The 144,179-nt window shown below is 44.3% G+C and overlaps 1 protein-coding gene across 12 annotated transcripts; it reads right to left on the bottom strand.

The window, feature by feature from the left end:
* Nucleotides 1–25,449: 25,449 nt before the first annotated feature.
* Nucleotides 25,450–141,172, bottom strand: LOC140428448 (tumor protein D54-like). Of its 12 annotated transcripts, none has more exons than XM_072514912.1 (9): nt 141,012–141,172; nt 136,767–136,903; nt 128,657–128,805; nt 104,432–104,491; nt 84,103–84,204; nt 53,940–53,966; nt 52,804–52,848; nt 52,442–52,490; nt 25,450–26,421 (listed from the first exon to the last, which is right to left on the bottom strand). In XM_072514912.1, the coding sequence occupies exons 1-9, from the start codon at nt 141,028–141,030 to the stop codon at nt 26,314–26,316; spliced, it is 696 nt and encodes a 231-aa protein (XP_072371013.1). In that variant the 5' UTR covers nt 141,031–141,172; the 3' UTR covers nt 25,450–26,313. The 12 variants fall into 12 exon arrangements, with proteins under 12 accessions (XP_072371013.1, XP_072371014.1, XP_072371016.1 ...); XM_072514913.1 differs by having other exon boundaries at nt 52,804–52,845; XM_072514915.1 differs by having other exon boundaries at nt 136,767–136,876.
* Between the last annotated feature and the right edge of the window lie 3,007 nt (nt 141,173–144,179).

Raw genomic sequence — 144,179 nt, 5'->3', positions numbered from 1 at the left:
CAGAACAAGACCAAGTCTCAATGTAATTGCTTGTTGGAGCTGTGTCTGCCATAGCTGCTGCCTCCCTCACCCAAGGAGTAGCTGTCTCACCGAGAGTTGTACTGGCGAGAGCCACAGCCACCGCCTCCCGACCTTTTCTCAGCGTAGTCCCCCGGATCTGCGAACCATGGAGGATTTTCCGTTCATCGCTTCCAGTGCATCCCTGGCATCCTCTGGGTTTTAAAAATTGATGAAGCTGAAACCGCAGGATGCCATGGAATGTTTATAAATATCTAACTATGATTGACAGCTCACGACCACTACAAAAGCAGTTAAGTGCTTTCTGCTGAGAAAAAGAGGATGTGAAAGCATTTAACTCCAAGAAGATTATAAACAATGCGATTAGTTTTGCAGCAGGGTACCTGAGGTCTATTCAATCGTGAAGCGAAATTAAACTAATCAATCCAGACATCTGGCTGTCTGGAAGCTGTCAATTACAGGCTCCTAAAAACTCTTTGAAGTGAATAGAAGCCATGCAGATCAAACATGCTGAGGGGTTTAAAGCCTTGTGATGTGGTTTTGGCTTTCTATTAAGTTACACCAGCTTCTTTCTAGAGATCTGTCTGAGGCAGCAGGTGTAAGGCACAGGTGAGTGAAAAAGCAGTGATTTATTTCACTGTTTCTGCCTGCTCTTTCGTTTCTAGGCAGGGGTGACTGATTGGAAGAGGGCAGGGGGCTCTCTGCTATGGGGGAGCTCCCTGATATGGAGGGGTTCCCTGTTTTGGGGAGTTCTTTGATATGGGGATTCCCTGTTTTGGGGGGTCTCTGGTGGTGGGCTCCGATGTGTGTCTCTGATGAGGGTATGATGGGGGGGTCTCTGATGGGAGGGTCACTGGTGGGGTCTCTGATGGGTAGGTCTGTTGGCATCTTTGGTAGAGGTCTCTGATGGGTATCTCTGATGGATGTCTCCAGTGGGGGGGTCTGTTGGTGGGGGTCTGTGGGGGTCTTTACTGAGGGTCTCTGGTGGGCTATCTGGTGGGGGCTGTGCAGGATTTGCATTGCGGGGTGGAGGGGAGCCTGCGATAGACCTTGAGGGCGCCTACCTTAAATGCTTAGCCCCTTGGCCCACAGTGAGGTCCACCGCATCAGGGCCATGCTGGAAAATACTTGTATCAATCCACGCTTGCGTGAATCCTGGCCCAGAGGGCCGGAGAATCACGGAGGAGTGGAGAATCCAGTAACCCGCCCGTTAATAGGATGCAAATGGGTCATTTTGACTTATTTTCATCCTCCCGCTCGTGCGTGGTGCAAAACCACAATGCCACCGCCAGGAGGAACTGGAGCATTGGAAATGGATCGCCGCCCGACGCTGATTACAGGTGGGATTCTCCGTTGCCTGACACTGAAATCATATTCAGTGACCGGGCGGAGAATCCCCGTTTGCGACCGTATCGGGGCTGGTGACGTTTTTCAGATGCTCAGATGTTGCTAACTTTAGGTTGGTTCACTTGGCTCTGTTTTATAACCTTTGCTCTCGAGTCGCCAGGTATCTTTATGATACCGCCACGAGGTTCAAGTTCGAGTAATGACCAATAACTCAATACACCGATTAGTAAGATTTAAATCAAAGCACATTTATTATACACAGTAATCGCTACTCATGTACAAATTTTACGTCTAAGCTACTTCGACAACTAACAGGCCTGTACTTAACTTCGGACTGGCCCACCAGGTCAGGGGAACAAATGGCCTTTTGTTCGGGTTCTGAGTCTGCGGGATTCGAAGTTGGTACAGATTGGTAGCTAGGAGCACCTATCTCGTAGCGAGCATTGACTTAAGGCTTACGATCTCTCGGCGGCAGTTGAACCGGTCACGGTCAATGTTGGTTCGCGTTGCTGGGTGACCCGGCCAAGAAGAACGATTTGAACTTGGGGACTTAACTTTATAGTCCCCAGGGGCTTCCCGCCTTTCGGGGCGGACCCTGTACCTGGTTCTAGGTGATTGGACTTCATTCCAATCGCTTGGTTCGATTTCTCCAATACTGGAGCGGTTCCCTGATTGATGGGCGGTCTTGAGGTGTCCGTTAACCTCTTTTGTGTTGGCTCCTGCTGGCGCCGGGGAGTCTGGCTTAGTTTTGTTTGTCCCAAATGTTGCTATTGTTCCCGGGGATTGCTTATTAGTATGTTGATGGTTGCTACATTATTATGCAGATGGAGGATAGTATCGATGCTGTCTGGGCCTTTGCAGAGTGAAATACACAGCAAACTTGCACCTGCTGGTTTCTGCCTGTGTTGGCTGAATTTCCCTTCAGCCTTTGTCGTTCGCCATTTTAAATCGGGACTTGGCCAACTCAGGTGGCTACACCACCCCCTCCAAAACAGCATCACTGGGGAGTACGGCGCACACCGTTGGGATGACCTCAGGACATCACCTGAAGGCCCTCCCCCAATGCTCCACCGCCGATGGGCCAACTTCTCAACAGCGTGGATCACTTGAGTTTTTGTCAACCACACATGGCGGCTGCGGACTGTATCCAACGCTGCCACAGTTGCGGGAGGGAGCCATTCTACTGGCTGGGGGGATTCGGCGGGAGCTGGGCGGACTAGTGGGGGTTGGTCCAGGGGTGCCGAAGGGGATTACAGGGGGGGCACTATCTGGCAGGCCGGGTCCGCGCGCGGTCGCCGCCATGTTGTGCGGCGAGACCACTGCATGTTGTTGAGTGCGCATGCTCGCCCACGGACCCGGCAGTTCTCCGTCCGTTTCTGTCAGTAACGCCGGGGGTTTTACACATTCTCCGGACATAGCCTCAAAATCGGAGAATCCAGCCCCACATCATTTCCCCGATTCTGGTGCGTCATTCTCCGCCGGCGGGAGTCTCCGTTCTGCCGGCACCGGGGGGTTTCCCGACGGCGTGGGGCTGCCCCACAATGGGAAACCCCATTGACCGGCCGGTGTTACGGAGACTCCCGCCGGCCGGTCGACGCAGAAATGTGGCGGGGCGGGTAGGAGAATTTCGCCTGATTCTCCGCTGCATCGGGAACTCTGCTACCGGCAGCAGGCAGTGGAGAATCCAATACAATAAAACATTTGCCACGCACATTCAGCTTCATTATATGTTGTACCGATTACTCATGACACATTTTGTGTCATATTTGGAGTAATGTTCATGCTAATTCATGCACCTCAATTTGATGGAAACATCTGAATGAATAGTTTGTATAGATTGGCTTTCAAACAGAATCAATTAACCCTTGTTCATTGTTGTCAAAATTAAGTTTGATATAACCTTAGCTGCTTTTAGGTGTTCCCTACCCAGCTCTCCTCATCTTTGTTTTAATTCAGGCTCTGCCACCTCCCAGCAGAGTTGAATCTATTGGTGCATGAGTCACAATGAAGTTTTTGAGGTATTGTTAATTTGCCTGACTGCCGCATCTTCAATCAGAATGGGGCTATCAATACAGCATAGTTACACCAAATATATTGTTAAAAATACGCATCAGCTATATTTATACTACTGGATTTAGTATGTTGGGCCTGCTGGCTTATGATGAATGGTTTCACAATAGCTGCTCTGTAGTAAATTCTCTTGACACACCGAGGTCGACCGGAGGCAAGACCCATGGAAAAAAAGATCTTCCTGTCATTGGCCGAAATGAATCTTATAGTTCCAGGGTCTAAAACTCTACTTCAAAAGGACTACAGTGCTGCAGAGGACTTGGAACATCTTGAAGTTGCTAAAGGTACCATCTTTCTGATCTATCTTGTATAGTTTAAGCATGTGATAAAGCCACAATTCTCAATAATTCTGCATTTTAGTTTCAGATACTCACCAATTTAACCATACTGTTCTGTCTGGATAACCCCTTCCAAACATTAACACATTCCAGGGCATTCTTTACAAAACACCTTCAGGTTACCCTCCTACAGGCACCCACTTAATCCGCTGCTGCGGAATAGATTTACCATTGGGAGCAGTGACCAACTTTTTCCATTTACTTCAAGGCATCAATGACAGCTCAAAGATGTAATGCAGAAAATGTGTGGGCACATTCTTCGCTATTTCAATTTCCGCCAAATTAATAAAAGAACAAAGGTTATGGATTCGAGTGAAGTAGATGCAGCTTCACACCACCCCCTGCTCGCTTGTTACTAACCTCTCTGATCACTTGCAAGCTTCAGCTGGCAAGTTAGCTGCAAATTCCTCTGGGATAATTAGAATCTGCAACAAGGGACATACTAAGTACATGTTTATCAGACTTGCCTTGCACAAAGAAGACAAGCATCATGAAAAAAAGGATGATAAAGCATCTGCTTGTTGTCTATAAAATTTCAGATACTTCAACCAGTTTATTATTCAAATGTTTTACCCAGGTGCCGTTATTTGCGAGATGAACAACGGACAGACACAAGTTCACAATTCAACCCAAGTTTATTTTCAAACACAATAAAACAGTTATCTCCCCCCCCCCTAAAATTATCCCAACTATAACATGTCCAAGATTCTAATACTATCTGTGCTGATGAACTGGATCGAGCTTCCTTCTTTCCTCTGGTCTGCCGTTGAGCTTTCTCCGCTGCTTCTGCGTCGAGTCTTTGGTGGGGAGGGTCTCTTGTTCTTATCCCCCTATCCGTGACCTTCCAGAGGTTTCTCTGGTTCTCAGCCAATGAGGTCATGTGGCGGGGATCGCAACACCCAATGGAGTTGCCGATTGCAACTCTGCAGTTCACCAGGAACTCCCCCCAGGGATCCACCTTCATGTGCATTGTCTAATATAAGGAAACTGCGGGAAATCTAGGTGCCAGAAAGTCTGGCTTCATCTGGGCAATCCACAACCATTGATCCATTTGAATGGGACCGATTATCTTCCAATGTCTTGTTTACAGGGCAGGCCCAGATTTGTTCAGGCTGTCTGTTTTTGTCCAGTGTATTTGAGTTTGGCTATTTGACTTCTCATCAGGCGTGTCTGGTGCTCACTGTGGTTTTAATTTAATGCATCCAATTCTTATTTAAAGTGTCCAATTCTGTGTCGGGCCTAAAATTCAGGCCATTTTACTACATGCTGTAATATTCAATGATTTTATCACAACTGTTGTATCTCTGAGGTATCATTTCAAAAAGAATATTTTACCTGAAATCTAAATCCAGATTGTAACAGAATTATTTAACATTCTTAAGTGCTATGCATGAAATAGATAGTATCACTAAATAATGCCTCCTCGTCTCATATTGATCCCCCATTAATAATCATTGTGTGTTATACTGAGAAAAGACCAGCACATGCTCTACTGTAAGCAACCATTGCGGAACTAACATTTTTTGCACCTCCCTAACAGAGAGGGCAGCAGAGAGGTAAAACAAAATGCTCCGTTTGTTAGGAAATAGATAGGTTTTAAGTAAGTTATATTTGGGTTGTGGGTGTTAGAATAAGCCATAGCTTTAAGTTTAATTTATATTTCTGTAGCTGTCTATTATAGAACAAAGAACAATATAGCACAGGAACAGGCCCTTCGGCCCTCCAAGCCTGTACCATGATAGCAACCTTTGCCAAAACCCTCAGCACTTCCTTGTGCCGTATCCCTCTATACCCATCCTATCCATGTGTTTGTCAAGATGCCTTTTGAACACCGTTAATGTATCTGCTTCCACAACCTCCCCTGGCAATGCATTCCAGGCACTCACCGTCCTCTGTGTAAAAAACCTCCTCTAATCTTTGCCCCACGGACCTTAAACATATGCCCCCTGGTGACTGACCCCTCCATCCTGGGAAAGAGTGTCTGCCTATCCACTCTATCCATGCCCCTCATAATCTTGTAGACCTCAATCAGGTCACCCCTCAACTTCCGTCATTCTAATGAAAACAGTCTGTGTCTATTCAGCCTCTCCACGTAGCTAACACCCTCCAGACCAGGCAACATCATGGTAAACCTCCTCTGCACCCTCTCCAAAACCTCCACGTACTTCTGGTAGTGTGGCGACCAGAATTGTGTGCAATATTCCAAGTGCGGCCTTACCAAGGTTCTATACAATTGTAGCATGACTTGCCAGTTTTTATACTCGATGCCCCATTTAATGAAGGCAAGTATTCCGTTTTCTTGACTACCTTGTCCACTTGGGCTGTCACCTCAAAGATCTGTGGACATGCACGCCCAGATCTCTCTGACTTTCTATATTCCTAAGAGTTTCGCATTTATGGTATATTTCCCCTCTCTGTTAGACCTACCAAAATGCATTACTTCACATTTGTCCAGATTAAACTCCGTTTGCCATTTCTCTGCCCAAGTCTCCAACCTATCTATGTCCTGCTGTATCCTCTGCCAATCCTCAACACTGTCTGCCACTCCACCAACCTTGGTGTCATCCGCGAACTTACTAAACAGACCGGCTATATTTTCCTCAAATTGTTTATGTACACTACAAACTACAGAGGCCCAAGCACAGATCCCTGTGGAACACCACTAGTCACAACATTCCGAAAACACACCTCTACTGCTGTCCTTTGCCTTCTGTGACCGAGCCAGTTCTGTATCCATCTTACCACCGCACCTCTGATCCCATGTGACTTCACCTTTTGTACCAGTCTGCCATGAGGTACATTGTCAAAGGCTTTACTGAAGTCCATGTAAACAACATCCACCGCCCTCCCCTCATCAATAATTTTTGTCACCTCCTCAAAAAACTTGATCAAGTTAGTGAAGCACGACCACCCCTTCACAAAACCATGCTGTCTATCGCTTATGAGTCCATTTGTTTCCAAATGGGTATAAATCCTGTGCCTGAGAATTCTCTCCAATAATTTACCTACTACTGACGTGAAGCTCACCGGCCTATAGTTTCCAAGATTATCACTGCTACCTTTCTTAAACGGCAGTACCACATTAGCTATTCTCCAGTCCTCTGGGATCTCACTTGTAGCCAATGAGGGTACAAAGATGTCAGTCAAGGCCCCAGCAATTTCCTCCCTTGCTTCCCTCAGTATTCTAGGGTAAATGCCATCTGGCCCAGGAGACGTATGCACCTTAATATTGTTTAAAAGACCCAATACCTCTTCCTTTTGATGTTAACATGATCCAGACATGTCCACACACCCTACCCAAGAATCATCTTCCACAAAGTCCTTTTCTTTGGTGAACACTGATGCAAAATACTCATTTAGCACCTCGCCTATTTCCTCTGGCTCAACACATAGATTCCCCCCACTGGCCTTAAGTGGTCCAAACCTTTCCCTGGCCACCCTCTTGCTTTTTACAAATGAATAAAAAGCTTTTGGATTCACCTTAATCCTAGTTGCCAAGGACATTTCATGACTCCTCCTAGTCCTCCTAATTTCCCGCTTCAGTACCTTCCTACTTTCTTTATGCTCCTCAAGGGTTTTGACTGTCCCCACCCTTCTAGACCATGCAAAAGTCTCCTTTTTCTTTTTGACGAAGTTCACAATATCCCTTGTTTTCCAAGGCTCCCTAAACTTCCCATACTTATCCTTCATTCTATCAGGAACGTGACTTTCCTGAATCCGAATCAACTGTCGCTTGAAAGACTCCCACATGTCCGAAGTTGATATACTATTCAACAGCGGCACCCATCCAAATTCTTCAATTCCTGTTGAATGTTATCGTAATTTGCCTTTCCCCAGTTTAGCACCTTAACACGAGGGTTACCCTCAACCCTGTCCAAAAGTACCCTAAAACTTACAGAATTGTGGTCACTACTCCCAAAATGTTCTCCTACTGAAACCTCAACCACCTGTCCAGGCTCATTCCCCAATACCAGATCCAGTACTGCCCCTTCCCTGGTTGGACTATATTGCATCCAGAAGGCTTCCTGGTACACCTTACAAATTCTGCCCCATCCAGACCCCTAAGTGAGTCGCAGTCAATATAGGGGAAATTAAAATCCCCGACCACAACAACCCTGTTACTTTTGCACCTATCCAAAATCTCTCTACCTATCTGCTCCTCTATCTCTCACTGGCAGTTGAGGGGCCTGTACTAAATGCCCAACACTGTGATTGCCCCCTTCCTGTTCCTGAGCTCTACCCAGATTGCCTCATTGTATGAGCCCTCCAAGGTGTCCTCCCGCAATACGGCTATAATATTCTCCTTAACCAGTAATTATGAAATGGAAAATCTGGGTTTTGGTGATTCCTGCACATCTGTGGATTTGTCTGTATACCAGCATTTTAATGAGGTTTTATGATACTTGAAGTAGAGAGCTGCATTATCAAGGGGCTAGTGATTTAGGGAAGTTAAAACAAGGTCGAAAAACTGGGCTGACACAGGGAGAAACAGAAAACTGTTTTAATTCAGTTGGAAGCAGGTGCTAGGAGGAGCTGGATGGGAGAGGGAACTGCAGAAAACAGATTTTCCAAAAGAACAAGAAAAGGTCCCAGAAACCAGGGAATGGGACAAAAAGAAAAGAATTGGAAGACACTTAAGGTAAGGAAAAAGAACAGGATTCTGAACATGGTCCTGTTGAGTTAAAGTAAAACAAGGAGCAGAGTATTAGGAATTTGGGAAATTAATGGAGTTAACAGTGAATTTGAGTTGAAAACAAAATAACAGACAAATAACAAGTCTAGCAGGCTACTCGAGGAATAATGAGATGTGATTTGCATAGTAACAAGATTAGCAGGCATCTAGAGAATTGAGGTGTGAATGGCCATCAAAGAAATATAGTTTATCAGAGATTAATGGGACTATGCAAAATGAAAACTTCTAAAGGCAAGGGATTTGAGGCAGCCAAATCCACAGGGTGGAATATCAAATTATAACTCCTAGTAACCTCATTGGGGAAGCAGATTAGTTCTCCATCTAATGGTCAGACAGGGCCATTCCATCTATGATCTGAACCACGAAGGCCAATTCCAGCTAACATCTAGAACACGGCAGATTGCAGATATTCTCCTCTAAAAGATACAGCTTTGTGCCTTTGCTGAACCAGGAAGAGATGTTTGCCCAGACTTGGTCACCTAAGTGATATTGTGTGGTAATTAGTAGCTGGATTTGACCTATAGAGATATTAAAATTGGATGTTGCTTGGGAAAAGGGGTGTTTCAGGGTGCTCAGGGAATATGGCTATGTTTTGGGAACAAGAGATAACTTCAGATAAAATGATATGTTTGGTTATTAATATACTTAAGTGTCATAGTCTATATTAGTCTTTTGTAGTGTGTTTTTTCCTTTTCTTTTACGTTAAAAAATTATTTCATTAATTGTTCACACAAGACTGGTCAGGTTTCTCACTGAGGTATACATTGTTCCCCACATTATTGCAAACAGATATCCGCCACTAAGAACCAATGTTTCAAGTTATCCTTCGGGGTTTTGAGACACTTTCACAGGTCGCATCAGCGGAGTTCTTTGTTCTGTATCAAGCCATTTACTAGGCCGTAGACGGAACTCGTGGATTGCTGTAACTCAACAGGTAGGTTTTTAATCGCTCTCACAGGCATAAATACAAGACTAGGCCCAAAGCCTGTGCACCTGACTGATGACATCGCAAGTGCTCATTTGACTCACTTCTTAAAGGGACAATGCCCAAACATAACATATACCAACAATACTACATAACACTCACTCCCCCTTTACTTTGAATCTTCTTCTTAAGCAAACACTCCCAATATTTACATAGTTCTAAAAGCAACACATACGCACAAGGAGCAAAACTATTACATAGACAAGAAAAATAGTTTCCAGTAGATACACAAACATGATGCACACTTAATAAGAGAGTCTGTCTGGTGGGCATTTGTTTCATGCCAGCTGTCTCCATATTTCTAGTACAGGATTGTCCCCCACCTTATGGATACTCGGGACCGCAGGTGAAAAGAGTTTGTCCCTAGTGGGCATAAAGATAGTCTCTTCCACAGGGGCGATATCCTCAGTGACTACAGTGGTTTATTCTGGGGCCCTGGCACTGTGAAGCCACAATGCTAACTACTGTGCTAACCAGGGGCTTTTCACAGTAATGTCATTGCAGTGTTAATGTAAGCCTACTTGTGACAAGAATAAAGATTGTTATTATTATTATTATCATTTAGGCACAACCCAAAGTCTGTGCACTTCACATTGGACTGCCAGGGTGTTCAGTTTAACTTCTTCATCAGAGGTGTTTGACTCACTGGCTACAGCCACAGCATGGACTTTCTTCCTTGGGCTTAATTAATTTTTCTTTGACAGAGATTTTCCCAGATTGCTCTGTTTACTCCTAGCTATGTGATCTACTTGTTTACAGTTCTTGCATTGTGCCACCCTGTATCTGCAGTCAGTTTCAGAATGTCCCGATCTGCCATACCTGTGGCACCTCTGCAGCTGTGAGGGGTTTCTTTTGTGTGGCGGCCATTTTATGTACTTGGGTGCTGGCTTCTACCTGTGTAGCCTGTTAATTGCATAGACACAGCAATGTCCAACGCATTTTTAAAATTTAGATTTCTCTCAGTTGGTAGCCTTCGTTGAATGGCCTCTTTTCGTACACCGCATATAAGCCTGAGACAGGCTTAGTTTAGAAATATTTGAGATGATGCCTTAAGAGACCTTAAGGCATCATCTCAAATATTTCTAAACTGACAATGTTCGGCGAGGTGCTTACGGGTCGCAATTAATTGAGCCATAGATTTCCTTTCCAATTGATTCCTCTTGGGGAAACCCGATCTCTCAGTGATTAGTAAGGGATTTGGGGCACAATGGTCCTCCAAAATGCCAACTAATTCCTGGTACATTTTGTCTCCAGGTCTGTCGGCTGGACAAGAGTCACAGGGAGCATTAAAGAGGTGGCATCAAACTTTGAAAACCATGATGAGAGTGCATTGCCAAGATTACCCTCATGATTGGGACAAAGGAATTCCATTTTTATTATTCGTCATTTGGGATGCAGCGGAATTTTTCTACCAGATTTAGCCCTTTTATTGGTCTATAGCCATAATGCTAATTCAGTGTTAATCTGACAGTGATCTTCAGGCTGTTTACTGAAAGGATCTCTCTCTCCAAGCATCTTTCAATGAACTTTCTATCCAGAAAACTGCATGTATTCATGTGTTCACTAACTTTCTATCCAGAAAACTGCATGTATTCATGTGTTCACTAACTTTATTTAAATGTACTTTTTGACTCGTGATAGGTTTTGCGTGATTGGAGCTAGAGAAGTTAGAAGTTAAAGTGTTTATTTTTATTTTTAAGCATTGTTTAATTGTATATTTTATATTTCTGTGGTGTTAAGGTAGTTTTAATACTGTGTTAATAATAGTATTAGTTTTAATACACCATATCCCTATTAGTGTGTGGAATCACTCCAGGAGCAAAGTATCCTTTCCTCACTTTAAAAAAAATGTATTGGGGTTCCTGCCTGGTATCCGAGCAAATGTTGGGGTCTGGTCCGGGGTCGTAATAAGTCAAATTTGGGAAAAACATCTGCACCACTTAAAAGAACTGCTTGAAAGAACCCAATCTCGTCATGAATCTCGCAAGTTGCTAAAGCCCAAATTTAATATCTGGGACATATTGTGGGATGTGATGCAAAAACACAGGCCATTTGGGATTTTCCAGATCCCGCCACAAGAAAAGAGATTTTAAGGTTTCTGGGATTGAACAGATTATACCGCTAGTTCCTGCTGAACCTCATCCGTGTGGTAGAATCACTCACAGAGCTCTTAAAGAAGAAATAGTACTTTAATTGGGCGGAGGACTGTAAAATGGCATTCAAAACCATTCCAAATTTAGATTTGGATTTATTGTCACGTATACCGAGGTACAGTGAAAAGTATTGTTCTGCGTTCTGACCAGGCAAACCGTTCCATACACGACAAACACAGGACATACGATGGATACACAATGTAAAACATAGAAAATAGGCATTGGGTGAAGCATACAGAGTGTAATGCTACACAGTAGAGAAGATGCTTGGAGAGATCAGTTCAGTCCATAAGAGGCCCAGTCAGGAGTCTGGTAACCGTGGAAGAAGCTGCTTTTGAATCTGTTAGTGCATGTTCATGGACTTTTATATCTTTTACCCGATGGAAAAGGTTGGAAGAGAGAAGGTTGGGAAAGGTTTTTGATTATACTGCCTGTTTTCCCAAAGCAGCTGTAGGTGTAGACAGAGTCAATGGATGGAAGGCAGGTTTGCGTGTTGGACTGGGCTGTGTTCACGACTCTCTGTAGTTTCTTACGAACTTGGCCCGAGCAGTTGCCATGCCAGGCTGTGATAGGTTGTTTTCTATCTGTAAAAATTGGTAAGTCAATGTAGACATGCCGAATTTCCTTAGTTTCCTGAGAAAGTATAGGCGCTGTTGTGCTTTCTTGGTTGGAGCGTCGGCGTGGATGGACCAGGACAGATTGTTGGTGATGTGCACCCCTAGGAATTTGAAGCTGTCAACCATCTCCACCTCAGCACCATTGATGCAGGCGGTGGGGTGTACAACTCTTCGCTTCCTGAAGTCAATGACCAGGTCCTTCGTTTTGCTGACATTGAAGGAGAGATTGTTGTCATTATACCATGCCACTAGGTTCTCTACCTCCCTCCTGTATTCTGACTCATCGTTGTTCGAAATCCGACCCACTACGGTCGTGTCGTCAGCAAACTTGCAGATGGAGAAGGAGCCAAATTTAGCGACGCAGTCGTGTGTGTCTCGAGAGTATAGTAGGGGGTTAAGTACGCAGCCTTGCGGGGCCCCGGTATTGAGGGCTATCGTGGAGGAGGTGTTTTTGTTTATCCTTACTGATTGTGGTCTATGGATCAGGAAGTCGAGGATCCAGTTGCAGAGTGAGGAGCCAAGTCCTAGGTTTTGGAGCTTTGATATGAGCTTGGCTGGGATTATGGTGTTGAAGACGGAGCTATAGTCAATAAACAGGAGACTGTCGTAGGAACTGTTGTTGTCAAGATGCTCCAGGGGTAGGGAGGTGGCATCTGCTGTGGACTGATTGTGGCAGTATGCGAATTCCAGTGGATCAAGGCATTCTGGGAGTATGGAGTGGTCGATGAAGAGACATTCTATGAAACAAAGTGACTCAAAAACCTCCTTGAAAACTCAGATGATTGCAGTCTTGGAATTCTCAAGTTTGGGGGTCTATCTGACCTGTCAGGAGGATGTAAAAGAGCAGAAGAATTCTTCCAATCACCTGCTAAACATTCATCCCTCAACCCACGCCACCAGAAACAAATTATTTTATCCTTTTTCTCATTGCTATCTGTGGGACATCGCTATGTGTAATTTAGCTGCGGCATTTGCTAACATCACAAAAGTGACTGCATTTCATTGACTATGAAGCATTTTGTGACATATTGAGTATATGAAAGGCATCAAATAAATGCAAATGATCTGTTGTTTCATTTGTGTTTCATCAAGTAGAATGCTGTTCTTGAAGAAATATACTGAAAGAACCGTTCTTTGCCTATTTTGTCAATAAGTAGATATTTTGTAGTGTTGCTCAAGTTCAGTAATCAAACTCAAGGCCCAAGCTAGTCCTTTGTGAGGAAAACGTCCTGCAGGGATTTCTAATATTAAATGACTAATTTTACAGTTAAGTTTACTGATTTATTACATTTTAAATGTTTATTTTGTTGTTATGTGGCTATATATTTGCTTGGACTAGAATCCTTAGTTTTATCTACTTGTGGAACTAAAAACCTGCGTTTATAAATTTTACCCTTCTAGCCCTGGTATCATATTCATATTACTTCAACATTCTAAAACTTTGAGAATTAATTTATCTAATAATCTTTATTATTGTCACAAGTAGGCCTCCATTAACACTGCAATGAAGTTACTGTGAAAATCCCCTAGTCGCCACACTAGGGCGCTTGTTCGGGTACACTGAGGGAGAAGTCAGAATTCCCAAGTTGGGTCACTGTCTGTGTGGAGTCTGCACGTTCTCCCCGTGTCTGCTTGGTTTCCTCTGGGTGTTCCTGTTTCATCCCACAGTCCAAAGATGTGCGGGTTAGGTGGATTGGCCATGATAAATTGCCCTTAGTGTCCAAAAAGGTTAAGTGGGGTTACTGGGTTACGGCGATAGGGTGGAAGTGTGGGCTTGGGTATGGTGCTCTTTCCAAGAGCCGGTGCAGACTTGATGGGCTGAATGGCCTCCTTCAGCACTGTAAATTCAATGAAACATCTAACAAAATGGGATTTAACCCTATCCTACCTCAAGTGTTTACCCAGCCAAATTATGTCATTAGCAGTGTCTCTGGCATTTTGTGGAAATGAAAACATTATAGAACATAGAACATTACAGTGCAGTACAGGCGCTTCGGCCCTCGATGTTGCGCCGACCTGTGAAACCACTCTAAAGCCCATCTACACTATTCCCTTATCCATATGTCTATCCAATGACTATTTGAATGCCCTTAGTGTTGGCGAGTCCACCACTGTTGCAAGCAGGGCATTCCACACCCTTATTACTCTCTGAGTAAAGAACCTACCTCTGACATGTCTAATATCTATCTCCCCTCAATTTAAAGCTATGTCCCCTCGCACTAGACATCACCATCCGAGGAAAAAGGCTCTCACTGTCCACCCTATCCAATCCTCTGATCATCTTGTATGCCTCAATTAAGTCACCTCTTAACCTCCTTCTCTCTAAAACGAAAACAGCCTCAAGTCATAGAATTTGGCCATAGAATTTACAGTGCAGAAGGAGGCCATTCGGCCCATCGAGTCTGCACCGGCTCTTGGAAAGAGCACCCTACTCAAGGTCAACACCTCCACCTCATCCCCATAAACCAGTAACCCCACCCAACAATATGGGCAATTTTGGACACTAAGGGCAATTTATCATGGCCAATCCACCTAACCTGCACATCTTTGGACTGTGGGAGGAAACCGAAGCACCCGGAGGAAACCCACGCACACACGGGGAGGATGTGCAGACTCCACACAGACAGTGACCCAAGCCGGAATCGAACCTGGGACCCTGGAGCCGTGAAGCAATTGTGCTATCCACAATGCTACCGTGCTGCCCCCAGCCCTCAGCCTTTCCTCATAAGATCTTCCCTCCATACGAGGCAACATTCTGGTAAATCTCCTCTGCACCCTTTCCAATGCTTCCACATCCTTCCTATAATGCAGCGACCAGAATTGCACGCAATACCCCAAATGCAGCCGCACCAGAGTTTTGTACAGCTGCAACATGACCTCATGGCTCCGAAACTCAATCCCTCTACCAATAAAAGCTAACACACCGTACGCCTTCTTAACAACCCTCTCAACCTGGGTGGCAACTTTCAGGGATCTATGTACATGGACACCGAGATCTCTCTGCTCATCCACACTGCCAAGAATCTTACCATTAGCCCAGTACTCTGTCTTCCCGTTATTCCTTCCAAAATGAATCACCTCACACTTTTCTGCATTAAACTCCATTTGCCACCTCTCAGCCCAGCGCTGCAGCTTATCTATGTCCCTCTGTAACTTGTAACTTCCTTCCGCACTGTCCCCAACTCCACCGACTTTAGTGTCATCTGCAAATTTACTCACCCATCCTTCTACGCCCTCCTCAAAGTCATTTATAAAAATGACAAACAGTAGTGGCCCCAAAACAGATCCTTGTGGTACACCACTAGTAACTGGACTCCAGTCTGAACATTTCCCATCAACCACCACCCTTTGTCTTCGTCCAGCTAGCCAATTTCTCATCCAAACTGCTAAATCACCCTGAATCCCATGCCTCCGTATTTTCTGCAGTAGCCTACCGTGGGGAACCTTATCAAACGCTTTACTGAAATCCATATACACCGCATCAACTGCTTTTCCCTCATCCACCTGTTTGGTCACCTTCTCAATGAACTCAATAAGGTTTGTGAGGCATGACCTACCCTTCACAAAACCACGTTGACTATCTCTAATCAAATTATTCATTTACAGATGATTATACATCCTATCTCTTATAAACCTTTCCAAGATTTTGCCCACAACAGAAGTAAGGCTTACTGGTCTACAGTTACCAGGGTTCTCTCTACTCCCCTTCGTGAACAAGGGGACAACATTTGCTATCCTCCAGTCTTCTGGCACTATTCCTGTAGACAAAGATGACGTAAAGATCAAAGCCAAAGGCTCAGCAATCTCCTCCCTAGCTTCCCAGAGAATCCTAGGGTAAATCCCATCCGGCCCAAGGGACTTATCTATTTTCACACTTTCCAGAATTGCTAACACCTCCTCCTTATGAACCTCAAGCCCTTCCAGTCTAGTAGCCTGAATCTCAGTATTCTCCTCGACAACATTGTCTTTTTCCTGTGTGAATACTGATGAAAAATATTCATTTAGCACCTCTCCTATCTCCTCGCACTCGAAGCACAACTTTAAGCTAATATGGAAAATAATCGGTAAAGCCATTGTATCTCAGCTCTCCATATACCATGAATACAGGAAAAGGGCGAAAAGATACAAACCACTGAAAGGCTGCATTCATTCATGAGGCAATAGATGCTGCAATAGGGGATCATATTAAGGATGAGCCAGATGAAGCGAATCACCTGCTGCATTGGTACTACCTTTAATCTTTTGTGATCCGAAACACTGGATAATCAGTAGGGTTTTTCTAGTCTCATAGAGATTTGTGGCCGAATTTAACTCCCGCCCACAAGCTTTGAGGTGGGGGTATTTAATTGGACATAACCATGCCCTCTGCGCTGATCGAGACTTGGGTGGGAAGGTTCATGGATGGCCTTGTTGCCCTGCTTCCAATTGAGACTGTTAAATGGAAAATTAACACCCACTGAATGGCCAAATCCTGTCGACAGGCAACTAATCACCATGCAAATCTTGTTGGGGTTGCTTGTGGGTCCCAGAAGGGATCCCTTGTTCAAAGGAACTCAGTGCCTGAGGGGCATATCTTCAGGTAGGGGTAGGCATGCTGAGAGCCACCCCCTTCCTGCTGGCCTTCATTCCTGTGGCCCTAGTCCCTCAGCAATCGTCAGCCAGTGGATAAATTACTGACTGTTATCTCCACTCCCCAGCGGCACTGCCTGCAGCAGACAGATGCTGGCGTCTGAGTGGTCGCTCTTGGGTGTGGGTCAGAGTTCCCATTCCCAGGGTCTTTGATCACGGGGTACGCCTGGTCACTAGAAATTCTTAATACCGACGGACCATCCCAAAGGATGTGGGTCAGGGTTTTCGCCATCTCTCCAGCCGCTGCCTGCATTAAATACTGCTCTCTGAGTGGTTGGATTCTTAACTTGTGAAGAACCGTTAAATGAAGAACGATAAACATGCTGAAACTAATACTAGCACTGGTCCAAATTATATGACGGTGTAAAGTGAACACTTTAACGGTTGTAGAATTAACACATTTTTTGTAAAAGCATTTAATGTTTTGTGCCTTCTGTGCTGATTGGAATAGTGTGAACCAGAAACAATTTCCTAGCCCAAGAAATCTTAAATCACTTCTCTGTGGAATTTAGATGTTATACTTATTGCTAAAACATTTCCCAGGCATTTCGTTTTTACTGATTGGACTGAATGTGAGTCATAAGCCCGTTCACTCTCCTCCTTCCCATTCTGGCATAATTCAATCGGTGGCATTTATTTGAGGATGATGACCAGGTTGCTTGTCAGGAGAGTGAATTCAACACCCGCAAGACTGCTTTTTTTCTAAAGGCTGAGAATATTCTTCCTTAGCAGCTGGGTGCATTACCTTATCTTTTAAAATACATTTTCCAGTACTATCATTTGTCACCTACATTTATTTGCATTTTTTTAAACAACCAAAAGGTTCGACGAATAATTTATAGGTAGGGCCATTTTGTAAAACCCGAGTACCTGCTGAGAGGGGAAAGAGATTCTGCCTGCCAGTCATACCTCAACAACCGAGTTGGCATGGCAACAACACAATTGAGGGAATGGGTTAATATTGCACACTGGAAAAGCTGAACAATTGACAAACCACTGAAAGGCTTCAGTCATTCAAGAGGCAATAGATGCTGCAATAGGGGATCATAAGAAGGATGAGCCAGATGAAGCGAATCACCTGCTGCATTGGTACTACCTTCAATCTTTACCTTTAATCAGGGGCTGGTATAGTCCAAAGATGTGGTTAGGTGCATTGGCCATGATAAATTGCCCTTAGTGCCCAAGATTGCCCTTAGTGTTGGGTGGGGTTACTGGGGTAGGGTGGAGGTGTTGACCTTGGGTAGGGTGCTCTTTCCAAGAGCCGGTGCAGACTCGACGGGCCGAATGGCCTCCTTCTGCACTGTAAATTCTATGATAATCTATGATTAATCTAGGACAAAGGTTCGGCACAACATCGTGGGCCGAAGGGCCTGTTCTGTGCTGTATTTTTCGATGTTCTATGTTCTAAATCGCTGGCTTTGAAATCAGACTAAGGCAGGCCAGCAGCACGGTTCAATTCCCGTACCAGCCTCCCGAACAGGCGCCGGAATGTGGCGACTAGGGGCTTTTCACAGTAACTTCATTTGAAGCCTACTTGTGACAATAAGCGATTTTCATTTCATATAATCTTCTGCTTAATGCCGGTTTGGCTATTTTTAAATACATGTATAAATTTGGCTTTAAATTGTGTATCTTCGAAATTCAAGCCATTCATGACAAAGACACAGAAAGCAGAAATGTTTAAAACTAGGATTAGGAGGGAAACTAAAGCAGCTGTTGAGAACATGAACACTTAACAAATACAGCGGTTTTCTTAAAAGGGAATGGATAGTAGCATTGTTCCAAAGAGTCAAATGAAACATCTATTTCTTAAATCTTTAACTTGAGCGAGTCAGTGACCCTTAACAAACAGATATTGCAGTGTCAGTAGTGCTCACTGTGCCAACTGTTTTATATTGAATAAGGGAATTTCAGATCGAAGTATGATGTTTTGATTATTTTCTAGATTTTTGTTCTTTACTTATCCCATTATCACCCCCTTTTGCCTTGCTCCTTCATACTGAGTATATCTGAATGCTTCCTGCCTTCCATACTGTCAGACCTTCCCCTTTGTTCTTTCCTCTGCTCCCTCACACTTTTTATCTGCCTCTGCACATGTTTATGAACAGTTCAACCTCTAACTTCTCTCAGTTCTGATGATCATTGACCTGAAATGCTGGGCAGAATTTTTGCCCGAGGCGGTGGGACCAGGGGTGGATGGACCTAATTTTCTACTACCGGCTGACATGTCAGTCATCTGCCATAATCCAGTCTCTGGGTCTTTCAGGCAGAAAGATAAAGGGAACGGTGGCTCCCTGCCTGCATGTGACAGGTAACCCATTAGCCAATTTAAAAGGCCCACGTTAAGGTTGAAACACAGACAAGGATGGCAGATCAGAAAACCGCACCCGGCCAGTCGTAGACTTCAACTGCATCCAGTGGAGAGGTCACCCTTCCATGATGACAGTCTGCCAACTGTGCCTCGTTGAATTTAAAATTAATTAAACCTCTTCGGAGGGTGTCTCAAATTTCTTGCAATCATGGGGCTGCCAATCCTTCAGTGCCTGAGGGCCTCCTATTGGTTCTTCAGTTCTGGGAGCATGGAGGTGCTCTTAATTGCATGCTGGGACTGAGTGGCCAGGCATTAAAAATGGTGCCAGGTGCCAACACAAGGGTCAAGACCTGGAACTCCACCCAAGGTCCAGATCCCAGAATGAAAATGCAGCCTGTTACTTCTGTTGCTTTCTCCACAGCTGCTACCAGACTTGCTGAATATTTCCAGCATTTCCAATTTCAGCTTTCCAGCAACCATAGCATTTTACCCGTTTCTATTGTCACTGGCTGAGCATAAGCTCTCAGTTGATCAAAGCGTTCAAATGAAATTATTTCATAACTGGAAATGAGGTGATTTCATTAGACGGACAAGTGAAAAATCCGATTTAAGAATTCCCAAACAAGGGCAGCACGGTAGCATAGTGGTTAGCACAATTGCTTCACAGCTCCAGGGTCCCAGATTCGATTCCTGGCTTGGGTCACTGTCTGTGCGGAATCTGCACATTCTCCCCGTGTGTGCGTGGGTTTCCTCTGGGTGCTCCGGTTTCCTCCCATAGTCCAAAGATGTGCAGGGTAGGTGGATTGGCCATGCTAAATTGCCCTTAGTGTCCAAAATTGCCCTTAGTGTTGAGTGGGGCTACTGTGTTATGGGGATAGGATGGAAGTGTGGACCTTGGTAGGGTGCTCTTTCCAAGAGCCAGTGCAGACTCGATGGGCCGAATGGCATCCTTCTGCACTGTAATTTCTATGATTCTATGATACAAACAGGTTTAAATTAAGTTTACAGTGCATTCAGGCACAAATAGCCACATATGAATATGATGTTGGGCTGACAATGGAAACTTGGCTCAAAAAAGGGCAGGACTGAGTACTAAATATTCCTGGGTACAAGGTGCTTGGGAAAGTTTGTTTTAAATAGAAGTACTGTTACACTACTGGAAGTTTTCTATAAGCTACCAACCAGCGAGAAAGATGTAGAGGAGCAGGTTAGGTTTGCAGGGAAATTACAAAGAGGTGCAAAACTACAATGTTAATGGAAACCTCAGTATTCCTCATATAGATTAGGATAGTAAGTGTACAAGAAAGGGATGGAGAAGATGTCCTGAAGTGTGTTCAGGAGAATTTTCTTCACTGGTATGTTTCTCGCCCAATGAGGAAGGAGGTGTTGCTGAGGTCTAGTTCAAGATAATGAAGTGCAGCAAATGGATCAAGTGTTGGTGTCATTTATGGAACAGTGATCATAATATTTGAAAGATTTTGGTTAGCTATGGAAAAGGACAACGAGCAATCTAGAAAAAACTACTTAATTGGAAGAGGGCCAAATTCAGAGGGGTGAGAACAGATCCATACCAGGTAAGTTGGAAACAAAACTAAAGCAAAATTCTGGAAGTTAGAAATAAAAGAGATCATAAGAAATAGGAGGATTATTAGACCATTTGGCCCACTCCACCATTTAATAAGGTCACGGTAGATCTAATTGTGGACTTAACTCCAATTTCATCCCCCCCCGCCCCTTTCCCAAAACACCCTTGTGGATCAAAAGACTAACTCAGTCTTGAATATACATGTGGTGGCTCGAGACAATACACTAAAGACTTCCAGTAACAAAAAGGTGTTTATTAACAGTAGGCAAAAGCAACTACATACAGACAGAGCAATGCTGGATCGGTCTTATCTCTCCAGCTCTGGGGTCCACACTGCCTGTGCCCCTGATCCCAGGGCCTCAGGCTCTCTCTCCATTGGCTGGGGTTTGCAGGCTCCTACGGAATGGATCTCTAGCCAGGCATGTGGACTGTAAAGCCCAACCTCTTAAAGGGGCTACGCTACCACAATATACAATGACCAAATCTCCACCACTTTGGAGAATTCAAAACGTCAACAACTCAGAAGAAATTCTTCCTCATCTCAGTCTTAAATTGGAGACCCTAATTTTTTAAAATGGTGACCCTGATTCTAGATTTCCCCCCCAAGATTAAACACACTCAGCATTTACTGTTAAGCCCTCTCAGAAACAGATACTTTCCAATATCATCTCTCATTGTTCTAAACTCTGAGTATAGGTCCAAACTTCTCATAAAACCCTTAAGCTTGTACGATATAGGGGCAGAATTATGCCATTTGGCAGAGTCTGCTCCGCCATTCAATCATGGCTGAGCTTATCTTGGTCCTACCTCCACCGTCCCACCCATTCTTCATAACCCTTCAACCCATTACTAACGAAAAATCTGTCCAGTTCCTCCTTAAATTTGCTCATTGTCCCAGCATCCACCGCACTCTGGGTAGTGAATTCCACAGATTCGGAACCCTTTGGGAGAAGTAGTTTCTCAACTCTTTTAAATTTGCTACCTCTTATCCTAAGACTCTCGTTCTGGAATGCCCCACAAGAGGAAGCATCTGTTCCAAATCTACTTCATCCAAACTTTCATCACAGGAATTAGACTAACAAACCTTTTTAGATACTTAGTGTCAGGGTACTGGAGAATAGCAAATGGTGCTCCCTTGTGGAAAAACCGATGCACGGGCAAACACAGAAACTGCAGGCCAGTCAGCTTAACCTTGCATTATAGTTTCTAAAAGCTTTCCCACCACCAAGACAAAATGAGAAGTTTCTTGGACATGTGTGCATTAATTAAGGGAAGCCAGTACAGGTTTGTTAAAGCAAATCCTGTTCAACCAATTTGACTTGAGTTTTTTGATGAGGTAACAGAGCATTGATGAGGATAATGTGGCTGGTGTGTTGTATATGGACTTACAAATGGTATTTGATAAAGCTTAAAAGAACTGGACACTGCTTTAACAAAGGTTTTTGGATGATAGATCTAAAATTTAACCAACCCTTGTATGATTTTTTTTTCAATCTTCCATTTACCTTAAATTTATGCCCCATAAATGTGGTCCAGGTACCACAGTTTTAACTTCAGGCTAGATAAATATGTTTTTGGCAATGTATAGCTGCATCACTTGATCATTGTATTATATTGCCATGAACATGTACTGTATTAGTATAGATTTTGTACAATGGACACAAGAAACCTTAAAAATGGCTACCAAAAGACCTTTTCCACTGCAATGTGATTAAGCTTCCAGAAGATACTTTGTGGATTGCAGGCAGACATGAAAAAGACTTGAAATTCAATGAGCCCTCAAAAAGACATTGGCTTTAACTGAAGGTGTAAAATCCTCAGCCCCCTTTGGACATTTCAGCTGAAAAGGGAACTTCAGATTGCTGAATAGGATTAACATTTGCCTTATTCAAAAATTGACGTTGCAATTTGTCTCAGTCACGTGGTCATAACTATTTTAACATTTTGAACTGTATAAAGATACGCTGCGAACAGCCCTTTGTAGAATCCCAGTAAGAATTGTGAGGAACATCTTCAGAAAGGGTTCTTGGCCAAGGGAGGAGAAATAATTACTGTTTCTGCTGCAAAGTCCAGAAAATCTTCAAGTACCATAACCACAGAATTAGTGGAGGAGGCTTCTCTTCCAAAAACCTGCCGAATCCACCCCGAGAGGGGCAAACACCAACTGGTCAACTGCAAAAGCCATCACAGCTGTTAATCGAACCTCAAGTTTCAACCTCTTCAATTCAGAAAGAAAGGAACTCAAGTAAAGGTGTGCAATATCTCTCAGATGGATTTGAAATCTCAAGTGTCTTTATCGGTCTTTAAACTTATCGGTATTTGAGTTCATAACTTGTTCACTTGTACGCAAGTGTCTTTCAGTAGTTATTTTTGTAGCAAACAAACCTTTTATCTTCTTTATGACTAAAGCTTGTCTGCTGGATTATTTTTAAATTGAATCATTCATAAAATAAAAAGGCCAGGGCGGCACAATGGTTAGCACTGCTGCCTTACGGCACCGAGGTCCCAGGTTCGATCCCTGTTCTGGGACCACTGGCCATGTGGAGATTATGTGGGTTTCACCCCCCACAACCCAAAGATGTGCAGAGTAGGTGGAATAGCCACGTTAAATTGCCCCTCAATTGGAAGAAATAAGTGTACTTTAAATTTATTTTAAAAAATAATAAATAAAACGGGCTACATAAATACCCAAATTCTTAACTCGGGTAACTTTACGCAGTCATGACAATGACTTTCTAAAAGGTATTATACCATTTACAATCAAAGAGCAAAAAGTTAATTGAGAATCCGTATCAAGAAAAAAAACATCAGAATTAGAAATAGTTGGAATTTGAAACTGCTGGAATAAGCAACTGAGCAAATTGAAAGAGGCAAAAACATTTATTATAATTAGATTCCATAATAGGAGTTGATATAAACGGATGGGTATCCTTCCATTGGCCAAGTGGGTTTTATCATCAATGCATCGAATACCTTGGAAATGTTCCTTTCTTCTGCGCAAACATACATTCTAACTGGAGAATGCCATCGGTGCTCACTAGATTTACAAATTCCTTTGCACAACTAAACTTCATGTTTGAAACCATCTCAAAAATCTACAAGAAATGATTATGACGATGTGCATTTATATTGTAGAAACCATCCCATGGCATCACCATAAGAGCATTATCAAAATTTGTTATCGAACCACACAAGGCAATGATCAAAAACTTGGTCAAAGAGGTAGATTAGAAGGAATGTCACAGGAAAGTTGAGGTGGAAAGGTGCAGGAAGGGCAGTCAGGGCTTAGGGCCGAAGCAACTGAAGGCACAGCCATTAATGGTGATTCAAATCAGGGATGCTCAGAGGCCAAAATTAGATGAACACACATCTTGGGAGGGTTGTGGGGCTGGAGAAGATTAGAGACAAGGAGGGGTGTGACAACAGCAAGTGATTTCCTTACCAGGAGCAGAAAAAAAACAATCAGTAGACAGTCACAGGCTCAGCCTGAAGTCTCTGCCACAGCAGTGGTGGGGTAGGTTAATTCAAAGTTACTTTAAATATTGTGAAAGAGCAAATCAGAGACAAAACTTATCTCTTACAGTGTAGTCCAGAACTGAATAATCTTCTCGATGTCAAGCTAAGTCAAAGATATGAAGCCAAGTTTGAGACAAGACCTAGAGTTTTCCATCTATTTCACTGCTCACAGATCAAACACAAGCAATTTTACAGTTTATGCCAACTTGGCCCAGCACAGAAACGTGGTCTTGGTGTCCACAGAATTCCAGGAATTTGACGTCAAATTTGAGGGAAGATCCACGAACAGGCCTTTTCTAAATCTTTACCGATCTCACAAAGTCATGGTAGGGATTTGAACGAACGGGGGCCATTTAAATGAACAATTAATTTGACGTTTGGGCAAAAATGCACCGTTGGATTAGGGGAGTTTGAAACAAAAGGCGGAGATTTAGGGGATGATAGAGCAATGGATGGCAGCATATAGCTCCTAAAGGAGCTAACTGCTAGCAGCCATCTTGGATTACGTTCATGTTGAGGGCAGGGGGAGGGGTGAGAGAAAGTTATGCCCAGTGAGGTGATTTTTTTTTTTTAAAGAATTATGCTTCCTTTATTATTTTCAAAAATTGCAACGGTGCAGAACTTAAAATTAACACAATTTTAACATTAAAAATATTAAGCTAATGACCGATGACAGTTAAATCGTTTGTTATACCACTTCTATTGCTTCTTTTTATTTTTGAGAATGAGAAAACTGACAGCGAAAAGCAAATACCAATTACATACTGGGTGCTTAATCATGCAGTACTGGGTGCTTAATCATGCAGCACCAGTAAATTCTGTTGCTCTTTAATAGAGACCAGCCAGTTATACTGTGTACTTGCACTGCCATTGTGTGCGTATATAGGCAGAATCATATGTTACAGAATGGAAACAGGCCATTCAGCCAATCGAATCTGCACCAGTGCTTACCCATCCCCGATATGATCCACTCACTTGATACTCAAAAAAAACATGGAATCATCAGTATAGGCTTCCAGTTGTCAGTGAAATTTTTAAGATTTTAATATTTTGGAAGCATTGTCCATTCAGAAGAATAAATTCCAAAAGGGGGCAGTGGGGAGGGCAGGTGGAGAAGGAAAGGGATATGGTTTAGTGGTCAGTCGGGGTGGGGTGTGGGGGAAAAAACAACACTTATTCTTTTGGAATGCTTTAATAGCCAATGTTTAATTGTGAGCATTCTAGTGATAGAAAGGGAAATGTACAATTATATCCTGGCATACATGGAACAGAACAACCCCCACCTTTTGTTTGAAAATAGAAACGGTCAGATAATTATCGATAATGCATCAAAACATTTCTAAACTAAAACCCACATTGTGTTTCATTCCATTAAAACCCACCAAAATTTCACATTTATATCCCTCATAGCCCACTGGATATAAACCATAGCTTATAAATAGCTAGTATTTTGGCTTTATTTTTTAAAAAGAAAACTCAGCTTGCTTCAGTCACTAACAAATGTACTAACCATACATATTTAAAGCTGCTGGATGTGCAATAGAAGCAGAAGTAATCCCTGCCCAAATAAGCACTCTTGAAATTATGTATGTTGTAGCACATAATCATCCTATACAAGCTTAAATAGTACTGGAAATTCTATCCACTTATATCCCAGAGTTGGCCCATACATATAAAAGTGGCATTAAAGCACAAAGTAAGGCTAGTATGATATGAATCGGTGTAATAGTAGTGTACCAAGTACTTGCTACCCTGTTGAAACTGAGGTTTTAAGGTAGTCAAAGCTAGGTTTTCAAACAGTGACAACAGCTTTATAAAGATAATTTGATGATCTCTCAAATTTGGTAGAATTCTGACAGTCAATATTTTTTTCAACTTTTACATATTACAAAATGGTTATCAGATTTCCAGGAGATCAGCAGTACTGTACTTTGCACCAAATGGGCATCAAATAACCAAATGTACATTAACGGGATGGTTGCAACAGCACTAAATTCAATTTGTGTAGATTTGGGATTCAGTGAGTCACGTATAAAGAGAACAGCTCTTGTTCAGAAAGGTGCATTGTCCTGTGGAAGCTTTTCCTCTGCACTTGGACTTGAAGCAGTAGGAGTATGGTAGCCACCTTTGCTGTTGTTTTCATTTCCGATAACCTTGGCCTGAAAAAAATAACAATATTAGAAAATATAGGTGACGCTATCATGCTGTCAGAACGTTGGCAATATTTTTAAAATAAGCACCTCTAAAAAGTGATGAACAAATTGCGGATTTTCATTTATGCAATGTCTCAAGTGTTTCACAACCAATTATTCATTGGCAAACAATACTGTAATGTGGGTGAACACCATAAGGTCCCACGAACAAATTAAATGAAAGACCATCTAATCTTCAACGGACAAATAGAACATTTGAAAAAGGAATAATTCTGAACATGCAGGATAAATACATTCTGAATACCTACAAACTCAGAGTAAACAAATTTCATCAATCATTTAATGAACCTGAAATAAAATAAAGACGTTGCTACAAATCCTACAAGGAAAGGCAAAAGGAAATGGTTCACTGGGATAAATACAATAAACTGCGGCAACACTTGAAAACGACGATCAGGAGAAATAATTAAACTTCTCAGGACATTAAGAGATCAGAAAAGAGACGAAAATCCTAAACCATTAAATATGAACTCTAAATTAATGAACTTTCAATCGGAAAATACGGTTGTCTAATTATTTTCTCCAATTAGTCACATGGGAGTTCATCAGCAACATGCCCTCTGCATCCAGAGATAAAAGCATTAACTTTCGTCTTAGCTGTACGAAAATTCTGAACAGCCTTAAAAAGCTCAAGCCAAGTCGTTAAAAACAGACAATATTAATGCCGAAGTGATGAATGAGAGAGTTAAAAAAGGCAGAGATTCCTGGGGTAGCAACATGATTAGGCCTGAATTTCTGGATACTGCAGCAGTGTCAGAAAATTTATGGGCTAGCTAGCACCCATCTTTGAAAAGTGGGCAGAATAGATTCAGGCTCCATCAATTCGGTGTAAAATAATGGAATTATCTGCACAAAAAACACTAAGAGGCAGCATGGGTTTAGAAAGGCAAGATGCTGCCTGATGACCTTTTTCAAAACTCTGAATAATCAATCTAAGTGGACTATAGAAAGCTTTATAATGCTGTTAATATAGAATTAAAGTTCCACACCAAGAGTTATCTAGTTTTTTTATTTTTACAAATAATTTTTATTAATGTTTTTCATAAATATCAATAACAAAATGAAAAAGGAACCCAACAGGGTTAAGTACAAAACACAGTCTAGAAGAGCAACCCTCCATACCTCCCTCCCCCTGTACATACATAATAAATTAAAATTAAAATAAAGTATAAAGTTAACCCCCCGAGTTGCTGCTGCCATTGACCAATGGCTACCCTTCTGCCAGGAAGTCTAAGAACGGTTGCCACCGCCTAAAGAACCCTTGTACCGACCCTCTCAAGGCGAATTTCACCCTCTCCAACTTAATAAATCCCGCCATATCGTTGATCCAGGATTCCACGCTTGGGGGCCTCGCATCCTTCCACTGAAGAAGAATCCTTTGCCGGGTTACCAGGGACGCGAAGGCCCGAATACCGGCCTCTTTCGCCACCTGCACTCCCGGCTCCTCTGCGACCCCAAATATTGCGAGCCCCCAGCACGGTTTGACCCTGGATCTTACCACCCTTGACACCGTCGTCACTACGCCCTTCCAAATTCCTCCGGCGCTGGGCACGCCCAGAACATATGGGTGTGATTTGCTGGGCTCCCTGAGCACCTAAGACACCTGTCCTCACCCCCAAAAAACCTGCTCATCCTTGTCCCGGTCATGTGTGCCGTGTGCAGCACCTTAAACTGTATGAGGCTGAGCCTCGCGCATTATGAGGAAGAGTTCACCCTCCCTAGTTCACCGTCCGACGCTCCCCTCCCCGCACCGGCTGTCGACTCGGACAGCGCCCCCCTCCCCCCAGCCGGCGCCAATCACCCTAGTCACCCCAGATACCCTCCCTGCTCCAACGTGGGCAAAGGCTCAGACAACCATGCTCCCAGATATACCACCACCGAGGACGACCGTATCCACCGCATCACCGCCGGAGCTGAGAAGGTCGACACGTCCCTTCCCACTTACCTTTCACCTCCACCACCGAGGCCTCCTCCTTCTCCTGCATCACCTGGAAAGTTTCCGAGATCTTCCCCACTCCCACCCATCCCCCCAGAGTACCCTGTCCTGTACTGTGTGGCAGCAGCTGTGGGAATTCCACCACCTGCCGCCTGGCAAACACCCTTATCTGTAAGTACCTGAAGGTGTTCCCGGGGGGAGCCCGTACTTCTCCTCCAGCTCACCCAGGCTCGCGAACTTCCCGTCGACAAACAGGTCCCCCAACCTTCGTATCCCTGCCGTGTGCCACCCCGAAAACCCTCCATCTGTTCTCCCTGGGACAAACCGGTGGTTCCCCCGTATTGGGGTCCATACTGAGGCCCCAACTTCCCCCCTGCGCCGCCTCCACTGCCCCCAGATTTTGAGGGCAGCCACCACCACCGGGCTCGTGGTATACCTCCTTGGAGGGAACGGCAGCGGCGCCATTGCCAGCGCCCCCAGACTCGTACCCACACAAGACGCCGTCTCCAGCCTCTTCCATGCAGCCCCCTCCCCCTCCATCACCCACTTGCGCACCATCGTCACATTGGCGGCCCAGTAGTACCCACAGAGGTTGGGCAGCGCCAGCCCCCCCATCTCTATTCCGCTCCAGGAACACCCTTCTCACCCTCGAAGTCCCTCGCACCCACACAAACCCCATTATACTCCTGTTGACCAGCCTAAAGAAGGCCTTCAGGATAAACACGGGGAGGCACTGGAACAGGAACAAACACCTTGGGAGCACCGTCATTTTGACTGACTGCACTCTACCCGCCAATGACAGCGGCAACGCGTCCCACCTCTTGAACTCCTCCTCCATTTGCTCCACCAGCCTTGTGAAATTAAGCCGATGCAGGGCCCTCCAGCTCCTGGCCACCTGGATCCCCAAATACCTGAAGCTCCTCTCCGCCCTTTTTAGTGGGAGCTCGCCAATCCCCCTCTCCTGGTCCCCCGGATGAACCATGAACAGCTCGCTCTTCCCCATGTTGAGCTTGTACCCCGAAAAATCCCCAAATTCCCTAAGGATCCACATTACCTCCGGCATTCCCCCCCACCGGGTCCGCCACATATAGCAGCAAGTCGTCCGCATAGAGCGACACCCTATGCTCCTCCCCACCCTGCATCAACCCCCTCCAGTTCCTCGACTCCCTCAGTGCCATAGAGGGGCTCAATCGCCAGTGGGAAGAGCAGGGGGACAGGGGACACCCCTGCCTCGTCCCTCCGTGCAACCGAAGATACTCGGACCTCCTCCTGTTTGTGGCCACACTTGCCATCGGGACCTCATACAACAGCCTAATCCACCTGACAAACCCCTCCCCAAACCTCTTCAGCACCTCCACAGGTACCCCCACTCTACCCTATCGAAGGGTTTCTCAGCGTCCATCGCCACCACTATCTCCGCCTCCCCCTCCCTTGCCGGCATCATGATAACGTTCAAAAGCCTCCGCACATTCGCGTTCAACTGTCTCTCCTTCACAAACCCCGTCTGGTCTTCGTGGATGATCTGCGGCACACAATCCTCGTGACTAAGACCTTCGCCAGCACTTTGGCATCTACATTTAGCAACAAAATCGGTCTGTAAGACCCACACTGCAGGGGATCCTTGTCCCGCTTCAGGATCAAGGAGATCAGTGCCCGGGACATCGTCGGGGGCAAAGCCCCCCCCTCCCTTGCCTCATTGAAGGTCCTAACTAGCAACGGGCCCAACAGGTCCATATATTTTTTATAGAATTGGACCAGGAAACCGTCCGGCCCCGGTGCCTTCCCCGCCTGCATGCTTCCTATCCCTTTGGTCAGCTCCTCCAGCCCAATCGGGGCCCCCAATCCCACCTCCACCTTCGGAAACCTCAATTGGTCCAGGAAGCGGCCCATTCCTCCCTCCTCCCGTGGGGGGTTCGGACCGGTACAATTCCTCATAAAAGTCCCTGAAGACCCCTTGATGCCAACCCCACTCCGCACCACACTCCCTCCCCTGCCCTTAACTCCCCCGATCTCCCTAGCTGCGCCCTGCTTCCGAAGCTGATGTGCCAGCATCCGGCTTGCCTTTTCCCCATACTCATAAATCGCCCCCTGGGCCTTCCTCAACTGCACCTGCGCCTTCTTGGTGGTCACCAGGTCGAATTCGGTATGGAGGCTGCGCCTCTTCCTCAACAATCCTTCCACGGGCACCTCCGCATACCTCCTGTCTACCCTCACCATCTCCCCCACTGACGAATGTGATATAAAATAGTTACTTTAGAGATATTAGTTAATGTAATGTAGAGGTAGGCCAGTCTAATTCTGGTGAGTTCACAGACAAAGGATTTCAGACCGCATGGAAAAGCAGGAAGAGGTGTGTCCACCAAAGGAGGAGAAAAGGATGCTGGGTAATAGGGGCCAGAGGAAGGGATTGGAAGTGAGCCAATCAGAATGTCTGACCAGGTCAGGAGGGGTATAGGATGACCTATGGGAATCGTGTATGTGAAACTTGATACCATTTGAATTGATTTGCAGAGATCCCTGTCTCTTTGTTCATTCGCTTTCCGGGATGTAGGAGACTAGATGTGTCCTATGCTGCTGTGAAATGAAACAAGCTTGCAAGCTAAATAAAATAACTAATGCTGTACCTGCAAATCCATCTCGACTTTTATGGAGGCCAGACTGACGGGTAAAGAAACTTGGGATTCTACACCACCAGCCTCTTCCTCTCCCCCCGCTCCCTCCTCTCCTTGTGGGCCCTAATGGAGATCAGCTCTCCCGTAACCACCGCCTTCAGCGCCTCCCACACCATCCCCACTCGACCTCCCCGTTATCGTTGGCCTCCAGGTACCTCTCGAAACTTCCTCGGACCCGCTCGCTCACCTCCTCGTCCGCCAACAGCCCCACCTCCAAGCGCCACAATGGGCGCTGGTCTCTCTCCTCACCCAGCTATAAGTCCACCCAATGCGGGGCGTGATCCGAAATGGCTATCGCCGAATACTTGGTATCCTCTACTCTCGCTATCAGCGCCCTGCTCAAAATAAAAAAGTTGAGTCGGGAATAAGCTTTATGGACATGTGAGAAAAATTAAAATTCCCTCGCCCCCGGCCTTGCAAATCTCCAGGGGTCCACCCCTCCCATCTGGTCCATAAATCCCCTCAGCACTCTATCCGCCGCCGGCTTCCTACCCGTCCTAGACCTGGAGCGATCCAGTGTCGGGTCCAGCACCATGTTAAAGTCTCCCCCCATTATCAGGCTCTCCACTTCCAAGTCTGGGATCCGACCCAACATGCGGCGCATAAAACCCACATCGTCCCAGGTCCGGGCATACACATTGACCAGTACCACCCTCTCTCCCTGCAGCTTATCACTTACTATTACGTACCTACCGCCATTGTCTGCCACAATGCTCGACACCTCGAATGACACCTTCTTTCCCACCAAGATCGCCACCCCTCGACTTGTGGCATCCAGCCCCGAATGAAACACCTGACCTACCCACCCTTTCCTCAATCTTACCTGGTCTGCCACCTTCAGGTGTGTCTCTTGGAGCATAACCACATCCGCCTTCAGCCCCTTCAGGTGCGCGAACACGCTGGCCCGCTTGACCAGCCCATTCAGTCCCCTTACATTCCAGGTTATCAGCCGGATCAGGGGGCTACCCACCCCCCTCCCCCACCGACTAGCCATAACCCCTCCTCGGCCAGCCACGCCCCCGCACCCCACGCCCGGCCCGTTCCCCACGGCGGCAGACCGTCTGGCCTCCCCCCCCCCCCAACCGCTCCAGCTCCCCCTTGACCATAGCAGCAGCAACTCGATTCCTCCCCCCCCCCCCCCCCCCCCACCACCGGCTAGGACCCATCCAAGCTGTTTTACTCACCCCATTGCACTTCCGCAAGTCAGCTGACTCCTGCTGACCCCGGCCACTCCTTCGACTCCTCCCATTGTGTGACACACCCTCCTCTTCCGTTCCCCATCCACAGGCTCTCCCCCTCCCCCTTCCATCCTAAGCGTGGGAAACAACCCTTGCTTCCCCGCCCCGGCCCGCCCCCTCCAGTCTTCAGCGCGGGAAAAAGCCCGCGCTTTCCACCTACCCGGCCCCGCCACCTGACGCAGCTCCTTTTACAGGCCCAGTCCCCTCACCCCCTACTCGGGCCTCCCCCTCCCCCGCGGGGCCCCATCTCATCGCCGGCCATCCACACCTGTTCCATTTGCTTACCCCCCTCCAAGAGACTCCCCGACCAACCCAACCAGAACAGTGCCCAACCCGCCCCAACCACTCTCACCGGCCAGAAAGAGAAAAACACATAGAAAAAGAAACCAAGAGCAAAGGACCCCCCTCAAAAAATGACATATGAACCGCCGTCCCCAAACGCCCATCCCAACCCTTAATCTGTGTCCAACATCTCGGCCTGAACAAAGGTCCACACCGCCTCTGGAGACTCAAAATAATGGTGCCGGTTCTTGTAGGTGACCCACAGTCGCGCCGGCTGCAACATGCCAAACTTCACCCCCTTCTTGTGCAGCACCACCTTCGCTCGATTGTACCCGGCCCTCCTCTTCGCCACCTCCGCACTCCAGTCCTGGTATATTCGAACCTCCGCGTTCTCCCACCTGCTGCTCCTCTCCTTCTTGGGCGACCCGAGCACACACTCCCGATCAGCGAACCGATGAAACCGCACCAGCACCGCCCGCGGAGGCTCGTTAGCCTTAGGCCTCCTCGCCAGCACGCTATGGGCCCCTTCCAGCTCCAAGAGCCCCTGGAAGGACCCCGCTCCCATCAGCGAGTTCAACGTGGTGACCACATAGGCCCCCACGTCCGGCCCCTCCAGGAGGCCCAGAATCCGCAGAATCTTCCACCTCGACCCATTCTCCACCTCCTCGAACCGCTCCTGCCATTTCTTGTGGAGTGCCTCGTGCGCCTCCACCTTTACCGCCAGGCCTAAGATCTCGTCCTCGTTGTCGGAGATCTTTTGTCGGGCCTCGCGGATCGCCACCCCCTGGGCCGTCTGCATCTCCAGCTTATCAATAGAAGCCTTCATCGGCTCAAGCAGGTCCACTTTAATCTCTCTGAAGCAGCGCTGGATACCCTCCTGTTGCTCCTGCGCCCACTGCATCCACGCTGCCTGGTCTCCGCCCGCCACCATTTTGTTCTTCTTCCCTCGCACCTTCTTCGGGTCCACCACCACCTTTTTAGTTGCCCCGCTCCTGGTAAAAAACATATACTATCGGGGAATTGTTGTAATCTCCTTCCCACACCAGGAGGAAACGTCGAAAAAGTGCCGTTGGGGGCCCTGAAAAGAGCCCAAAAGTCCGTTTTTGCAGGAGCCGCCGAATGTGCGACTTAGCTCCGCATAGCCGCAACCGGAAGTCCCCAAGTGTTATCTAGTTAACAACATAGGCAATGTTCAGTTTAAGCAGTACTGGTTAAAAAAAATAGATGGCAGGTCAAAACAAGGTAATTCGAAGGGTTATGTCAGGGCAATACTGACAGAGATATTTCTGGACTCAAGTGTTGGGACCATTTGTAGTCTTCATAAAATATGATTTCAGAAATAGTGTAAATTGTCAAATTTCCCAATGTTCACAAACTATAAGAAGCAGCTGAGTCACAGGAGCCACCCAATTATTGCAAAATGAGTTGAATAAAATATGCACGGCAAAACAATGAAATTTAATGCAAGTATTACACATAAGAAAAAATGCATTCTCCATGAATGCTGTTGAAGTAGTCTTCTTTTTGCTCCAGCTTGGCTAAGGAAATAGAGTAAACGAGAGACCGAGCATGTTCGATGTTAGGCAACAGCTAGACCACAAAATACAAGTCACAGAAGTCTGATATGGTCATGTGTAGGTGAGACCATACAAAATAGGAACAGGAGTAGGCCGTTTGGCCCCTCGAGCCTGCACCGCTATTTAATACGATCATGGTTGATCTGACATTGCTCATGTCCCCTTTCCTGCCCTTTCCCTATAAGTCTTGATGTCCTTACCGATCAAGAATCTGTACTGCATACAATTTCTGCCAAGCATGTTACTAGCATTCAGCCCTAGAGGTAGTACAAATATCAAATGTCTTGAATGACATGGAAAAGCTGGAGAAACTTGGCGCTTGCAGTCCAGAAAGATGACTTTTGGGGGCAATTTTAGAGAGGTGTACTATTAACAAGAAAATAAATGGTAAGGCTGGAATATTACTCGAAATTAAGATGCAAAGTATGTACAAAATAGGATAAGGGAATGCTGCTCAAACTAGGAAAAGGAATTTAGGGCCAATAACAGAAATTTTTCTTCAACAGAAATGAGTAAGCAACAGTGTATGCAAAAACCCTGAATTCATCAGAAACAAATTGAGTGCTGAAATGAGTGGTTTTTTTTTTTTTAGAAAAGAACCAGCACAGGTGGATGAAGATGGACTGAATGACTTTCAATCTTGTGGAAGGGGCTGTTTAGCACAGAGCTAAATCGCTGGCTTTGAAAGCAGACCAAGGCAGGCCAGCAGCACGGTTCAATTCCCGTAACAGCCTCCCCGAACAGGCGCCGGAATGTGGCGACTAGGGGCTTTTCACAGTAACTTCATTTGAAGCCTACTTGTGACAATAAGCGATTTTCATTTAATTTCATTTCAAGATGATAGTTAGGACACGGGAAAAATGGCTTGCTCTTCAAGTCGTACCATGATACATTTAATCACCATCTGAAAAGCAGAGGTCATCTCCCATAATGCAGCTTCAGTGTAGGTTACATGCAGAAGTCCTGGAGAGGAGCTTCAACACACAACTGAGTCAGGCAAAACACTACCAAATGCACTAAGGTAACAATTAGTCTAAGCTGAGGTTTTAATATATTTAAGACCAGAAGATCAGGAATTAAACTGTAAATCCTACATTGCAAACTCCCTTCTTAGAATGCTACGGTCATTTTGTGATGTTACGGTACGCAAGGTCAATTTTTAAAGCAATGTTTGCGAAGGACAATGCTGTGCAGAGAATTTTCAGTGTAGTGTTCCATCTTATTTTAGCTTCCCACCACCACCCCCAACTGTCTACAATTTCAGGAACAGGAAGCCAGTCTTATTTCTTTCACAGGAGCACAAGGCTAGGGTTATACATTAGAGTCCGATGGGGGTGTCTAAGCAGATTGCTAGGGATGGTAAAAGGTGGCTTAATATTTTATTAAATGTTCACAACTATTACTGTAAGTTCTATTCAGTTTGACTCAACAGGGATTATTGCAAGCTAAGCTGTTAGATTCTGCACTGATAGTCAGGAGAGGAAACTGGGAACTGCAGGAAACTAGGTTAAAGGCCAAAATGCAATGTAATTATTCTGTTAAAATGAAAGAAGACAACCTATTAATGCAAAAAAGCATGGTGTGCATAGTGTGTTTTTATACAAAGAAGTTATGTTGATTGATATGTGAATCTGTTCACAATTGTGGATCTCTGTGAAATAAAGGAGCTTCATGATTCATATAATACTTAATCATATCAATTGTTTGCTTGCTCCACTTTTGAAGAAATACATATACACAAGTACATGAGAATATCCAGTTCAGGTCACAAGGGGGTACTGCTGTACCATAATTTGACCTGGTGCTACAACATGCAAATGCGATTGACTGACAACACTGCATCCAAGCACCAGTGGCAATTTTAAAAAATGTACTTTCTGGATGTGGGCATCGCTGGCGAGGCCAGCATTCATTGCCCATCCCTAATTGCCCTTGGGAAAGTGGCGGTGAACTGCCTTCTTCAACCACATACAAGTCCGTGTGGTGCAGGTACACCGACTGTGCTATTAGGGAATGAGTCAGTGACAGGGAAGCAACGGCGATAGGTTTCCAAGTTCGGATGGTGAGTGATCTGGAGGGGAACTTCCTGGTAGTGGTGTTCCCATGTGTCTGCTGCCCTTGTCCTTCTATAATGGTAACAGTTATGGATTTGGTATCTGCTGTTGAAGGAGCCATGGTGAGTCCCTGCAGCGTATCTTGTAGATGGTACACACTGCTGCCACTGTGCGTCAGTGAAGGGAGTGAATATTTGTGGAAGGGCTGCTGATCAAGCAGGCTACTTTGTCTTGGATGTTGAACTTCTTGATTGTTGTTGGAGCTGCATTCATAAAGGCAAGTGGAGAATATTCCATCACCGTCCTGACTTGTGCCTTCTAGATTGTGAACACCCTATGCCCATAACCTCACCTAACCTACACACCCCTGTACACTAAGTTGCAATTTAGCATGGCCACCTAACCTGCACACCTTCGGACTGTGGGAAGAAACCGGAACACCCGGACGAAACCCACACAGACACGGGGAGAAATTGACCTCCAAAGACCACCACCATCTTTGTACCAGGTATGACTTCAACCAGCAGAGGCCCCCCCACCCACAATGGGTCAAATGCTACCTTGTTGTCAAGGGCAGTTACTCTCACCTCACCTCTGCATTTAAGCTTTTCTGCCCATGTTTGAACCAAGGCTTTACTGAGGTCAGGAGTTGATCATTGTTCACTTGGGGGATCAAGGCCAATGATTTATAGCCTTCACAAACATGGACACAATCACAAAATACATTCGCAAGTAGTAACAAATATTCAGGAATCCCATTCATTAAACTTGAATGACAATCATAATTTACTGGTCCTGTAATTGTAATTTTGAAAAAGTTTCACACGATCTTTGGTTACAGTACTAGTATCAGACAGTCTTAAATTCTACCAACTTGTAGAAATGTTTATGCCTAGTCACATTAGCTATTAATGACTAACAACCCTTCTCCTACATTACCAAGTCTTACACATTTTAAATCTAATCGTGTCATTAAGATCAGAGTAGGACACCGTTGACAAAAAGTTCACGGCACAGATAAAATCATTGAAAATCCAACAAAGCGGGGTGCTGTCTGTATAGGGCTTAGTCCTTCAACGAGAGAATTATTTGAATTCCTCAATTCGACCCTTTCCCACAAAATAAAGTAAAATTGGTTTATTTTTTTCAAACAACAAAACTGGAAAGTATAAGTGGACTTCCATGTCTACATACCACTGGTGATATAATTCGTGATTTTCACATGTATGTTGATGATCTCACGTCAAACTCATCATTAACTCTGTTGACTCTGATTTGTTACTGATTATTGTTTATTGTTGGTGGGTGTAAAGTTGGGAGAAACTGTGAAAAAGCATTAAAATATTTTTTTTAAAGTTCTGTTGACTCTTCCACTGTCTCGTTGCCACCAGAATCGAACCCGAGTCCTCGTGCCGTGAGGCAGCAGTGCTAACCATTATGCCACCGTGCCATCCTTATGACATCCTTTTCAACTGTAATCTGAATTTCAAACCTGGTGTCCTTCCAATCCCCTACAAGACAAACACTGATTACCTCACCTTCTTAACATCAGTTGGACCTAGTCTTGCCACTGAAATCATTCAAGCCTTTTTCACTTCCAGATCAAATTTTTCCAATGGTCTTCTGAACAGTCTTGTATCCTCCATCAAGATCAGCTCAACCAAATATCCGCTGCTCATCCCAATCCTGCTTTTTCAACATCCCAGTCTTTGCTGACCTACATCAGCTCCTAGTTCGCCAATGCATCAAATTTGAAATTTTCACCGTCACATTAACTGCACCTATGACGTTGCAATATTTGTTTTACAATGCCCATCAGTAAACTCTCCATCCCTCTGACTCCAGCCCCCTGTGCATCATTCCCTCCTTCTGCCCCACTGGCAGATGTGTCTTGAGATGTTTAGGTTCCATATTTTGAAATTCTCTTCCTAAAACCCTATGTCTCTACATTTTCCCTCTTCTCCTTTAAAACCCTCCTTACAAGCATTTTCTTTCACCAATTTTTAGTTACCCCCAATGGCTGCTTCTTTAGCTTGGTATCTCTTTATGTGTCTCGATGAAATGTCGTAGGCCTTTTTCTACAAAGGTGATTTATAAACACACGTATATCATTTTTGTAATAAAAGACCCAAATGGAAAAATCATGATAGTTCATAAGATATAGGAGCAGAATTAGGCTATTTGGCCCATCAAGTCTGCTCTGCCATTCGATCATGGCTTATCTCATCCTGGCCTTAACTCCACCGTCCTGCCCGTTCTCCATAACCCTTCAAACCATTGCCAATTAAAAATCTATCTAACTCCTCCTTAAATTTACTCAATGTCCCAGCATCCACCGAACTCTGGGGCAGCGAATTCCACAGATTCACAACCCTTTGGGAGGAATAGTTTCTCAACTGTTTTAATTTTGCTACCTCTTATCCGAAGACTATGATCGCTCGTTCTTGAACTCCCGACAAGAGGGAGTCATCCGTTCCATATCTACTTTATCCATACCATTCATCATCTTGTATATGATAAAGTGTTATGTAGAAAAGTTGGACCACAAAAATTGTCTGTGCAGCGAGAAATATACAAACTTCAGCAACACAGGGGCTTTTCATTTTGGACTTTAAGCTAGATTTCAGGAATCAAGACTTCACAGTTAAATGCAAGGGGCAGCTGACTATTAAATGGTTGTATATTTAATCAAACGTTAAAAACTCAGATTGCAAAGAACCATCAGGTTCTCCCCCAACAATAATAATAATAAGAATAATCGCTTATTGTCACAAGTAGGCTCCAGAGAAGTTATTGTGAAAAGCCCCTAGTCACCATATTCCGCGCCTGTTCGGGGACGCTGGTACGGGAACCAGTCTTTGGATACAAATTCCAAGAACAATTTGCTTCTTCACCCATTACACTCCTTCTGGTTTCAGTGAGCCACCCACAATGAACCCCGCCCTTCTGTCTTCGAACTACTGATTGTATATTAAAAAGAGTGGATGATCTCAAATTCATCAGATACTGCACCTGTAAACGGTGCTGCAAACTTCAACATCACATGATAGGAAAACAATGGGGCACCACCTCATCTTTCATAACAGTCCTAATAATATCTTTCTGATCAACAAAGGTTGACATAAAATTCATGATTGCAACTACATGCTTTTACCAGCTAGGGTCACTGTTGACTAGCTTAATATTTGAAACAGCGTTCATATTGTTGCAGATAAAAAAGGCAAGTGCATTATTTTTACACAAGTGTTATTTTTAAGGTGAATAATTAACTCCAACTCTTACAAAGCACCTGGCTAAAATTTTTCAAATTGATGCTCTTAAACAATATCTCTCACTGGCTGCGACAGTTTTAAAAAAAAAAAGCGTCAGCACAGCATCAAAACCAACATAAAAGCACTAAACCACACCATGCCAAAACCAAGCATCGATGAAGCTTTGTTCTCTCGTCCAAAATCACTGATAAGAGGCAGGACAAAAAAAAGCTAAACAGAGCCCAAGCTCTGCTAATGCAAACACACCAGTTCTGCTGTCCCATGAGGCAGAAAACCAAAATAGCTCACCACAACTTTCCCCATACAGCAGGAAATACTCAGCACCAATTACACCACCACCTACTTTCTAAAGGAAAACCTGTACTCTCTATTGACCACCAGTGGCAAAGGTTATTGGGTAGCAACTCCTGAGTCAATGTAAAAATTCAACTCCATGGCAAAGTTCTTTCCCTTTGCTCCTTCCCCCTCCCATTGAATCAGCTATTCCTCTTTTCCTACTGCCTTGGTGCAATTTAATTACCCTGCCCTTGCACACGGTTTGATCTGAAAAGTGCCATTGGTCTCAACTATTCATGTGACCATAGGAGATGAACGAGTTCAATTTACTTTCCCACTTTTCATTTCTTACCTAATCTTATTAAGCATTTGTCCCATCATACCTACCACAAAGGAAGATGGCTGTGGCGGTTGGAGGTCAATCATACCAGTGCCAGGACATTACAGCAGGAGTTCCTCAGGGTAGTGTCGAGGGCTCAAACAGCTTCAGCTGCTTAATCAATGACCTTTCTTGCATTATAAGGTCAGAAGTGAGGATGTTCGCTGGTGGTTGCACAATGTTCAGCACCATTCACAGCTCCTCAGATAATGCAGCAATGTGTCCATTTGTAACAAGTCCTGGTCTTCATTCAAGATGGGCAGATGAGTGGCAAGTAATGTTCATACCACACAAATGTCAGGCAATGAACATCTCTAAATGATCACCCCTGGACATTCAATGGAATTACCATCATTGAATCCCCCACTAACTGGGGGTTACCACTGGCGTGAAACTGAACTGGACTAGCCATATAAACACTGGTTACAAGAGTAGGTCAAAAGCTGGGAATTCTGTGGCGAGTAACAGCACGATAGCACAGTGGTTAGCACTGTTGATTCACAGCGCCAGGGACCCGGATTCGATTGCGGCTTGGGTCACTGTCTGTGTGGAGTCTGCCAGTTCTCTCCGTGTCTGCGTGGGTTGCCTCCGGGTGCTCCGGTTTCCTCCCACAAGTCCCGAAAGACGTGCTTGTTAGGTGAATTGGACATTTTGAATTCTCCCTCAGTGTACCCAAACAGGCGCCGGAATGTGGCAATTAGGGGCTTTTCACAGAAACTTCATTGCAGTGTTAATGTAAACCTACTTGTGACACTAATAAAGATTATTATTAGATTATTACCTCCTGTTTCTCCAAAACCTGTCCGGCATCTACAAGGGTCTACAAGGCACAAGTCAGGAGTGCGATGGAATACTCTCCACTTGAACACAAGAACGTCACCATCCAGGACAAAGCAGCCAAGTATTTGGCACCCATCCACCACCTTAAATATTCACTCTCTCCACCACTGACAGTGACAGTAGTGTGTACCATATAGAAGATGCACTACAGCAACTCACCAAGACTCCTTCGACAGCACTTTCCAAATCAATGACCTCTACCATATTGAAGGGCAAAGGCAACAGATGCATGGGAACATCAACTGCAAGCTCCTCTCCAAGCGAACACCAGCATGAGTTGGAACTATACTGCTGTTCCATCACTGCTGCTAGGTCAAAATCCTGGAACTCTTTTCCACAGCAGTGTGTATGGGCCGATACCACATGGCTTACAGCAGTTCAGTGCTCACCGCCACCTTCTCAAGGAAAATCAAGGATGGATGATAACAGTGACACCCAGAACCCATGAATTTAAAATGACGCCTTTGTCAGATTCACCACCTTCCCAATCTATTCACATCCCTTCAATTTGCTTGCATTTGCCCATTATTTGAATACTCTCCTCTGTGCAATTTACGGTCATCTCCAAGCATATTTAAAGAAAGCTTAATATTTAAATGCCCGTAACTTTTTTCTAATTTTCAATTTTAGGTCTTCACCATTTTCTAATCACTTTCACCTCATTTACATGCATCTTGGTCCATCATGCTGTCCACTAGTTTATACTTTAGGAACAATCTCTTTCTCCTACCCTTGTATTCCACAATAGGATCAGCTTCAGACAGGATCCATTGAGCACCCTCAACTTCCACATCATTCTTTTCTCTTACTGCATATCCAATAATCCCAAACCCCATTGCTGCTCATATCTATCTTTATTTTTACTGTTACCTGCCTTCCTCGCAACACACAGTAGTTTTATACCGTGTCCAATAGAATTTTTCTTCCTTGGTTTCATTCTCTTATCAATGCTGTGCAGTTTACTTTGACAACTCCCACAAACAACGCCTAAAATTAAAATGTTAAAGAACAAAGAATTCAAAAAGTGTGTCCAATCTAAAGTCCCACTTCTTCAACACATAGCACACATTTGCACAAGATAGTCAAGGTGAAGAAATTAAGAGTTTGTAGTGAGATAGTAAGCCAGAAGTATATGTAACATGGACAATTATTAAAGACTATTTCTTTTAATTGGATTTACATGATCTATCTTACTTCATTTTCATTTAAGACCAGCTCTAATCTAATATAGATCAAACTAGAATGTGTTTTTATAAACAATGTTTTACCTCACATCGCCTGACCCAGTTTCACTTCCTACTCGAGCTAAGTTTGAACATTCTCAGCCACAAACTTGCTTCCTTCTTTGGTTGTGTTTTTTAACTAGGTCTCAGAGGTTACACGATTCAAAATCAACGACTTGGTGCTCAGAGAGGGAAAATCCTGTTAAAGACACTTTATATGTGCAACCATCACAAAAGTATTTACAGTTCAACACATGCCATGCTGATCTGATCCATGCCAGTGCCTATGCTACACAGGGGTCTCCTCCCAACCTACTGAAAACGTTGTGTTCAATCCAGCTTTTAAAAGTGCTGTTGCAGTACAGGTTAGGACTGCCTTGGGCAAGGGAGTAGTGCATGGAGACGACAGGCTTACAGACTACCACAAAGCTCAGTGCTAACCCCAATCTTGTTCAACAAAAATACAAATGACTTGTCAGCAACCATGACCTGCAGAATCATCCATGCTGATGACGTTATACCACCGAGGCTTCGTCCTTATGTACTCTAGACCAGATTCAGGATGAAAATGTTAGAAGGTTGACGGACTACAAAAGGACATGGCATCTCATGTGACATCCCACTAAAGCCATATTGAGAATATTCCACCTCCACAATGCTAACGTTAAAGAGCTGTACATTATAGAATTTACAGTGCAGAAGGAGGCCATTCAGCTCATCGAGTCTGCACCGACCCTTGGAAAGAGCACCCAACTTAAGCCCACACTTCTAACCTATCTCATTAACTTCCCCTAACCTTTTTGGACACTGAGGGCAATTTAGCATGGCCAATCCACCTAACTTGCACATCTTTGGACTGTGAGAGGAAACAAGAGCACCTGGAGGAAACCCATGCAGACAAGGGGAGAATATGCAGACGCTGCACAGACAGTGACCCAAGCCGGGAATCGAACCTGGGACCCTGGAGCTGTGAAGCAACTGTGCTGCCTGTGGCTAGCCAAGGACCAAGCAAAATCCCAACCCAACAAATTTAGAAATGACACCAAACTTGCTGGATCTACATGGGTACTGCTCCCACAGCACTCCGGACCTCAGCACCTGCCCTATCATGGCAGTATTCGGCACCTGTCTGGCAAAGGTCATCACAAACACATGTTGTTGACACTCAAGTGAATGCAACTCTCCACTCAACACCCCTCCCCTAGCTTTCTATCATTGCAAACATCACTCCCCAACACATCTGCTGACTGCTGAAAATCCACAAGCTGGGTTGAAACGATCCCTGATGCACCTCATTCACCACTTCATGATGACCAACTCAACTCACCTAATCCCACCTTTTTGTGCAAGATCCACCAGCAGACATGCTCTGGATTAATGAATAGAAAACATGGGAATTTACTAACAAGTTTCTTGTGGCAAACCCTATCTGTCCAATGGCTTTGAACTGCCCTAGCGAGAGTGGTCCTTGCTAATAGGGTCAGGTCAGGCCAGGGCACCAATACAGCCAACCTCCAATGGGGCCTTAGTACAAATCCCTTATGCACTTGCAGAGGGACACAAACAATGATGCACATTACCGCGGTCTGAACATTCAAATCATCTTAAACTCAGCAAATAAGGAGGCTTGGCTTTACTAAATAAATAATTCCACGCAACACGATGGAAGGCATCGTCCGTGTGAAGAAATGCTTAGTCCTTACAAAGTTTCTGTGGTGGTCACTTTAAGGATACGGTCATGGACAGATAGATGCATCTATGACAGGTTGATAGGTGAGAACGAGGTCAAGTAAGTTTTGACCTCATCAGTTCACTTGCCACTTGCTATTTGCCCAGTTGAGCACATACATCCTTTATGACCTGGCCACATCGGTCAGTAGTGGGATTGCAGAGTAACTCTTGGTGATGGACCAATCATCCAGGGTACATTTGTCATTGCCACCTTGTGCTTCCTTCATGTGGTATTCAACATGGAGGTGTATTAATTAATCAGCTGCGGAGGATGCAGTAAATGGGAATCAACAGGATGTTTCCATGTACAAGTTTATTCTGATGCCATAAGACTTCAATGTTGAGGACACCCAGGACAACTCCCTCTCAACTGTATACCACCGAGCTGCAATGTCTGGTGGGTCTACCTTGCCAGTGAGACAGGACATACCCAAGGATGATGATGGAAGTGTGTGGGGCAATTTTTCTAAGGTATGATTTTGAGTATGAATAAGTCAAGCTGTTGCTCAACCAGTATGGACAGTTTCCCCAGTTTTGGTATGAACCCCCAGATGTTAAGCAAGGACGACTTTGCAAAGTTGATGGTGCTTAGCTGCACCATTGTAAGCCTAGATCAATGTCAGGTGATCCATCTGGTTTCATTCCTTATGGACTTTTCTGTAGCTGTTTGATACAACAGAGAGCAGTTAAGTATCAACCAAATTCCGGCAGGACTGGAGTTAGATGTAGGCCAAGCAAGGACAACAGATTTTCTGTCCCAACATCAAAGCTAAATACTGTGGATGCTGGAGATCTGAACTAAACTCATTATGTCCATCAGCATCTGTGAGACGAGAAACAGAGGTAACATTTGAGTCCAATATAACTTCTATGGAGCTATTTCTTTCGAAGAAGTCATATTTGACTTTAAAACGTTAGCTCTGTTTCTCTCTCTAGAGGTGTTGCTAGACCTGCTGAGTTTTCCCAGTACTTTGTTGTTATTTCAGATTTCCTACCCTAAAGGGTATTAGTGAACCAGTTGCATTTTTACAACAATCAACAATGGCTTCATAGTCACCATAACTGAGACTAGTTTTATGTTCCAGATTTATTAATGGTATTTAAATTCCACCGCCTCCCATGATGTGAATTGAACCAGTGTTGCCAAAATATTAGCTTAGGTCTCAAGATCACTAGTCCAATGGCATTGCCACAATGCCATCATCTCTCTGATACTGTCCCTAACTATTGTCAAGTTGTGCTAAATGCAAATTAGTTAGCAGATGTCAAATATTCACAATATTCAACACAGCTCTTTCATCCAGCAACAGAAACACATGATCAGTTGTGCACTTTTAGGAAGAGGGTTGGGTACAATTTATGCTAACACTCAGCACCTTTGAAAAGCGCCCTAAAGTTCCTGAACAGGGCATGACTAGTGGGAGCATAAAAGAATGGTGGCAGAGCACCGAGAACAAGAACAGACTGAGACCAGGGGGGAGATAAAGCATGTTGGAAGTACGCATTTAAAAATAATCTGAGGTGTGGCGTCACAGAATAGTTTGGTTAGTGATTGGTTGGTGAACATTTTTCCTCTTCCCTCCCTAAACTGAGAAATTACATTTTTAAATTGGATGACAATGACAGTAAGTGTATGATTAAGAGTGGAAGTTTAGCATAAGAAGCATTAATTTACCGAGGCAACGGGTTTATCTGGTGGTGGGTGGGAAAAGAGATAAAAATATTGCATTAAGTTTACAGTTTAACTAGTTAAACAAGTGGGTACTGGGGGAGGGGTCGGCATGGGAGTGGTTGGAGGCGGCGTCATGTAAGGGCACCAGTTTGAGAGCACTAGTAACGGCACCTCTGCCGTTCTCGCCGGCCCGTTACGCCACAAGCCCGGTGGTGGTGGCGGCACTGAAGATCTGGGGGCAGTGGAGGAGACACAAGAGGGTGGAAGGCACGTCGGTCTGGACCCCGATTTGTAATAACCACAGGTTTCTACCGGGTAGGATGGATGGCGGGTTCCAGAGCTGGCAGAGGGCAGGTATCGAAAGGATGGGTGACCTGTTTATCGATGGGAGCTTTCCCAGCCTGCAGGCGCTGGAGGACAAATTTAAACTGCCGCCAGGGAACAGCTTTAGATATTTGCAAGTGCGGGCCTTTAAGAGGAGACAGGTACCGGCCTTTCCGCTGCTGCCGCCACAGGGGATACAGGATAGGGTAGTTTCTGGTACTTGGGTGGAGGAGGGGAAGGTGTCGGATATCTACCAGGAGCTGTTGGAGGCGGAGGAAACCCCGGTGGAGGAGCTTCAGGGCAAATGGGAGGAGGAGTTAGGAGGAGAGTTAGAGCCAGGTCTGTGGGCGGAAACCCTAAGTAGGGTCAATTCCTCCTCATCATGTGGTGGGCTCAGTCAAATCCAGTTTAAGGTAGTCCACCAGGCACACATGACGGCGGCGAGGATGAGCAAGTTTTTCGGGGTAGAAGACAGATGTGCAAGGTGTGCGGGAAGGCCAGCAAACCATGTCCACATGTTTTGGGTATGCCCGAAGCTTGGAGGGTTCTGGCAGGGGTTTGCCAAGGCAATGTCCAAGGTGCTAGGTACGTGGGTGGTGCCGAGTCCAGAGGTGGCGATCTTGGAGTGTCAGAAGACCCGGGAGTTCAGGGAGTGAAAGAGGCCGACGTTCTGGCCTTTGTCTCCCTGGTAGCCTGGAGACGGATCCTTTTAATGTGGAGGGACTCGAAACCCCCGAGTGCAGAAACTTGGGTCAATGAAATGGCTGGGTTTCGCAGCCTCGAGAAAATAAAGTTTGCCTTAAGAGGATCAATGCTCGGGTTCTCCTGGAGGTGGCAGTCGTTCGTCGACTTTCTTGGAGAAATTTAAAATGTCCGCAGCAGCAGCATTCCGAGAGGGGGGGGGGGGAATGTGAGAGCTAGTTGACACCTGTGTGATCCACAGCAACCACATCAGCAATCTGTAGCTCGAGGAACCTCTGGTCAGAGTTGCTGAGCTGGAGTCTGAGTTTTAGGCACGGCAATGCATCAGAGGGGAAAAGTTACCTGGGTACTTTTTTCCAAGCGACAGTCACACCCATTAGGCTCAGTGTTTCTGAATTGGTCTGTGCTTCGGGACAAGGGGGTGTGACTGCATGCGAGGTAGGTATGGGCGATCCAGATAACAATGGAGCAGCCTCTGCTCTTCTCCAACAGTAAGAAGTCTTACAACACCAGGTTAAAGTCCAACAGGTTTTATTTCGAATCACTAGTTTTTGGAGCACTGCTCCTTCAGAACGACAAACCTGTTGGACTTTAACCTGGAGTTGTAAGACTTCTTACTGTGCTCACCCCAGTCCAACGCCGGCATCTCCACATCATGGCTACATTGTGATGTTCTTTAGGGACGGAAATCTGCCAGCTTTATCCAGTCTAACCTAGGTGCTTGCAGATGTGGTTCATTCTTACTGCCCCCTGAAATGGCCTAACAAGCCACTCAGTTCAATGGCATTTAGGGGTGAGCAATAAATGCTGGCCTTTCCAGCAACACCCAGATGCCATGAACGAATAAAGAGGGGGGAAAAAACGTGTTTGGTGGGTTGATGCTTTATACTGCAACTGAGGACAGGTGAAACCAAAAATTGTGCTTTATTTTCATTTTTATTTCAAAAAAGATGTACAAGAATCCCTTCGCAGCCATGTGTAATGAGAAGACAGTCATCTACTTTTTGTTCGGGGCAAGCTGTATAAATATAAAGTTAATTGACCTCAAGAAGACACCTTTCTATCGCGAGTTTTAAAACTGAGCAGATAGCAGTCCTGCAGAAGGACAAAAAACAAAGGATACTAATTTGGTTTCACAGACGAGGTACCAGAATTTGGGGATCACGGTTTGATTGTGAGCCATAGTTGTGATATGTGCATAGAGGAAGACTTAATGGTCTATTCTGATATGGGGTATCAGAAAAGCATGATCATATCTTCACCCTCCACCTGCAATATTTACAGAAGACATAATTCAATAACCTTGGCTGATTTTCCCCCTGCTAATCTGAGAGCATTAGGGTAATTGAGGAAATATTTGCACCAAGTTCATCCATTTAACTCAATTGTTCACTATGTCAACTAACTGGCTGATGTTGATGCGTGGACGTGTATTTTTGATGCTTGTGAAAGTACAAAATTCTCCATAGACCTAATTTAATGCAAAAAGTTGACAGTACCCTCTAGTTATTTGTACCAAAATCTAGAGGGCACAATGAAACACAGTAAAGCTTTTTCCACAATTTGGAACACTTCAAATTGACCAGCAGATGGCAATAATAATGCAAATCACCACTGTATTTAGCATTGTACAGAAAGCTGGTGGCCATTTTGTGAGTTGCAGCAGCCATTCAGGATCCTACTGAAGGTGGGAACCTTCTTGCTGGATGCCATTTAAATGCTGCCTGTGAGAAAAGTGGCAGGTTGATAGATATTAATATACTGCAATTTATGTTGATACCCCAATTCTTAAATTCATAATTCATAATTATTCCCCTCCCTCACAATTATACCACTGACTATTTTGACAAGGAATGCACACAAATCCAGGAATTCTGAAAATGTGCATTTAAAGTGTTATCTGAAGAATGAATATGTCTAATTAATAATTTTATAGTCTGGTCTGAATATGCAATTTAATGGACCTGATTTTGGCATTGCCCGACCAGAATTGGGCAGCATGGTGGCATAGTGGTTAGCACTGCTGCCTCACAGCACCAGGGACCCGGGTTCAATTCCAGTCTTGGGTGACTGTGTGTGTGTCGTTTGCATTTCGGCCCCGTGTCTGTGTGAGTTTCCTCCGGTGCCCCAGTTTCTTCCCACAGTCCAAAGATGTGGTTAGGTGGATTGGGCATGCTAAATTACCCCTTAGTGTCCAAAGATGTGTGGGTTAGGTTTGGCGGTTACAGGGGAGTGGTAGGGTGCTTTTTCAGAGGGTTGGTGCAGACTAGTTGGACCAAAATGGCCTCATTCTGTTCTGTAGAGATTCTATGAATAAGTTCCATTTTTGGATTAGTCTTAGGTCAGGTTTTTGAAAACAAAGCTCGGTGGGAGACTGGACTGGGGGCACAGTATATCAGCCCTGTAAAACTCATGATCGTGACTGACTTCTCACCGTTGGTTTTGGATTTCAATGTCACATTGGTAAGACCATAATACTAAAGCAAAATACAGCAGATGCTGGAAACCAATTAACAGAAAATGCTGAAAACACTCAGCAGATGAGGCAGCATCTGTACAGTGGAAAACAGAATTAACATTGATGACCTTTCATCAGAAACCTTAACTCTTGATTGACTCTCCACAGATGCCGCTTGGCCTACAGCATTTTCTGGTTTTATTTCAATTTTAAAAAAAATATGATTGCTGCCCAAAGAAATATCATCGGCTCATCTGGAGTTCTGCTCTAATGCATTTCCGGACAATCTGCTATCAAGCTGTAAAAGCAGAAGCAAGAAACAGGTCTGTAGTCAGTTGCCTTGGCTAAGAAAGATTTCAAGAGATGTCGGAGGGGAAGAAAAAAAACAAGGGACCAGAAAAGGCGACAAAATAAAGCAAATGAACTGTTAATCAGCCTCCCAAGTTAGAATCAACTCAAACAGTAACAATGTTAAACCCAGAGAGATTCCTGAGAATTTTGTTCAAGGTCCAAACTGACGTTTTTGATTATCAGAAAGATGGCTAAAATTCTCAGGAACTTGAGGCTATTTGCTCAATTGCACTTTCAGAAACATAATTGCTGACACTGTCTACACCCTGGCCCGATAAATTCATGCCAAAAACGTGATGGATATACTCCCTACTTCTTTTACATTTCTGCTTAGAATACAACACTCCCTGGCAGAAGATACTGGAGTATCGGGTCCTAGTACACTGCCTCACCTACTATTAATCTAGTCAATGTGAATGTGTGCACCTTTGGTTAACTCACCCTCTGATTTCGCTGTTTTCCTTCAAAGAAATACTGGCTAAGTTTTTCTGTTAAATAACTGCAAACACAGAACAACTCAACTGTTACTACTTCATGAAGCAAATGTTCACAACTCAGATGTCCAGGAATGAAAATCAATTTAATATCCATTCGGAAGTATATATCATACAATACGTGCAATGGGAGCTACGGAGTAGTCCGTAAATAAAATTATTCAAAAAGAAGCTGGTTTAAAAAGGCACGTTAGAAAGCAAAGTCTAGGTGTTTTAGCCAAAAAGTCCATTATTTCATCAAGGAATATTCAGTACAAATTATCATTGTTGTTCTTGTACTAACATCTAGCCTGCATTGAAATTTGGTAAGAGTACCAATCATCATTTCTACTTGTAAATGTTCACAAGCCCCCTTAGTGTCTGGATTTGATGCACTAGTGCTCAGCTGAGTACATTATCCCCTTTCTTGATGGAATGCAGCTTTGCAGTCAAGAGAAGCATTGCAGCTAGGTAGCATCCAAAATGTGTGTAAAAAGTCTCAACCACCATTCAGTGAATTTAGAAATTCTACTTGTATTTGCCGTTACACCAATTTCAATTTTACCCAAAACAGTAGAAGTTCACCAATTCAGCCAGCCAGTTCCAAATTCAGACACAGCTAGAATCTTTAGCCGACACTGCCACTCAGACAGAAGCAGCTCAGCCACTTAAGTATTTCAGACAAATCCCTTCCAAAGCTCTTTAGAGGCAGATCTGGAGAACATTTTTCAATTGATACCCAAGATGGAGATTTTCATGTTTGATTATTTTTAAATAAAGTGAGTTCTGGTGATGCTGAGCACACAGTTTGAACAAAGCCAAATTCTCTCAGATGACATTAGTAATATTGTAGATAAAACTATAAGGCCTCTACTGCTCAGGAAACTCGATCTAGTAATAAAAGTGTGCAACTGTAGGCATGACTACACAATCAGTAAATTAGCAGACAAAAAATCTTACAGACGCTTCTTAGAGATAGGACAGTATGGCAATATTCAAATAATGAGTGTGAATGTACATTGCAAACTTGTGTAGATCAATCATGAACATACTAGATACAAAACGTTTGTCCAATATTATTTATGTCAAGTCTCCAACCGGTTATTTCCTGGGGCTTCCTCTGGATACAAAATTAGTACTTGACAAAAACAGGAAGGTGCACCCTTACAGAGTATGGTAAAGTTTAGAGGAGCGGTATCACTGAAAGATTTACATAATGAACTCCCTAAAATACTGGTTAAAAAGCCTGGAAAATAAAAATAGACGGTTCAAATAGTATTTAGTCACCTTAAATTAGTAAAAAAACAATTAGTTTAAAAAAACAATTCCAGGATTCCAATTCAACGAAAATGGGATTTGATGGGGCGGCATGATGGTGCAGTGGTTAGCACTGCTGCTGGCACTGAGGACCCAGGCTCGATCCTGGCCCCTGGTCACGGACCGTGTGGAATATGCACATTCTCTCCGCGCCTGCGTGGGTGTCACCCCCACAACCCAAAGAAATGCAGGGTAGGTGGATCGGCTCCTTAATTGGAAAAAAGAATTGAGTACTTTAAATTTTAAGAAAAAATAAAATGGAATTTGATTTATGCGGTCACATAGCCCTGGCAAGGGTACTTTTTAGTGAGGATACTCCTGACCATTATTGAAGCTCACCGTTTACTCGCACAAACCCTTTACAATGATCAGTTCCGAGTTGGGAATAAACCATGAAAATAGAGAGGCTCATTTCACCTTGTTGAAATATACCTTTTGTCACAGCTGAAACCTTGCTGAATGTCAAGGGGTGGTTTCCTTATTTAAGTACGAAGTCTTACAACACCAGGTTAAAGTCCAACAGGTTTGTTTCGATGTCACTAGCTTTCGGAGCTAGTGACATCGAAACAAACCTGTTGGACTTTAACCTGGTGTTGTAAGACTTCGTACTGTGCTCACCCCAGTCCAACGCCGGCATCTCCACATCACCCTTATTTAAGGAAAGACGTAAACTGCATTACAAGCGGTTCAGAGAAGGTTTACTAAATTAATATCAGAAATGGGCAGATTATCTGTAAAGGAAAGAATGGGCAGGCTAGGCTTGTATCTTCTGGATTTTAGAAGAGTAAGAGGTGACTTGATTGAAAGCCACAAGATCTCGAGGGGTCTTGATCGGGTTGAAGTGGAGAGGATTTTCCTCTTGTGGGAGAATCTAGAACTAGGGTTCACTGTTTAATTTTAAAGGAGTCGCCCATTTAAGACAGAAGCATTTTTTTTCTCTGAGAAGTCCGTGCCTTTGGAACACCCTTCCTCTAAAGGCTGTGAAAGCAGAGTCTTGTTTTGAAGGCAGAGGTAGATAAACAAGGGGGTAAACAGGAGTTAGAGTCAGGTCAGTCATTTTCTTATTGAATGGTGGTGCAGGCTCGAAAGGCCGAGTGGCCTGCTCCTGTTCCGAATGCAACTGATATGCTCTACAATTAGAAGGCAAAATTGAAACATTTGGCTGGTAGATATTGCTTTCATTTCATACCTTTAGATTTCCAACGCTTTCTTCAAATGACTTAAAGGTAGGCGATTCCCTGAAATCAAAAATAGAAGTTTTTGAATGATAAGTAAACCAACTGTATTTAAATCTCAGTTGTTGATAGATCAACAAGTACATGTCAACTAGTAAACTAAATAACTACATTTAATATGAAATATAAAACTATATAATTATGGTAAAACATGAGGAATGATGTCGCTAAACTTGGAAGTATACAAGACAAAACTTGCAACAAAACAAAATGCTGCACTTTTGGGTAATTAAAGAGGTAGGCATTACCAGCAATGCAGCAACTAAAAAGAAAAGGAAAAAAAGACTCTGATCAAGTTAATATAGTCATACATTACCTCATAGCAGGCATGCTTATTGAATGGCGGATGGAGTAGCTGCTACTTGGAAGCATTAAGAAACGAACAAATAGCCCAAGTTATAAAAATAAATAATTGCCCAGTGGGCAGTTATCAAACTATGAACAAGTATACATCACCTTTTCATGACAGCAAACATTTCTAACAGTAATTTTACAAATACAAGATCAAAAGCTACATAAAGAAAAACCTGTAACTCGTATGAACAAGTTAATTCTTCACACTTTGAAGCTTTTAAAATAAAATATTAGAATTAATTTCCTTTTATGGCAAGAATAGTATTAATGTCTGAAACCTATGTTAACTAAGATAAAGATAACCAATATTCAAAAAAGACCACAATTTTCTCCCCTTCATTATGTTCCCCATGACATGCCCAATCTCGACTGTATGGGTAACATGATTAGTTTCCAGGTCTCTGCACATGAGCATTGCACAGTAAACTGGCCTGCTGACTCCCAAATCGGTTAGAATCATCTGGCCTCAACCTGGTGTCTTAAGAATCAGTTCAAATTAGACAAGTAATGTATCTAGGAGGGGAAATAATTAATGATACATTCTTACGACAAAACATTAGCACAAAGCTGTTTTGATTTTGTACCGCGGTGAGTGAAAGTTGCGCGAGACTATTTCCTCCAGGAAATCTTATTCGGACAGACTATTAAGTAGTCCTTCAAATTTAAATGGTTCAGAGGTGATCAATGTGATTTTTAAAATGACACAATGATTTGGTAGGGTAGATACCGAGGAACTATTTCCTCTCCTGGGTGAAATTCTGCAATTCCACCCCCCCCCCCCCCCCTAAGGTAGAGATCATGATCTGACTGAATGGTAGAACAGGCCCTAGGGCCCAAATAGCCTATTTCTATATTCTGGTGTTGGGTCAGGCTCCAAATCAAACTCAGACTAATTTTGTACTAACTGCAACATTGTGAAATCAAAACTTCAGATCAAAGCTGGAGTTATTGTGAGAATGTGTCCTTAAACTTGAATTTAGAAAAGCAAGAGCCAAAGGTGAAGAAAAAAAAAAAATTTTTAATCGCCATTTTAGGAATACAAAAGGCTCATGTCAGATTGGAGTCTGTGCCCCAGGAAAGGCTATACATTTATCTTACCTAAAGGACTGAGAAAAAGGGTGAGACCTGAAACAAGGCAATAACAAAAAGATAGGTCAGCCAGAACAGATAGAATTCAGGCCAATAGCATCACCAATTTGACTACAGAAAACAGCAAAAGCATCATCTATCACTCATTTAGTGATTAACGTTCATAAAGTCTTATTTCAGGATTATGGAATACCAGAAGCGTACCTCTGAATCTATCAGAAAGCGTTTGGCTGCCATATTGAAAATATACCCCAAAGAGGATCAGAGTGAAAGTTCACAATCCAGGATAGCTCCAATATGAAAGACAGAACTTTTCAGTTATTTATCAGGCTTAGAAAAAAAATCTAAACAACCACTCAAAAAGATAAAAATATTCAAAGTAGTTCCAGTTTGATGTAAAAATATAGACACTAAAAAGAAAATCTGGTGCGAGAAGCAATACCTGTACTAAGTGCCCATATTCGGCTCTGAAATGTAGACATTTTAAGTAATGCTGGCATTGCATCGACTTGATGCGAGCCGTGAATAATGCAGTGATTATATGCATATTTTTAAAGTACTGTCCAGTCGAAACCAAACAGACCGTTTAGTAACACTGTTACTAACCTCAAGGGAGACAATTATGTTTTTTGCCAAACTAACTCAATTTGGCAGCCAAATGTTCCAAGAATTTGACAATCACCTCCAACCATTAATTCTCATAATTCCCACTAAATAAAAATGCACAAGTATGGAAGAATACATTTAGCCTGAGGTAAAGTTGAGAATTTCTAACTTTTAAATTAGATTATATAAAGATAGTCACATATGCATCATCCAGTTATTTATTATACTTCAGAATTTCATTCAATTCCACCATTTGCATTGAATATTATCAGACATAGATATGGGACGTAAACCTTTCAAGAGCAAAGTGAAGTAATTTCTGAAATGTGTGCGAAAGCTCTCGATCTGAATGTTCCCAGACAGCTTTCCCAGAAAGCTTTTGACAAGATGCCACACAAAAGGTTGCTGCATAAACTAAAGATGCATGGCATTGAGGGTAAAGTGGCAGCATGGGTAGAGGATTGGTTGACTAACAGAAAGCAGAGAGTGGGAATAAATGGGTGTTCCTCTGGTTGGCAACCTGTAACTAGTGGGGTCCCTCAAGGATCAGTGTTGGGCCCGCAGTTGTTCACAATTTACATAGACGATTTGGAGTTGGGGACCAAGTGCAACGTGGCAAAGTTTGCAGACGACACTAAGATGAGTGGTAAAGCAAAAGGTGCAGAGGATACCGGAAGTCTGCAGAAGGATTTGGATAGGTTAGGTGAATGGGCTAGGGTCGGGCAGATGGAATTCAATGCTGCCAAGTGTGAGGCTATCCATTTTGGGGGGAATAACAGCAGAATGGATTATTATTTAAACGGTAAGATGTTAAAACATGCTGCTGTGCAGAGGGACCTGGGTGTGCTGGTGCACGAGTCGCAAAAAGTTGGTGTGCAGGTGCAACAGGTGATTAAGAAGGCTAATCGAGTTTTGTCTTTCATTGCTAGAGGGATGGAGTTCAAGACTAGTGAGGTTATGCTGCAATTGTATAGGGTGTTGGTGAGGCCGCATCTGGAGTAGTGTGTTCAGCTTTGGTCTCCTTACCTGAGAAAGGACATATTGGCACTGGAGGGAGTGCAGAGGAGATTCACTAGGTTGATCCCAGAGTTGAGGGGATTAGATTATGACGAGAGGTTGAGTAGACTGGGACTGTACTCATTGGAGTTTAGAAGGATGCGGGGGGATCTTATTGAGACATATAAAATTATGAAGGGAATAGATAGGATAGATGCGGGCAGGTTGTTTCCACTGGTCGGGGAAAGCAGAACTAGGGGGCATAGCCTCAAAATAAGGGGAGGTAGATTTAGGACGGAGTGTAGGAGGAACTTCTTCACCCAAAAGGTTGTGAATCTCTGGAATTCCTTGCCCAGTGAAGCAGTTGAGGCTCCTTCTTTAAGCGTTTTTAAGAAAAAGATGGATGCCTTTCTAAAGAATAAAGGGATTCGGGGATATGGTGTACGGGCCAGAGAGTGGAGCTGAGTCCACAAAGATCAGCCATGATCTCATTAAATGGCGGAGCAGGCTCGAGGGGCCAGATGGCCTACTCCTGTTCCTAGTTCTTATGTAAATAGGACAGGAGTAATGCTGGATCTTGTGGGGAAACATGGTGCAAAGGAGCATTTGAAAAGCAGTTTAGAGAAGTTACAGAAAAGGATAAAGGGGAAAAAAATCAAATGAAAAATACAACTAGAGGAGAATTACTTTCAGAGTTGAAAATTAATCTGGCTCAGGCAGATTGGAATTAAAGCTTGGCAAGAAATCAGACATTCCCACGAGGGGAAAGAAAGGGCATCCAAAACTAGAAGCTCTTCAGATAACAAATGAAATAGAAAAACACTTAATAAATATTGGGTTTATAATTCAGTTGAGAAACAAACTGAATACAAAACAAAGGGGAACTGCACAAGGTAGTGTGTTGAGCAAAGAACATGGGCGACATTCTCCGACCCCCCGCCGGGCCGGAGAATCGCCGGGGGCTGGCGTGAATCCCGCCCCCGCCGGTTGCCGAAGTCTCCGGCACCGGATATTCGGCGGGGACGGGAATCGCGCCGCGCCGTTTGGCGGGCCCCCCCTGCTCGATTCTCCGGCCCGGATGGGCCGAAGTCACGCCGATAAATTGCCTGTCCCGCCGGCGTAAATTAAATCACCTACCTTACCGGCAGGACCAAGGCGGCGTGGGCGGGCTCCGGGGTCCTGGGGGGGGGGGGGGGGGGGGGGGGGGGGGGGCGGGGGCGCTCTGACCCCGGGGGGTGCCCCCACGGTGGCCTGGCCCGCGATCGGGGCCCACCGATCCACGGGCGGGACTGTGCCGTGGGGGCACTCCTTCCCTTCTGCCTCCGCCACGGTCTCCACCATGGCGGAGGTGGAAGAGACTCCCTCCACTGCGCATACGTGGGAAACTGTCAGCCGCCGCTGACGCTCCCGCGCATGCGCTGCCCGGAGATGTCATTTCCGCGCCAGCTGGCGGGGCACCAAAGGCCGTTTCCGCCAGCTGGCGGGGCGGAAATTCTTCCGGCGTCGGCCTAGCCCCTCAATGTTGGGGCTCGGCCCCCAAAGATGCGGAGCATTCCGCACCTTTGGGGCGGCGCGATGCCCGTCTGATTGGCGCCGTTTTGGGCGCCAGTCGGCGGACATCGCGCCATTTCCGGAGAATTTCGCCCCATGTATGAAAATAACTGAGGGCTAACACGCAAGGGGAACACAGACATCTTTCACTGACCTGTAAACAAGAAACAGGTAGCCAAGGAAGGATGGAACTGTTTAAGGACCAAAATGAAGTCCTCCCTGTGAAGCAGGGAGCATGTTTGTGGTATGAAATCAGATATTTTGCATCTCACTGAAGAAAAAGAAGTCACAGCAAAGTAGGGTGGTACATAAACTGGACAGGATAAGGTTGGTCATACTCAAAGCAGAAAAATCACCAAGTCCAGATGGGATCTTTCCAAGGTTCTCAAGGGAAGCAAAAGTGGAAATTGCAAAGATTGTGGCCACAATCGTCGAATCCTCTTTAGAGACCGCCTGTAGCGTTGAGGACCCGGGTTTGAATCCCGGCCCTGGGTCACTGTCCATGTGGAGTTTGCACATTCATAGAACATAGAACATTCCAGTGTAGTACAGGCCCTTCGGCCCTAGATGTTGCACCGACCTGTGAAACCACTCTAAAGCCCATCTACACTATTCCCTTATCCTCCATATGTCTATCCAATGACCGTTTGAATGCCCTTAGTGCTGGCGAGTCCACTACTTTTGCAGGCAGGGCATTCCACACTCTTACTACTCTCTGAGTAAAGAACCTACCTCTGACATCTGTCCTATATCTATCTCCCCTCAATTTAAAGCTATGTCCCCTCGTGCTAGACACCACCATTCAAGGAAAAAGGCTCTCACTGTCCACCCTATCCAATCCTCTGATCATCTTGTATGCATCAATTAAGTCACCTCTTAACCTTCTTCTCTCTAACGAAAACAGCCTCAAGTCCCTCAGCCTTTCCTCATGAGATCTTCCCTCCATACCAGGCAACGTTCTGGTAAATCTCCTCTGCACCCTTTCCAATGCTTCCACATCCTTCCTATAATGCGGCGACCAGAACTGCACGCAATACTCCAAAAGCGGCCGCACCAGAGTTGTGTACAGCTGCAACATGACTTCATGGCTCCAAAACTCAATCCCTCTACCAATAAAAGCGAACACACCGTACGCCTTCTTTTTAAAAAAAAATATATTTTATTAAACTTTTCAAACAGAAATTTTCCATTTTACAAATCAACATAAAAATAGTACAGTAACTGATAAATAACATTATTTAAATAATATGGTGAACTAACAAAGTAACAAAAAATAGTGCCCCCCCCACCCCCCTTCCCTCCCCCCCCTTCCCTCCCCGCCCCCCCACCCCCACCCCCCTTCCCTCCCCCCCCCCACCCCCCTTCCCTCCCCCCCCCCACCCCCCTTCCCTCCCCCCCCCACCCCCCTTCCCTCCCCCCCCTTCCCTCCCCCCCCCACCCCCCTTCCCTCCCCCCCCCACCCCCCTTCCCTCCCCCCCCCACCCCCCTTCCCTCCCCCCCCCCACCCCCCTCCCCCCCCCCCCACCCCCCTCCCCCCCCCCACCCCCCTCCCCACCCCCACCCCCCTTCCCTCCCCCCCCCCCCCACACCCCCCTTCCCCCCCCCCCCCCTTCCCACCCCCCCCCCCCCCCCCACCCTCCCTCCTGGGCTGCTGGTGAAGATCTATTTTCCCTAAACGTTCCGCGAGATAGTCAAGGAACGGTTGCCACCGCCTGGAGAACCCCTGAGCCGATCCTCTCAGTACAAATTTCATTCGTTCCAGTTTTATGAACACTGCCATATCGTTTATCCAGGCCTCCACGCCGGGGGGTTTCGCTTCCTTTCACATAAGTAGAATCCTTCGCCGGGCTATCAGGGATGCAAAGGCCAGAATATCGGCCTCTTTTGCCTCCTGCACGCCCGGCTCTTCCACGACCCCAAATATAGCTAACCCCCAGCCTGGCTTGACCCGGACCTTCACCACCTTTGAGATCACCTTTGCCACTCCCCTCCAGTACTCATCCAGTGCCGGACACGACCAAAACATGTGTGTGTGGTTTGCCGGGCTTCCCAAGCACCTCCCGCACCTGTCCTCCACTCTGAAGAACCTGCTCAGTCTTGCTCCCATCATATGTGCTCTGTGTAGAACCTTAAATTGTATCAGGCTAAGCCTGGCACACGAGGGAGAGGCATTTACCCTACTTAGGGCATCAACCCACAGCCCCTCCTCAATCTCCTCCCCCAGTTCTTCTTCCCATTTTCCTTTCAGCTCCTCGACCAGCGCCTCCCCCTCATCTCTCATCTCCTGATATATTTCGGACACTTTGCCCTCCCCGACCCATACCCCCGAAATCACTCTATCCTGGATCCCCTGTGTCGGGAGCAGCGGAAATTCCCTCACCTGTGGCCTCGTAAACGCCCTCACTTGCATATATCTAAAGATATTCCCCAGGGGCAACTCATACTTTTCCTCCAACGCTCCCAGGCTCGCAAACGTCCCGTCTATAAACAAATCTCTCAGTTTCCTAATTCCTGCTCGTTGCCAGCTCTGGAACCCTCCGTCCATCCTTCCTGGGACAAACCTGTGGTTATTCCTGATTGGGGACCACACCGAGGCACCCGTCACCCCCCTGTGTCGTCTCCATTGCCCCCAGATCCTTAAGGTTGCCACCACCACTGGGTTTGTGGTATACCTTTTCGGGGAGAGAGGCAGCGGCGCCGTCACCAGCGCCTTTAGGCTCGTTCCTTTACAGGACGCCATCTCCAGCCTCTTCCACGCCGCCCTCTCTCCCTCACTCACCCACTTACAAACCATCGCCACATTGGCGGCCCAGTAGTAGTCGTCCAGGCTTGGCAACGCCAGTCCCCCTCTGTCCCTGCTACGCTGCAGGAACCCCCTCTTTACCCTCGGGGTCTTCCCTGCCCACACAAAGCTCATAATGCTCATGTCCATTTTCTTGAAAAAGGCCTTTGTGATCAGAATGGGGAGACATTGGAACACGCCAAGAAACCTCGGGAGAACCATCATTTTTACCGCCTGCACTCTGCCCGCCAGTGAGAGCGGCAGCATATCCCACCTCTTAAAATCCTCCTCCATCTGCTCCACCAGCCGCGTCAGATTAAGTCTGTGTAGAGTTCCCCAGCTCCTAGCTACCTGGATCCCCAGATATCGGAAGCTCCTTTCCACTCTCCTTAACGGCAGGGCGTCTATTCCTCTTCCCTGGTCCCCAGGGTGTATTACAAAAAGCTCGCTCTTCCCCATATTTAGCCTGTATCCCGAAAAATCTCCAAACTCCCTCAATATCTGCATAACCTCTGTCATCCCCTCTACAGGGTCCGCAACATATAGCAGTAAGTCATCTGCGTAGAGTGACACTCGATGTTCCTCTCCCCCCTCTCACCACCCCCCTCCATTTCTTAGTGTCTCTCAACGCTATGGCCAGTGGTTCAATTGCCAATGCGAACAGTAATGGGGACAGGGGACACCCCTGCCTCGTTCCCGTGTAGCCGAAAATACTCCGATCTTTGCCGGTTTGTGGCTACACTTGCCACTGGGGCCCCATAGAGGAGTCTGACCCATCTGACAAACCCCTCCCCGAACCCAAACCTCCTCAACACCTCCCATAAATACTCCCACTCTACCCTATCGAATGCCTTCTCCGCATCCATCGCCACCACTATCTCTGCCTCCCCCTCCGCTGGGGGGCATCATTATCACCCCCAGCAGCCGTCGAAGGTTGACATTCAGTTGTCTCCCCTTTACAAACCCTGTCTGGTCTTCATGCACCACCCCCGGGACACAATCCTCTATCCTCGTCGCCAGCACTTTTGCCAGCAGCTTGGCGTCTGCATTTAGGAGTGAGATAGGCCTATATGACCCACATTGCAGCGGATCTTTATCCCGCTTCAGGATTAGTGATATCGTCGCCTCCGACATTGTCGGGGGTAGTATCCCCCCTTCTCTGGCCTCGTTAAAGGTTCTCGCCTGCAGCGGGGCCAACAGATCCACATATTTCCTGTAGAATTCCACCGGGAACCCGTCTGGTCCCGGGGCCTTCCCTGCTTGCATGTTCCCCAGTCCTTTGGTCACCTCATCCACCTCAATTGGCGCCCCCAGACCTGCCACGTCCTGCTCCTCCACCCTCGGGAACCTTGGTTGGTCCAGAAACTGTTGCATTCCCTCTTTTCCCTCTGGGGGTTGGGACTTATATAGCCTCTCATAGAAGTTCTTAAACGCCTCATTTACCTTCCCTGCTCTCCGCTCCGTAGTTCCCGTTTCATCCCTAACTCCCCCAATCTCTCTCGCCGCTATCCTCTTGCGAAGTTGGTGGGCCAGCAGCCGGCTCGCCTTTTCCCCATACTCATATCTCATCCCCTGTGCCTTCCTCCACTGTGCCTCTGCCTTTCCTGTGGTCAGGTCAAACTCCGTCTGAAGTCTTCGCCTCTCTCTATATATAGTCCTTCGTCCGGGGCCTCCGCATATCTTTTATCCACCCTCAAAATCTCCCCCACTAATCTCTCCCTTTCTTTGCCCTCTTGTTTCTCCTTGTGAGCTCTAATGGAGATCAGCTCTCCACCGTCTTCAGCGCATCCCATACTACCCCCACCTGGACCTCGCCATCGTCATTGACCTCTAGGTATCTCTCAATACATCCCCGCACCCTTCCACAGACCCCCCTCATCCGCCAATAGTCCCACATCCAGTCGCCAGAGTGGGCGCTGCTCCCTCTCCTCTCCTAATTCCAGATCCACCCAGTGCGGGGCATGGTCTGAAACGGCTATGGCCGAGTACTCCGTTCCTGCCACCTTCGAGATCAGTGTCCTACTGAGAACAAAGAAATCTATTCGGGAGTATACCTTGTGGACATGGGAGAAAAAGGAGAACTCTTTGGCCAACGGCCTAGCAAATCTCCACGGATCCACTCCCCCCATTTGTTTCATAAACCCCCTAAGCACCTTGGCCGCTGCCGGCCTTCTTCCGGTCCTGGATCTAGACCGGTCTAGCCCTGGATCCAGCACAGTATTGAAGGTCCTCTCTTCCCCCCCCCCATTACCAGGCTTCCCACCTCCAGGTCCGGGATACGTCCCAGCATCCATTTCATAAATCCCACGTCATCCCAGTTCGGGGCATATACATTGACCAGCACGACCTCCTTTCCCTGCAATCTACCACTCACCATCACATATCTACCCACGTTATCCCCCACTATATTCTCAGCCTCGAACGACACCCGTTTCCCCACCAATATCGCCACCCCCCTATTTTTCACGTCCAACCCTGAGTGGAGCACCTGCCCCACCCATCCTTTCCTTAACCTAACCTGATCCGCCACCTTCAGATGCGTCTCCTGAAGCATGACTACGTCCGCCTTCAGTCTTTTTAAGTGCGCGAACACCCGGGCCCTCTTAATCGGCCCATTCAGGCCTCTCACATTCCACGTGATCAGCCGGATTGGGGGGGTGGCCCGATTGAAGCTCGCCCTCCTTCTCGCCACCTCCGCGCTCCAGTCCTGATACACTCGTACCACTGCATTCTCCCACCTGCTTCTCCGTACCTTCTTGGCCCAGCTCAAAACAGCCTCTCTGTCCGTGAAGCGGTGAAATCTGACCACTATCGCCCTTGGTAGTTCTCCCGCCTTTGGTCTTCTCACCAGGACCCGGTGAGCCCCTTCCACCTCCAGGGGGCCCGATGAGGCCTCAGCTCCCATTAGCGTATGGAGCATCGTGCTCACATAAACCCCAACGTCAGCTCCCTCTGTTCCTTCGGGGAGACCTAGAATCCGGAGGTTCTTCCTCCTCGAGCTGTTCTCCAGGGCTTCCAGCCTTTTGATGCACCTCTTGTGTAGTGCCTCGTGTGTCTCCGTTTTTACCACCAGGCCCTGTATCTCATCCTCATATTCGGCTGCCTTTGCCTTCACTCCACGGAGCTCTATCGCCTGGACCTTGTGTTTCCTTCAGCCCATCGATTGCCAATAACATCGGCGCCAGCACCTCCTTCTTTAGTTCCTCCACACACCGTTGGAGGAATTCCTGCTGGTCCAGGCCCCATGTCATCTGGGCTCCATCCGCCGACATCTTGCTTCTTCCTTCTCTTCTCTGCCGCTGCTCCAAAGGATCCTTCGCAATCTGGCCACTGCCACTGGTCTTTTCCATACACGCCCGGGGGGGGGGGGGGGGGGGGGGGCACCTCCCTTCTTCACCCCACACTGGGTTTGGTCTGAAAAAATTTCCGTTGGGTCTCCCGAAAAGAGCCCACAAGTCCGTTAGAACGGAAGTTGCCGAAACATGCGGCTTAGCAGTGCATCACCGCAACCGGAAGTCACCGTACGCCTTCTTAACAGCCCTCTCAACCTGGGTGGCAACTTTCAGGGATCTATGTGCATGGACACCGAGATCTCTCTGCTCATCCACACTGCCAAGAATCTTACCATTAGCCCAGTGCTCTGTCTTCCTGTTATTCCTTCCAAAATGAATCACCTCACACTTTTCTGCATTAAACTCCTTTTGCCATCTCTCAGCCCAGCGCTGCAGCTTATCTATGTCCCTCTATAACTTGTAACATCCTTCCGCACTGTCCAAAACTCCACCGACTTTAGTGTCATCTGCAAATTTACTCACCCATCCTTCTACGCCCTCCTCCAGGTCATTTATAAAAATGACAAACAGCAGTGGCCCCAAAACAGATCCTTGTGGTACACCACTAGTAACTGGACTCCAGTCTGAACATTTCCCACCAACCACCACCCTTTGTCTTCTTCCAACTAGCCAATTTCTGATCCAAACTGCTAAATCACCCTGAATCCCATGCCTCTGTATTTTCTGCAGTAGCCTACCGTGGGGAACCTTATCAAACGCTTTACTGAAATCCACATGCACCACATCAACTGCTTTACCCTTATCCACCTGTTTGGTCACCTTCTCAAAGAACTCAATATGGTTTGTGAGGCACGACCTACACTTCACAAAACCGTGTTGACTATCCCATATCAAATTATTCCTTTCCAGATGATTATACATCCTATCTCTTATAAACCTTTCCAAGATTTTGCCCACAACGGAAGTAAGGCTCACTGGTCTATAGTTACCAGGGTTGTCTCCACTCCCCTTCTTGAACAAGGGGACAACATTTGCTTTCCTCCAGTCTTCTGACACTATTCCTGTAGACAAAGATGACTTCAAGATCAAAGCCAAAGGCTCAGCAATCTCCTCCCTAGCTTCCCAGAGAATCCTAGGATAAATCCCATCCGGCCCAGGGGACTTATCTATTTGCACACTTTCCAGAATTGCTAACGCCTCCTCATGAACCTCAAACCCTTCTAGTCTACTAGCCTGAATCTCAGATTTCTCCTTGACAACATTGTCCTTTTCCTGTGTGAAAACTGACGAAAAATATTCATTTAGCACCTCTCCTATCTCCTCGGACTCCAAGCACAACATCCCACTACGGTCCTTGACTGGCCCTACTCTTACCCTAGTCATTAGTTTATTCCTGACAGATCTATAGAAAGCTTTAGGGTTATCCTTGATCCGACCTGCCAAAGACTTCTCATGTTCCCCCATGGCTCTTCTTAGCTCTCTTTAGGTCCTTCCTAGCTAACTTGTAACTCTCGAGCGCCCTAACTGAACCTTCATGTCTCATCTTTACATAAGCCTTCTTCTTCCTCTTAACAAGATTTCGGCTGCTTTAGTAAACCACGGTTCCCTTGCTCGGCCACTTCCTCCCTACCTGACAGGTACATACGTATCAAGGACACGCAGTAGCTGTTCCTTGAACAAGCTCCTCATTTCCACTGTGCCCATCCCTTGCAGTTTTCCTCTCCTCCCGATGCATCCCAAGTCTTGCCTCATCACATCATAATTGCCTTTCCCCCAGGTATAACTCTTGCCCTGCGGTATATACCTATCCCTTTCCATCACTAAAGTAAACTTAATCGAATTGTGGTCACTATCACCAAAGTGCTCACCTACCTCCAAATCTAACACCTGTCCTGGTTCATTACCCAGTACCAAATCCAATGTGGCCTCGCCTCTCGTTGGCCTATCTACATACTGTGTCAGGAAACCCTCCTGCACACATTGGACAAAAACAGACCCATCTAAAATACTCGAATTATAGCGTTTCCAGTCAATATTTGGAAAGTTAAAGTCCCCCATAACAACTACCCTGTTGCTTTCGCTCCTATCCAGAATCATCTTTGCAATCCTTTCCTCTACATCTCTGGAACTTTTCAGAGACCTATAGACAACCCCTAACAGGGTGACCTCTCCTTTCCTGTTTCTAACCTCAGCCCATACTACCTCAGTAGACCAGTCCTCATCAAACGTCCTTTCTGCCACCGTAATACGGTCCTTGACTAACAATGCCACCCCTCTCCCTTTTACCACCTTCCCTGGGCTTACTGAAATATCTAAACCCCGGCACCTGCAACAACCAATCCTGTCCCTGCTCTATCCATGTCTCCGAAATGGCCACAACATCGGAGTACCATGTCCCATTCTCCCAGTGTCTACGTGGGTTTCACCCCCAAAGATGTGCAGGTTAGGTGGATTGGCCACGCTAAATTGTTCCTTAATTGGAAATTGGGTACTCTAAATGCATTTTTTAAAAATAGGGGAATGGTACAAATGACTGGAGGAGAACAAATGTTAGAACCCCATTAAAACTAAAGGGCAATAAAGCCAAAGGCAGTGGGAGGGAAACTTTTAGGGGTAGAAATGCTAGTCAAAATTAATTGACTTTTGGAAAAATATGGCTTAACAAAGTGGTCCTTTTTTTGTTTATTAACAGAAAAAGTTTGCAGAACTTAATTTATTTGAAGAAGATGGTTGATGAGGACACCAACGGTTCTGTATACTCTTTCAAAAGCTAATTTCAAATAGTACCACATAACAGACAGCTTTATAACTTAATAACTAGGGGTTGCATGGATACAAAATTAGCTAGGGACAGAAGACTTGGAGTTTCAGCGGGAGCGGAGTGCGGGGGCTGCTGGTGGGTGAGTATTTAAGTGAACACTTACCTGGTCCCGTTTCTGTTCCTCTTTGCTGTTGTATTTTTTAAAAACAATTTTAAAGGTGGGAACAGGAAGTTCAACCCGCGGACTTCTGGGAAGTCCCTCACCAATAAATTCTGGTGGATGGGAAACCCGAGACACTACACGTGTAGTGTCTCCCACCTGTCCTCCTCCTCTAACCTAATAATAAAACCCATTGGTGTGAGGTAAGTACCATATTATATTATTATTATTATTTTATTTTTTAAAATTTATTTATTAGCCAGATCTTGGTTGAAAGTTATAGGGATGGCAGGGAAGGGAGTGCAATGTTCCTCCTGCAGGATGTTTGAGGTGAGGGATGCCATTAGTGTCCCTGCTGATTTTACCTGCAGGACGTGCAGCCATCTCCAGCTCCTCCAAGACCGAATTAGGGAACTGGAGCTGGAGTTGGAAGAACTTCGGATCATTCGGGAGGGAGAGGGGGTCGTAGATAGCAGCTTCAGGGAATTAGTTACACCAAAGATTGGAGATAGATGGGTAACTGTAAGAGGGGCTGGGAAGCAGTCAGTGCAGGGATCCCCTGCGGTCGTTTCCCTGAGAAACAAGTATACCGCTTTGGATACTTGTTGGGGGGGGGGGGGGGGGACTTACCAGGGGTAAGCCATGGGGTACGGGCCTCTGGCACGGAGTCTGTCCCTGTTGCTCAGAAGGGAAGGGGGGAAGAGGAGCAGAGCGTTAGTAATTGGGGACTCGATAGTCAGGGGCACAGATAGGAGATTTTGTGGGAGCGAGAGAGGCTCACGTTTGGTATGTTGCCTCCCAGGTGCAAGGGTACGTGATGTCTCGGATCGTGTTTTCCGGGTCCTTAAGGGGGAGGGGGAGCAGCCCCAAGTCGTGGTCCACATTGGCACTAACGACATAGGTAGGAAAGGGGACAAGGATGTCAGGCAGGCTTTCAGGGAGCTAGGATGGAAGCTCAGAACAAGAACAAACAGAGTTGTTATCTCTGAGTTGTTATCTCTGGGTTGTTGCACGTGCCACTTGATAATGAGATGAGGAATAGGGAGAGAAAGCAATTAAACACGTGGCTACAGGGATGATGCAGGCGGGAGGGATTCAGATTTCTGGATAACTGGGGCTCTTTCTGGGGAAGGTGGGACCTCTACAGACAGGATGGTCTACATCTGAACCCGAGGGGCACAAATATCCTTGTGGGGGGGGGGGGGGGGGGTGGGGGGGGGGAGATTTGTTAGTGCTCTTTGGGGGGGTTTAAACTAATGCAGCAGGGGCATGGGAACCTGGATTGTAGTTTTAGGGTACGGGAGAATGAGAGTATAGAGGTCAGGAGCACAGATTTGACATCGCAGGAGGGGGCCAGTGTTCAGGTAGGTGGTTTGAAGTGTCTACTTCAATGCCAGGAGTATACGAAATAAGGTAGGGGAACTGGCAGCATGGGTTGGTACCTGGGACTTCGATGTTGTGGCCATTTCGGAGACATGGATAGAGCAGGGACAGGAATGAATGTTGCAGGTTCCGGGGTTTAGGTGTTTTAGTAAGCTCAGAGGAGGAGGCAAAAGAGGGGGAGGTGTGGCGCTGCTAGTCAAGAGCAGTATTACGGTGGCGGAGAGGATGCTAGATGGGGACTCATATTCCGAGGTAGTATGGGCGGAGGTTAGAAACAGGAAAGGAGAGGTCACCCTGTTGGGAGTTTTCTATAGGCCTCCAAATAGTTCTAGGGATGTAGAGGAAAGGATGGCGAGGTTGATCCTGGATAAGAGAGAAAGTAACAGGATAGTTATTATGGGAGACTTTAACTTTTCAAATATTGACTGGAAAAGATGTAGTTCGAGTAAATTAGATGGGTCGTTTTTTGTAGTGCGTGCAGGAGGGTTTCCTGACACAATATGTTGACAGGCCAACAAGAGGCGAGGCCACGTTGGATTTGGTTTTGGGTAATGAACCAGGCCAGGTGTTGGATTTGGAGGTAGGAGAGTACTTTGGGGACAGTGACCACAATTCGGTGACGTTTACGTTAGTGATGGAAAGGGATAAGTATACACCGCAGGGCAAGAGTTATAGCTGGGGGAAGGGCAATTATGATGCCATTAGACATGACTTGGGGGGGATAGGTTGGAGAAGTAGGCTGCAAGTGTTGGGTACACTGGATAAGTGGAGCTTGTTCAAGGAACAGCTACTGCGTGTTCTTGATAAGTACGTACCGGTCAGGCAGGGAGGAAGGCGTAGAGCGAGGGAACCGTGGTTTACCAAAGAAGTGGAATCTCTTGTTAAGAGGAAGAAGGAGGCCTATGTGAAGATGAGGTGTGAAGTTTCAGTTGGGGCGATGGATAGTTACAAGGTAGCGAGGAAAGATCTAAAGTGAGAGCTAAGACGAGCAAGGAGGGGACATGGGAAGTATTTGGCAGGTAGGATCAAGGAAAACCCAAAAGCTTTCTATAGGTATATCAGGAATAAGCGAATGACTAGGGTAAGAGTAGGACCAGTCAAGGACAGGGATGGGAAGTTGTGTGTGGAGTCTGAAGAGATAGGCGAGATACTAAATGAATATTTTTCGTCAGTATTCACTCAGGAAAAAGATAATGTTGTGGAGGAGAATGCTGAGACCCAGGCTATTAGAATAGATGGCATTGAGGTACGTAGGGAAGAGGTGTTGGCAATTCTGGACAGGCTGAAAATAGATAAGTCCCCGGGGCCTGATGGGATTTATCCTAGGATTCTCTGGGAGGCCAGGGAAGAGATTGCTGGACGTTTGGCTTTGATTTTTATGTCATCATTGGCTACAGGAATAGTGCCGGAGGACTGGAGGATAGCAAATGTGGTCCCTTTGTTCAAAAAGGGGAGCAGAGACAACCCCGGCAACTATAGACCGGTGAGCCTCACGCCTGTTGTGGGTAAAGTCTTGGAGGGGATTATAAGAGACAAGATTTATAATCATCTAGATAGGAATAATATGATCAGGGATAGTCAGCATGGCTTTGTGAAGGGTATGTCATGCCTCACAAACCTTATCGAGTTCTTGGAGAAGGTGACTGAACAGGTAGACTAGGGTAGAGCAGTTGATGTGGTGTATATGGATTTCAGTAAAGCGTTTGATAAGGTTCCCCACGGTAGGCTATTGCAGAAAATACGGAGGCTGGGGATTGAGGGTGATTTAGAGATGTGGATCAGAAATTGGCTAGCTGAAAGACAGAGGGTGGTGGTTGATGGGAAATGTTCAGAATGAAGTTCAGTTACAAGTGGCGTACCACAAGGATCTGTTCTGGGGCCGTTGCTGTTTGTCATTTTTATCAATGACCTAGAGGAAGGCGCAGAAGGGTGGGTGAGTAAATTTGCAGATGACACTAAAGTCGGTGGTGTTGTCGACAGTGTGGAAGAATGTAGCAGGTTACAGAGGGACATAGATAAGCTGCAGAGCTGGGCTGAGAGGTGGCAAATGGAGTTTAATGTAGAGAAGTGTGAGGTGATTCACTTTGGAAGGAATAACAGGAATGCGGAATATTTGGCTAATGGTAAAGTTCTTGGAAGTGTGGATGAGCAGAGGGATCTAGGTGTCCATGTACATAGATCCCTGAAAGTTGCCACCGAGGTTGATAGGGTTGTGAAGAAGGTCTATGGAGTGTTGGCCTTTATTGGTAGAGGGATTGAGTTCCGGAGTGATGAGGTCATGTTGCAGCTGTACAAAACTTTGGTACGGCCGCATTTGGAGTATTGCGTACAGTTCTGGTCACCGCATTATAGGAAGGACGTGGAGGCTTTGGAGCAGGTGCAGAGGAGATTTACCAGGATGTTGCCTGGTATGGAGGGAAAATCTTATGAGGAAAGGCTGATGGACTTGAGGTTGTTTTCGTTGGAGAGAAGAAGGTTAAGAGGAGACTTAATAGAGGCATACAAAATGATCAGGGGGTTAGATAGGGTGGACAGTGAGAGCCTTCTCCCGCGGATGGAAATGGCTGGCACGAGGGGACATAGCTTTAAACTGAGGGGTAATAGATATAGGACAGAGGTCAGAGGTAGGTTCTTTACGCAAAGAGTGGTGAGGCCGTGGAATGCCCTACCTGCAACAGTAGTGAACTCGCCAACATTGAGGGCATTTAAAAGTTTATTGGATAAGCATATGGATGATAATGGCATAGTGTAGGTTAGATGGCTTTTGTTTATTGACTTCCCATGTCGGTGCAACATCGTGGGCCGAAGGGCCTGTACTGCGCTGTATCGTTCTATGTTGTAAGACAGATAGTAGTACTGAACTTTTTTTATCCTGGAAGGAAATGAGCAGTGTTTTTTTGAGGAAGGAAATGAGCAATGTTCTTTTTGAATCGCTAGTGGGATGTGGGTGTCGCTAGCTAGGCTGGCATTTATTGCCCCTTCCAATTGCCCTCGAGAAGGTATTGGTGAGCTGCCTTCTTGAACCACTGCAGTCCCTGTGTTGGTACACCTACAGTGCTGTTCGGAAGGAAATTGCAGGATTTTAACCCAGTGAGAGTGAAAGAACAGTGGTTCTCGAGCACTGGTGTTATGATATAATTAGCGATTTAGAGAATAAAACCAAAGTAATAATAATAATTTTTGTTGTCACAAGCAAGCTTACATTAACAGTGCAATGAGGTTACTGTGAAAAGCCCCTACTCACCATATTCTGGCACCTGTTCAGGGAGAATTCAGAATACCCAACTCACCTCACAGCGCGTCTTTCGGGATTTGTGGGAGGAAACCGGAGCACCGGGAGGAAAGCCACACAGAGATAATGTACAGACTCCACATAGACAGTGACCCAAGCCAGGAATCGAAGCTGGGACCCTGGAGCTGTGATGCTAAAGCTTCATGAAACACTGGTTAGGCCCCAGCTAGAATAGTCACACCAACTCTGGGTGCAATCTGAGAGAGGAGGCAGAGAGAATTTATCACAATGGCACCGGGGGTTAAAAGATTTCAGTTATGTGGAGGCACCAGACAAAAAGAGTTGTTCTCCTCAGAGCAGAAAAGACTACAGGAGAGATCAAGGTATTTGAAACCATATGCAGTTCTGGCAGAATAAAGGAGCAGAAACAGATTCCAGGGTGTGGGGTGGTTAAATCAGATATCTAAATTTTTGTTTGGCAAACATGTTAAGGGATATGGGCTGATGGCAAGTATATGGAGTTAGGCCACAGATCAGCCATGATCTCATTAAATGATTGGACAGGCTTGAGGGACTGAATGGCCTATTCTTGTTCCTATGTTCCCAGGTGCTCAGTAACCAGTAGCAACAGATAACTGCAAAAAGAACCAACGGCAAAATGACGGGAAACAAAATTACTCCTCGAGTTGCTATGATCTGCAATTTATTGTCTGCAGGGGAGTGGAAGGGGACAAGTACCAGAAGGAATGAGCAGTGAAATGGGCCTCACTGGATATTGCTCTCAAGCAGCCAGCATAACAGGTTGAATGGGCTCCTCCTGTGTTGTGTCATATTCTGCAAATTTCGTGTCCGTGCCTTCCGTGACCAAATACAGATTTTCGTAGCACTTACCAATCACAAGCGAAGCAATTATGTTTTTCACCGAAATAACTCAATTCGGCAGCCAAACATTCTACAAATTTAAGGGCAGCACGGTGGCAAAGTGGTTAGCAGTGCTGCCTCATGGTGCCGATGACTGGGGTTCAATCACAGCCCTGGGTCACTGTCCGTGTGGAGTTTGCACATTCTCCCCGTGCCTGCATGGGTCCCACCCCCACAACCCAAAGATGTGCAGGATAGGTGGATTGGCCACGCTAAATTGCCCCTGAATTGGAAAAATCTATTTAAAGCATTTTTTTTAATTCTAAAAATTTGACAACAACCTCCAAATATTAATTCTTCTAACTCCCATTAAATAAAAATTTAATCTCAAGAGTACATGATACACAAGTGACCGAGACTGATTTGTCAACTGACATATCCCAACTGTTCACGAGGAATGAATTCCTAAAGCTTACTCTTCATAGTTTAACATACAACGTTCCTTTAAAAAAGTAACGTTTCATCTGGGAAATTGCTCGACACTATTACAGAATTATATAACATACATAGATTTGCTTGAAATGGAATAAAAGTTTAACCACGCAAAGAAATCAAAAAGAGAATCTGAGTATCCTGAATACACACAAAACACATGCTACTGTATATTTAAAACTAAATTCAGAAAAATCCTAATTTGATTTTAACATGCAAAAATAGCACACAGTAATCATCATGCAGGGTGACTTAGGGTCTCTATTCACTGGGGTGTATTTTTTCTTGTTAAAATTTTTTTTCTTAATCTGTACCTGAATCGATTCAGAGACAAAATTGAACATAAATTTAACTTTTAAAAAATAAACTACAAAACATTTCAGCATTCGTGCTGTTTCGGTTGGGATGCAGCAGTGCAAATAGGGATGGAAATAGTAAAAACTTGTTTTTAAAAATTGTAATTTTACAAAAAAAGTGTCAACAGGTGGACACTTCAATGTTATATCAAACAACTGTAGAACAGAACCAGCACCCTCCACACATTTAACTCTTAATTTCACTGAGAAGATGCTTGATGGTATCGCAGTTGCTTCACCACTGGAAAAAAGGAGTGGAACAAGGAGCAAAACAAACAAAGTTAAGATGAAAATCTTGATAGTTGGCAAAAAGAAAAAGATCTGAATTGATATAATTGACTATTCATTAATTTACTTCTTCCTAATACTGTAGCAACTTTTGCATTGTCACGATTAATGGTTGCCTAAACACCTTTGTATACATTTCCCGGTAATGTAAAAGTACTCAATTAAAACCTAAAAAGGTTTTAATTGAGTACTTTGCATCTATGTTCACTAAGGAGAAGGATAATCTAGGTAAGTAAGTCAGGGAGGCACATTGTGATTTACTTCAACAACTTAACATTTGAGAGGGGGGAGGGATTAACAGTTTTAAAGGACCTAAAAGTGGATAAATCCACAGGGCCAGATAATATGTATCGCAGGGTGCTGTGGGATAAAGGAAGGAGATTGCAGGGGCTTTGACAAAAATGTTCAAATCTTCTCTGGCCACAGGATGTGCCCAAGGACTGGATGACAGCTAATGTGATACCATTATTCAAGAAGGGATGTACGGATAAACCAGGAAATCATGGGCCAGAGTCTAACTTCAATGGTAGGGAAACTACTGGAAAATATTTTGAGGGGCAGAATTAATCTCCGCCTGGAGAGGCAAAGATTAATCAAGGATAGTCAGCATGGTTTCATCAAAGAGAGATTATGTCTCAAAACTGAATATTTTGAGACGGTGACTAGGTGTGTAGATGAGGATAGTGTAGTTGATGTAGTCTACGTTGACTTTAGTAAGGCTTTTGACAAGGTTCCACATGGGAGGGTGATGAAATAGTTAAGATCCCATGGGATCCAGATTTGGCAAACTGGATCCAAAATTGGCTGAGTAGTAAGAAGCAGAGGATGGTGGTTGAAGGGTGTTTATGTAACAGGAAGGCTGTGTCTAGTGGTGCTCCGCAGGGATCGGTGCTGTGTCTCTTGTGCTTGTAGTAAACATTAATGATCTGGTGAATATAGGAGATATGATAAGCAAGTTTGCAGATGACAAAAATTGGTGGTGCGGAAACAGTGAGGAGGAAGACCTCAGATTACAGGACGACATAGACAGGCTGGTTGTGGGAAATGGAATTTAACCATGAAAAGTGAGAGGTAATGCATTGTGGAATGACTAACAAGGCCAGGGAATATACAATGAATGGTCAGACCTCAGGAAGCACAGAGGATCAAAGGGACCTTTGGTGTGTATGTTCACAGATCTCGGAAGACAGCAGGGCAGGTAGACAAGGTGGTTAAGAAGGTCTATGGGATTCTTATCTTTACGAACCGAGGCAATGAACATAAGAGCTGGAAGTTAATGCTGGAACTGTATAAAATGCTGGTTAGGCCGCAGCTGGAGTATTGTTTCCGGTTCTGGTCACCACTCTACAGAAAGGAAGTGAATGGACTGGAGAGGGTGCAGAGGAGATCCACCAGGATGTTGGCTGGGCTGGATCGTTACAGCTATCGAGCGACTGGATAGGCTGGGGTTGTTTTCCCTGGAGCAGGGAAGGTTGTGTGTGGGGGGGGGGGGGGGGGGGGGGGGGGGAAAGAGTACCACATTGAGGTGTATAAAATTATGAGGGACGTGGATAGGGAGGTACTTTTCCCCTTAGTGGAGGGGTCAGTAACCAGGGGGGATAGATTTAAGCTAAGAGACAGGAGGTTTAGAGGAGATGCAAGGAAAAACTTTTTCATTTAAGAGGGTGGTTGGAATTTGGAACTCACTGCCTGAAAGGGTGGTAGAGGTGGGAACCCTCAACATTTTAGTATTTAGATGCGCACTTGAAATGCCATAGCATACGGGCTATGGGCCAAGTACTGGAAAATTGGATGAGAGTGAATAGGTGCTTGATACCCAGCGTGAAAGCGGTGGGCTGAAGGGCCTCCTTCCGTGCTGTAAAACTCTTATGACATCGTTATGTGGACAGATTGGATATTTAGTTCAAACATCAAAAACAGAAAGTCTCTGAAATGATCCTGGTCAAATGCAGATTATGAATCAAACCAAATCTTTTATATCTTTAGTCTTAATTGTCTGATGCAAACAAAGACCAAATTTGTACTTGCCAACCAATATTATGTTTAGACTTCACCACAAAACTATTGTGTACCTTAGTCCATTTGTTTAACTGCATACAAATAAAGCCAGTTACGTATAGTTGTTTGTATGGCTGGTTAATAGCAAAATGAGCTTGACGTTAAGAGTCATAAATTGTAGAATTTGAACACAAAACAATTCAAAGCTATGTGTTATAGACACCTGCTACATTTAGTAACCCTGACCATTAAATCATTCTAAAGCAGGAAAACAGTATTTTGTAATACAGGGTTTAAAAGCATCTCATTAAGTCGCATAGCAATGTGAACAAATAATTGGAATAGTAAAGTTTTATATTAACCTTGTTTACTACGAGAGACACAAATTACTTAACTTCTCGTGGCTGACAAATTATCTTGCGCATTTTGTAACGTAATATCTGCTTTTAAAGGATGTTGACATTTGACCCAATTCTTTGATCAACAGAAACTTAAAGATTGATTTTGTTGATTAAAACTGACCTTCCAGCCAACCACATTTTACAAAATTGGTTCAAGCTCCAGATAGTGGGATGATGGAGTGATTGAATGATAGACGAGATTGTTTTAAGTAGTAAAAAGGAATAAGATTTACTTATCTCCTTCAGAGAAGGCAGAGTCATTGTTAACCATTCTGGTCTACATATGACTGCAGACTTTCATCAATGAAGTTTGCTCTTAAATGTCCTCTGAAATGGCCCAGCAAGCCATTTAATTGTATATAAGCTTGACAGAAAAGTCAAAGAATAAAACCTGACGGACCACCATTCTATCGACCTCGGGTCCAGAAGAGAGCTCTGGAGACACACCAAAATTGAGAAATGCCCTCAAAATTAGTCAAGCAACAATTCGACATAGTCCTGCTCATTGAATCATACCCTGATGTCCCAAACCCTTCAAACGGCTCCATCTCACTGACAAATCAGACCCAGCAGAGGTGCATCCGATGGTATACAGTGAGGAGGCAGTCGCTCTGGGAATCCTCAGATTGATTCTGGTCCCCCTGAAGTCTCATGGTTTCAGTTCAATAATAGGCAAAGAAATCACCTCATGACCACCTACCATCCTCACTTGGCTGATGTACCCAGTACTCCTCAATGTTGAAGCACTCATGGTAGCAAGGGCGGAGACCAAAGAGAAAATGCTGGAAAATCTCAGCAGATCTGGCAGCATCTGTAGGGAGAGAAAAGAGCTAACGTTGAGTCCAAATGACCCTTTGTCAAAGCAGGTCATCTGGACTCGAAAGGTTAGCTCTTTTCTCTCTCTACACATGCTGCCACACCTGCTGAGATTTTGAAGCATTTTCTCTTTGGTTTCAGATTCCAGCATCCGCTGTAATCTGCTTTTAATTAGAAAGGGCAGAGAATCTATTCTGGGTATGGTAAATATCTATTCACCAAAAGTAGCTCAATAGCACCAGGACTGACTGAGCTGGTCGAGTTCTGAAGGGCAAAGCTGTGCCTGTGGCAAGTGGAGAGAACTAACACAAAGGAAAAGCTTTCTTGACCACATCCTCACCAAACTACCCATCACAGAATCAGTCCATTAGCGTTGACAGTTGTGATCACCACAGTCCTGTGCAAACAAAGACCCAACTTCAAAGAGAATATTGTCCATTTTGCTGTACTGCACACCACCATACCAAAAGATGGTGGATTCAGGGCAGGTCTAGTAGATCAAATCTGGGCATTGCATCAGGCGCTTTGGATTTTCAGCCGCGCGACATTATATTCTACCAGTGTGTGCAACTTGATAATTGGGGATATTCCCCACCCTACCAGTACCATTGAGTCAATGGTACCATTGGTTCAATGAGCAGTGTAAGGGAGCATGCAAGGGAGCATGCCAGGGGCAGCACCAGTGTTATGGGCCAGGGTTTAGAGAACCCCAAAGTGTACCATCGAGTTCACCTGACCCACAACTTTTAATATATTGTGGTCTGGGGAGCACACAGCCCACTCTACAGCAGGAATGGAAAAGTATTTTTTAAAGCAAAACAATGTTTATTCTATGAACTCAAGTTAACCTTTTTAAAACATAGTGAACATCTTAGCAACAATTGATTCAAATACAACCCCCAAAGAATACAACACTAAGTAATCCTTAAGCTGTCCTCTTAACATCCATAAGACTTAAAAGAAGAAATATTAACAGAAGCACATCAGGATAAAGTCACTACTAAGAGCAGTTATTAGTTTAAAATCACCAAAGGATCGATTTACAGTTTTTAGATTACAGAGAGAGAGAGAGAGAGAGAGAGAGAGAGAGAGACCAATACCCCTTCTGGCTGTGACTGCAGCTATCCAGCTCGGAAAACGAAACTAAAACACACCCTGCAACAAACAGCCTAAAACTAAAATAAAAAGCTGACAGGCAGCCCAGCTCCACCCAATCTGACATCACTGCAGTAGTAAACACCCATTTCTTAAAGGTACTCTTACAGATATTTATATACATGCCCATTTATAAACACCCATTTCTGAAAGGTGAAACTCTCACATGAAACCTCCCAAGAAAAAAAAATAAACCATCAACTTCAAGATGGTTTCATTTTTCACTTGTTCATTATCCTTTAAGAAATGCACAGTAAACATACTTTTTGTTTAAAAAAAAAACACACGCAAACAGGTATAACAATATAGTCCATTTTTTTTTTCTTCCTCCAATTGGAATCCTTCTCAATTGACAGTCTCTTTGAACAAGAAGGTCTCTGCACGATCCATCCATTTCTCTACGCCTCGGCATTTCTCTTTAAAGTCAGATACTTTAGTTCAATCTGATCAGAGTCCCTTGTAATTCTCCAACACATGAGCATTGGTTATCACAGCTTTCAGGCAGTCAAATGCCTGTTGAAGGTCCGTTGTCCACTGAAATTTTCAACATTTCTTCAGCAAGTCCATCAGTGGAGCAACCACGCGACAAAGATTTTTCACCAATGTTCGATCAAATCCACTCATGCCAAGAAATCGCATTATTTCCCTTCGTCTCGAGGGTATCGGAAACTCCTCAAGGAAAGTGACTTGGGCTTTTCGAAATTCACTTTGGGCTAGGTTCATCACCAAACCCGCCTCCGGAAGTTGATCGAATAACTCCATTCAATGTTTCAAATGTTCTTTCCATGTCTGGCTGAAAATGACCAGATCGTCGATGTATACCGCACAATTGGGTAATCCTGAACAACTTTGTTAGTTAACCGTTGAAATGTGGCTGGGGTGTTTTTCATGCCAAATGGCATAACTTTGAATTGGTATATACCATCTGGAGTCACAAAAGCTGAAATCTCCTTCGCCCTTTTGGATAAAGGTATCTGCCAGTAACCTTTAAGTAAATCCAGTTTGGAAATAAAAGCTGATTGTCCCACTTTCTCAATGCAATCCTCCAAACGTGGGATAGGATAAGAGTCCGTTCTTGTAACTGCATTAACCTTTCTATAGTCCACACACAACCGTTGGCTACCGTCCGGGTTTGGTACCATCACGATGGGTGAGGTCCATTGGCTGCAACCCACTTCAATTATGCCATTTTTAAGCATACCCTCACTCTCTTTGTTAACCTGTGCCAATTTTAAAGGGTTAAGTCTGTATGGATGTTGTTTGATTGGAACAGCATTTCCCACATCCACATCATTATATAGCCATTTTAGTACTCCCCAATTTATCTCCACAAACTTGCCCATGTAATATCAATAACTCTTTCAGGTCAGTCTGTTTTTCCTCTGGAAGGTGACTCAACAATTTATCCCAATTTTTAAGAACATCCTCATTTTCAATTTAATTTGAGCTATGTCAAATTCATAGTCATCTGGATTTGGTTCGTCACTTTGAGTTAGAATCATTAAAACCTCCTTTTTCTCTCCTTCCCTTTCAAAGTACCTTTTAAGCATATTCACGTGACACACTCGATGAGTCTTCCTTCTATCTGGTGTTTTTACCACATAATTCAGCTCACTTAATTTCCTTTCAATCTGATAAGGTCCACAAAACCTTGATTTTAAAGGCTCACCTACCACTGGTAACAATACTAAAACTTTATCTCCACTGCCAAAACTATGAACTTTGGATTTCTTGTCCGCTACCCATTTCATCACATTTTGTGCACCTTTAAAATGTTGTCTAGCCAATTCATCTGCTCTATTTAATCGTTCCCTGAAATTTGACACGTAATCCAATAATGTAAGTTCTGATTTCTCACTCACCAATTTTTCCTTAATCAATTTAAGTGGTCCTCTTACCTCAGGACCGAAAATTAGTTCAAAAGGACTCAATTTGGTTGATTCATTAGGTGCATCCCTAATTGCAAACAGTACGAATGGAATTACTTTATCCCAATCCTCTGAACAATAAGCCCTCAACATTGTCATTAATGTCTGATGCCACCTTTCTAATGCTCCCTGTGATTCTGGATGGTGCGCAGTTGAGTTAAATTGTTTTATTCCTAAGCTATCCATAACTTCTTTGAATAACCTAGAGGTAAAATTTGATCCTTGATCCGATTGTATTTTTGTGTGTAGTCCATATCTAGCAAAGAATTTAAGTAATTCCTCCACAATCTTTTTAGCTGTAATATTACGTACTGGAATGGCCTCTGGAAACCTAGTAGACACATGCATTATAGTCAAAAGATATTGATTCCCACTTTTTGTTTTAGGAAGTGGTCCTACGCAATCAATTAGGATCCTTGTAAAAGGTTCCTCAAATGCTGGAATGGGTATTAAGGGCACTGGTTTTATCACTGCTTGATGTTTCCCTATCACTTGACATGCGTGACATGATTGACAAAATTTAACTACATCTTTATGTAGTCCAGGCCAATAAAAATGTTTCTGGATTTTAGCTTGAGTTTTCCTTATTCCCAAATGACCTCCCACTGGTACCTCATGTGCAACTCGCAACACCTCCTTTCTATACCCTACCGGCAATACTACTTGATGAACTTCTGCCCACTTTTCATCCGCCTGCATATGTAAGGTTCTCCATTTTCTCATCAAGACATCATTTTTACGGTAATAGCACTCTGGTATACACTCAAGATTCATCTTCTGTGTATGCTTTCTGATACATCCGTTTATTTCTACATCTTTGTTGTAACTCTGCCAATTCTCCTGAACTAAAAATATGCGCCACATCCTCCACCTGTTCTTGTTCTTTTTCAACCATCTGATCAAAAATAGTTTCTGATAATTGCACTTCAACTTCACCTTCACTCTTGGACTTCTCCTCTTGTCTTAACATGTGACTTTGCGACCTTGTTACTACACAATCCAGAAAAATCCCAGGATATTTGTCCTTCAACACTTCAGTTGTCTGATTTTCCACTGGCTTATCAACCACAGTAGGCATCACTCCCACCTGCGATCCAGCTATATCATTACCCAAGATAAACTGCATTCCCGGACAAGATAGTTTCTCGATTACTCCTACTACTACTTCACCACTCTTCACTGGACTTTCCAACCTTACCTTATATAATGGAACACTACTCCTCTCACCCTGAATTCCACATATCACCACCTTTCCTGGCTACATTCTTCCCAAACTATATAACCCCTCATCTCTTACCATTAAAGATTGACTAGCTCCCATATCTCTTCCCCATGAGTTCTCACTACATCAGGAATTGAACTTTTAAACTCCTCCAAAAGTATAATTTCTCTTGAGGGCTTCATACGTTTGGTCTATTTTCAAAGCCCTTATCCACCTATCAAAATTACTCTTGTTGATCCTTTCAAACTCCATGTATGTTTGACCAGGTTCTTTCCTTAAATTTCCAAGTCTTTGTCTATGGGCTTCAGGCACTAATTCAGACAACTCAGATATCTCCTCGGATAATGATGCAAACACTTCACTAGCCCTGCCTATCAGCTTTGTTTGAATCAGTAATACTCATGTCCTGTGGCCATTTCATTTGTTTAGCTACCTTCTCAAATTAAATGAAAAAGTCTTCTACCTCCTTCTCATCAAACCTTGGCAATGCTTGGACGTATTTAAATAGATCCCCACCAAGCCTTCGACTATGACTCTCTTTCTCATTATCCTCATCACTATCATCCAACTGTACGTCTCCCTTTACGCCTGCCAATTGTAACTGACTGTCATGTTTCATGGCCATTTTCTGAAGTTCAAACTCTCTCTCTTTATCCTTTTCCCTGATCTGTATCTCCCTTTCTTTTTCCTCTATCTATTTCATATTCAAGCTGCTTTCATTCTTTCTCATGTTCCATTTGTTTAATTTGTAACTGAATTTTTGCCATTTCCAATGAGTCAAACTGTATCTCAGGCAACTTTAAATGCTTAGACCCCTCCATAATTACCTAATCTTTTCGCATTTGTCAGGTAATGTTAACTGCAATGTTTTTGCCAAATCTAACAGTCTGCTTTTAGTCTCTGGCCATAAGGTACTGCATGTGACCGTCTCCACCCCCAAAAACTTCAGAGCCTCTGAAAGAGCCATTGTCCACAACACACTCCCTACCTAAACTAGAATACCACACCTGAAAAGCAACCACAATATGCTCACCCCTCACTGTCTTTAAGTTCACTAAGAAAATCCAATAGATTGACTTTTATCCTCCTCGAGCCCCCAATTTGTTCTGGGCCAGGGTTTAGAGAACCCCAAAGTATATCATGGAGTTTACTTGGCCCACAACGTTTAATAGATTGTGGTATGGGGAGCACACGGCACACTCTACAGGTGTGGTACAGTAGAAATTGAAAAGTATTTTTTAAAGTAAAACAATGTTTATTCTATGAACTCAAGTTAACCTTTTTAAAACATACAGTGAACATCTTAGCAACCATTAATTCAAATACAACCCCCAAAGAGTACAACACTAAGTAATCCTTAAGCTGTCCTTTTAACATCCATAAGACTTAAAAAAGAACTTTTAACAGAAGCACATAAGGTTAAAGTCACTATTGAGAGCAGTTTAGTTTTAAATCACCAAAGGATCGATTGACAGTGTTTAGATTAGAGAGAGAGAGACCAATACTCCTTCTGGCTGTGACTGCAGCTACCCAGCTCTGAAAACGAAACTAAAACACACCCTGCAGCAAACAGCCTAGAACGAAAGTAAAAAGCTGACAGACAGCTCAGCTCCACCCACTCTGACATCACTGCAGCATAAACACCCATTTCTTAAAAGTACTCTCACATGACACCAGGCATACCCAAAACTGAGGTGCCAACTTGCCCACTGGAACACAGGGCCACATGCATACTAAAATAGCAGAAGGGGCATTCTATGGACAAAGCTAAATTATCTCACAACCCAGAGAACAAACCAAAGATCTGCGGTCCATCCACATTCATTTGTGAATGGTCGTGGACAATTTCGAGGAGGCAGCTCCAAACATCCCCAGCCTCATAGATGGTTGATCACAGTACATCCGCACCAAAATAAGGCAGAAGCATTTGCAACCACCTTCAGCTGGAAGTGCCAAGTCAAAAGGTACTTTCTGGCCTCCGAAGGTCCCCAACATTACAGATGTCAGTCTTCAGCCAATGGGATTCATTCTACAAGGTACCAAGAAACAGCTGATCATTCTGCATACATGAAAAGCTTTGGCCCTGCCAACATCCTGGCTGTAGCACTGAAGACGTGTTCCAATCCACAATTGCCACAGAGAAGGTGGTGTAGTCCATGCGGTATAGGTGCAGCCACAGTACTGTTGCAGAGGGAATTGTTAACTATTGAACGAGCTATACTGAAGAAATAGTGATGTAGTTCCAAATCCAGATGTGTGACCTGAAGGGGATCTTGAAGGGGGTGGTGTTCCCATGCTTCTACTGACCTTGGTCTTCTAGGTGATAGAAGTTGCAGGTTTGGGAAGTGCTGTTGAAGGACCCTTGGGAGAGTAGCTGTAATGCATCCTATAGATAGTGTACCGTGCTCCTAAGGTCTGCGACTGGTGGAAAAAGTGAATGCTTAAGGTGGTGGTTAGGGTGCCGGTCAACTTGGCTGCTATGTTCTGGAAGGTGTTTAACTCCTTGATTGTTGTTGGACCTGCATTCAGCCAAGCAAGTGGATAGTATTCTATCACACTCTTGACTTGTACTTGTAGATGGTAGACTGGCTTTGGATAGCACAGAGATGAGTTACATGCCACAGAATTCCCCAATCTCTGACTCTTGTAGCTACAGTGTTTACACATCTGGTCCGGTTAAGTTTCTGGTCATTGGCAACACCCAGGATGTTGATGGGGGATTCAGCAATGGTGATATTATTGAGCGTCATGGGGAGGTGGTTAGATTCTCCAGTTGCCTGGTACTTGTTTTGGCACACATGACTGCCTGTTTATCCACCAAAGTCTGAAATGTGCCACCAGGCCTTGTTACATTCATGGACTGCTTCAGTATCTGAGTTACGAATGGTACAGAACATTGTGCAAAATTAATGTTTATCCCCACTTCTGACCTTATTATGGAGGGACGGTCAATCAGAAAGCAGCTGAAGGTGATTGGAACTAAGACATTACCCTAAAGAACTCTAACAACTACAAAAGTTGTTTGTAATTGTTAGAGGCCATATATTTCACCCTAGGTGAAATATTTGGCCTCTAACAACGACAAACAACTTTTGTTCCATGTATGAATTATACCAGTGGAGAATGTTCTCCCCAATTCCCATGGATTTCAATTTTGCTGAGGCTCCTTGATGCCACTCAAGTCAAATGTTGGTTTGATTTCCAAGACACTTACTCTCATCTCACTTCACAAGTACATCTCTTTTGTCCATGTTTGAACGAAGGCTACAATGATGTCAGAGGCAAGTGGCCTTTTTAGAACCTAAACCCATCATCTGTGGGCAGGTGATTGCTGTGTTAAGTGCTGCTTGATTACACGGTTGACAACACATTCCATTACTCTGCTGCTGATCGGGAATAGATTGATGGGGCAGTGGCTGCCAGATTGGATTTGTTCTTCTTTTTGTGGACAGCACATACTAGGCAATGTTCCAAACAATTCAGTTGATGCCAGTGTTGTAGCTGTAATAGAAATGTTTAGCCAGGGGCACAGCTCGCTATGATTTTATCAACGGGAGAATCGTTCAGTGTGTCAAGATGAATCGGCGGTTTTGCTGTAAGATGTTTTCCACCAGGCTTCATCAAATTTAAATTATTTGTACTTTGAATTTAAGGTGTGGAGATAACACATCAGCAGAACACAAATCAGCAATTAATAATGATTCAAGTTTCGCTAGTTTTGGATTGGCAGATTTAAAATAGAGGAGCACAATTAAAATTATTAGTACTTTAGCTTTCAAGACTTGTCAATACATTCTGAAACCATTGTTACAAAAATAAATAGTTTCATGACTTTATGCAGTTTAATTATCTCTGTACTGGAAATGACACAAGTGTCAAAAACAAACTTACTTAATTTCTCCCAGCGTTCTAGTAAGAACTGAGCCAACACTGGAGATGGCACTGGTGGTTTTACTTCCGGCAGTAGAAAGTGTTGCTTGTGTCTTCTTGTACCTGCATTAAAACAGTAACAGTTTGGGATTATGCATAAAGTTAAATTGACTTTCTAAAATTCAAGTAATTCTGCTTCTTTTATGGAATATGATAATGAAAAGTGGGATCCGACAACACAGCATCTCAGTCTGATAAAAGCTGGTGAAAGGAGGGGTAAAAAGCCCAAACAGTTTAGTAGCTGTTTTTTTGCACGTAGAACCTGTAAGGAGATCAAAATTAAGTAAAACACAATTAAATATTAGTAAAACTCACTGCAGAAATAAGAGGTTCTGCAAAATAGACTGGATATCAAGAAGTTAAGTCAAATCATTGATCCATTAATTCTGAAGAAAAGGAAAAGGAAAATAAAGGTGGCAGAAGGAAGAGAGTGTAAATTTGGATGGTTGCAGATTACATCAGCCAACTATTCAACAGTTCAAAGCGTCAAGCCACAGGCTTTGTCATCAAATCAAATAAATATGAAATTAGCATTACTCTCGCCCCTTTGCTTCACTTCTGTTGCTTGTTTTCATTTCTAGTTACCAAGTCTCTTTGCATTCACAACAGAAACAGGTACTTGCTCCCACGCCTTCATTGTTCCATTCCTCGTAATTGCAAGGTACAAACATTCTCACCTTCTCAGTCTATTTACTTATTCCAGATAACTCTATGACAGAACGCACTCATTGACAAACCATAAATGAACCCTTGATCTAACAAGTGCCACTATCATTGGCAGAAATTAAGTGCATAAATGAAAAAAATGCAGCCCTTCAATTAATACAGAGCAGCCTTTAATTTATTTGTTTTGCTTCCTTGCCCCTTTCCAAAAATGTGTACTCATTAAGGCGAGGGTGAAAATCATGAGGCCTGGAATTATTTCAAAATCTCCATCAGCATCAAGCACGCTTCGGTCAGGTTTGCACCACACAACAAAGTAAAGCTTCAATTCTTCGGCCCGAGTGTGAACCACTATTTCCAACACCAGAACACCAGCTATCTTGTGGTATTTCTGATTGAGAGACGACTAATTAATACAGATTAGGGAAAGTTCTGCACTGTCATCATGTGTACACATGACCAGAAACTAGGCTGATGATATCTAACCTAATTTCACAGCGAAGTGGGGAGACTTGTATTTGGAACCCAAGTTATTAATTTTATCCAAGTCTGTTACAACATCTGTTCATTGCTGATCTGTGATCTTGCTCTATATTCAACCTTTGCCCCATATAGCTGAATACCTTTCATGAACAAAATCCATCAACTTCAGATTTAACATTAACAACTGATTTTGCATCAATGACCATTTGTTGAAGGAAGCTCCAATATTCTACTCTACTTTGTGTAGTAATGTTGCTGTATTTGACTCCCGGGAGGCTTGATTTCAATTATTAGACAATGCCCCCATCATTGACTCCACAACCCTGGAAAGAGCTTCCCTCTCTCGCTCTCTCTGCCTGACCCACTCCCCTTAATATCTTGAAAACTTAGATTAAATCATTCCTTAATCTTCCAAATATCATCTGGTAAACTACGCTGCACTCCTGCCATGACTTTCTTCCCAAGGTGTGGTGCCCAGAATTGCTCACAGTACTCTAGGTGTGTTCTGATCAGGGCTCTGTCTAGTGATATATCCTCTATGCTTTTTGTATTAGGATTCTCTAGGACATAATGTTCAGCAATCCATTAGCTTTCTTAATCATTTTCTGTACCTCTTTGTACCTTTTTAAGGAGCCACATACCTGAACACTAAGTCTTTTGGACCTCCACTATTTCTAGCTTTATCATTTAAAAATTATTCTTTTAACATTGGTCACAGTTTTCTCTGTTCTCTTAATCCATCAATATCTCTTGATAATTTATGCTTCCATCTACACCACACCGTTTACAATGCCACCTTATGTCACTGGCAAGTTCAGATACCTGGCTTTTAAATCCCATTACCATTAGTTAACTACAGTCAACAGCTGAGATTATAAGATAAATACTTGCAGCACACACACAAGTTACATGCCCATGGTGTCTACTTTGTTTCCTGTCATTCAGCCAATTTCCTAGGTCAGGTCAATAATTTATCTACAATTCCATGAGTTTGAACTTGAGAAAGCAATCTCTTATGACGATTTTTAATCAAATGCCTCCTGCAAGTATTCATAAAAATTATCCATGGCGGATAACCCTATCCACTACTTTGATCAGCTCTTCAAAGAAAATTCAGACATGTCAATCATGGCTTACCGTTTACAAATTCATGCTACCTCCGTGATCAGGTCAAAATTTAAGCTGTTAAGTCACTCCATTCTTGAATTAAAAACTCTAGTAATTTCCCGCCAATAGATATGAGGCTAACTGGTTCACAAATCCCTGCTTTGCCTCATTTCTCAGTTGGCACAGTGTTCCACGAGGTACTCGGATGCAGAGTGTGGGACTTGCTTCCTTTTCTGCCGCTGCTTTGCCTCATCATTAAATGCTGTTCCTCAAAGTGTAATGCAGGTTGATGGACAGGTTGCATTCACTTTGAACCACTGGAAGTACACTTTTCCCAGTCATGTATGTCAATGCTGTCACGCTTCAAGGATCACTTCGGAGTGTCTTTGAAGTGTTTTCTTTGTCCTCCCCTTGAATCCTGGCAATTTGAGACTTGGAGAAAAAAAAAAAAAGAGGACTTGGTGGGGGTGGCGCCTTTCGGCTATCTGCACTGTGTCCAGCCATCAAAGTTGATTTTCCATGGGGTTTTTCTGAATACTGGTGGAGCTGGCTTCAAGATGGACACTAATGTTTGTTCGACTGTCCTCACATTGAATCTGCAGGATGGGGTAGAAGTATTGCTGAATAAATTTCTCTCGCACTCATTCACTGATACAGTACAGGTCTCACTGCAGTACAGGAGTTTGGAAATGGCAACTGCTCTGTGTACTAGGGCTTCTGTTGACTTGTGGAGCCTTTGTCAAACACTTGCTGCCATACTTTGGAGAAGGCTGAGCTGGCTTTTCAATATGGCTTTTTGAGAGAGATGGCTGCCAAGGCTCAATGCATCGGAGAGGTTAGAGATGAAGACATTTATTACAGATGTGCTCGCTCAGGTTTTGCTGTTCACCAACTCCTACACACTTTGGAGGGTAAAAGCAGCAGCTCCTCCAGTTTCTGCAATTGCCAAATTCTCCTCGTGCTCCATTTGTTTTATGATCACTGTGTCAGCAGACATTGTTTACTTTCAAGGACTGTTTGAACCATACCCAAGTTTCAAGTGCTACTTCAGTTTTGTCCTAGTAACAGCTCCTGCTTCGGCAATCACATACAGGCAATTTGGCAAGTTAACAGAAACAGACAGTCCGTGACAGTGAAGGAAACTGCAGTTTCCTTTGCAGGTTTTGAAGTTATACCCACAACTTGATACTTAAATATCAATTTGGGATTCAATCTAGGTTGAATTTCAACCAAGGAGGTGATATTTGAAAAAAAAAATGAACAGTTTAATAAGTCGGGTAAAATACAGGGAAATAAATGAGAAAATAATATAAATGGTCAAAGATTTTAAACAAAATAATCGATCAGGTTGAATGCATTTCCCAACTTAATCCCATGTTCCACTTCCACGACCGAATCCTGGGTTCAGTTTTTTGCTGCTGTCTCATCAGGATTAAAAAATATATATATATACTATTATTATTAATTTGTGACAATAAATTATTAATTTATTGTCACAAGAAGGCTTACATTAACACTCCCAATGAAGTTACTGTGAAAAGCCCCTAGTTGCCACACTACGGCACCTGTTCGGGTACACTGTAGGAGAATTCAGAATGTCCAATTCGCCGAACAGCACATCTTTCAGGACTTGTGGGAGGAAACCGGAGCACCCAGAGGAAACCCACGCAAACACAGGGAGAACGTGCAGACTCCGCACAGACAATGACCCAAGCCGGGAATCGAACCTGGGACCCCGACGCTGTGAAGCAACAGTGCAATCGTGCCACCATATGTCTTTACACACACACACTTTTTTCCCTTTATGGAGTAGTGGGAAGTGGTGAAAGGGTTTCCAATCTGATTATCAGCCCGTTGAGCCATGTTAGGAACACTTCTTCCTGATATTGGACTTGAACCTGGAGCTTCTGGGCAAAACCACCTTCCATTAGGAATTTCAGCTGAGCAACATATACACTGCCCCGCTTCAATGCCAAATCTTCTTCCCAGAGTTTTTTTTACACAGATTTCAGAGTCCAATCCATAAGCCGGACAGTTGTTGAACTCAAGCACTAGCCATTGCATTTCAACTAGATCATTGCATGTCAAATATTTTGATTCCTCTGAAGATGTAACAAGGTGGTGTACAAATGGATTATGTAAAGCGAAGTGAAGCATGTATTCATGCTCATAATTAAGAGTATTTATCAGCAGAGTTCTCAGTAAAGCAGTTAGCTGTGCAACAATGGACTACTCCAGTGTTTCTCAAACTTTTTTCCCTCCGGGATCCACTTTTACCAACCGGAGACCTTCGCGATTTTTTGCTGAATTTTTTTTAAATTTAGAGTACCCAATTCATTTTTTCCAATTAAGAGGCAATTTAGTGTGGCCAATCCAATTTAGTGGGGCGAAATCCACGCAAACGTGGGGAGAATGTGCAAACTCCACACAGACAGTGACCCAGAGCCGGGATCGAACCTGGGACCTCGGCGCCTTGAGGCATCAGGGCTAACCCACTGCGCCACCGTGCTGCCCATTCTTGCTGACTTTTAATGCGATAGATGGGCCTGCGTGGTCCTCACAATCTCACTTGCTTTGTCATTCAATATTAAATTTCTGCTAAGGACTTCAGCTGATGATTTAAGTTCACATTGCATCCTTTGATAAAATAAAGAGGTGCATCCATGAACTCGTCTTCAAATGCCTCTGAAGTTGAGGGGTTTAAGCTCTCATTTGCCAGTTCATCCTGCATATAACACACATGGGCTTTGGATTGGCACATTTAACAAAGCAATACCTCAAGTAATAACCTTTTATACGGCTTTGTTCCCGATTTCAGTTTTTTCTTCGTAGCCCGTACACCAGAGGCCTGGAGCTCTGTATTCGTCTCACATTAGCATCGATTTGTCTTGCTGTGGCCCGAGCACTCTCTCCAGCAGATCCAATTGTGAGATCCTGGCCTGTTTATGTCTCTGGGTGCCTTCCTTATAATAAAATGATCCATCTTCAGTTCTTCATAATCCTGTTGCCTGGTTTGCTCGCAGCGACAAAATGCAGGAATCTCTCCAGTGATTTCACGGCAAAAGCATGAACATACAGGGGACGTGCCGTCAATGTACATGCCAGGCGCGCGACATGTTCTCTGCCGCCACTTCTGGTGGGAAGACTACATCGTTCGCCATTTCAAAGCCGGGCTGGACCAGCATTCTCCATTTGAAAGCCGGCCCTGTCTGTGCTGTATGATTCTATGAATACACCCATCTTGCTGTATGAATCCATGAATACACCCATCTGTGCTGTATGATTCTATGAATACCTCCACCTGCGCTATATAATTCTATGAATACATCCATCTACGCTGTATGATTCTATGAATATATCCATCTGTGCTGTATGTTTCTGTGAACACACCCATCTGTGCTGTATGATTCTATGAATACATCCATCTGTGCTGTATGATGATGTGAATACATCCATCGGTGCTATATAATTCTGTGAATACATCCATCTGTGCCATATGATGCTGTGAATACACCCATCTGTGCTATATGATTCTATGAATACATCCATCGGTGCTATATAATTCTGTGAATACACCCATCTGTGCTATATAATTCTGTGAATACATCCATCTGTGCTATATAATTCTGTGAATACACCCATCTGTGCTATATAATTCTGTGAATACACCCATCTGTGCTATATAATTCTGTGAATACATCCATCTGTGCTATATAATTCTGTGAATACACCCATCTGTGCTATATGATGCTGTGAATACACCCATCTGTACCATATGATGCTGTGAATACACCCATCTGTGCTATATGATTCTATGAATACATCCATCTGCGCTATATGATTCTATGAATACATCCATCTGTGCTGTATGATGATGTGAATACACCCATCTGTGCTATATAATTCTATGAATACATCCATCGGTGTTACTTGATTCTATGGATACGCTATAGTCGAGAAACAAGGAGCTTAAAATAAATTATGTGTCTGAACTTAGTGTAATATAATAATATTGGAGAGACTAATGGTTCTTAAGGCAATTCTCCAGGAACAAATCCATATTTACTTTCCAGACACACCTCTTACCTGGAGTCTGGGTGATGCTAATGCTATCAGGCTGGAATACTGAAGTATTTCAGATGACAAAAAAAAGTACTATTTTTATGCAACAAGTTCCATTTGTCATCTACCAAGTACATTTCAGTTTAATGTTAGTTCTAAATTGCTGGTTATTTTTTCCAGTGTGATCATTTATATTACATACAAGCAGGGACAAGCAGGGCAATATCAACTATTACATGCGGACAGTACAGAGTAGGGCTAATTCTAACCAACAAATTGGTAATTTGAATTTGGGAAGGGAAAATGCAGACAGATTTCCAACAATGGATGTCTGAAAGATAAAAAAGATTGGGTTGATAGTTTTCCACTACATTTTGTAGTTCTGATCTGGGACCGATGAAAGATAGCCCCCAAACACTGCTTAACAGGGTCATAATGTGCAACAGATATACAAACCACTATATATACAAACATTTTCCAATTATGTTATATATTACTATAGTAGTTAATATTATAAAGGATTTTAACGGGTATGAGTTCTGTTAACACAAAACTGAGAAATGTGCTGCAGAGTGTCTCCAACACTGGCTAAAATAAAAAAGTTGGAAAGCTCCGAAAAATATATGAACACCACATATCCATGCACTAATAAATGCTGCTTACGGCATACATTTCTCATACACATCAACTTTATTCTCTTTGCCGTTTTGTTTTAAATGGAGAACTAACTGATCAAAATACTACAACAGAAGAACTGTACATGAACTTTCACTGCCAGTTTTGTTAATGAACTGAATCTAGTCACCGAAAATTCTTGCCTCACTAATTGAAATTCCTATTGCCCAAAATAAAGTTAAAAATAAAATCATAGGTTGCACATAAACAACATAAAGTAAATTGAATTAGTGGGCGGAATTCTATGGCCGTTCGTTGGTGGCGAGATTCTTTGATCCTGCCCACGGGTTTCCTGGCGGCGTGGGTGGTTTCAATGGGGATTCAAATTGGCAAGCAGCGGGAATAGTGAATCCCCCCGCCAGAGAACGGCACGGCTAAATTCTCCGTCCTCCATAGTAGTGGTAGCAGAGTGGGCTCACAATGGAGATGCCCAGCCACTGTGTTTTAATACCATTAACTCCTGAATTTAATGCTTCAATTTTCCCAAATATTTAGGCTTGTACTGGACATTTTGCCCAGCGTTAATAGATTTGAAAAGTGAAAAAGAGAAATCAGAGGCGGGATTCTCCGTTGGCTAACACTGAAATCGGGAATCGCGATTGGGGAGAAAATAGGTTCCGATTCCAACATCTCTTGTCACCTCAACAGCAGCATCAATGCGTTCCGGAACACAAGTACAGTAAACACCATTTGCATGTCATTAGCGGCCCGACCCGGTATTCTCCGGGACCTCGGCAATTCTCCTCCTCTTGTTCACTTGTGCTTTTGAAAATTGTGAAACCGGCGTCGTGGTTGCTGAGGGAGAGAGAGAGAGGGTACGAAGTGTGTCCAACATGACCTTATTTTGCTGACAGTTGTGCCGCTGGGGGGGGGGGGGGGGGACAGTGGGGTCGGGGTGGATGGCCACAGATCATTACCGCCACAGCTGGCAAGGCAGCCATGCGGCTGCACACGCTTCCAACAGTCCACTGTGAACTCCGGATCGCAGGTCGTATTGGTGCCACCCCAGGCCATCCGCTAGGTGCCCTCTGGACCCAGCCGACCCATCAGCTGTATGGGCGCGCTCTAGTACAACCGGTGCCATCTTGTTGATTGGGATGAGTGTGTGGGGAGTGAAGCGTGTATATGCGACTGCAGCTTGTCAGCCTCCCGAGAGTCAAACAAGGACCCGGTGAATCCCACACCGCTTCCATTGGAATCGATTGTGTTCCACATGGTGCCGGTGCTAACCCTTCCACATTGCTGAATTTATCCAGGTTCGGCACCAGCGCCAACAGAAACGGAGAATCCCGCCCCATGTATTTTGTGCTGAGGTATCATTTTCCATGATGTATTGGCATTTAAACTAGTCAAATGAAAGAATATTTTGCTTTGAATTTTTAGCATTGCATTCACTCACCTGCAAAAATCAGCAGAAAAAATGCGAGGGATATTTTTGACGTTTCTTTGTGGTACACTATCAGATAGAATTTAGAATTTACAGTGCAGAAGGAGGCCATTTGGCCCATCGGGTCTGCACCGGCTCTTGGAAAGAGCACCCTACCCAAGGTCAACACATCCACCCTATCCCCATAACCCAATAACCCCACCCAACACTAAGGGCAATTTATCATGGCCAATCAACCTAACCTGCACATCTTTGGACTGTGGGAGGAAACCGGAGCACCCAGAGGAAACCCACGCGCACACAGGGAGGATGTGCAGTCTCCGCACAGACAGTGACCCAAGCTGGAATCGAACCTGGGACCCTGGAGCTGTGAGGCAATTGTGCTATCCACAATGCTACCGTGCTGCCCTATTCTTATTCTTGACGATAGACACAAGCACAGCGTCATAAAGAAAGGACACCAATTATGGTTAACAAATGGTGGAAACAATGGATAGAGTTGTGGAACAGTAAGTGTAGAAACGTAGGAAATGTACCACAGAGGTACACAGGGGCCATGCTGCTGGTCCCCTTGAGTTTGTGATGGCCTCATCCCACTTTTGGTCTGCAGGCCTACAGCTCAGAGCACATCAAGTCCATATTTAAGTACTGATTTATCCTATCCACTTTATCCAAGTCCTTCATGGGGCGGCACGGTGGTTTAGCATTGCTGCCCCACTGCGCCGAGTACCCGGGTTCGATCCTGGTCGTTGTCCGTGTGGAGTTTGCATATTCTCCCAAAGTCTGCATGGGTGTCACCCCCACAACCCAAAGATGTGCAGGTAGGTGGATTGGCCACACTAAATTACCCACCTTAATGGGAAAAAACAATTGGGTACTCTTAAATTTATTTTCGAAAAATCTAGGTCCTTCACAAATTTTATAACTTTATTTATATTACCCCTTCGCCTTCTCTGTTCCAAAGAAAATAACCACAACCTATCCACTCTTTCCTCTTGGCTATGTTCTTAATTCCTGTCAACATTCTTGTAAATCCCTGCTGTATTCCAACTCGTGTGATCACATCCCTCCTGCAGACCAGAAATGTACAGCATACTCCAGCTGCAACTAACTCGTGTTTTATACATATGTAGCAAAATCCTGCAGTTCTTATACACTATACCTCGACAAATAAAGGAAAATATTCTTTCTAAGCCAACATACGAAGCCAGCAAATGGAGGGGCTTGGAAAATGCCAGCAGGGCCTCTACCATTTCTTCCCCTACTTTTCTTAGCAGCTTGATACATTTCATCTGGGACTCAGTTTTATCAATTTTCAAGGATGCTAAACGTGTTAATAGCTTCCTCCCTCACCGCGTTTAACCCATCTAATATTTTACAATCCTCTTTAGCTATGTCTGCTGCGTCCCTCTCTTTTACATAATCATTAAACTCCACACACAAGTCATCTTTCTTTTTCCTAATCAGCCATACTCTTGTTTCAGTTATCATTTTGCACTTCATGTATTTTAAAATCTCTTTTTTCAAGTCCTCTCTTTACTTGAGTAAATTCTTCTTAAATTTCAGCCCTGTACTTTCTATGTTCCTCAAACTTTCTGCAGTATTCAGTTCAATATCTGAAGCTCCACTTGTTTTTTGCTTGAACTATACTGTATGCTTTCTGGCACCCAAAGGGATGGGCAGGAAGGTCACGGTACAGAGTCCCACCCTTTTTCTCAGTGGGAACATATTTACTGTGAGCCTTCAACTCCTTGAATGCCCCTGACTACTCTGACACTGATTTATCTGGAGTAAAGGAGACAAGACTGATGGAAAGTTTTTGCAGATTCCATGACAGCTGCGATGTGAAGGGGAATGGGAGGATGTATAAATAGAGACGAGAGAAGTGTGCAACAAACACAATTAAGTAATGGAAGGTTTTGATTGTCACACACTAGGAGAAAGAAAATAGCTCAAAAGCAATGCTATTTCTTGAATTCTTTGGGACAATTGTCTGAAACAATACATTTAAATGCAAAGATTGTGGGATTAATTGGATAGATCTACCAAAGATCCAGTCCAGGTATAATAGCATCGATCTTATAGAATCATAGAACCCCTACAGTGCAGGAGACCATTCGGCTCATCGAGTCCGCACTGACCCTTCAAATGAGCAATCTACCCACGTCCACTCCCCCATGCCACCCGCCCTATCCCCGTAACCCCAGAACCTAACCTGCACATAAGGGCCAAGTTAGCATGGCCAATCCACCCAACCTGCACATCTTTGGACTATGGGAGGAAACTGGAGCACACGGAGGAAACCTACGTAGATACGGGAAGTACGTGCAAACTCCACAGAGACAGTCACCAAAGGCTGGAATTGAACCAAGGTCACTGGCGCTATGGGGTAACAGTGTTAATCACTGTGCAGCTGTGCCGCCCGTGCTGTATGATTCTATGACTATGGTGTGTCCATTTTCAGTCGAGAAACAAGAACTGAAAAATGAATTGTGGGAATTAATTTAGCATAATATTAGAGTGACGAACAGAACTCAAGGCAAATTACCAGGAACTAATGATTTTCACTCGAAGGTGTTAAAAGAAACAGGTGGAGAGACTGAAGCCGAGTTAGTCATGTTTTGCTAAAGTTCAACAGATTAGGGAAGTGCACCATTGAATTGAAAAACTGCAAATGCCACTCCATTTGAGGTGGTACCAGAAACCTGTAATTTTGACAGTTGTGGCTTAGTTATTGGAATCTATTAGCAACTTCAGAGTGGCTGAGTACATAAACAAGTATAAGCTAATCAAAGAGTCAGCTTGGATTCATCAATGGTAGGTCATGACTGACCAATCCAGCTGGATCCTTGGAGAAAGTCACTAGCAAAGAGAGGGGTTAAATGTTTACATGGACTACCAGGAGGCATTTAGTGAGATTCTGTACATGGGATTAGTTGCAACAAAAATAAAATGGCAGCACATGGAAGTGGAAGTAACCTTGGTACATTAATTGGGAGATGGAAAAGAGGGATGCAATCCGATTAGTGGAATGTGACAAGTTGTGTTTCCTCGGATCTGTACTGGAATCTCAGCTTTTCACTACATATCAGTGATTTAGAATAAGGAATGGATAGTTGCATGTCCAAGATGGCAGAACAGAAAGTCAGAATTTGCGAGCATCGGAACTGTTAAGGTTTTGGGGCAAAAATTCAAAAGAGCCCATACCGCTTTTAACCCGGCAATCCGATGAATCAGGCTGAAGGGTTTGCCACATGCAGTACAGTAAGACACAGAGGTAGAGCGGGGTATGGAAGAAAAGATCATAACTTGCATGAAAGTTAAAGCTGTTACAAATTGCTAACCCATCGTGAATGAACAAGACCATTGAATTAAGCGAAAGGGGAGAGCAGTCCGATACCGTGAAAAATGACATGGGCTCTTTTGATGAGGGCTCAGAACTGAAAATCATATTCGGAGAGATTCCATCATCATATTCTAGTCAATAAAATTTCGGAAGAGATTAAGGTCCCTGCATTCCTAAGTGCAATTGGAAACAAAACTTTTAATTTACTAAGAAGGTTAGTTCAGCCAGAGATGCCCAGGTTTGTTTCAAATATTCTAAGATCATTATTTACCAAAGCCGTTGATTATTGCAGAGATGTTTCATTTTCATCAAAGGAATCTTTCTTTCTTTTTCTTATTTTTACCGCAGGTTATCTAGGGGGGATGGTCTCCTGGTCTCCCAATGTTTCTCCTGCAGAATGTTTGATGTGAGGGATGCCGTCAGTGTCCCTGCTGATTTCACCTGTGGGAAGTGCACCCATCATCTTCTCCAGCTCCTCAGAAACCGCATTAGGGAACTGAAGCTCGAGCTGGATGAACTTTGGATCGTTTGGGAGGCAGAGGTGGTCATAGATAGTAGCTTCAGGGATGTAGTTACTCCGAAGAATGAAGATAGATGGGTGACGGTGAGAGGGGCTGGGAGGAAGCAGTCAATACAGGGATTCTCCTGTGGTCGTTCCCCTTAGTAACAAGTGTACCGCTTTGGATACTGGGGGGGGGGGGGGGGGGGGGGGGGACGACAGAGACTTACCAGGGGTAAGCCACGGTGACCGGATCTTCAGCACTGAGTCTGTCCCTGTGGCTCAGAAGGGAAGGGGGGAGAGCAGGAGAGCAATAGTTATTGGGGACTCGATAGTTAGAGGGACAGATAGATGGTTCTGTGCAACGAAAGAGACTCACGGATGGTATGTTGCCTCCCGGGTGCCAGGGTCTGTGACGTCTTGGACCGTGTTTTCAGAATCCTGAAGGGGGAGGGGGAACAGTCACACGTCGTGGAACACATCGGTACCAACGACATAGGTAAGAGTAGGTACGAGGATTTAAAACAGGAATTTAGGGAGCTAGGGTGGAAGCTGAGAGCCAGGGCAAACCACATGTTGTCATCTCTGGTTTGTTGCCGGTGCCATGTGCTAGCGAGGTGAGGAACAGGAAGAGAGTGCAGATAAACACGTGGCAGCAGGGATGGTGTAGGAGGGAGGGTTTCAGTTACGTGGATAATTGGAGCACATTCTGGGGAAGGTGGGACCTGTACAAACACCTGAACCCGAGGGGCACCAATATCCTGGGAGGAAAATACGGCTCTTCGGGGGGGGGGGGTTTAAACTAATTTGTCAGGGGGATGGGAAAACGAGCTGTAGTCCAGAAGCCAGTGTTGAGTAGTGGTGAGGTACTGAGGAGGGGATCAAGGTCGCAGGAGTGTACCGGCAGGCAGGAAGGTGGGTTGAAGTGTGTCTACTTTAATGCAAGGAGCATCCGGAATAAGATAGGTGAACTTGAGAGAGTGGATTGGTACTTGGGACTACGATGTTGTGGCCATTACGGAGACATAGTTAGAACAGGGACAGGAATGGTTGTTGGAAGTTCCGGGGTACAGATGTTTCAGTAAGAGTAGGGAAAGTGGTAAAAGAGGTGGAGGAGTAACATTGTTAATCAAGGATAGTTTAACGGCTGCAGAAAGGCAGTTCGAGGGGAATCTGCCTACTGAGGTAATATGGGCTGAAGTTAGAAATAGGAAAGGAGTGGTCACGTTGTTAGGAGTTTTCGATAGGCCCCCAAATAGTAATAGAGATGTGGAGGAAGAAATTGCAAAGCAGATTATGGATAGGTGTGGAGGTCTCAGGGTAGTTGTCATGGGTGACTTTAACTTTCCAAATATTGATTGGAACCTCTATAGGTCGAACAGTTCGGACGGGGCAGTTTTTGTACAGTGCGTGCAGGAGGGTTTCCTGACACAATGTGGATAGGCCGACAAGAGGTGGGGCCACATTGGATTTTGTACTGGGTAATGATCCGGGCCAAGTGTTAGATTTGTTTGTGGGAGAGCACTTTGGAGATAGTGACCACAATTCGATTTCTTTCACTATTGCAATGGAGAGGGATAGGGCCACACGGCAGGGCAAGGTTTATAATTGGGGGAGGGGTAATTATGATGCGATTTGGCAAGAATTAGGGAGCACAAGATGGGAACAGAAACTGTCTGGGAAAGGCACAAATGAAAAGTGGAGCTTGTTCAAGGAACAAATACTGCGTGTCCTTGATAAGTATGTCCCTGTCAGGCAGGGAGGAAATGGCCGTGTGAGGGAACCATGGTTCACAAAAGAGGTTGAATGTCTTGTTAAGAGGAAAAAGGAAGCGTAAGGATGAGAAAACAAGGTTCAGTTGGGTCGCAAGGAATGAGCTAAAAAAAGGGCTTAGGAGAGCTAGAAGGGGCATGAGAAGTCCTTGGCGGGTTGGATCAAGGAAAACCCCAAGGCCGTTTATTCTTATGTGAGAAATAAAAGAATGGCCAGGGTGAGGTTAGGGCCAGTCAAGGACAGTAGTGGGAACTTGTGCATGGAGTCAGAAGAGATAGGAGAGGCGTTGAATGAATACTTTTCTTCAATGTTCACCGAGGAGAGGGGAGGCGTTGAATGAATACTCTTCTTCAATGTTCACCGAGGAGAGGGGCTATGTTTTTGAGGATGAGAGTGTGATACAGGCGGGTAGGCTGGAGGAGGTAGATGTTCTGAGGGAAGATATATTAGCAATTTTGAAAAACCTGAGGGTCGACAAGTCCCCTGGGCCAGATGGGATATATCCTAGGGTTCTTTGGGAGGCAAGGGATGAGATTGCAGAGCCTTTGGCTTTGATCTTTGGGTCCTCACTGTCCACGGGGATAGTGCCAGAGGACTGGAGAGTGGCAAATGTTGTTCCTCTGTTCAAGAAAGGGACTAGGAATGACCCTAGTAATTATAGTCCAGTTAGTCTTCGGTGGTCGGTAAGTTAATGGAAAAGGTCCTGAGGGATAGAATTAATGACCATTTGGAAAGATGCAGCTTAATCCGGGATAGTCAACACGGATTCGAAGGGTAAGTCTTGCCTCACAAATTTGATTTGAATTCTTTGAGGAGGTAACTAAGTGTGTAGATGAAGGTAGCGCAGTTGATGTCGTATACATGGATGTCAGTAAGGCGTTTGATAAGGTTCCCCATGGTCGGCTCATGAAGAAAGTAAGGAGGTGTGGGATAGAGGGAAATTTGGCCAATTGGATAAGTAACTGGCTATCACATAGAAGACAGAGGGTGGTGGTGGATGGAAAATTTTCAGACTGGAGACCAGTTACCAGCGATGTACCACAGGGATCAGTGCTGGGTCCTCTGCTATTTGTGATTTTTATAAATGACTTGGAGGAGGAGGCTGAAGGGTGGGTCAGTAAATTTGCTGATGACGCCAAGATTGGTGGAGTACTGGATGGGATTGATAGGATGCAGAGCTGGGCCGAAAAATGGCAGATGGAGTTTAACCCTGATAAGTGCGAGGTGATTTGTTTTGGGAGGACAAATTTGAATGCGGATTACAGGGTCAACGACAGGGTTCTGAGGAATGTGGAGGAACAGAGAGATCTTGGGGTTCATGTCCACAGATCTCTGAAGGTTGCCACTCAAGTGGATAGAGCCGTGAAGAAGGCCTATAATGTGTTAGCGTTTATTAACAGGGGGCTTGAGTTGAAAAGCCGTGGGATTATGCTGCAACTGAACAGGACCCTGGTGAGACCACATTTGGAGTAGTGTGTGCAGTTCTGGTCACCTCATTATCGGTAGGCTGTGGAAGCATTGGAAAGGGTGCAGAGGAGATTTACCAGGATGCTGCCTGGATTGGAGGGTAGGTCTTATGAGGAAAGGTTGAGGGAGCTAGGGCTTTTCTCATTGGAGCGAAGGAGGATGAGGCGCGACTTAATAGATAGAGGTTTATAAGATGATGAGGGGGATAGATAGAGTGGACGTTCAGAGACTATTTCCTCGGGTGGATGTAGCTGTTACAAGGGGGCAAACTATAAGGTTCGGAGTGGGAGATATAGGAGGGATGTCCAAGGTAGGTTCTGTACTCGAGAGTGGTTAGTGTGTGGAATGGACTGCCTGCTGTGAGAGTAGAGTCGGACACTTTAGGAACATTCAAGCGGTTATTGGATAGGCACATGGAGCACACCAGAATGACAGGGAGTGGGATAGCTTGATCTTGGTTTCGGACAAAGCTCGGCACAACATCTAGGGCCGAAGGGCCTGTTCTGTGCTGTACTGTTCTATGTTCTATGAATCAGTTAGAAAAGGAAAATATCGTGCAGTTTGTTGCAACCCTAAAATGACTTGGAGTTTTGCAAATTTCATGACTCGTTAAATGACACAATTAGAGATCATAGAATTGTAGAATTTACAGTGCAGAAGGAGGCCATTCGGCCCATCGAGTCATCACCAGCCCTTGGAAAGAGCACCTTATTTAAGCCCACGCCTCCACCCTAACCTTTTTGGACACCAAGGGCAATTTAGCGTGGCCAATCCACCTAACCTGCACATCTTTGGACTGTGGGAGGAAACCGGAGCACCCAGAAGAAACCCACGCAGACATGGGGAGAACATACAGACTCCGTACAGACAGTGACCCAAGCCGGGAATCTAACCTGGGACCCTGGAGATGTGAAGCAACAGTGCTAACCACTGTGCGACCATGCCGCCGTTTCGTGTGTATTGAAAAATGAGGCCATTCAATAATTAACGGAACAAAATCCCAAGTCTGGAGACATTAGAAATTGCTGCTTCAATACAGCTCTCAGTCCCGAGTGGTTCACTCAGTTTTTGGATAATACCAAAATTGAACCTATTAAAATGGAGGTCTATACGGGGGCTGCTGTCTTGCTAATTCCTGAGACCATCTACGAACGTAAACTTAATCACCTTTCTTTGAAACCTACAGATGTGATCTCGAAGACATCTACTGAAGAGATTTTTTTCCAGTTCGAAAGATCATTGACCGAAAACAATAATTGTTTCTTTCTCCATGAGTGTTGCTTGGCCTGTTGTTGTCAAAATGATACTGACAACACTCAGATTATTTCTGAGATTCATGAATTGTAGCGATTTCCTCTCAAATCACTGCGTAATCTCATTTTGAGCCACTAATGGATAGTGTATCCTGTGTCAGTGTTGTATGAAGGGAATGCGCAGAGCAAGAGAGAACACAACAGGAGTACTTGATTCTTGTCTTAGTATAAATGGATTGATTAAAAGTATGGGGCTTGGGAAACTATCTCATGTGAAAAACATGGATAACTGCAAAAGCACTCGAGGTATGAATGGATTTAAAGGGCAGTACAGTGGTGTAGTGGTTAGCACTGCTGCCTCACAGCGCCACGGTCCCAGGTTCAATCCCGGCCCAGGTCACTGTCCGTCTGGAGTTTGCACATTCTCCCAGTGTTTGCGTGGGTTTCGCCCCAACAACCCAAAGATGTGCAGGGTAGGTGGATTGGCCACGTTAAATTGCCCCTAATTAGAAAAAAATGAATTGGATACTCTAAATTTTAAAAAAAAAGCTATGCATGGATTTAATGCAAAGCCCTGCTAGGCCTCTAAATCTCTTCCAGATTCTTGTGCTCGCTCTCCCCATCCCTGCAAAAGGGCTCAGAGTGCTGAGATTCCACTTGAGCTACAAAGCACAGTTTGACTCAACGAAAAAAAGAACATCACCTAAATGCATCGTATTCTGAAGGAGGTACATTAAAAATTTCCCCCACATTCAACAACTAACGAGGGATAAGAGCACAAAGGCATCCCAGTATGGAGCAGAGCTTAGGGTAGACATTTTATCCCTGCCTGTAGATCCATTTGTACCAGGCAAAATATATATTTACATGCCAAGTTGCACAGCTAATCGTTGCATACTGGGATGGAAGAATACAGCAAAAGTTGTTGATGTAACATTTGTATTAGCTTTATGTTCAATTCAGGGGCAATTTATCGTGACCACTTCACCTACCCTGCACATCTTTGGGTTGTGGGGGCGAGACCCACGCAGACACGGGGAGAATGTGCAAACTTCACACGGATAGTGACCCGGGGCGTGGACCGAACCCGGGTCCTCAGCGGCGTGAGACAGCAGTGCTAACCACTGTGCCGTCGTGTTGCCCATATTGTAACATTTTACTGAAGAAATGCATCTTGTGGAATGGCGGAGGAGCAAGAAGATGGGACAGAAACAATGGCATTGGTTTTCAAGAACTTGAGGTGGATGAAATTTTGACCCATTGTAGCGATATTAGGATCACTGGCAAAGCAGTGCGATTGAACACGACACAAAGTAAAGAAATTCACCATTGCACCAACCAGCGGACGTGTACTGCAATATGTGTGGATATCTTATTTACCTAGTTACAGAGATCCACAAAATCCTATGACTAAGAACGCAACTGGAAATACCAGAAAAACTAAAAATGTTTCCTAATTATACTCCCATCGTTGAAAAGATTTAGGATCACCTAAAGGAGTTTCACAGGCATTTGCATTGCAAGCAATGAGTTACCTCAAAATGAATTTTCAACAATGACCTGTTATTTGCTTCTCTTCTCCATGGCCTAATTTTGGAAAATAGTTTCAAAAATTTGCATTCACTATGTATGTGCACCAGTCAAGGACAGGTTTTGTCCAATGTGTGATAGCCAGAAGCTATCAAAGAGGAAACTGCAAGAGACATTGTTATATTGCATAGATACCACTTGTTTCTGGCATGCAACTCCTACTAATCTAGCAGCACCACCAAAGGTTATCCCAAATGATTCTACAAGCCAAGCAACAGCAAGGAAAGCCATTTCTACGGCTAAGTCAGGCTATTAAATGCGGCTAACCAGCTTCAACACCTCCATGGACTGGCATCATACTATGAGCATCCAGACATCAGCACAGAGGTACGCAAATTAAATAATAGTATGATATTTGGTGTCTCATTCTCATCCTAGCTGAAACAGAGTTTATATATCCAATACTTCTACAATGTGCCTCAGGATGCTAATTTATGTGCATTACTCTCGTCAGAGAGCCTCAACTCAATGATAGTTTTCCTGTCGCAGTCAAGAGCCATCGGTTTCGGTCCTGTTCCAGGCAGCCATGGTGAGCAAGGACAAGAATGTCCAAACACTGCACTGGCATTCAGCGTAGCAATTTCATTGAGTGGAGACTAACCTGAATCACATTTCTAAGCACACAAGAGCATCACAAGGAAACAACTTTAGTGTAATATGAAATATAAAAGCCTCCAAGACTAGATATCTCAAAATACCAAGAGTTTGCACAATACAAAGCTAGATACTAGTACGAATGCTAAGGAGGAACATCACTTCACTCCCCTGGTTCAGAGTTCAACCACCCCGGTTATACCTTCAACATCAGGTAAGCAAACCCAACATAATCAAATTTCCCACCCAACCAAGTTTCCCAACCCTTCCTGGCATGTTAAGTGCCCTTAGTTGCCCATTGTAAAACTCTAGATGCATTTACACCAGACCATGCAAGAAGGAAAACTGCATTTCAGAGAAACTTATTTGTTACAGAAGTTGGCAATTGGACATTCAGCTCATAGGCTGAAAGCAACCAAAAGCATCTTATACGTTACAAAATTTCCCAAAGTGTTCGCATAAAGTGAATTAAATTGTGTAGTTACTTTTATATGGGTAAATGTGGTAGCCGTGGATGAAAGGCCAGTTAACTTGTTCTTGGTAACGGCGGTTGAGAGAAGAGTGACAACCAGGGGAACTCGCTGATCCTGTCCTAAATAGTGCCAAAAGATCCCAAACGTCTACCTAAAGCATTCAGAGCCAGGAGCTTGACTTAACATCTCACTTAAAGGGTTGGGTAGCCTCTCCAACAATACAACACTTGCTCAATGCACTGAAGTGTTCAAATGCTGGATGTGGCTTGAACTAAACATTTCACACTCAAAAGGTAGAAGTGCAATCAAGTGAGCCAAGTTGAAAGAGGACTTAAGTGGCAAAATCAACAACCTGCAATAATATAAAAAAGGAAAACGGCACTATTTTTAATATAGATGGGCTGAAGAAATTTAAGCCATGTTTACCATGATCTAAAGGGAAGTGCAATTAATCTCAGCAAATTTTAATCTTTGACAACTACATACCCACTAGAATAAATTTGTCACCTTGAAAAATTTAAAGGCATTATCCTCTTTAAGCTTGCCCCAACTCACGTTAAAAAAGTCACGCCTTAAATGGCGAGGATGTCTGTCACATGACAGCCACTGCAGTGCTTATAAGATGCATCAATTTACACAGCAACAGTAATTGTACTTCAAAAGCAATTAATGCAAAATAAAAACACTTTAATAGGATGTCCTTAAAGCAGTGATGTGGCTCAATCTGAGGGACAATGCATTTACCCACTAAGCAGCCAAGGAAGGCAAGAGTAACTTAAGCACGGTATCTGATTTGAATGTTTATTTCATTTAGTATTTCACCATGTGATAAGTAAACAAGGTTCTCTGAACACAAACACCCACAGTTATATCCCATCTCACTTGCACCAATTTCTGAACCATTGAAAGATCACTCACACTTCAGTCTGAGTGATTGTCTTATTCAAATCTTCAACTTTTTCAGATGCGCCTTTATAGCTATAAAGATAAAGAGAATTTATTCAGTTGATCATGAAATTATTTTAAAAGCAGAAATCGGAAATACTTTATAAACTTACAACTTAGTACTGTTGCAGAAGTGACGAATATTTTACAGATTTCGGCTTGACACAGTCCAGGTTGCTTACTTATATCATGAATGACTACCTCCTGGGGTTGCAGCTAATTTACGCATGCACATCATTTTACTACTTTGCGAGTTCAGAATTTCTCTCAAGTAAAATTCACATTTGAAAACGGACGTCACACACAATGAACATTTTAAAATCAGGTTCTCAAACCACTTACTATACTTATTATTATGGTCCCAGACCAAACCCTAACAGTGGCTAGGATACTGGACCGAAACCCCAATATGTTAATTTATTTAAGGCTATGCGGAAAGAATGATTCGCTCCAGGAGTGATTGCATGAAAAAGAAATAGGGCTTTGGTATTTCGAAAACAAAACTTTATTAAAAAAACAACATTAAACTTTTTACTTCACACCTGAAAATAACAGCTTACAATTAACCCTTAACACAACTATACAATCTACCATTAATAAACAAGATAAGAAACACACAACTCTTAATCCATCTTAAAATTTGCAGGGCATTGAGTAATACTTGCTTTACAAAACAGATTTGGCAGTTGGAACCCCTACAGTTTCGGGCTTGTAGCCATCTGGGATAGCCACTTCCTGATTACAAAATGGACACTCTGCAAAGATTGCAGGGAAAATAGACAATGCTGAGCAAACAAGTAGGTTCAGAGCTTGTCTGTATATTGGAGCCGCAGCTCCCAGACAAGACCAAAACTGTAGGCCCATTAGCATACTAATGGCCCATCTCCGGGAACAAAAGAGTAACATTTGAGTAACCGATACTAAGGCAGACACCCCGGCGCCAGAGGAGACCGAAACAAAGCAGGCCAACGGCCACCTAGGACACGCCCAGCCATCAGGGCACCCAACTCTTTATTGGATAAAATCAATAGGAATGATCAAGAAACGGCCCAATTGATTGGGGCCAAATTCAAGGCTCGCTCAAAAGAGGGCGAAGCCCCTTTGGGTATAAGGAGCCCCCAAGAGAGAATCACTCTCTTGGACTTGGCTCTCACAGCAGAGAGACCCATCCACCAGCTGCACCAGAAGCAAGTAAGTCCAACGTCAATGCACTCTACCAGACAGACGATCTTAGATGTTCCCCTGTACCAGTTCGACCCCAGCAGCCTCAGAACCGAACGGTCACTGTTCCTCTGACTTGAGTGGGCACCTGAAGCTAAGTATAGGCTTTAGCAGTAGTGATAGTTTAGTCTGTAGTTTTCGTGCATGAGTAGATTTAACTGTGTGTGTAAATAAATAAGCATAGACTTTGAACTAACTAACTGGTGTACTGAGTCTTTGATCAGTATTCGAGTTTGAACCTTGTGGCGGTATCCAAAGATACCTGGCGACTCTACAGCAAACATAATTAGGATTAAGGAAGGCGACCATATTGACCGTCATATTCAGAGCCAACCAAAGAGAGCAACATTTACTGGCGACTCTGGTGGGACTCAACCTAGAAGTGGCCTAGTCACTCCGAGAGAACCCAAATTTGAATTGGAAACAGAAAAACCACAAGTGTGAGAACGATACTGATCAAACCTCAGAGATTCGGAAGTATGCTAATGCATGCGTACTAACAGGGATACAAGGTAAACCTGAGAGATTTTGTTGCGTAAAACTGTCGGGAGTTTTGTCGACCGGAAAATAGCCTAAGCCGTACCCGTGTTTACATCACCACTTTATCACCCCCTGTTCCAAATTCAGTAGAGAATCCAGAGAAAGAGAGAAAATGGCAATGGAATGTCTTATGAACCCCCAAGAATTCGAGGTCGCAGCGACCAGTAGAGTAGGACAGTGTCCCGTATGGGAAGAAGAGATCAGAAAATATCTCAAAGGGAATGGATGGCCCCTTTGGAGTGAATTCTGCGCCAATGACGAAACAGGTCCCAGGAGTATAGGACATACTTGGTGGGAGAACCTGTCAGAGATTCATAAGAAGAGCTTAGGGAAAGCTCGCAAGCCGATGGCAATCGTGTCCTGCTTGGCACAATTGCGAGGCAAAGAGGTGGTCGTTCGGACGCTCCATAGAGAGATTGAGGAGAGAGACAGAAATAGCGAAGGAAATGTGAGCAAATTTGAGAAGGAGAATAAGGAGTTATGAAAACAGTTAGCAGCGAGAGACAGAGAGGTGGATGATGCCAAGTGGGCACACCAGTCTGGTCTCGCCCATTGAAGTAGTTTTCAGACCCAGTACCATAAAGGCCTACCAGGACACGCAACGCGCGGTCTTGGTAAGACAAGAAACCGAGCAACAGGTAGAGCAATTGCAGAAACAGTGCAATGATTTAAAAGCAGCCCTACGAGCGCTCCACACTTCCATGACGGAACAAAGGCAGAGCTCCGTAGATCACGCAAAGTGCCGGAAGCAAATTGCAGAATTGCAATCTCTGCTTTCTGTCCAGAATGGGTTTCAAAGTACGTTTGGACCCCAGTTAGACCAGGAAAACGGCCCCGATTGGCAGGAGTTAAATGAAATTGCCCGCAGATACGTATATGGGGCATGTACGCAAAGAAAACCCCAGAAAAGGAAAGCACCCCTACCCCCGACTGAACAGGCAGAACACACCTCCATGAACCAAGTAACCACACACCGCAGGGCCGCAGCAGAAGGAAACGCAGATTTCCTATATACAACCCCGTTAACCGTGACCCAATTACGGGACCCGTGCGGAACAATTAATTGTTCCTTCCCACATCAGACCCCCACCAGGTTTTCCTCTAGAGTTAAACAGCAGGCTACCATGTACAGCCTGGACGAAAAGGAGCAAATGAAGCTCACAGTTTTAAGCCTCGACGCTTCAGTCGTGGCAGCCCTTTCCGACCCACAGAATGAAGGAGGAGGCACACTCCAAGAAATGCACACAGCGATCCTGGATGCGATCGGCTATAACAGAGGGGACCCCGGAGAAGGCCTAAACAAGCGTAGGCAAAAGAAAACCAAGCACCCCTAAGCATTTGTTGGACGCTTGCGGATACATTCCACAGCAGTATTTGGAGAGTTAGCCCGTGCCCATTTGTCCGCGGATAATATGGCCAAATGGACTTGAATCCTAGTCTCTCATGCGACAGAGGCAGGACAGAGAGCTTGCGCAAATTACGACCCCTCAGGCGAGGCCAACAACGAGAAATGGGTTTTGAAAAGATTGTCCCGCACTTGGGAACAATCCGTCCAAGGCAAAACCAGAGGAAGAGCAGGCAGACATGCATCCAGTTAGGACACACCAGAACCCCGCAAGGGTAAATGAGGGCAGGAACAGCCCACCGCAGCCTAAATCCTAGGAATGCTACAATTGTGGACAATTAGGACACTATGCACGAGAGTGCAACGCGCCCCAAAAGCAGCAGAGAAACCAACAGGCACCCTAAATAAGAAGAGGGCACTGCCAATCCATAGCGTGGGCGCCCGTTCAGAGAACGCAGACATGAACGGCACCGACTGACCGTGTTCGGGCTCCCCAACTTGGGTCTGCGACACCCTTTGGGACAAGTCCGGTAGACCGGTAGTAGCAGGCAAAGTCCGGGTCACCCCTTAGAATTTCTTTGGGACACAGGTGGGTCCCGCACCACACTCAATTCCTCCACGATGTATCAACGAGACACGAGGCCATCACACTCAGCGGCTTCACAGGTCATTTACAACAAGGACACATCACAGCCCCTGTAGCGATAGAAATAGGGAACATTACGACTAAAATCTCCGTAGTTTTGGTCGATCTACCCCAGACTGCCGAACACATCCTAGGAATCGACTTTATGAGCTCCCACAACCTCTCATTTGATCCGGTAAATAAATGTGTATGGAGAATGGCAAAGGCAGCACGAGCCCCCGCCACGCTCACAGTTGGAGAGTATGCAAACACAATCAGCGCAGTAGGAAACTTCTGGTTCGACCCTCGAGCCATTAGTCAGGACAAACAGGTTAGGGAAGTCCTTCGGTAACATAAAGCAGCATTTGCACAGCACAAGCACGACTGTGGCAAGATCGCTGGCTTAGTGAATATTACAGGTCCCAACCCAAGACATCAAAAGCAGTAGTTTTCCCCAAGAAGCAGAGGGAGACATCTTCAAAGTAATAGAGAGTCTGCTTGATCAATGCGTACTCCGATCAGTAGCCTCCACAAATAACGCACCAACTTGGCCCATCAGGAAACCCGATGGATCATGGCGACTGACCATTGATTACCAGGAACTGAACAAAGTAACCCCAGTAACAGACCCCACCATGGCCATGAATCCCGCGACCATGTTCAAACAGGGACTCCAGTCAAAAAAAAATTTCAGTTTTGGATTTTAGCAACGGCTTTTGGTCCATTCCATTGGATAAAGCGTGCCAATACAAATTCGCCTTTACATTCCAGAAACAACAATACACATGGACGTGCCTTCTACAAGGCATCCACAACTCCCCCTCCATTTTCCACCGACAGCTGGCAAATGGATTAGCAAAATTTTCCCGACCCGATTGTCTGGTCCAATATATAGATGACTTGCTACTACAGACAGATACAAAGGGAGAGCACATTTCGCTTCTCGCTGAACTCCTACAACAGATTGGATGCAAAGTCAACACCAAGAAGATTTTGCAGGAAAAAGTGATTTACTTGGGTACAGTAATCACTCGTGGTAACGCGAGATCGAGCAAAAGAGAATTGACTCGATCATCAAATTGCCCCTTCCCCATAACGTAACAGCCCTCCGGTCATTTCTAGGACTGGTTGGCTACTGCCGAAACCATATCGACGGTTTCGCCACAAACGCAGCGCCCCTATCCGAGCTTCTCAAGAAACAGGCACCTTGGGAATGGCTTTCACAGCACAAGGATTCCGTGGATGCATTAAAGAGAACCCTCAGCACAGCCCCCGCATTACAGGTCCCAGATCCACTTTCCCCGTACGCAATCGAAGTAGCAAGCACCGACCGAACCCTTTAGGCCATGCTCCTCCAGGAACGCCATGACCTATTAGGCCCCGTAGCATACGCCTCACGCTTGTTAGATCCTGTCGAGCAAGGATTTTCTGCCTGCGAAAGGCACCTGCTCGCAGTTTTTTGGGCAGTACAGTGCTTCGCCTACATTACAGGACTCAACCCCATCACCATTCTCACTGAACACACCCCAACACAACTATTATTAGACGGTCGACTTAAAGATGGCACAGTCAGCTAAATCCGTGCAGCCCGTTGGACAGTTTGTTTACAGGGACGGGACATTATGGTTAAAAGAACCAAGACCCACACTTTCCTAGCCGACAATTTGCAATATGCAGGTACCCCACGAGTGTGAGATCATCACCACAAGCCATAATTCAGGCCCATTTATACCCAAGTCAGCTCCAAGGAAAGCAGGTAATACATCCCAGAGACCCCAGCCCACAGACACGTGCGCACCCCTGAAAATTTATGTGGATGGCTGCTCCACAGTTTTGAATGGAAAGTGAATCACGGTTGCGGCATTTATGTAGAGGACGCGCAGGGACGCGCCCTTGAAGAGATTTCATTAAAGTTCCCAGGACATCTAGGCTCGCAGGCAGCAGAACTGGCAGCCATAGATTACATTTTTGATCACCCTGACTCGTTTCCGACCCCAGCAGACATATATTCGGACAGTTCATATGTCTGCAACAGTTGAACAGAATTCGTGCCCCTGTGGGAAACTAGAGGATTAGTTTCCGCAGACGGAAAGCCCCTATCCTCAGCCCCATTACTCCGGCATATCCTAGAGACAGCTAAATTTGGGAAATATGGTATCATTAAGGTTCGCAGTCATCACCGTTCTTCCCCCCCGGTAACGTTAAAGCAGGCGCCTTAGCGAAGGTAGGTTCCAGACATGGTTACTTTTGGAACCCCCCCTCTCCCACCCGAGAGCACCCCAGTACACGGGGTTCAGGTCTCACAGGATCTAGCGAAAGCCCAAAAGGAAGATGAAAAGCTCAGGGAAGTTTTTAAAAGGAACCTTCCCAGCCCCGTACGATAAGTTTAAGAACGCAATAACCACACATGACGGTGTGATTTTGAAAGACGGCATTTATGTTGTTCCCAGCCAGGACAGGAAACAGATTTGTCAGTTCCATGACAATCATGGACACCAAGGAATTGAACCCTCCCTAACCCACCTCGGACCCCTCTGCTGGTGGCCTGATTTAAAAGCCGATATAACCCATTAGATTGAAAATTGCTTGATCTGTGCCCAGAACAATCCGGACAGATATGAAAGAAAGGCTCAGCTGAGTCGCACCTGCCCCATTAATAGCCCCTGGACGAATTTGCAGATAGATTACATAGGGCCCCTACCCCTCCCCTGCAGAAATGGTTTTAAGTAAGTGTTGGTGGTCATCGACACCTTCACAAAATAGGTGGAAGCTTTTCCATCCAGAACGAATACGGCCAAAACATCAGCTAAAATCCTGACACAGCACATCTTTACAAGTTGGAGCCTCCCATGCAGTATAGAGTCCGATCAAGGCTCCCATTTTACAGGGCAAGTAATGAAAAACATCCTCACAATTTTCGGAATTAGGCAGAAGTTTCACATCGCATACCACCCCCAGTCAATCGGCGTTGTAGAGAGAATGAACAGAACTTTAAAAGCCACTCTCAGGAAAATGGTGCAACAGAACAACAGCACCTGGGATTCAGTTCTCCTATTTGCTTTAATGTTCTTACCAAACACGGTATCCACGTCCACAGGATACACCCCCCACACCCTCATGACCGGACGCCCATGAAAGGGACAGAGTATTTATTAGGACTGGATTTGGCCAGCCCCACAGTCACCGCCCTCACGCATGAAAATGCTGTACAGCAGCTTATTGAGAATATAAAGGCAGCCCAGCTCGCAGCAGCTGTGAGACTTGGGACCAGGAGGAAACAAAGCAAAGCTTGCTTTGATAAAATGGTACACGCCACCGAGTTTGTGGTAGGGCAGCAAGTGATGCTTTCCCTATACAACCCCAGTTCATTCCTTTCCCCCAAATTTTCCAGACCGTACTCCATTTCAGACAAAGTCAGCCCCTCCGTATACAAGATCACATATCCCAATGGCAAGTCTGCGTGGTTTCACATAAACCAGCTTAAGGCTCATGGCTCGCAGAACAACCATGCACACCACATCTCGCTTGCAGCAGCAGATGAGCACGCCCTGCCCACAGATGACGCATTCCTACCCTCCCCCAGCCAGTCCAGCCCGTCCTCAGACACATCTTCAACTCCATCCCCAGAGGCACGACTCCGCCTCTCCCTTCTTTCAACCAGCAGCGACAACAACAGTGATAGTGATAGCAATGACGACAGCCACAGCACACCACATTATGATTACACCCCTGCACCAGGCCCCACTCCCAGCGAATCCGAGCAGGATTCCAGTGACCCCTTCGAAATCACGTACATCAAAGCCCCTGACCCAGACCCACCGCCTGACGATTACGGATTAAAACCTAGTAGCTCCAACCTCGACACACGATTTTGGCACCGAGACAATTCGTTCAGGCTCATCCGGAATGATGAAATGGACCCCAATTCGCCCCAAGCAGCTTTAGCCAAACTACTCCAGTCAAGAGTATGGCAGCCGGGAGAAGATGATGACATAGAGTCTGACTCCCACCAAACGAATCCCTTTGCGACCCTGTTCGCTACTGAGCAATGAGGTGTCCACCTGATGGTAAAAAGGAATCGATGGAGAGATACGTTGTCCTTTCTGATGGAACCTGCGCCATGTTTGTTATGTATGTTTGTTCGTTATTGTGCATGTTAAATGTAGTTTGTGAATTTAAAAATTTTCATGGCCCCACGCCACCACTCTTTTAACGCCCACCGGCAGTTAATGGAACAAGTTTGTCCGCAGACAACCAATCATAACTACTCTCCTGATTCGAAGGTAATCACGAGGCAGCCCCCACGACGACCACATTCTTACCCGTTCTTGCCAGTCCCTCAGGCAGTGGAGAAACTGCACTGGTCCCCGCCCTGCCTGACGACCCCGCACCTCTGGTCAGCTATGCTCGGTAGAGCACAAACAGCACTGATCACCGTCGTACCCGGGGATTCCACCCAGTCTTACCCGCCGCGGCCCATACACACCGCATTTTGGCACTTTTAGTTCGCAACTTTTTTGTTTGTTTCTGGCGACCCTTAGGTTGCTTCCGTATGCTATTTACATCCTCAAACACTAGGATGGTAGATCGCACAAGTTGCGAGATGGCTCGCACTGTGTCAGTATTTTTCTCGGATGTCTTGTCCAAATATTCGTTTAAGAAAAAAAAAATGAGGGAGTCACAGATGGCGACCAATTATAATGGGTAACTGGCAACAAAGGACAGACAGACAAACATACGAGATCTTAAGCAAGATAATAACAGATATTATGCTTGTGTCCATAGAACTCCGGAAACTCAGGAACCCCAGAGGAAGAAAAAGACCGACAAAAGGAAAGATGAAGACAACCTTCATGTTTTTCACCTGGATCTTAGCGGGATCTCTTCAGTTGCGCATGGATGCTACCCCTCTGACCCCTACCACACAGGCTGTGAATGATTCCCACCCCTGCCATACACTGTACCCCGAGATAGTTACCCCCGATACAGTTGCCAACACCCACTGGTGTGACAACTTTATCACCTGGTATTCACTATCTTACATCGTAGAAGCACTCTTAGTACTGGCGATATTCTGCAGTGTCGTGCAGGCACTTAAGACTCAGAAAATGGTGGAGGAGAGCCTCCCGCAACCGCACTCTGGTATACACATTTAGATCCCCTATCTTCGGACTCCAACAAACCCCCCAACCCCTTTAAGTGAATTAAAGTGCATCTGGTTTTTTTTTGTGTGTTTTGTTCGTTTAATAAAGAAATGTAAACCTCGGTGCTTGACTGCCAAGCCAGAGAGACTTGTGTTGCTGCTATTTGTACAGTTTAAAATGTTGTAGATTATTTTTGATTGTTTAAGTGAGGATAGTTTATTTAGGATAGTTAGAGGTTCCAGTTTTTTTATTTTGTAATGCATGCCTGAATGTCGTAGCGTCCCATAGAGTTTTATAAGATGTAGATAAAATAACTTCGGGAAAGTTGCAATTCATAGGACAGAGCAGTGTAGAGCCTGTGAAGTGCTTATGGGTGCCCAGCTTGGTCAGAGAACGAAGACGACGCGGTAATGTGATCCTTCATGCTTCGCGTTGAGGATCACAAGGAGAGTGCAGCCATCTGGGATGGCCACTTCCCGATTACAAAATGGACACTCTGCAAAGATTGCAGGGAAAATGGACAATGCTGAGAAAACAAGCAGGTACAGAGTTTGTCTGTATATTGGAGCCGCAGCTCCCAGACAAGACCAAACCTGTAGGCCCATTAGCATACTAATGGCCCTTCTCCGAGAACAAGAGAGTAACATTTGAGTCACCGATACTAAGGCAGACACCCCGGCCGGCCAGAGGAGACCGAAACAAAGCAGGCCAACGGCCACCTAGGACACACCCAGCCATCAGGGCACACACCCCTTTATTGGATGAAATCAATAGGAATGATCAAGAAACGACCCAATCGATTGGAGCCAAGTAAAAGGCCCGCCTAAAGAGCGCGAAGCCCCTTTGGGTATAAGAAGGAGTCCCCAAGAGAGAATGACTCTCTTGGACTTGGCTCTCACAGTGGAGAGACCCGCCCACCAGCTGCACCAGAAGCAAGTAAGTCCAAAGTCAACGCACGTTACCAGACAGATGACCTTAACTGTTCCCCTGTACCAGTTCGACCCCAGCAGCCTCAGAACCGAACAACGGCCATTGTTCCTCTGACTGAGTGGGCGCCCGAAGCTAAGTATAGGCTATAGCAGTGGTGATAGTTTAGTCTGTAGCGTTTCCGTGCAGGAGTAGATTTCACTGTGTGTGTAAATAAATATGCATCGACTTTGAACTAACTAACTGGTGTACTGAGTCTTTGATCAGTATTCGGGTATCGAAAGATACCTGGCGACTCTAGAGCAAACATAATTAGGATTAAGGAAGGCAACCATATTGACCGCCATATTCAGAGCCAACCAAAGAGAGCAACAGGCTGAATATCTGCAAATAGCTGCTTCAACTAGATGTTTCAGTCTCTTCCTTGACTTCAGAACTGTTTTGTTTTAAAATATTACTATCTTCTTTCAACTATCTGACTTGGAAAGAATTGTGGGCTCAGAAGATAAGAACTCAGCTCCTCTGTCTCTCAAAGCTTCTCCGAACTCACTGCCTCTCTGGGCTCCACCCAGCAATGACCTCATCTCACCAAGCTAAAGAAATTATATCTGCAGGCTGCAAAAGCACATCAACCCTCAGGGACCTCTCCAGTCAAACCACAGTCCATTACCCGAGACTGAAAAACACATTCCTGGTCAATTTCACCCATTTACTAGAAGCAAAACAAAATCCTTTTTATAAACATGACCAGTGCAGCCAAACACACAATACTCCTAGGCTTTTAACTCTCAACTTGTCCCAATATTTAGACGCCAATATTCCTAAAATCGTCCAATCATCACACTATAAAACAAATTGATCTCTCAACATTATATACATGTTAGGTAATAATTATTTGGGAAAATTCTCCAATAAAATCAATAATGTGTTTTTACCATGGTTGAAGTTACATGCTGCTTAATTGGGCAACTTTCAACGATCACCATCAAACAAGTTCACCGTGTATTTTGGAAGAGCATTGTGCAAGGTTCCAAATAACAAGCTGGAAACTGACCTTTTCTTGCTAATAAAAAGCTTTGTTAAGTGCAACAAATATTTATTGGAACACATCAGCCAGTCTGTAGGATCTGCCACAAACATGTCACTCGATACTTCTAAACTTCAAATCGAGTCAAGCTCCACTTCAAGTTGTGAAGACAGATTTTGAACTGAGTGCATGGTCTCCTATGCTAACAACTCAAGAGCTGTTGAGGAATCACTCCACTCTTAACATCTGCAGTAAATTATTTCCAATACACTGTCATATGGTTAGGTAGAGGCAGGGAGGGGTGAAGATGTAACAAGTTAATAAAGTCTCTATACTGCTGGCACAGTGGTTAGCACTGCTGCCTCACAGCTCCAAGGACCCCGGATTCAATTCTGGCCTCCGGTGACTGTCTACGTGGAGTTCGCACATTCTCCCAGTGTCTGCGTGGGTTTCCCCCGGGTGCTCCTGTTTCCGCACACAGTCCAAAGATATGCAGGTTAGATGGATTGGCCATGATCAATTGCCTCTTAGTGCCCAAAGGGTTAGGTGGGGTTATGGGGGTAGGGCCGAGATAGGGTGCTCTTTCAGAGAGTTGATGCAGATTCTATGGACTGAATGGCCTCCTCCTACACTGTAGGGATTCCATGATTCTATACTGGCAAGAAACTTATATTCAACAGCAGTAGAGTGCTTTGACCATAAGGATTTGGTTCACTCAAAAATCCTACTTCACTCAAAAGATTTTGAAGCATTCCGACCTGTAGATGCATTTGTATACTTGCAGCCACAAAACAAAGTCTGTGACTATTTTCTACCTCGCCATCAATGTACTTTCCAACATCTCTAGATTTTCATGTTATATAATGAGCACTGTAACTCAGACTTGGATGTGAAATTTTATATTTACACATACTGACCATTTTAAGTGAATTTCAGAAAGATTCAATAAATAAAAAGCACTACATGTCTCCCATTTGCCATTATTTGTATTTCAGGCTTACTTGGGTCTCTCACCAACATTTCGCACCTCACAGCTCACCTCAGGTGCCCTTTTTCCTGTGTCATTTTTGAACCATTATACATCTCCAATCCCTTGCTTTGCCTTAGAATAACTATATTTTTCTCTTAAATATCAACAAACTCTTGAACACAGTTGAACATTATGTTGGTTAACTAATGGTTTTGATTAGTGAATTTGATGAATTCAACTCCTGGTCTTATTTTGTCCATTTCACTTTAAATCTCCTCATTTCAGCTCTGGAACTAGGTTTTTAAATTGTGATTTGTAGTCAGATCAGTTTTAATTGTGCTACATTTCACTGTAACTGGCCAATATTTTATCCCTCAAATCAACATCACCTAAACAGATAATCCAGACATCCATCTTGTTGCTTGCAGTAGCTTGCTTCTCAAGAAATTGTGATCTCAAATAAATATTGACAGACTATGTGAATGGGCAGAATTGTGGCAGATGGAATTTGATGTTAGCAAGTGTGAGATTATCCATTTTGGACCAAGAAAGGATGGAGCTGAGTACTTTCTCAATGGAAAGAGGTTATATACAGTGGATTCCCAACGAGACTTGAGGGTTCAGGTGCATAGGTCCTTAAAACACCAGGACCAAGTGCATAAAATAAACAAAAAGGCAAACGGAATGCTAGTCTTTATATCTAGAGGATTTGAGTATAAAGACACAGGGGTTATGCTGCAACTATGCAAAACCCTGGTGAGACCCCACGTGGGAGGACTGCGATTAGTTCTGGGCACCACGCCCGAGGAAGGATATTTTGATCTTGAAGGGTGTGCAACGTAGGTTTACAAAAATGATACCTGGATGACAGAGGTTGAGTTAAGAGGAGAGATTACTCAAATTAGACCCCTTTTTGCGAGAGTTTAGGCGGTTAAGGAGTGATCCAATAGAAATATTCAAGATATTAAGAGGGAAAGACAGGGTTAAACTATTTCTACTGGTTGGAGATTTCAAAACTAGGGGGCATAACCTAAAAATTAGGGCTAGACCATTCAGGAGACATGTTCGTCAGAACTTCTTCACTCAGAGGGTTGTTGAGGTTTGGAACTCTCTCCCACAAACAGCAGTTGAAACTAAATCAATTGTTAATTTTAAATCTGAGGTAGTCAATTTTTGTTCAATAAAGATATTAAAGGATATAGTCTAAAGGCAGGTATATCGAGTTAGGTCACAGATCAGCCATAATCTCATTTAAAAGTGGGACAGGCTCGAGGAACTGAATGGCTTACTCCTGTTCCTATGTTCTTTTACCTGTGCAAGTAACTGCAATTCAAAAATAAATTAATGCTGTAAAACACTTTTTGAGACGGTCCACGGTCATGAAAAGTAATCAAATAAATGAAAATTATTTTATGTTATTATTTTTCGCCCACAGAATTCACGGAGTCATATTTTTGGAAGAAAAGTCATTACTGCAAGTTACTCCCTGAATAGTATGAATACCATTTCATAAAGCTGCCTTTGCCCAGTCAGGAACTGAAGTTACCAACATGTCAAAACCTGTTCAGTATTTTTATTACATACTTGGAAGTTATCAAGTGATTCTGTTCTTGAACCTAAAGGATATCCAAGGATATTTTGGCATCCAAACCGAACATAATTATTAAAAAATAAGTGTGCTGTAGGTTTGCCACAGATACATTTGAGAGAAGGGGTGAGAGGCTATTCACTGTCGCTGGGTCAAAATCACACTCCCTTCCTAACAACACAGTGGGTGTTTCTACAACACATGGACTGCACTAGTTCAAGGAGGTAGCATTTCACCACTTTCGAGGGCAATTAAGGATAGGCGATAAAGACGCCTACACTCTATGAATCAACAAAAGTCAGGAGAAAATGTGAAAAATTATAAAAGAATTAGCAGCATGCGCTCTTCCCTTCGGGCTAGATTCCTTTATTGCGACATCATTTAGTTCTGGCAAATTTAGTTAAAGCTCTGGGCAGCATCCTCCTATTTATCTTTCAATAGTCTGCACAACTACTGTCTCTGACTTATGAAATTTTGGACATCATCCATGGGCCATTTATTAAACAAATCACAGTTTCCAAATGCTAATGTACAAAATATTTTGTATAAAACCAGTTCAGATCCTCTGGTCTCCGGATAGTTGACCGGATATACCCCTGAAGATGTACTGCGAGACCCCCTCGGAGGTTCCAACACATGGATTCCATGGAAATTGCCTCAGAAGTTTGAACTTCTAATTGAAACTTCCCCCATTCCCTGGGATCCTTCAAAAAGAATAAACTCTACAACTCAGTTAGAATCGGAGACTTTGAACGGTTCAGACTCTCTTACCTGGAGTGTTACCCGGAAATGTTAAGACAGAAAAATCCTCGTCTAACTCCTGGGTAACTGACAGACCAAATATCCCAACTCACCAGTGTCCCGACCAACTCTGACCAGAGTCAGCCAGCCCCCCACCAATTAAATCTGCCCTGCTAGCTGACCAGCCCCACCTCACCAACTTTCCGCTCTATCCACCCCCCCTTATCTTATATAGTTACCGTAGTAGTTTGCAAAGCAGCTTTGGGACATTTAAACTCTTTACTTAACGGATTCCGGGCTTGGGTCACTGTCTGTGCGGAGTCTGCAGCATGTTCTCCCCGTGTCTGCGTGGGTTTCCTCCGGATTCTCCGGTTTCCTCCCACAGTCCAAAGATGTGCAGATTAGGTAGACTGGCCATGCTAAATTGCCCTTAACTGTCCAAAAAGATTAGGTGGGGTAACTAGGTTGCAGGGATACGGTGGAGGTGTGGGCTTAGGTAGGGTGCTGTTTCCAAGGGCCGGTGCAGTACTCGATGGGTCAAATGGTCTCCTTCTGCACTGTAAATTCTATGAATACATAGAAGAAACGTAGAAAAAAAAAAGACCATTCGGCACTTCAAGCCCGCTCTGTAATTCATTATGATCATGGCTGATCATCCAACTCAATAGCGTAATCCCGTTTTCCCCATATCCTTTGATCCCCTTCGCCATAAGTGCCACATCTAACTGCTTCTTGAAACCATACAATGTTTTGGACTCAACTACTTCCTGTGGTAACGAATTCCACATGCTCACCACTCTCTGGGTGAAGAAATATCTCATCTCGGTCCTGAATGGTCTACCCCACATCATCAGACTGTGACCCCTTGTTCTGGTCACATCCACCATCGGGAACATCCTTCCTGCATCTACCCTGCCTAATCCTATTGGAATTATAGGTTTCTATGAGAACCCTCCCCTCATTCTTCTGAACTCCAGCGAATACAACCCTAGCTGATTCAATCTCTCCTGGTAAGTCATCCCAGGAATCAATCTGGTAAACCTTTGCTGCATTCACTCTATAGCTAGAACATCCTTCCTCAGATAAAGAGACCAAAACTGCACACAATATTCTAGGTGTGGCCTCACCAAGGTCCTTGTATAATTGCAAGGCATCCCTGCTTCTGTACTCGAATCCTCTCCAGTTAAGGCCAGCATACCATTTGCCTCTTTTACCAAAGTGGATAACCTCACATTTATCCAAATTATACTGCATCTGCCGTTCATTTACCCACTCACTCAGGACGTGAGGCTTCTACATGGATTCTTGGTGCTGCTTCCTACGAGGTTTGTTGCACTGGGTCAGATGTGAAAGATCCTCCATTGGAAAATCACTCATAAAAATCTGAGTAATACGCATTAGAGTTAGAAATAGGGTTGCAAATCTGATCGGGTGATGTGAGCCTCTATCTCGGACTAGTCCTGGGTCAACCAGAATAACCTGGAATAGGAATTTGTTTTCCTATACATGTCCAATTGGCATAATCAGCAGCAATATGCACCTTTGCCACATTGCTGTCGTCAGGTACTAACTTTCCAACAGGAAGGCAAATAACTCGAATTATAAAGAGCACAATGTTGGTCTATTCTCAGCCTGTGTGCCATATGCAGACCCACTTTGCTGTTAGGCCTTTGGCAATCAAGCTGCTAATCCTCTTAACTGAAAATACTGTACTGTAGGAAAACCTAGTTTTTTAAAAAATATTTCATCATTTCCTAGAGGCACAGAGTCTTATAAAGGCAAGGTCAGACACTAGCTATCCTCATGTCAAACACTTATTCTTATGTGCAGCTGTCAGCAAGCCATTCAATGTTTGGGGCACAATCAAGAAGCCAGAGGGGGGAAAAACACCATCTTTCACACCCACAGAACGTTCTAAAATACTTCACCTTTTGAAATTTGGTCACAATTTTTGTAATCAAACATGCATCCAATTTGAAATGAATAAGATCCCATAAACGGCAATGAGATGAATGAACAGTTTTAATGATGTTCAAAGGCACTTGAAGATTAGACAGGAGGAACACATTTTAAAATGGCACTCTTCTGAAGAGCATCGACCTGAATACGCAGCTGGGTCCATGGTTTAAATATCTCATCCAAAAATAGTACTCCCAACAGTTAAACTGTATCAAGTAACTGCTGTTTGTAATGAGTGATTAATTATACACTATTGTTTGTAGGAGCTTGGTGTCAACAAATTGGCTGCCAGTATCCTATATTACAACAGCGATAACACTTCAAAAGTACTTCAGCGATAACACTTCAAAAGTACTTCATCAGTTGTAAAGTGCACCGAAATACCCAGTGGTCTTCACAAGGACTACGTAAAATCCAATTATTTCTTTTAGACTGAAACCCCGGTGAAGCAAGACTGCTGAAAATGCGCTCTCACTGATGCCTTTGTCAATGCAACTTGCCAGGCTGAACAGGCCCAAATAAACACCAGTCATATCTGCTAGAATATACTGGTTTCACATAATTATGTGCTCTGGCGACCTTCAAAACATGGCAGCTGTAATAGATTTGCAGGCATTGGGTCATGAATATTCACAGGGACCTGGGATACTGTGTTAGTTCCAGGTGTCACCCCACCTTCGCCACAGTATTACTTCAATTCTCCACCATCAGGAAGTCAGTTGGTAGCTGCCTTAGTCAGAATGCCGAACTATGGCAGTCTGTAACTGCGATTTTAGAAATGAATCCACACCACAAGCAATTGTACATCAGTGCATGTTACTAAGGATTCCCATTGGGCTTATAAAGCACAGGTATAATAGCCTAGCAATCTCACTGACATGTTTAATTTCTTGTATACTTTGAAGACCATTATTTTTGGTGGATTGGAGGGGAAAAGAAAAGAGAAGTAGTTTGGCAGAAACCTGCATTTCAGAAACAGCCTGCACTGCTACACATGTACAAGATCTATGGATAAGCGTTGTCATGTTCAGTATGACAAACAAGGGTGGGAAGGAATACAGAATCAAAATTGAAAAGCTGGCACAGATGCGTCGAGGTGCACTTTTTGCTGTTTTTGAATACCCTATTATTGAAGCAAAATTGTCAGCAAGATTCCAATGATTTTCATTTGCTTCAAAGGAACGGAAGCTCATCATAAGTGGTGTTAACAATGTCCAAGTCCATCACACGGGATGGTAAGTCAATCAAATCTTTGTGATGGGCTTTTTTGAGATGTGGGCATCATTGGCAGGATGTGGGCGTCGCAGGCTGTGCTAGCATTTATTGCCCAGCCCTTGAGAGGGCAGTTAAGAGTCAATCATATTTCTGTCGGTCTGGAGTTACATGTAGGCCAGACCAGGCTTCCTTCCCTAAAGGACACTCATGAACCAGGTGGGTTTTTGTAACAATCGGCAGCATCATTAGATGATTTAATTCCAGATTTTTACTGAATTCAAATTTCACCATCTGCAATGGCGGGATTTGAACCTGAATCCCTAGAGCATGATTCTGGGTCTCTGGTTTACTAGTCCAGTGACAATACCACTGTGCCAAGGCCTCCTTCTTCTACTAAAATAAACTGCACCTATTGGCACTTTCATTGAATTAATTACCTAGCTACTGCACAGAAATGCCACTGCTAAACTACAAAGTGCCTCACCAATAATTTGAACTTTATATTAATCGAGTGTACAGTAAGACCAACTGCACAATAAGGACAGCAACAGTTGCACCAGAGATAAAAGCAATAGAATCAAAATAAAACCGAGACAAATAATGTACACATGAAACATAAAAATGGAAAGCATGGGTCATGAATTTAAAGGAAAGGGATTTCTTTGCAAGTAGTGAAAGAAATACTTTGAGAAGATTATATTGTTTTATACAGGACAAAGGAACAAAGCAGAAAAAATGTCTGACTTCTACTGATGAGCTAAATTCTGTATGCATAATGCACTTCGGTTTCATTGGAGATTCAGAGAATCTTCTGGGAATACAGCACAATTTTGAGCATTTTTCCAGAGCAGGTGTTACTCTCAATTTACAAATACAATGAGCCCAATCACAAGAACCACTCAGAACTATTGTATACAAACTATTGTTTGCTCCATTAAATCTGCCACCAGTTATGTTGGTCATTATTTTTGGGAGCATTACATAATTTCATTACACCAGGTGTACAAAAATGCATTTGGAATTTGGTATAAAGGCTAAGAAAAGAACTAGCAATACCTTTACAAGTCAAGAAGAATGGAGAAAAGCAACAGCTAATAGTTAGGTGTTACTCAGGTTCCAAGTAACAAACAAATATTCTCAAATGCAGCAAGATGATGGTCCACAGCTTTACCTAACTAACCAAGCACTATTCAAATTAACATGCCATTTATACTGGCTCCTGAATGAGTGATCCAAGGTTCGCCCAATTTCTCAACAACCATGTTTCTACAATTTCATACCTATGTAGTTTAAATTAGTCATAAAATTTAGTCACTTAATGTAATGGATCATAATTGCAGTTGGCATAGCCAGTTTGCAATGCTCACTTGCCCAATCTTTCCTGAAGTTTAAAATCTATCAGAGATGTTATTTACACCTACAAAACATTTAAATCTTTATTAAAAAGATAATATTCATAATTCTGTGGGAGACATTCGTCTCTCAACACGTTATAGTCATTTAAATTTTCTTCCAATTCTACAATTGTGCTCAATAAGTTATGTGGAATACAGATCAATCAGCCCTTACATAAACCAGCAAGCAGCTGGTCACAATGTCACAACAGAAATTGGCTGTAAACTACCTAGTAGTGTAACATGATGCAATCGGCTTCAATTTACTTTATGAAGAGTCTGAACCCTTTTTAAATCCTTTACCAACTGTAAATGAAAATTGTTTAAACATACAAATCTAACTGTAAAATGGACAATGAGCTTGCTGTGAAGTTGTCAACCCAATGTTGCCATTGCCTGCAAAGCAAGTTTTGCTACAATAAATCAAAACTTTTATTTCTTCTCAAATTCCTCCTTCTGCAAATTGAATGTGTCGATGAGAAAATGAGAACAGGTGCAGATTTTTTCTTAAACCTAGTATCATACTTAAAGCTTTGAAAGTAGCAAAGAAGAGTAGAATGTCCAAGTTAAAAACAAATAATAATTAAACTACTTATTCACAGCAATAGTATTCCCAAAACATGATCTTGATATGTTGCTGCAGTTGCTTCAGATAACCTGCCAGAATAGACTTTTCGCCAGGGGGCCCAAAATCTTTGTCTGGAGCTAGACAATGTGCCAACTATACTAGTGGGCCTATTTTCCCAGAAATTGAAAAATAACCATGCAGCTTTAGAAGCACAAAATCATACCAACTCCTTGAAAATGAAGTCATTTAAAGAATTTGAAAATGTGGCTTGCATCGAATGGCTCAAAACAAGCTCCTACAGATTGAGTATTCCTTATTCGAAATGCTTGGGGCTGAGTGTCACGGATTCTGAAATTTTTCAAATTTTGGAATACCTGTGTAGGTATAGCTGTGAAACATTGCATAGCTAGAGCATCTCAGGTGAACACCATGTTATTTTTTACTAGAAACACTATTTTGGCACTCCAGAAAGTGCAGATTTCAGAGCTTTCGGATTTTGAATAAGGGGTGCTCAACCTGTATATAAATTCTTCTTCAAAAAGAGAACAGAGGAGGAAGATTGGGTAGAGAGACAGACAGAAATAAGATTTAAATCATCCTTCACATTCATTATGCTGGATGAAATGTATGCATTTTATTGATCTATATGAGCAGCAAGCTACCTTGAAAAAGGAAAATTGTTTCTTATGCAGAAACCACACTGATATTCAAAATTACCTATAAAGCAGAATGAATTTCCCTGTTCGTGTTTGAGCAATTACCTTTAAATGTTGCACAATAAATTCACTAAGAAAAAAGACAAGTGTTAGGAAAACAAAAGTAAGCTTTAAGAAATTTATATTGATATTGGGAAACATCAGAAATAAGGTATAGTTTTAAGTGGGTCAAATGTAATGTCTCTTTGCCTGGAAGGGTAAAACCTACAGTTAGATTCATGCTGGACAAGTGTTTGTGTGTGTGGGGAGTTGGCTACATTCCAACTGTGTTTCTATTGTGCGTATGGAGGGTTATGGCGTAATGAATAAATAGGCATTGCTTAGCAACTGGAGGCCCTCGTAAGGTAATAAAGCTTTTAAGTTGTAGCTGTAAATATTGCAGTTGGAGACAGGACCCTGGAGAGTGAACATCTCAACTGCCAGGAAAGGCTGGGCAGGACAAGGGAGTTGCAACGGTGCAGGTTCCTAAGGAACAAAATATAATCCAGATAATGCGCAAATTTGAACAGAAAGAATGTTTAAGATGATTGGAGTTAAGAGAACAAAGGCCCAGGTATTGTTTAGAAGAATTCAGGGAAGAGTAAACAAAGTATTTAGAGTTAAAAAGAGAATTGCAGCAATCAGATTTCAAGTGGGGCAGCAGACTTCAGAGGCAACTTAAACATCCAATGCAATGTTAGTAAGAGTCTGGGAATCTAGCATTCAAAGGAATGAATCGATGAACTCCAAAAGGTGTATATTCCTATTTGACGCAAGAGTAGAAAGCGAACTGAGGCCAAACCATGGCTTACAAAGGAGATTAGAGAGAGTATTAGATTCAAAGAAGAGGCATACAGATTAGCCACAAAAAGCAATAGACCTGAGGATTGGTAACAATTTAAAATTCAGCAAAGGCAGACCAAGGGATTGATTTGGAAGGGAAAAATACATTTTGAAAGTAAACTAGTAGGGAACATAAAAATTGACTGTAGAAATTTCTACAGGTATGCAAAGAGAAAAAGATTAATAAAAACTAATATCGGCCCCTTACAGTCAGAAACGGGGGAATTCGTAACAGGGAACAAAGAAATGACTGAGTAACTAAATTTGTACTTTGCTTCTGTCTTCACAAAGGAAGACATGAATAATGTACTGGAAGTTCTGAGAAACACAAGTTTCAGTGAGGAGCTGAAGGAAATTAGTATTAGTAAATAAATGGTTTGGGGGAAATTAATGGGTTTGAAGGCTGGCAAATCTCCAGGGCCTGATAATTTTCATCCCAGAATACTTAAGGAAGTGGCCCTATAAATAGTAGTTCCATTGGCGGTCATATGACAGAATTCTTTGGATTGTGGAATGGTTCCGACAAATTGGCGGGTAGCAAGTCTAACCCCGCTATTCAAAAAGGGAGGTAGAAAGGGTAGCACGGTGGTGCAGTGGGTTAGCCCTGCTGCCTCATGCCGCCAAGGTCCCAGGTTCAATCCCAGCTCTGGGTCACTGGCCGTGTGGAGTTTGCACATTTGCACATGTTTGCGTGGGTTTCGCCCTCACAACCTAAAGATGTGCAGGCTAGGTGGATTGGCCACGCTAAATTGCCCCTTAATTGGAAAAATAACTGAATTGGGTACACTAAAAAAAAAATTTTAAGTAGGAAAAAAGGTAGAGTAAATAGCGAATTATACGTCAGTAGTAGGGACGTTGCTGGATTCAATTATCTAGGATTTCATAGCACAGCATTTAGAAAGCAGTGGTGTCATCAGACAAAGTAGGTGTGGATTTACAAAAGGATAATCATGCTTGACAAATCTACTAGAATTCTTTGAAGATGAATCTGGTGGAGTTGACCAGGGAGAACCAGTGGTTGTGGCTTATTTAGACTTTCAGAGGGCTTTCAACAAGGTTTCACATAGCAGATGAATATGTAAAGTTAAAACACATGGGATTAAGGGATGGATTGAGATGGATAAAAAGCTGATTAGCAGACAGGAAGCAAAAAGTTGGAATAAATGGGTCTTTTTCTGATTAGCAGGCAGTGACTAGTGGGGTACCGCAGGATCCGTGCGAGGAGCCCAACTGTTCACATTATACATTAACGATTTGGACGAGGGAACTAAATGTGTGATCCCCAAATTTGCGGATGATACCAAATTGGCTGGGAGGGTGAACTGTGAGGAAGTTCTGGAAATACTTCAGCGAGATTTGGATAGGCTGAGTGAGCGGGCACATGCATGGCAGATGCTGTATAACATAGATAAATGTGAGGTTATCCACTTCGGTAGCAAAAATAGGAAAGCAGATTATTTGAATGGGTGCAAAGAAGGTGGATACTCGGCGAGACCTTGGTGCCTTGTGCATCAGTCGCTGAAAACAAGTGCGCTGGTACAACAGGCAATAAAGGTGGCAAATGGTATGTTGACCTCAACAGTGATAGGTTTTGAGTATCGGAATAGAGATGCTTTACTGCAATTGGAAAAGGTATTGGTGACACCACACCTGGAGTATTGTGTGCAGTTTTGGTGTCCTTATCCGAGGACGGATGTTCTTACTATGGAGTGCAGCGAAGGTTTACCAGGCTGATTCCTGGGATGGCGGGACTGTCATACGAGTAGAGACTAAATTGGTCTGGATTATATTCATTGGAGTTTAGCAGAGTGAGAGGGGATCTCATACAAAATTCTAACAGGATCAGACAGGATAGATCCAGAAAGAATGTTGCCGATGGTGGGGGAGTCCAGAATTAGGGGTCATAGTTTGAGGATAAGGGGTAAACAGTTTAGGACTGGAGAGGAGAAATTTCTTCACCCAGAGAGTGGTGAATCTGTGGTATTCACTACCACAGAAAGTAGTTGCGGCCAAAACGTTGTGAAATTTCATGGATGAATTAGATATATGTGTTGGGGCTAAAGGGGTCAAGGGATATGGGGGAGAAGGCGGGATCAGGGTATTGTACTTGATGATCAGAATGAATGGCAGAGCAGGTTCAAAAGACTGGATGGCCTCCTCCTGCTTCTATTCTATGAAACAAGAGTTAAAACAATTGTTAACAGTTTGTACAGCAGTCAAGAGACAGTCCTAAAAGTAATGGTATGAAATACTGGACTGCATTCGCTGAGCGGAAGCTTTGTTTAAGAGAGTCCTTTCGAAAACCTGGACTGGATTTTGGAATGCAAACCACTAATGGAAAGTGTTGTTGTGAACAAAGATTTAAAGTGTCTATTTTAAAGAATGGAGTTTGGAAACTCTCACATGGCATCATCTGGGGGTATTTTGAGGAGACATCCACACACTTTCACTTGGGGTCCACAGTGGAGAGTGTATTTGACCAATCATCTTGTGTGCTTAAAAGGGACTGTGTGTTAATACAACCATTGTATCTTAAGATGTACATTGTAATCCGTGTTAATCTTAAAATCTGTGTGTTTTTGTTAGGCTGGGGGTGGGGTGTAAAGTAGTATCATAATCCAAATTATGTTTTTTTTTCTTGTTGTGAAAACTAATTAGCAGTTCTGTGACTCTGTTGCTCCATGTTTTATTGAGAAAAAGTAAGAGTTATGGTCTTTTGAACCAAGGTTCCATTCTGGGATCTTTCCATCCAGTTATATTATCAACTGGGATTGTAACATGACCCTGTAATTTTAACTATAATTATATTTATTATGAGAACTAGGAAGAAAAATAAATGACACTAAAAACTATCTACAGGTCACTCACTGCCTGAAAGAAATTGCAAACTATTGTATGCATTTAACATGTTAGAAAAGTTAGACTGTTAAAATTGGTACCTATGGTGGTCATCTTCACGTTTTGAATCGAGGACCAGGACCAAAAGATAAACTTCCAAAAACAACACCCTCTAGCAATCTCACTCTGAAATACAACAGTCGTAAAATATGCTCTATGGAGGTTGAGGTTAAAGTAGATTGGTGAGGGATAGTAAAACATTCTTTACTTCACATCTCACCTGAAATGGCTTGGTATAAAATTCAACTAAAAATGCTTTAATTGTCCCATTGTCAAAAGTGCTGCATTTCAGTTTAGTTATCTTTTGTACTCTTATAAAACCAAAACATTCATGTGATTCACCTATGTACAGTTCAGAGGAGAGTGGAGAGGACACACAAGTTAAAGCCAGATATCTCTTGTGTATCCCAGACACTGACTCTTCCCAAGGATCAGACTCATGAAATGCTTTAAGGTAAAAAATAGAAAATATTCCAGTTCCATGTTCCAAGTACTCACGCATTGGATGCTTGCACATCTTGCCAGCTCTTGCTGAGGTTTTGCTTGAGTTCATTGAAGGGAGTTAACCCTAACTTTCTTTTGATGTCAGAAGCATGTCTTTCTTTGGCAACTAGCACCTGCCGAAGTGTTGCTATTTCATCTTCAACCTAGAGGGAAAAAAACAGAAAATTCTATCTCAAATAATAAACACATAAGTTGTTATAAATATTTATCAGGTTTTCTACTGTTATAGACAGTGAGCACGATTTATTGAGTAAGATTCAAATGCATGACCTAGAACATTTTTTGTTGGGAAAACTCATTATCACTTCCTCTGCAAGAGGAGGCGATGGCATAGTGGCATTGACATTGGACTAGTAATCCGGAGGCCCAGGGTGATGCTCTGGGGTCTCGGGTTCGAAACCCACCATGGCAAATGGTGAAATTTGAATTCAATAAATCAATCTGGAATAAAGTCTAACGTTGACCATGAAAGCATTGCAGATTGTCGTAAAAAATCACCTCATTCAAGGGGATTAAGACACTAAAAGATTTGTTTCTTAGGGGTCGGTTTGCAGGGCTAAAGAAGCTGGAAGCGAAGTATGGGCTGGAGCAGGGGGAAATGTTTAGATACATGCAGTTCGAGATTTTGCCAGAAAGGAGATAGAGCTTCCCGGTGGAGCCGGCCTCCACATTGCTGGAGGAGGTGCTGACAACAGGGGGCTTGGAGAAGGGGGTAGGGTCAGCGGTCTACGGAGCTATTTTGGAAGAGCAGAAGGCACCACTGGAAGGGATCAAAGCAAAGTGGGAGGAAGATTTGGAAGAGGATATGGAGATGGGGTTCTGGTGTGAGGTGCCCCACAGTGAATACGTCCACCTCGTGCGTGAGGTTGGGGCTGATACAGCTGAAGGTGGTATACAGAGCACACCTCACGAGGGCGAGGGTGAGCCGATTCTTTGAAGGAGTAGAAGATTTGTGTGAACATTGTGGGGGAGGGCCCGCTAATCACATTCATATATTTTGGTCCTGTCCAAAGCTAGAGGATTACTGGAAGGAGATTTTTAGGGTAATTTCTAAAGTGGTGCACGTGAAACTGGACCCGGGCCCCCGGGTGGCCATATTCGGGGTATTGGGCCAGCCAGGGTTGGAAACGGGTGCGGAGGCAGATGCTGTAGCCTTCACCTCGTTGATTGCCCGAAGGTGGATCCTGATAGGATGGAGAGCAACCTCTCCACCCTGTGCCCTGGCGTGGCGACGTGTTGGAATTCTTGACTCTTGAGAAGGTTAAGTTTGAACTGAGGGGAAGGATGGAGAGGTTCTACAATTCATGGGCATTATTCATCATGCACTTTCAAGAACTAGATAACATCAAACATTAGTTCAGGGGGGTGGGTGGGAGGGTTGGGGGGAGGGGGGCAGTGTGTGTTGATGGTGACTATGGGTGTTTCCCGATTACTTTTTGTCATTTGTTTCTGTGAACATGCGGGCTAATGTTTGGGGTTTGGTGGGAGGATGGGATCGTTGTTCATGATATGGGGATTGACATATTTGTTACTGATTATTGTTTGTTGTTGGTGGGTGTAAATTTGGGAGAAAATGTGAAAAAGGAGAATTTAAAAAATTTATTTTAAAAATCACCTCATTCATGATTGGCCTTCAGGGAAGGAAATCTGCCAACCTTACCTGGTCTGGCCTACTTGTTACTCCAGACACATACAGCAATGCAGTTGACTCTTAACTGCTACCCTCCCCAATTAAATGGCCACTCAGTTCAAGAGCTATTAGGGGTAGGCAACAAATGCTGGCCCAGCCAGCGACGTCCGCATCCCAAGAACAAATTTTTTTAAAGTTCCACAAAGGAAAACAATTTTTCAAACAATTCAGTGTAAAAAATGGTATTTGCAGAGGTGGTTTTAGAAATCACTCAAAGTCGCCCCAATGCCACAAATGTGAATTTCTGGCAAAATATTTTTTTTTTAAATAAACAATTTTAATGAGGTATTTTTGGCATGACAAACAACAGCAACAGTATGAAAACAAAGTACAAGAAACATAGTGCAATCACCGACTCCCATCCCACCAAGCCCCGCCTAATTGACCCCCTATTCTACACTACCCTAACACCCCCTCCGCGCACCCCCCCCCCCCCTCCCTTTGCTGACGATTAAGTCTCCATGAAGAAGTTGATGAATGGTTGCCACCTCCTGGTGAACCCTAATAGTGACCCTATCAAGGCGAACTTAATCTTCTCTAGGCCGAAAAAGCTCGCCATGTCAGTTAGCCAGGTCTCCGACTTCGGGGGCTTTGAGACCCTCCATGCTAATAGTATCCATCTCCGGGCTACCAGGGAAGCAAAGGCCAGAACATCTGCCTCTTTCTCCTCCTCGATTCCCGGGTCTTCTGACATCCCAAAAATCGCCACCTCTGGACTCATTGCCACCCTTGTTTTCATGACGTCCGCAAACACCTACCAATATCCCCCAAGTTTTGGACACACCCAGAACATGTGAACATGGTTTGCTGGTCCTCCCGCACATTTTACACACCTGTCCTCCACCCCAAAGAATCTACTCATCCGGGACTGATGGACCACCTTGAATTGGATCAAGCTGAGCCTGGCGCATGTTGCAGTTGTGTTGACTCTGCTCAACGTGTCTGCCCATAAACCATTCTCTATCTCACCACCAAGCTCCTCCTCCCACTTACGCTTCAGCTCCTCGGTCCGTGTCTCCTCTGCCCCCATGAGTTCTTTGTAGATGTCTGAGAAGCTCACCTCTCACACCCATCCCCTAGACACTACCCTATCCTGGATCCCCCTTAGTGGCAGGAGTGGGAAGGATGATACCTGCCTGCGCAGAAAGTCCCGCACCTGTAAATATCTAAATTCATTCCCCCTTGACAACCCAAACTTATCCTCAAGCGCCCTCAAGCTAGGGAAGCTCCCCTCTAAGAACAGGTCCCCCATCCTCTCAATTCCCACCCTTCGCCATACTCGAAACTCCCCATCCAAGCTCCCCGGGGCAAACCGGTGATTGTCACATATTGGGGACCAGACCGATGCTCCCACTGCTCCAACGTACCTCCTCCACTGACCCCAGATCCGCAAGGCTGCCACCACCGCGGAGCTGGTGGAGTACCTCTCCGGTAGGAACGGCAGAGGTGCCGTTATCAACTCCCCCAGACTGGTGCCCCGACATGAAGCTGCCTCCATCTGCTCCCAAACCGACCCCACCCCCACCACCCACTTCCTTATCATGGCTATGTTAGCCGCCCAGTAATAATTACTGAAATTCGGTAGGGCAAGCCTCCCATCCCCCCGATTCCGCTCGAGATCACCTTCCTCACTCGCGGGGACCTACCCGCCCACACAAAGCCCAGGATGATTTTGTTAACCCTCTTAAAAAAGGACCGTGGGATAAAAATTGGGAGACATTGAAATACGACTAAAAATCTCGGTAGGACCGTCATTTTGACCATCTGCACTCTCCCAGCCAACGACAGTGGGAGCATATCCCATCCCCGAAACTCGTCCTTCATCTGTTCAACCAACCGGGACAAGTTCAACTTGTGTAACCGGCCCCAGTCGCGCGTCACTTGTATCTCTAAGTATCTGAAATTGTCCCCTAACAGCCCAAACGGCAGCTCCCTCAGCCCACCCTCCTGACCCCTCGCCTGGACTACAAACATCTCACTCTTTGCCATATTGAGTTTATATCCGATAACCTGCCAAATTCCCCCAAAATCGCCATAATTTCACCCATCTCTGCCATTGGATCTGATACGTAGAAGAGCAGGTCGGCCGCATACAGCGAGACCCTATGTTGCACCAACCCCCCCCCCCCCCCCCCACCCACGAACCAGCCCCTTGAAGCTCTCAGAGCAATTGCAGCGGCTCTATAGCGAACGTGAACAGCAGTGGGGAGAAGGGGCACCGGTACCCGGTACAATCTAAAATAGTTGGAGGTCGTCCTTCCACTAGCCTCCGGGGCCTGGTACAACAGCCTAACCCAGCCGATAAAGCCCCTACGGAACCCAAATCGTCCCAGCACCTCCCATAGATAGTCCCACTACACCCGGTCGAACACCTTTACCGCATCCATTGCCACAACTACCTCGACCTCCCTACTCTCCGGGGGCATCATAATCACATTGAGCAGCCTTCTTATATTGGCCACCAACTGCCTACCTTGCCTGCCCTTGATAAACCCAGTTTGATCCTCCATAATCACATCCGGCACACAATCTTCAATCCTGGCAGCCAAAATTTTGGCCAGCAACTTGCCGTCCACATTAAAGCAGTGAGATTGCCCTGTATGACCCGCATAGCTCCGGGTTCTTGTCCCACTTCAATATCAACGAAATAGTGGCCTGTGACATCGTCGGGGGCAGCACCCCTCTATCCCTTGCCTCATTGAAAACCTTGACCAGCAACGGCCCTAAAATCCCTGATCACGTATTATAGAATTCCACCGGGTATCCGTCCGGCCCCGGGGCTTTACCTGACTGCATTGCCTTCAAGCCCTCAACTATTTCTTCGGCCCTAATCAGGGCCCCCAGCCCATTTACCAGCTCCCTACCCACCCTTGGGAAGGTCAGTCCATCCAAAAAGTGCCTCATCCAGTCAGGCCCCATGGGGGGTTCCAAACAATAGAGCCGACTGTAAAAGTCCCTGAACGCCCTGTTTAGGCCTGCCGAGTCCCCTACCAAATTCCCATCCCCATCAACCACCCTCTCAATTTCCTTGGCCGCCTCCCTCTTCCAGTGTGGGGCATGATCCGAAATGGTGATGGCCGAGTCCACCACCCCTGCCAGTCAATCCCTGCTCAAAATGAAAAAGTCAATCCAGTAATAAACCTTGGGAACATGTGAATAAAAAGAAAACTCATTCCCTGTCGACTGCCTAAACCTCCATGGGTCGACCCCCCCCCCCCCCCCCCATCTGTTCCATGAACCCTATCAGTTCCTTTGCCATTGCTGGCACCCTCCCAGTTGTCGAACATGACCGGTCTAGGCCGGGGTCGATGACTGTATTAAAATATCGGGGGAAAGGTCCAAAAGTCCGGCAGAGCGGGAGCCACCAAATGTGCGACTTACTCCCTCATCGCTGCCACCAGAAGTCCCATTTCTGACAAAATATTGTCAACACGTTGACTTTGGCAAAAAAAATGAACTTCAGATTCAATGTAGAAGCATACAATACCAACTAAGTTGATAATTTTACAGAGATGTCTGCCAGAACAGGCCCTTCCTGAACTAGACTGATTCAGCTCGAGGACTTTCAATGTTACAAATTACAATTAAAAAAATATATAAACAGCGCTCTCAATGCAATTCCCGACAAACCCCAGAAAAAAAAAGCATCTTCACTAATGCCCACAACAAATTCCAATTAACTTCCCCTATTTAGCAGTTTTGAAGGGGAGGAGAAAAAGGCTACTCCCACACACCTCTGCATTATCAAACTAAATGTCACACATATCTCCAAGAGCAGTACAGTTCCCCACAGTCGGTTAATGAATGACACAGGGGGCCAAAGCGGAAAGGAAAAAAATATATAAGTGCTGCTGCAGGACCATCCTGTTACTCGCTCAGGGAACAGCTTGAGTCTATGTTCCTTCCTGCCTCCACTCGAAGTGACTCATATTGGAATAAAATTCAGAAGGTATTAGCAGCCAGACATTCTCGTTCAGCTGACTATTTATTATGCATGAAACTGGAGAATTTGTTTTTGACGATGAAGGACCTATTACAGACAAGCTAGGCCATTTGATCTCACCTGATGTCTGCAATCACAACCATTTCAGCAGTGATCGATGCATAGCAATCAGGACTGGAAATCTGGATTTAATCTTCCTTCCCCCGGCCTCAGGCCTGCCCAGGATAGGTGGAGTACTACCATCAACCTAGTTGACATCAGGTCAATGCAGAACAGATTATGGATAAAGCCAGAGATTTCCTTTATCTGTACTACCACACTGACTGTTTCACATGCCAACAGATCTGCCACAGGAAAAAAGCTAAATCTTTAAATTAGTGAGCTTCCAACAGAAGCTTGTGAAGCAGAAAAATAGCTACATAAAAGTAAAGTATCACTATGGAACAAACAGAAGAAACGAGTTCAGGATTGGCATCAGGAAGCAATTCATCACAGTTATCAGTATGAGCACAAGAAATCCTGTTCCAGTGGAGTTTAGTGTTGCAATGATCATAGATCCTAGATTGCAACAGAAATTTTAATTAAATAGGCTAAACACTCACTAATCGTCACTGACGTTTGTGAAATTACAAAATGTATTAGAGCCTACTGTTAAGTAGAATATTTTGGAAAATAAATCTCATGATAACTCCTGGAAACAGTAATGTTTCCACAAGAAATTACCACAAATGTTGCTATTGTTACTGAACTGGCACTTAATTTATAACTTTTCCAAAATTCTTGGTGTTAGCCAAGATGACTTGGCACACCTCGCAATTATGCACAATGTTAGCGAGGATCTCATACACACACATATAGGAAACACTGAAGTCACAAGCAGAATTCTTCATAAAATAATCTCAAGGACATTGCATTGTAATGTACTTGTGTTATCCAACCATTGCATTGAATGGGTCCAAACCAACATCAGGTGTATTTTTATCCCTTTATAAAGTTCCCTAATTTGTGCTGGAGCGCGCTTGTCCTGTTGAACAACCATCAGAAGAGAAGGCTAGTCAGGTCAGTCAGAAAGAAATAAGTCACTCTCCATTTTAACTTTTTGTGTATCGGAAACAGCTGCCCAGAGGTGTGTGTGTGGAGTGTGGTGGTTTTGTGTGTGTGTGGGGGGGGGGACACACGCACGACAAAGCTCAATCAATTGGGGTGTTTTCAGCCTTCCCCCACCTCACTCGAAAAAAACTTCTACTTGGACATAAAATTGGTCACTTTTGCAAACATTTTTGTCATTCAAGGACAACATATTTCTGGCAATATCGAAATTAAAGGTGTCGGGGAAAGCAATAAGTGAAATAGCCTGCATAGCTCAACAATGCTCCAACAACTGAAAATTCATTTTTTCCTTTTAATCTTTAGTTCCACACTTCCAAGTGCAAGGGGCCAACTGGATCGGTTTTTTTGCCCATGTAAAAGATATTTTCTTGAACCTTGATAGGTGAACAGTTTCTGTGCTGACTACACAGCTAAACAACTGCTTCCCAGAACATTGGAAATGAATGCAATTCTGTACTAAATTTAACTGCGCTGAATGTCTTACATTATTTTTTTTCATTTTACATGTGACAATCTGTACTGAGAAAGTACCAAAAACAAACAGATGGAAATGCACATGATTTCATGCCCGGTAACATGTTTGCAGGCTGTTAATCTTCTAAATTTTACAAACAAGACTCATCGTCAACTGTACAGAGCAGAGAGCCACAGATCAAGTAGAGTAGTTGTAAACATGTATGCAAATATAGATAGTCATTTTGCCTTCAACTGTAGACAGATCATTACACCATGGGGGTGGTAACTGTGTGCTGAATATCCAGGGTGAGTAAAAGTCACTAAGTGTAATTACACCACACCCAACATTATAACTGAATGATTAACTGGTAAACTCACAAATGCAAACAGCCAGCTTGCACAACCCAAAATTCAACAATGGGAATTACTCAATTCTGTGGTAAGTTGTTGCTCTGATATTTAAGCGATTAAAAAAAAAAGCAACCATCCTATTTATTCATTCAATACAAATGGAATGTACAAAATAAATCAGATTATTTCTCTGACAAGCATCTCAAATAAATATCTCTACTGCCTATGGTGTTGCACATGATAAGCCTGATTTTAACCTATTCAAAACCACAAGCTAAAACTAACTCATAATTCAGCTGCCAACAGTTAAAATAGCTGATAGGAAAGGACAGAAGTGTAGCAAAAGACAGAAAACAAATATCCTCCATATAATATTTCACCTATATTTTCAGTAACCTTTTCTAAACCTGCTAGTCTAATGGCCAAACATTTTCCTCGAGGTCATATTGGTTGCAGTTTTAAACGAACTCGCAGCACATGAAAAAGAAAATCACAAAAATGTTATGTCACGGCACAATGGTTTTTTTCATATTGTAAAAGTTCTTGTACTATACCTTGGTAAGTTCGCTCTTGAGCTCCTCTGTTTCAGCTTCAGATAGCACACCAACTCCATCCCCACTTGCTGGAGTGTCCACAGGTACATCAGTCATGTTTCCAGACAGACCTTTGTTAGGAGAGTTAAGGTTGATATCTGTCACAGGTAACCAAACAAACGAGTAAACAACTAGCAACGGGCCTCAAGCTGCAGTGAACCCAAGCACAATTACTGCAAACAGCTGTACGGTGTCCCGCTATCAACATGACAATGAAACAGGTACAAAATTACTTGTTCCTGATTCCCCTCTTCAAAGACAAAGCAGTACAGTCGGTTCATAGGTACAACACTAAAGTCTGAGAAAGGGAGGGGAAGGCAGTATAATCCAACAAAAATGGAACTTCAAAAAATATTGCTAAAACAAGAAATGTCAAAAGATCGATCCATTTCCAGGATTGAAAGCGTTTCAGTAATTTAGGTTCACAAAGGATCACGAGTGGGAAAGCGGTTTCCCCATTAATGACAATCAATGATGTTAAACATATTTTTCTGATTTTTCAGAAAAGGCACAGGACACAGAAATACCGTCGAACCCAGAAGACAACCGACAAAGAATATTCACCTAAATAAATTAAAAAATATATATAACTGCACTCTCATCATTTCCTTCAAAACCATTTTATGGAGCGGGGCAGCACGGTGCCGCAGTAGTTAGCGCTGCTGCCTCACGGCGCCGAGGACCGAGTTCGATCCCGGCCTCGGGTTACTGTCTGTGTGGAGCTTGCACATTCTCCCCGTGTCTGCGTGGATCTCACCCCCATAACCCAAAAAAGATGAGCAGGGTAGGTGGACTGGCCATGCTAAATTGCCACTTAATTGGAAAAAAAAGAATTGGGTACATTAAATTTATATTAAAAAACATTTTATGGAGGTTAAGGGTCAACATTCATTATTTGTAATTTTCCACACATCTCATGTAGAATTTAAGCATCACACTTCATAGCAGAGATTTCCTTTTTGTTTTCAAAGCGTCTGTGAGGGAAGGCAACACCATGTATGGCATGAAGTGATACAGGCCAACAGTCCCAAGTTTAAGCAGCAGGCTGTACTGCGTAGTTAATCGCAGCAAGGGCAGCAATTGGGCTACTAAATCTTGCCTCAACAATCTTGCAATAGGAAAAGCAGCCAGTCAGGAAGCTCCCATTTCCTATTTCTATACAGTGACCCCTGCTAGGAACAGCGCATTTTTGAATGACAGATTTAAAAGAAAGAGATTGGGCTTAACTTTGATACCCTCTATGGTCAGGCATTTCTCTGGGCAGCACGGTAGCCTTGTGGATAGCACAATTGCTTCACAGCTCCAGGGTCCCAGGTTCAATTCCGACTTGGGTCACTGTCTGTGCGGAGTCTGCACATCCTCCCCGTGTCTGCGTGGGTTTCCTCCGGGTGCTCCGGTTTCCTCCCACAGTCCAAAGATGTGCAGGTTAGGTGGATTGGCCGTGATAAATTGCCCTTAGTGTCCAAAATTGCCCTTAGTGTTGGGTGGGGTTACTGGGTTATGGGGATAGGGTGGAGGTGTTGACCTTGGGTAGGGTGCTCTTTCCAAGAGCCGGTGCAGACTCGATGGGCCGAATGGCCTCCTTCTGCACTGTAAATTCTATGAAATTTTCCATTTATTAGCTGGCATGTGAATAACAGCAAAATACAAGTACAACTGATGCCTGTGCAGTTTCACATCCAGCATGATTTAACACAGTCAAGTGGGTACAGTGAAAATTATTTAAAAATTAAAAAACATAAAAGCCTAATTTCCTAAAAATTGAGAGTTTCCATTCACTGATTTAAATTAGAAAGATGTTGTGGGAAACAAAATCACACTTCCAGTTTAGGTATTTCCTTTTCACAGCTGAAGAAATGTTGTAAATATTATTCAGCGTTGTCACAGCTTTTCTGTAAAATACAATCTTCACTGTTTGAATGTTACAACTGCTACAGTACAAAACTGTGGAAAGATAATACGATATTGTAAAGACCTTGAGGTAAACTTTTTGTAACAATCGCATTTGAATTTCATATGGATGCTTTAAAAATGAAATTGGCCAGAGTCCTTCTCGTTATTTTCTCTCCTTCACAAATCTCTCTCTCTTCAGGTCAAATAATAAATGACGGAAAGCATCAGGGTTTGATCTTGCTCAACATATACACTTGCATGTTTCTAGCAATAGCTGTTCAATTGGGATAGGAAGCAACCTTTAAGCTTAGGCCCAATTGCAATGTCTCAAAATATCCTAAAAGACCACAGCAGCTAATTTAGCAATAAATCTTGGAACTTCCTAGCATATCCTTCTTAGTTGAATCTGACACAAAAATGGTATATTTACTTACAACCATCAGGATAGCTATCTTGTTCATTAAGCCTCACTAACTGCAGCAAGGCCTGCAATAAGGTTAACTATAAATATCCTCTCCTTCGACAGCAAACCTGCAATATCTACCACCCAGACGTAGAAGGGCAGCAGATGAATGACAACACCATCGCCTGCAAGTTGCTCTCCAAGCCACACACCATCCTGGTTTTATTGCTGTTCTCTCACTGACACTGGGTCAAAACCTTGGTACTCCCTCTCTAGCAGCACTGTGGGTGCTGGGGGACTGCAGCAGTTCAAGAAGGCACCGCATCACCTTCATAAGAGCAATTAGGGATGGGCAACAAAGGCTGGCCTGGCCACGTCCACATAATGACTAAAAAATGCTGTCATAGCATGCCAAACAAAGGCATCAACTTTCAAAATTCCGAAGTTATCACAGAACCAGATTTTTGTGAGCCTAGCACTCTTATCATAAGATTATTCACTGCCTGTTCGGCCTTGCCAACAATGTAGACACTATTTTGTGTAGGGACGTTTGCATCAAGATGGAACTAAACTGATACAGTGAATCTGCTCTGCATCGATTAATCTGTAGTAACAACTCTTTTACATTAATTGGTTCACAATCTCAAAATGCATTACACAGAGGATACTTTAAATCACATGCGGCCTGAATTTATTTTCACACCATAGTTCTTTTCCCCCTAACTGAACAGTATTTACAGTGAGAGGATATTATACTTCTAAGATCCAAACGCAATGCAAAACTTACACTATAAAAGGTGGAGAGGCGATCAGCATTCGCTTAGAATGTTAAATATTTACTTGGGGGCCATAACTACAGAATTTAAATATCCTTAGAAGTGGTACCTCTTTCATTTGTTTTATTTCTTATTTACTAGTTTCAAAATCCACTTTTGTAAGGAAAACAGATATTTTTGTCTCCACTGGCAAGGTTGCAAATCATATTGACCTCAATTGTGCAAATATTCCATCCATGTGCTTTGCATGTTTGGTCGGCAAGCCGCCCGACTGACAGTAACCAATTCCTCTGCACCCATGTTGCTGAAAATGTCAACATCAACGTGAAAGAGTATTTTCAAACTTTTTCCTTTGGTCAGAGAACCGCTGAGATCATTTCCTTATCCTGTCACATCACCTGATTTACTGGTTTACGGGGATAGGGAGTTCTGGGCTTAAGTGGGGTGCTCTTTCCAAGAGCCAGTGCAGATTCGATGGGCCGAATGGCCCCCTTCTGCACTGTAAATTCTATGATTCTATGAAAACAGCATCCCTGGGAGGGGCCAGAAAGTAAAAAAGGGGCCAGAAAGTAAAAGCATTTTAACTTTGGCTTCCTACTAACATTCCTGGTGCACTTGACATTTTGCTGCCTGCCTGGTGAACTCCCAATTTCACGCAATGATCAAAAACACTTTACTTTTGGCTGGGGGGGGGGGGGGGGTGAACGATTTGGAGCACGAAGCTGCAACGGGGGGGGGGGGGGGGGATAAGAGGGGGAGCAAAATAAACGGCTCATTCCCGCAACCTGCATTTTATTTTACGCCGCCTGCCCACTAAACTTCGATGGAGAGTGTCAGGGGAGAGAGAAAATGAAGGAAGGAGTCGGTTAAAGTGATCAGCTGCTGTTGTCGGCCAGAAATCCAGGAGGACGACTGGTGGCTCTGAGTCTCGGCCTAGCCCTCCTTTTTCCTGCCTCCCTTCGATGCCCGAATCCCTGCGATTTCCGGCTCGGGCAGCGGCCCAACCTGAAAATCACGCACGAAGTGGGGGGGGGGGGGGGGGGGGGGAACGAAAACAAAACAAAACCAAATCAAACCAAACGCGTGAAACCAGACAAGAACCAACGGCGCGTCCGAATGGCGAGGATTCAATACCTTGGTTGGGGGCGTCCATGGAGACGGAGGTGAAAGTCGAGCTGCGCCAACTGTGAAGCGAGGACTCGAGGAGAGAAGGAGCCAAACCAGCAGCCCGGCGCCCTCAGCACACGTCATCCGGCCCACGTCAGCAGCAGCAGCAAGGGCACGTGACCTCTCCTCCCACGTGATCCCCCGCCCCGCCAGCCGTGAGTTGCAAAGTAAACAGCTACACTCTGGGCTTGGCACCTGCTGGAAGAGCTGCCGGCCGGCAGGCAGGGAGGGAGCGAGGGGAGGATGGAATCCCTCTCACCTAGCAAAACTTGGGCGGAAAAAAACCCAACAGAAACCGCCTCCTCTCATGCGCCCCAAAGGCAACATGCTGGGAATCTGATAGACAACCCGACATACTCAGCATCTGCAGAGGGGGAGAAAAGCATTTCAAGCTCCGACCTCTCATTACTATTTTTCTCTACCCCCCTCTTTCATCAAACAATCCCCCCCCCCCCCCCCCCCCACTCTTTTTGACATATCGAGTATAGAAAATAAATAATTGCTGGGAATGCACGCAGTCAGCACTGTCTCCCCAAAAAAGAAATGACATCTTGTTTTATTTTTTTAAATGGCAAGTGTTTTCGGAAGGTTGGGAAAATAAACAAAAGGAGGAGCAGGCTTGCAGTATCAGCCATGCCAGTGGAGGGAGGTGATCATGGAGCTGTGTGGTGACTGCTTCATCCGTTTCATCGCGCCTATGTCTTCCGGCTCCACACACAGGTTGCCACTTTGGTCCCCAATGGGCTACTCTTTCCCTGGTTACCCTCTTTCCCTTCTACTTATAAAACACTTGTGATTTTCTTTTATTTTGCCTGTCAGTGTTCTTTCATGCCCCTCTTCACACTCCTAATTTTTTTTATGTGCCCCCTATTACTTTCTATACTCTGAGGGCATCCACTATTTTGAGCCCTCTGAATCTGCCATAAGCTTCCCTTTTTTCCCTTATCCAATGCTGTACATCCCTTAATATCCAGTGTTCTCTGGACTTCACCTTACAGGAACATGTTGACTTTGTACTCTCTCTATTTCCTTTTTGAAAGACTCCCACTGCTCTGCTGTGGATCTTCCTAGAAGTAGCTGCTCCCAGTCCACTTTGGCCAGATCCTGTCTTATCCTGTTAATGATGTGGAGATGCCGGCGTTGGACTGGGGTGAGCACAGTAAGAAGTCTTACAACACCAGGTTAAAGTCCAACAGGTTTGTTTCGATGTCACTAGCTTTCGGAGCGCTGCTCCTTCCTGGAAGTTGTAAGACTTCTTACTGTTATCCTGTTAGATTCGGCTTTCCCCCAGTTCAGAAACCTTATTTCTGGTCCATCTTTGTCCTTTTCCTGAACTACCTTAAACTACCTACTGAGTTATGGCCACTATCACCGAAATGCTCCCCCACTGACACTCTACCACGTCCCTAGCTTTGTTCACTAAAACTAGGTTGAGTACAGACACCTCTCTTGTTGGACATTCTACATACTGACTCTAAAAGCTCTCCTGGATGCACTTTAACAATTCTGATAGTTCCCGGATACTTGCTGAGAACTGGGAAGACCTGACAGTTCTGAATTTTGTTTAGATTCCAGCGGAAAATCACAAAGCTCCCGGAAGGTCAGAAACAGCAGTTCCTACTCAGGCCTTAGGCAGTGAAACTGATAGTTCCAATTTCTTTTTCAAGCTGGTCTTTTAAGTGTGAGGGTCAGAAAAAAAGATGCCAATGGTGGATTTTCGAAAATCTGAAGTCCAAGATGGAAATCTCTCATCCCTAAGTTTCATGAATAGTTCTTTCAATTTTTTGACACCCCTCAACTTTTTCACTCTGGTTACAACTTTTTCACTCTGGTGGTTACACCATGCCTGAGCAAAGAATAATGAAGGAGAGGAATATATAATGTGGAGGAAGAACAGCAGGAAAGACATTTCCTCTTTGTAAACTGTAACCATGACAATGATGAAGAAGAAAATCATGAGCATCAGATCTCACAGCAGTCTCTGGAGTATGATCCTGCACACAGTTTCCGTTCCCAGCTTTCAATGCTACCCCCACTGTGGCACTTGCTTCTTCATTCCCAAGCCCCATGCACAACTTCACTCCTGCCCCCCCTCCCCCCGCAATGATGTCACGCCCCTCCCGAACCCTTCCGCCCTCGCCTCACAGAAATCAACGGTGCAAATCACAGAAATACACAAATTGATCACTGCTTAACTGCATTATTGCTTTTTAACTTGTAAAAACATGTATAATTGCTGAATTGAAATACAAGCTTCCCACTTGTCAGAATGATGGTCAGGCTGGTCAATATTGCGATGTGTGTCTTGAGACAAACCAAATATGGAACTTGCTGATGAGCAAAAAGATGGAAAAAAAATCAGCCGATGACATCACTGCAGCACAGGTCATTGCAGAACAGAACGAACCTGTCCAGTGCATGAGCAAATATTCTAATCAACAAGATGCATGTGCTGCAATTCAGTATATTTCAGAGTCTCATTCAGAAGCAAAAGCTCTTCTGGATGCACTTCAACAATTCCTCTCACAAAATCAAAGAAGGTATTGCCGTAAGTTCATGTGAGTGGAGTGTCCAATGAATCCAAGTCCAATAACAGGATAACAGGAATGTGGAAGGAATAACAGGAATGTGGAATATTTGGCTAATGGAAAAGTTCTTGAAAGTGTGGATGAGCAGAGGGATCTAGGTGTCCATGTACATAAATCCCTGAAAGTTGCCACCCAGGTTGATAGGGTGGTGAAGAAGGCCTATGGAGTGTTGGCCTTTATTGGTAGAGGGATTGAGTGCCGGAGTCAGGAGGTCATGTTGCAGCTGTACAGAACTCTGGTACGGCTGCATTTGGAGTATTGCGTACAGTTCTGGTCACCGCATTATAGGAAGGACGTGGAGGCTTTGGAGCGGGTGCAGAGGAGATTTACCAGGATGTTGCCTGGTATGGAGGGAAAATCTTATGAGGAAAGGCTGATGGACTTGAGGTTGTTTTCGTTGGAGAGAAGAAGGTTAAGAGGAGACTTAATAGAGGCATACAAAATGATCAGGGGGCTGGATAGGGTGGACAGTGAGAGCCTTCTCCCGCGGATGGAAATGGCTGGCACGAGGAGACATAACTTTAAACTGAGGGGTAATAGATATAGG

This window comes from Scyliorhinus torazame, chromosome 8 (genome assembly GCF_047496885.1).
Source record: "Scyliorhinus torazame isolate Kashiwa2021f chromosome 8, sScyTor2.1, whole genome shotgun sequence".
Classification (NCBI taxonomy): Eukaryota; Metazoa; Chordata; class Chondrichthyes; order Carcharhiniformes; family Scyliorhinidae; genus Scyliorhinus; species Scyliorhinus torazame.
This window is presented reverse-complemented; position numbering and strand designations above follow the sequence as displayed.

Excerpts from the sequence above, each read along its gene's own strand:
- LOC140428448 (XM_072514912.1), bottom strand. Across the intron at positions 52,849-53,939 it reads CCTTTTTCTCAGTCCTTTAG|TAGCAGCTACTCCATCCGCC; the intron begins GTAAGATAAATG and ends AATGCTTCCAAG. Across the intron at positions 26,422-52,441 it reads AAAGCGTTGGAAATCTAAAG|GCCAAGGTTATCGGAAATGA; the intron begins GTATGAAATGAA and ends TATTTTTTTCAG.